The 144,179-nt window shown below is 37.7% G+C and overlaps 2 protein-coding genes, 1 long non-coding RNA gene and 1 pseudogene across 7 annotated transcripts in view; 3 read left to right on the top strand and 1 right to left on the bottom strand.

Moving 5' to 3' along the window:
- Nucleotides 1-47,963: 47,963 nt before the first annotated feature.
- Nucleotides 47,964-84,455, top strand: LOC105463612 (YTH N6-methyladenosine RNA binding protein C1). Of its 4 annotated transcripts, none has more exons than XM_011710819.3 (17): nucleotides 47,964-48,327; nucleotides 60,200-60,301; nucleotides 60,689-61,017; nucleotides 61,139-61,565; nucleotides 65,485-65,574; nucleotides 66,034-66,087; nucleotides 66,684-66,778; nucleotides 68,568-68,676; nucleotides 68,754-68,871; nucleotides 73,358-73,442; nucleotides 74,642-74,808; nucleotides 77,336-77,418; nucleotides 78,594-78,630; nucleotides 78,703-78,766; nucleotides 78,875-78,937; nucleotides 81,012-81,146; nucleotides 83,463-84,455. In XM_011710819.3, exons 1-17 carry the CDS (start codon nucleotides 48,300-48,302, stop codon nucleotides 83,685-83,687), a joined length of 2,211 nt encoding a protein of 736 aa, XP_011709121.1. In that variant the 5' UTR covers nucleotides 47,964-48,299; the 3' UTR covers nucleotides 83,688-84,455. The 4 variants fall into 4 exon arrangements, with proteins under 4 accessions (XP_011709121.1, XP_011709123.1, XP_011709122.1 ...); XM_011710820.3 differs by having other exon boundaries at nucleotides 47,965-48,327; nucleotides 78,727-78,766; XM_011710821.3 differs by lacking the exon at nucleotides 66,034-66,087.
- Nucleotides 62,064-113,260, bottom strand: LOC105463614 (uncharacterized). 2 transcript variants are annotated; one of them, XR_011621206.1, is made up of 6 exons: nucleotides 112,781-113,260; nucleotides 109,958-110,020; nucleotides 103,644-103,718; nucleotides 95,910-96,059; nucleotides 71,062-71,140; nucleotides 62,076-62,202 (listed from the first exon to the last, which is right to left on the bottom strand). It is a non-coding gene; the product is annotated as an uncharacterized lncRNA (long non-coding RNA). The 2 variants fall into 2 exon arrangements; XR_976446.3 differs by lacking the exon at nucleotides 71,062-71,140 and having other exon boundaries at nucleotides 62,064-62,202; nucleotides 112,781-113,251.
- On the top strand, nucleotides 93,063-94,447 carry LOC105463613 (MICOS complex subunit MIC26 pseudogene; annotated as a pseudogene).
- Nucleotides 113,261-142,597: 29,337 nt separating the features above from the next.
- The window catches only part of LOC105463611 (transmembrane serine protease 11B), a 17,619-nt gene continuing 16,037 nt past the window's right edge, over nucleotides 142,598-144,179 (top strand). The window contains exon 1 of the mRNA XM_011710818.2: nucleotides 142,598-142,740. Within this exon, the coding sequence (XP_011709120.2) occupies nucleotides 142,733-142,740 (8 nt within the window). The 5' untranslated portion in view covers nucleotides 142,598-142,732. The remainder of the gene's footprint in view (nucleotides 142,741-144,179) is intronic.

The following is a 144,179-nucleotide window of genomic DNA, read 5'->3' as shown; positions in this document are numbered from 1 at the left end:
ATGTAATATCTTCTGTTCTGGTTTTTTATGGCACTCGGAGAATTTTCATCTTCTGGGCAAGCAACATCCACTCCATAGCCAGTGTCTATTCCTGTCAAGACCCATTTGTAGCCCTCCAGGGCTACCAGCATTTGTCTCACTTGTCAGCTATGTTCAGGGCCTTCCCACCACAGAATCTGACCCATAGCCATCAAAACTCTCTGACTTTCTTATTGAGAAACAGAACAGTTCTTTCTGGCATTTTGTGCCTGAGAAGGTGCAAAAGAAACATCTCTACATTCAGCCCATCTCTGCCCTGTTACAATACACCCATATCCGCTCATTTCAAAGGCCCAAGTGGCCACTTCAAGGGAGTACATGGGGATATCTGCTTGTCAGTGCCAGTCACTTTCTGGTTTGTTTGTGTTTTGTTTTGTTTTGTTTTGTTTTGTTTTGAGACGGAGTCTGGCTCTGTCATCCAGGCTGGAGGGCAGTGGCCGGATCTCAGCTCACTGCAAGCTCCGCCTCCCGGGTTCACGCCATTCTCCTGCCTCAGCCTCCCGAGTAGCTACAGGCACCCGCCACCTTGCCCGGCTAGTTTTTTGTATTTTTTAGTAGAGACAGGGTTTCACCGGGTTAGCCAGGATGGTCTCGATCTCCTGACCTCGTGATCCGCCCGTCTCGGCCTCCCAAAGTGCTGGGATTATAGGCTTGAGCCACCGCGCCCGGCCCGCCAGTCACTTTCTGAACCTGGAAGGGAATTCTTCTGATGAGCATTGACTTGTTCTTCTTTAATGCACCCCTCAAATCAACATAGAACCGTGTTCCTATGTGCATCCATTTAATAGGCCAAATTTCCATGGTCCTCTTGCCTGAGTGTATGACCAGACCATGGGTCACACTGCCCATGGGTCAGTAAACACCCAAACTCAGGGGTTTTTACCATTGATCATTTCTTCCATCACTGTTAGAAAAACAGTATGCAATTCAGCCCACCAAGCAGATCTGTTTTTACCCTCTTTTATCAAAGTAGCTGCCTTCCAAACATGATGGTGTCCATTTACCTTGGAATTACTGTGCACAAACCAAGTGCTCTTTCTCATCAGTTGAGAGCCATTTATCAGGCTCTGTAGAATCCAGCAGTTTCTCACACAGTTCCAGAGTCAGTCTTAGGAGAAAAGTAACACCCTGCTCAAGAGTATCTCTTCCTTGCATTTCCTAGGTGGCATGATCCTCTATAAACCATGTCCATTTTATTATGGAACTCTCCTGGGCACTGCCATCCCCGTTAGAATGTTTTTCTGACATCACTGGGACAACATGGGTATTTTAGATGTTATAGGGGTAACTTCACCTAATGTTTCATAGCAAAGCAGTAAATGCTCCTCAGATGGAAGTTCCATAGTCCAAAGTCCCAGTAGATGTTGCTGGGAGTGCTCAGAGGCTTTTGCCACAAGCTCCAGAAAATACACCACAGAGACTTATCAAGTGGAGAATTTATCCATAACGGCACTCTAGCTTCTACTCTGCACTGTGTAGACTTGGGCAATCTCACTGGTTCCCATTTAGCATGTCCAATTAATATTGTTTGAGGACAGATTTACATGCCTTCTGTTTTACAGTACCAGGGAGAAGAAATATTTCTCAATGAGATACTATGTTCATTCCCACACACAAAAAAAATAATAATAATAAATAAATAAATAAATAAATAAATCAGGTAAAAGAGATGCAATCACTTCAAATAAAGTGTTTTCAAATATACCAAGTTTCACAGTCCTGTTAACTCTTACATTTTTATGTTCTAGTTTCAGGATCTTCTCTTCTTTACCCCCAGGTCATTTAACCTCTCTTGTGTAAAAAACTTTGGGTCTCCAGCCAAGAATTTAGCAAAAGAACTCTGGCCCTTTTATTAATCTTTACCTTGATTAGTCTGCCTGTCTGTTGCCCCAGGCAATTTTAGATCTGATTTTTCATTGTACTCTCTGCCTTCCAGCTTTTTAAATTTCTCCAAACTGGGAGAAATACAGCAGACTGGTTTGTAGCCTTCTAATGTTGGGGGACAAAATGGGGTTCCCTTTGGTCCATCCAGCCTTCAATAGGGTTATATTAAGACCTTTGCTTAACCTCATCAATTTCTATTTTATTTATTCAATTTCTTAATAAGCATCTAAAGTTTTCCATTCTGCTGGGACGAGTCCCATGACTCTCCCCTTTCTTTTTTCTTCTTAGTTTCACCCCATCAATGTTTTCTTCATTCATCTTATTTTTTAATAACCATTTTAAAATGTCTGTCTTCCTGGATTGAGTCCTTTGACTCTCCCTTTTGCCTTTCACTGTTCTCTTATTAATTAACCTAATGTTTTTATTAGCATCTGTGAGATCCATGAGGGGAAACTGAGACCACAAATTTGATAAGGCTTCTTGAACTATTGTTTGAGTCTGCAGGAGTTATGTCCCTTGGGGTGCCCATGTAGAAAGGGCCCCCTTAACCACAGTATTTACCGTGACCTGGGTAATGGACATATTCACTGAGTGAATATTCATATCATCATAAAGCCAGTCACACATGGCTTGCATATGAAGTATATCAGCTGCCTTATCTAAGGTGTTCCACTTGGCATTTATAGGTGTAGTTCAACAGTCCACTTTCTCAAACAGATCTTATAATGGCTCTTATTCAATCTATCAGACTGGCTGTTTCTTGAGGAATAACCCTCTGTGTATCTGGATCATATACATCCATCTGTGATTATTCAAATGGTCAGCTGTGGGTCCTATATCAACCCAAACATGCTCTTCACTCTGCAAGATTTAAAACCAAAGACACTGCCCCTGCATTTGTCATTCTTATAATCCATTTTAGCAACAGTTCCTCAGGAAGCTGATAACACCATTCTACAAAAATGAAACAAGTCCTTCACACTATACCCTCTGATTTTGTTACCAGTTGTGAATCCGACCGGTCTGCAGCAAACAATTCTTGCCTGCAAGGAGGAAAGAATACATTGGCATGGTTCTGAGGTTTGCATTTCTTCTCCCCTGATTCTTCCCTTGGTATGGGCTGTTTGCATGCACACTGGTCTGCCAGCACACTATGTTTACCGAAGTTGTACATATGCTCATTTGAGGCATTTTTTCCTTACCAGTCAAGTGTTCCTAGAGGAAGATCATATACCAGTTAATCTCTGCCATTTTTCTTCTTAGTGGGCATTCTTGAGCCTGTTTGCCTAACTCCTGAAATCTTATCAGGAAGCTGCTGATCACCAGTTTTAGGTGTTGTCTATTTATTGGGAGACTGTTTTTCCCTGGCACTGGCTGTGACCAATTATTATTTTAGAACAACAGTTTAACAACCAACTGACCATCACCTGATGTTGCCTAGCATTTCTGGATGGGGCCTCGCTCCTACCTTGCTCATGCCTACCTAACTATCTACTGTAATAGTTTCAATAGTTACTTGGTTTTGCCCTTCCTTCACATTGACTGTCTTCCACAGGTTTCAGAGGTACTTTCTACTGTCCCTGCATAATTTTCTCCTTTGTGGGTGACTTTGAGTCAAGTAGCCTAACTAAGCACAGATGTGTCCACATCTGAACTTGGTCCAACTTCAAGCCCTGATGCAGCATCCTCTTTTACTGTCATTTTAGCAATGATAAGTAACAATAACCAAAGGACTGGCTGGGTGCGGTGGCTCAAGCCTGTAATCCCAGCACTTTGGGAGGCCGAGACGGGTGGATCACGAGGTCAGGAGATTGAGACCATCCTGGCTAACCCAGTGAAACCCCGTCTCTACTAAAAAATACAAAAAACTAGCCGGGCAAGGTGGCGGGCGCCTGTAGTCCCAGCTGCTCGGGAGGCTGAGGCAGGAGAATGGCGTGAACCCAGGAGGCGGAGTTTGCAGTGAGCTGAGATCCAGCAGGTGAACTCCGGCCTGGGCGACAGAGCAAGACTCCGTCTCAAAAATAAATAAATAAATAAATAAAATAACTAAAGGACTGAATATTTTGCTTTTTTCTTATTAGTTTGCATTTCCTTTTGCATCCAGTGAACCAATTCCTGGGGAGTTCTATGCACCTCTAAATTCCGCTGGTAATTTTCACCTGTAGTAACTGATCTCAACACAACTGCAACTTCATATCATCGATGACTACAATGGTCACCCAGGAATCAAAGATTCCTCATCCCCCCACCCTTCTATCCTTTCTCTTCCTAAACCACATTTTTCCATGCGTGAGTGCTGTTCTAGCAAATCCCACTTCACTGACACCAATTGTGTAGGGGAACTCTCCCTAACTGTGTTTTCTCTCTCCTCTGACACCACAGCAATCATCAACACAGAAGAAGACTTCTGTGACCAAATGCATGGAGTTTTTTCCTAACGCACCAAGCAGCAGACACCAGCTGGGTGTTCTTTAGTTCCATTCCAATCCTATCTACCCATAGAGTCAGATTCCACAAACTGAGGGCTCCGTCCCCAAGACTGCCAACTACACATGAACCAGTTCAAGTCTGGGCCTCTGGAGTTTCTGACCATTGGGCTGCAAGTTGTTGTTCCCATTACCCGTTTTTGTGGGTTCAATTAATTTGCTGGAACAATCCACAGAACTCAGGGGAATGGTTACATCTACGGGTTTATTATAAAAGATATTGCAGGCTGGGTGCGGTGGCTCATGCCTGTAATCCCAGCACTTTGGGAGGCCAAGGTGGGCAGATCGCTTGAAGTCAGGAGTTCGAGACCAGTCTGGCCAACACTGCAAAAACTCCGTTTCTACTAAAAATACAAAAATTGGCCAGTCATGGTGGTGTATACCTGTAATCCCAGCTACTCAGGAGGCTGAGGCAGGAGAATTACTTGAACCTGGGAGAAGGAATTTGCAGTGAGCCAAGATCGCACCACTTCTCTCCATCGTGAGTGACAGAGCAAGACCCTGTCTCTAAAAAAAGAGTAAATAAAAGATATTACAAAAGATACAGATAAAGAGACACAGAGGGTGAGACACAGGGGAAGGGGCACAGAGCTTCCGTGCCATCCCTGGGCACACCACCCTCCAGGAACTGACATGTGTTCAGCTATCCAGAAGCTCTGGTACATACATTTTGTTATTCCGCCTGAGAAGTTATTTGAAGCCAGTTTCATTTATATGATACAACAGAGACATGTAGACACAGAAGTAAGTCAAAGTAAATTATAGATGAGAAATATTTGCTGAAAGATAAATCATTTTTCTTAGGTTAGTCTGTGATCTTAAAGTTTTCTTCTCATGCTGCAGAAGGACATGTATTACAAGTAAGAGGGAATATCTACTTTCTGTGAAGCCTGTATACCCTCTTCCTGGAAAAGGACACTAAGACATAAGGAGGGATCTTTCTATAAACTTCTTTAATACGGGACTGAAGAGAAATAAATGTATATGCTTCAACTAAAAGATGGCCAATCGCTAAAGTAAGGAAGAAATAATCAGTAAGATTTATAATATGCTTTCATTTTTGCCTCTTATCTCAAAATTAATGAAAAGTTTTTCCTTGGCTAGAGTGCTCAGTTCAATAAGCATTTATGTTTTTACTATGAAAAAAATGATCTCTGTAAGGCTTTTATGCTAAAAATGCAAAAAAAAAAAACAAAAAACAAAAAACAAAAAATAAACAGATGTCTTTCCCCATGAACTAGCACTTGAAACTTTAAGCTTCTATAAATTTTAAAACAGAGTCACAGACTTTCTGTATTGATATTCCTCATCTAAGAAAAAAAAATGCCTTAAACCTTTGCATACTACCAAATAAGGCATGATTCTCCATTTAAGCAATAATTAGTTTTCACAGGAAAAATAAAACCGCTTTATCTAGACTACCCTTGTAAGAGTTTAGACATCAGATGCTGCTTAAGAACCTGGGGCAAACAAACAGAAAAATAGAATGGATTGGTTCCTCCAGAAAAGTTGGTATTTTGCCAAACTTGCTTTTTTAGAAATGTTTTCACATCCCTACACTTCTTCAGCGCTTTTAAATGCTGCCTAATGGAGATATTACATTTTTCCTATTTCTATAAATGTAATTTAAGGAAAAGGGTTCAGCAAATGTGTTTCTCAACTTTGGAGCTCATAGCTGGTCTTTAGTTTTCCATCTCAAGTATTGTGTTCCTCATCCTGGAAACCATATATATGTTTATAAGTTTGGTGGTATAAAAGATAGAAAGAGGATTCTTGAGGGCTATTTTTAAAACACTTTAATTATAGACTTATTATTCTTCAAACTCTTCCTGTTTTGTTTTTTTCTTGAGACAGTGTCTCACTCTGTGGCCCAGGCTGGAGTGTAGTGGCATGATCTTAGCTCACTGCAGCCTCCGCCTTCTGGGTTCAAGCAACTCACCTGCCTCAGCCACCCTACTAGCTGGGATTACAGGCATACACCACCATGCCCATCTAATTTTTGTATTTTTTGTGAAGACAGGGTTTTGTTGTATTGCCCAGGCTTGTCTCGAACTCCTGAGCTCAAGTGATCCACCCTCCTCAGCCTCACAAAATGCTGGGATTACAGGCAGGAGCCACCACACCTGGCCAACTCCTTTCTTTCCTTCATGAGGCCAAGGCCAAATGCTCTCCACTTGGAGGCCTTTTTTGATATCTTGCTAATTTTAGGAGATTTCTGCTTATTAAAATTCAAAGACATAAACCACATTGCAATTCAAAAGTAGAAAGATAGGCCGGGCGTGGTGGCTCAAGCCTGTAATCCCAGCACTTTGGGAGGCCGAGACGGGCAGATCATAAGGTCAGGAGATCGAGACCATCCTGGCTAACACGGTGAAACTCCGTCTCTACTAAAAAATACAAAAAAAAAAAAAAAAAAAAAAAAAACTAGCCGGGCGTGGTGGCGGGCGCCTGTAGTCCCAGCTACTCGGGAGGCTGAGGCAGGAGAATGGCGTGGACCCAGGAGGCGGAGCTTGCAGTGAGCTGAGATCCGGCCACTGCACTCCAGCCTGGGAGACAGAGCGAGACTCCGTCTCAAAAAAAAAAAAAAAAAGGTAGAAAGATAGTAGGATCTGGCGGGGCGCGGTGGCTCACTCCTGTAATCCCAGTACTTTGGGAGGCCGAGGAGGGGGGATCACCTGAGGTCAGGAGTTGGTGACCAGCCTGGCCAACATAGAGAAACCCCCGTATCTACTAAAAATACAGAAAATTAGCCAGGGGTGGTGGCAGGCGCCTGTAATCCCAGCTGCTAAGGAGGCTGAGGTAGGAGAATCGCTTGAACTCGGCAGACAGAGGCTGCAGTGAGCTGAGATTGTGCCATTGCATTCCAGCCTGGGCAACAAGAGCAAAACTCCAACTCAACAACAAAAAAAAAAAAGAAAGAAAGAAATGTAGGATCAGTTGGAAAGACATCCTCCCGGCTTCAGATACACATTGCAAGCAGGCAGGCGTGGGGCATGAAGAAAACTCCTCACTCAACTAAACAAAGCCCATTAGATGCACTCATCACCACAGGAGCCTCTGTAGCCGAGATCTGTGATGACAGCTAAGTTTACAGCTGTCACAATATCAGCTATCACCATGTAAAAAGTATTATTTCACTGTCACAGCTCATTAACAGACTGGTTTGTTATGAGATTTTAGCTTAGATTTTTATTTAGGATGTTTGGATTTTTAAAAAATTATCACAGATATTATCTGTATCTGAAAAAAATTATCAAATACTAAATTAAACTAATATGCTCTTTGAGAAAAACAGATTTTCATATCATTTTAATTGCTGCCTTTTTTTTTTTTTTTTTTTTTTTTGAGATGGAGTCTCGCTCTGTCACCCAGGCTGGAGTGCAGTGGCCGGATCTTAGCTCACTGCAAGCTCCGTCTCCCGGATTTATGCCACTCTCCTGCCTCAGCCTCCCGAGTAGCTGGGACTATAGGCGCCTGCCACCTCGCCTGGCTAGTTTTTTTTTTTTTTTTTTTTTTTTTTTGGTATTTTTTAGTAGAGACGGAGTTTCACCGTGTTAGCCAGGATGGTCTCGATCTCCTGACCTCGTGATCTGCCCGTCTCGGCCTCCCAAAGTGCTGGGATTACAGGCTTGAGCCACTGCACCCGGCCAGCTGCTTTTATACTAAATAGAATTGATCTTGTTTTCCTTAAAATGGTGCATGCTAATTTAATTGTTACGATTATCAGTTTCAATTTTTGTTAGTACAAGTTACCTGTTCCAGTACTCTTCCTTTTGAAGATTTCTCAGTTGTATTATCTGTTAATTCTTATAGATAAACTTTTTAATAATTTCATCAAGTCTCTCTTAGAACAAACGTCTAATTTATTTGTTTTATCAAAATATATTCCAGATTATCTTAGGTTAAATATAAATTTACAAACAAGCACCAGAAACAATTGGAAGAAACCATAATTGAATATCCATCTCATCTCTAGGCAGAGAAAGAATTTCTAAGCATGAAAAGCAAAAGAAGAAACAAAATGAAAAGACAGATAGATGTGACTGTTCTTGGCCTTTCCCTTTTCCCTACATTTGTTTTACTAGCTAGGTAATCCTGGATGAGATACTTACCTTCTCTGTTCCTTTGTGCCCTCTTCTCTACAGCTGAGAAATAAACTTGATCATGATGAGATTATGGAATATCAACTGTGTGAACTATTAGGCAGACATTTAAAAACACATTGAAGAAGTTGAGAAATAAAAAATCACTTCTGTGATCTAAATAGATTTAGAAGTTTATTTTGCCAAGGTTAAGGACATGCCAGGAAGAAATGAACATGGAATAACAGCAACAGTCTGTGATCTGTGCCTTTCTCCCAAGATGAATTTGTAGGCTTCAATATTTAAAGTGGAAAAGGCGGCTGGAGGGGAGAAGGGAGGGTATGGTAATCCACAAATTGCAGATGAAAATGAACAAGTAGGGGAATTGTCAGTTATGTATTGATCTTGGGCTCAGTAAATCGGCACTTTACATAAAATAAGTTGAACATAGGGTAGCAACCAGTGGAGATGTTTAACTTTTATCTGTAGCTATCTGCTTAGGAACAAAAGCAAAGGCAGTTTCTTGCATGACTCATCTTTCAGCTTAATTTTTTTCTCTGTTGGCATAGTGAATTAAGGTCCCAAGTTTTTCTTTTTCGTTCACACTAAAATCAATATTTCTGCGGTCTTTCTCAATTCTAATGTTGTGTGTTGTTTCAAAATAACTGAGTTTATATATACAGGAAATTCTTATCTTCTATTTTCATTTTGAAAAATATTTGATTGAAGTGAAATTAATAGAGAAAAAATTTGTTGATGACTAGTTATAAGAACATAAGAAAGTAGCTACCAGATTATAATTATTGCTGCAGTTCTAAAGGGAAACATGCTTTAATGGTCTCTCCTAAGTTACTGCATTACGTTATTTATGAGGAAAAACTTCAAAGTTGGCAGTATACACCTAAGGCAATAACCCTCAGGAATCCCTTTGACTTTTGAAGTGCCAAGACAACCTCATCATGTTGGTGGAATCTTAGAATTTGGCCCCTTGGTCTCATTGTAGGAGTTATTAAGAAATTATTTTAGGCAGATAGAGAGGAAAAGGGGTCCTTGGGAAGTTTTTGTTTTTAAAGCAGCTCATAGAGCCAGGCTGGCAACCTTTGATATGCAAATACCAGCTATTAGAAACTGGGTCCACCCAAACATAGCTATTCCCACTGCCATCTTGACCTTGCCCCACACATTCCTGGTAACATGGCCGCCCCCACATATCCCCACGTGTGTAGAACATCATGGTGCCCTGTATTTGCATATTAAAAGGTTAGGGTGGGAGGGCCAGCTTTTTCCTGGGCTACATGAATGACATGCTTTGTCAAACCAATCCCCTGAGCCCTATGCAAATCAGACACTGCCTCCTCCAGCCTCTGTATACATACCTGGCTGGTATACATTGCAGATGGGGTTCCCCCTCCCTCTGTCTCTGTACAGAGGAGCCTCTTCCTTCTGCCTTCCCTTTTCTTTCTTGCCTGTTAAACTTTATGCGCCTTAAAACCACTCCAGGTGTATCCGTGTTGTTTTATTTAAACCAGCATGAGGACCAAGAACCTGGTGTTCCTCCACTCATCAGCGCTGGATCATCGTCATGACAAGGTTCAAACATTTTAACAACGTTCACATTCGTGACTGGTCACCTGCATAATTTCCCTAGAAGTTTGCCTACTAACCTCACCACTCACAGAAGCAGTTGTGAAACTGTTGATGTGTGTAGTTATTTCTAAAAAGCCCCAAGACAGATATTAATTATAGTATAAGGGTGGGTGGATGCATATAATTTGGGATTTTTAACTCAGAGATACCTATCTAAAAGCTCCCTGACAAGGAAACTTTGTCAGTGATGCTTTCACACATGCAGGAAAGATTCAACTACTTGGAGAAAGATTCAACTACATCTGAAAAATAAGCTGGGTTATACTTTGATTGCAAAGGCCTGGGGCAAATGCTAAAACAAAATTGTTCCTCTTCCGTTTTCCTTTCTTTGTTTTTAATGTTGTAAATGCTGAGCAGCCCCATTCACAGTAGTCAGAAAATTTGATCTTTGGCATTGAAATTGAAATAGCAGTTTCTCATTTTCAGGAAGCAAAGAATCTCATTTATCCAAGGGAGAGGCAGTCACTTTTTTGTGGACTGGTAAATCCCTTCCATGTTTACCTGGGAAAGACCTCTTAGAAGTTGTACTTTTGTACTTTTTTAGCTAAAATTGTCAGTTGAAAATATAATGTGATTTGGAAATCTTTTCCCCTGCTGTTACAGTAGTGTCATTGACTCATTTCTAAGAAACTGTCATGAAACTCTCATCTGAGAAGCCATTACTTTTTATTGCTAAGTTGAGCAGGTTTTAAAACCAGCAACACGGAGCGACAATGTCTGAAGTGTCAGTCAGTCCTCTTTATTGCTCTAAATAAGGGTTTGAAGCATGTAACTATTATAAGATGTGATCTAACAAAATGGAAGGAGGGAAAGAGGGAGAGAAAGAGAGAGAGAATGACTTTGTAGACCAAATTGTGAGCATGAAGCTAGATATAATAGAGCTGGTGATCAGATCTAGCTCTTAATATAAGACTTCCATAGGCATAAATACTAATTGGGATGGAGTCATCTACTAAATAATGAGTTCATGCTAAAGGAATCATCCAGGCCATCTTCATCCAGACTTTGAAGACTAACAATTTCTAAAGTCCCTCAAATATGTTTTAATATTCATCTCTCGGGCTGGGCACGGTGGCTTAAGCCTGTAATCCCAGCACTTTGGGAGGCCGAGGCGGGCAGATCACAAGGTCAGGAGATCGAGACCATCCTGGCTAACATGGTGAAACCCCCTCTCTACTAAAAATACAAAAAATTAACCAGGCATGGTGGTGGGCACCTATAGTCCCAGCTACTCAGGAGGTTGAGGCAGGAGAATGGGGTGAACCCAGGAGGTGGAGCTTGCAGTGAGCCAAGATCGTGCCATTGCACTCTAGCCTAGGCAACAAAGCGAGACTCCATCTCAAAAAAAAAAAAAAAAAAAAAAAAATCATCCCTGGGCGGGGCGCGGTGGTTCATGCCTACAATCCCAGCACTTTGGGAGGCTGAGGCGGGTGGATCACCTGAGGTCTCGAGTTCTAGACCAGCCTGGCCCACATGGTAAAACCCCATCTCTACTAAAAATACAAAAATTAGCCAGGCGTGTTGGCGGGTGTCTGTAATTTCAGCTACTTGGGAGACTGAGGCAGGAGAATCGCTTGAACCCTGGAGGCAGAGGTTGCAATGAGCCAAGATCACGCTATTGCACTCCAGCCTGGGCAACAAGACTGAAACTCTGTCTCAATAAACAAAACAAAACAAAATTCATCTCTCCTCCTTGCTCTGCAAATTCCAGCTCTCTCAGGTCCCTCTCTACTCTGCGGTCTAAATTAGCCACTTCCTTCTCTTTGCCTGCAGAATACCTTATAGATTCTTTCATTGTAATCATTGCTAGTATGTATAGTGCTTACTCTATGCCAGCCATTGTTTTAGCTTCTTTTTTTTTATTTTTTATTTTTTTTGAGACAGAGTCTCACTCTGCTGCCCAGGCTAGAGTGCAGTGGCGCAATCTCGACTCACTGCAACCAAACTGCATTCAAACTCTCCTGCCTCAGTCTCTCGAGTAGCTGGGATTTCAGGCATGTGCCACCACCCCCAGCTAATTTTTGTATTTTTAGTAGAGATGGGGTTTCGCCATGTTGACCTGACTGGTCTCAAACTCCTGACCTCAGGTGATCCACCCACCTCAGCCTCCCAAAGTGCTGGGATTATAGTCGCGAGCCACTGCGCTTGGCCTATTCTACATTGTTTACATAGATTAACTCATTTCAACTTCAAGTAATTCCAGAGGAAGGTTCTGTTACTATCTTCATTGAGGCACACAAATTTTATATAACTTTTCAAACGTTACCCATCCAGGCCAGGCACGGTGGCTCACTCCTGTAATCCCAATACTTTGGGATGCCACAGTGGGAGGATTGCTCGAGCCCAGGAGTTCAAGACCAGCCTGGGCAATATAGTGATACCTCATCTCTACAAAAAATTTAAAAATTAGCCAGGCGTGGTGGCGCATACTTGTGGTCCCAGCTACTTGGAAGGCTGAGGTAGATGATTACTTGAGCCCAGGAGGTCAAGGCTGCAGTGACATGTCATCAGTACCACTGAATTCCAGCCTGGACAACAGAGTGAGACACTGTCTCATAAAGAATTAAGTATGGCCGGGTGCTGTGGCTCACGCCTGTAATCCCACGGTGGGAGGTTGGGATTTGGGATGCTCATTTGGGAGGCTGAGGTAGGCAGATCACGAGGCCAGGAGTTCGAGACCAGCCTGGCCAACATGGTGAAACCCTGTCTCTACTAAAGATACAAAAATTAGCTGGGCGTGGTGGCACGGGCCTGTAGTCCCAGCTACTTCGGAGGCTGAGGCAGGAGAATCACTTGAACCTGGGAGGTGGAGGTTGCAGGGAGCTGAGATCACGACATTGCACTCCAGTCTGGGTGACAGGGCAAGACTCCGTCTCAAAAATAATAATAATAATAATAAAGTGTGGCACTTTGGGAGGCTAAAGCAGGTAGATTGCTTGAGCCCAAGAATTCAAGACAAGCCTGGGCAACATGGTGAAATCATCTCTCTACAAAAAAATGTAAAAAAAAAAAAAAAAGTGTCCACCATGGTGGTGCGTGCCTCTAGTCCCAGTTACTCAGGAGGCTGACAAGGGGAGGATCACTTGAGCCCGGGAAGTGCGCACATGCATGGTCAAATTTAGTTTTAGGGGGTTGTATAATAACTTTAATGACACTATTTTTTTTTAATCTTTTTTTTTTTTTTTTTTTTTTTTGAGATGGAGTCTCGCTCTGTCTCCCAGGCTGGAGCGCAGCAGCACGATCTCCACTCACTACAAGCTCCGCCTCCAAGGTTCACGCCATTCTCCTGCCTCAGCCCCCTGAGTAGCTGGGACTGCAGGCACCTGCCACCACACCTGGCTAATTTTTTGTATTTTTAGTAGAGACAGGGTTTCACCGTGTTAGCCAGGATGGTCTCAATCTCCTGACGTCGTGATCTGCCCGCCTCATCCTCCCAAAGTGCTGGGATTACAGGCGTGAGCCACCGTGCCCGGCCGTTAATAATGTTAATAAGTTCTGATAACCCACTACCATCAGACCAACAGTGTTCATGTTCTTAACCACTATATGGTTAACTACTATGCTGCTACACTGAATTGTGAACCTTTAGATGTCTAAGTCTTTCTTAGGAACCAACTGTTCACTGCTTAAGGGTAGGAGTTCTAACTTACTCATCTTTATATCTTTATATAGTACTTTTATATAGATAGTATATATCTATATAAAGTACTTTATATAGTACTTTATATAGTACAGTGCAGGAACTTAATAATTTTTGTTGAAATGAATTACAAATCCTTTAAAGACTAGGATCTTTATATTTTTAACTTTCACAGTGATACGGTGTACTTTGAATGCTCTGCACACTAGAAATAATACACATAGATAAAGGAATGAATTTACCTCCTTATGAATAGGGTAAATCCTACCAAAGGGAAACTTAATGCTGAAAAATATAAAAGTGGGGACTGGGCGCGGTGGCTTACACCCGTAATCCCAACACTTTGGGAGGCCAAGGCGGGCGGATCACCTGAGGTCGGGAGTTCGAGACCAGCCTGACCAACATGGTGAAACCCCATCTCTACTAAAAATACAAAATTAGACGGTGCATGCCTGTAATCCCAGCTACTCAGGAGGCTGAGGCAGGAGAATCGCTTGAACCTGGGAGGCGGAGGTTGTGGTGAGCCGAGATCATACCATTGCACTCCAGTCTGGGCAACAGGAGCCAAACTCTGTTTAAAAAAAAAAAAAAAAAAAAAAGTGGGAAACTGTTAAAAGTTAAAATGTTAACAAATCTGACTCCCCTTCAAAAGTTTAACACCTCTTTCTTCTTTACACATTCTCCAATAATTCAGTTCTCTTAAAACCAGATATCCATCGTCTTATACACTGACTAAATTTTCCCTTGTGAGTTCTTAACTACCTATGTCTTAGATTTAGAAATTCTGAGCCTTTTTTTTCCCCTTTGGCACAGAGAGTATTCCTCTAGTGGGACAAGCTGCAGGTAATACATAATTGTCATCCATAGGACTTACTAAAACTTTACCCTTTCCCTCCGTGACATTTTTTCATGTCGCTCACTCCTTCCTAATATTCTCTCCTAGGTGAGCATCACTGACTCCCATTCCCAGGCTTGGGAATCACTATCTAATACTACTTAACTTTTCTTTGTTTGTTTCTGGGTTTTATTCTGTGTGGAAGAAATAGTTATTCATTTCCACTTTTCCATCTATTTCTTCACTAATGATCCTATATGGGATACACTCTGCTTTCTAACAATTCCTTTCTATATAATCCCTTTCTTTTCCGACATTCCAACAGATAAAATTCAGACTTACAAATATTATTTATTAATAATATATACAGATTTATTTAATCTACCTAACATAATTTATTCTGCATCATATTTTTGAGTATGACAGTTACTGTATTTCCCATGCTAAGACTTGCTAGCTGCTATAAATAACCATCCCAAAATCACAATGACTTCATAAAACAAAGTCACAGTCCAAAGCTGGTGTGACAGCTCTCTTCAGCAATTCTTTTCCAAGTGTTGACCAGAGAATTTCCACTATCTCAGAATCCTTTACTGAGAGATAGCAAGAGATTTGTTAAAGGACATAAAACTACAGCTAGATAGGAGGAATAACTTATAATAATCTATACCACTATAGGATGACTATAGTTAACAATAATATATAGTTTCAAATTGCTAGAAGGAAGATACTGAACATTCCCAACACGGAGAAATGATAAATATTTGAGCTGATAGATATGCTAATCTCCCTGATCTGATTATTATACATTATATGTATGGAAACATAACTGTGTGCGTGAATATATACCATAGTCATAAGACAGTAGAGTGAGTACATGAATGATTGTGAAGAACATTTAAAGAGCCAAGTTTGGAAGTGACACCACTGAGTTTCACTCACATTCTATTTCTCAGTCACGTGATTGCAATCTAACTCCAAGAGAAGCTTTGAAGTATAGCAGTTTCCATCTGCCCAAACAGTAGAAATAAGATTAGTGAGCATCTAGGCTGTCTCTGCTACAGTCTCCTTTCTGGCCACTCATCATCCCTTTTATTTATTGTCCCACACATGAAATACATTCACCCCATCACTGACCCAAAACTCTTAATCACTGACTGCATCAGCCCCAAATTTAGGCTCTTCTGTTGATATGCAGTCCTTTCCATCTAGATGTGATGCCCCAGGCTCCAGAGACCTATGAAATAAAGAGACAAGTAAATACATATCTAATTACAATGGTGGAGCAGGGTTACAATTACCACAATAAACACTTCCATTCAGAAGGGGAAAAAGAAACACAGCAACTGGTTTGGGGCAATTTTAAAATCCCGTTGGGCAGACATTGCCTTGGGGACAGGAGAAATTCTTGATTAGGCACTGTTTATGTTTTCTGGAGAGAGTTCTTTTATGCAATGTCCTCACCTTCTGGAAGGTATCCCTCTGTCTATTATTCTTCTTGACCGCATCTGGAGTGGGAACTGGGGCACATGCCCTTTTTGGCAGCTATATGAATGTAAAAGCCTACTGCCTACTGCCTGCCACCTGCTTGAAGGTTTAGGACATGTGGGTTATGTTAAATTCTGATATCCTAAGTGTTTTTTATTGCAATTTCATAGCTCCATTGGCAAAATCATTTATTCAAAACTTTATATTCTTCTTATCTGTTTGTTTCCAATCAAATCCATGTGCCAGTAACTATACCAATAGTTTATTCCTAGTCTGATCTGTGTTGCTTCTTTGCCACTGTGGTTCCTCTTTTTACTTAATGGCAAGTATTTTGAGTCTATTTGGAGCGAACAATGTGTAAGGCATACCCTAATCTGATCTTTGATGTGAGTCCCTTTATCCAACTATTAGTATCAAGTTGTACTGGACTTCTTTCATTCAAAGCCTTTTGTAAGCCCATTTCTTAATATTTAGGGTTTCGAAGTTAGGACTATTCAACTTGAAAAGCTCTGAATTTTTGTTCTCTCTCTACTTTCATTTCTGTTTATCAATTGGCCAATCTTCTTCTGGGAACATCTGTTTTTTTTTTTTTTTTTTACTACACTTTGCCAAATGAGCCAATAGTCCCAACAAACTCTGTCAAGATTTGATTTTGCAAACTCTTCCTCTAAAACTACAAGCCAAATAGGTACATTTTCTGCCTTGTAAGCAAGGTGATAAATTTGCCAAAATTTTTACCACCATATAACATAGATCTCTGGTATCTCTGTCCTCAGTATCTAGCTAACAGCTGTCAATGTCACGTATTTTAGATTTTTGTTATGATAGCACCTCAATTTTGTTACTAATTTCTGCATTAATTGGAGTGAAGATCATTAGCTGCTATAAGAATAAACTCCAAATTGTAGGGGCTTAACGCAATACAAATTTGTCTCAGGTTTGTGATATGGATCAGGTTGCTCTCTGGGGGACTCTACACCAAGTGATGACGCTGAGAATGAAAAGAGAAGTTGTGAAATGTAAGCTTTCTGTGTACTCAGAAAATTAACCCATTTCGGCCACACTGTGATAGGGAAGAAAGAGCCCCAGGCATAGAATCAGAGTGACTATGTATGATTCCTGGCTCTTAGTTCTTACTATACGTTAATCTTAGCCAAGTAAATTACTGTCTCTTGGTCTTTGCTTACTTTGCTTATATAAACAGTATTCATAAAACCTATCTTGATAAGGTTATAGAGCTATGCAATTCGGTTTCATATTTTATTAGTCAAGTATATTAACACAAGTAACAGAAGCCAATCTAATTTAAGCAGAATTTATTTAAAAGATTTTATATATCTAAGAGAATTGTCAGGAAGAATGAAGAAACAAGTTCTGAAAAAGGGAAGATCAACAAGGAGCACTACGTAGCAGCCAGACCCACAACTTAAACCAGAGATCCAGGGTCATAAGGGGACTGCTCCCACTATGGCTGAACACTGGATGCCACCACATGTACAGCCATCACCTCTGGCACTAGCCGCCATAGGCCACCACTAGTTTCATTTCCACTACTGCCCTGGAACAGGTTGTTGCTATCTATACTGCTGCCACTATCAGAGTAGATTCTCCACCATTGCTTCTCTTTCGCATCACCAGCTCCCAATGAAAATTCAAGTGGGTACAGCTGATCAGGTGAGCCTAAGCCATGTTACTGTGCTGTAGTTGAAAAGAAAGGTGGGATATAGAGCACATGGCCTTTGGAGCTTCTATTAAAGATACATATTGCAGAGAATTCCCCAAATATAGGAAGGGAGTTTGCACTCTGGGCAACAACAACAAAAGACCAATGTTTACTTTAGGCACTTATTGACCTATGTCTGGCAATTTCTGGGTTCAAGGGATAGAAGTTAATGAAATAGTTTCTGCCTCTAAAGAGCTGCGTATGGAGGTCAGGTGCAGTGATGCACATGTCTAGTACCAGCTATTTAGGAGTCTGAGGCAAGAGGATCACTTGGGCCCAGGAGTTCAAGTCCAGTATGGGCAACATAGCAAGACTCTGCATCTAAAAAAATAAATTAATTAAATAAATAAAAATAAAGCTGTATATTAGAGCATTTTATAAATTAGATCTCCGAAATTTAAGACACTATGTCTTCTTGGCCTTTTGGCTAAGATTAAGTGTTGACGTTAATAATATTGCTATTTTAATAATTTTTATATCAATAAAATAATACTAATAGATTCCTGAGATATGTTATTTTTATTCAGATTTATGTCAAGGTGTCCATCTAATTTCAACATTACTTTGCTATTCAAAAATGTAAGAACCTAGATATTTGAATTTCTTATAGAGAATAAGAGAAATGTCCTTCTCCCAGGGCTAAATCAGATATTAATACTCAGTGAATTGAGTGATTGATCTTCTGAAAGTGAGCACCATAGATTATTTTTAGTTGCCTTACTTATAAAATTGCGGCAATGACCTAGGGAGTCTGTGACGTAGCCTGATCCAGAGGAATGGATCAAAATCAAAGGTGGAACCAAGTCTCACAAATCCTACTTCTTTTGGGAACAAATGTGAGGAACTGGTGACAATAATCAGCAACCATCAGACAAATTCCAAAAAAAAATAATAAAAACAAGCAGGAGCTTACAATTCGGACACAATCAAATCCCAAGGGATTTGCTTATTCAACTGTCTTTGAATTACAAAATAATTATTTTGGAACTGCAAAATTATTTTGAAATGTGATATATTTAAAGATTCACAGCCAGGCACAGTGGCTCATGCCTGTAATCCCAGCAGTTTGGGAGGCCAGGCGGGCGGATCATTTGAGATCAGGTGTTTGAGACCAGCCTGACCAACATGGTGAAACCCCATCTCTACTAAAAGTAAAAAAAAATTAGCCAGGTGTGGTGCCTCGTGCCTATAGTTCCAGCTACTGGGAAGGCTGAAGCAAGAGAATCGCTTGAACCCAGGAGGAGGAGATTGCAGTGAGTTGACATGGCACCACTGCACTCCAGCCTGGGCAACAGAGCGAGACTCTGTCTCAAAAACTAAAACAAACAACGAAAAAAAAAATCACATGAAATAACCAGGAAAAAGAAATATTATGATTCAAATAAAGAGAAAAGCAGCAGGAGCATTCATTTACAGAGTGAATACAAACCATTTTGCTCTAATAACCAGTTTCCTTAGATAATCTTTCTGAATCTATTCCTTTTCAATTCACTTAGTCAAAGAAATAAGTAACTTTTTTCACTGGTTAGAAGGTGAAAGAAACAGATTACAGCTGAATTACAATAATCACTGAGTGATTTAATAAACTGTTACTTTCCCAAATGGTAAAATCTATCCTTTCTTACCATAAAAAAATACACATTTCTCTCTTTGAACTTTTTGAAGCACTTTAGTCAGCAGCAAAAGACATTCTTTAGATTCCCTGAGATACAAAGGTGGTATTTTCCCCAAAATGAACATTCATTATGCCATCAACTAAGGAGGAATCAGTGAGGTTAAAAGACACTGAATACGATTAACTGTTTTACATGCCAGCATAATATCCTCTTAATAGTCACATTAAACATTAAGAGAATACTATTTCAGCCATTTCCTCTAACAGGTTGTGCTGTATACTCCTTTGCCTTATTTTTCTTTTGTGATTATTCAAAGGAGGCAAGACAATAAGGATATGAAGCATAGGGTAAGTACAAGACAATTTTGCAAGGCACTGAGATCCTATAAAATCTTCATTCAAGATCATTAATATAGTAGTTTAAAAAAGATAAAATGACAGCTTTAATCTAAATAAGTTCTAAAGATAACACATCAAGATCCATAGATGCAATTTAATCCTCACATTATACATTATACTGATTAACAAGGTAATTGAAAAATAAATTCCATGGTGGAAAAATATCAAAATATCAACAATATGTGTCATGTGGAAAGGTGAGGTTTTTGATGATCATGGTACATTCTTTTTTCTTTTAAAATATATTTTCTACATTTGTGTATGCTACTATTAATAGGTATGTCAATGGGAACTTTGTACCTTATCTCATTATTATCATTTACCTAAAGAAAACCAGAATTAAAATATAACTACTGTGGTATTTATCTTCCTCTAAATTTAGAAAAGATATAATAGCACGAGATCATCGAAAGTGTGAGAATTCAGTGTGCACATGCTTAGATGGTGCTGACTTTCATATACTCCCTTAAAGTTTCCTATTCCTCATACTTCAGATTCTACTACATATTGTTATTTTTAGACTATCAAGTCACAAAACTGAATTAATCACATCCTCCATTTCATTGCACACTTTCAGCATCTGTGCAATACCCCTTTTTAAATTTTACCTTTCTACTTTTTACTTTTTCCCATGCATCCACCATTCTCACCTCACCCCCACCCTTACATATTTAATTTATACCCTACCAGTATATCATTGCTATATTCATTTAGATATATATGTATCTTTAAAGATGAATTTGGGGTTTCTGGGCATATGCATGTAATATCCTTGAAAGTTATTATTTTATAAATCTCATATTGTTTTTTCCCCAATTTGTTATAATATTTTAAGAGTCATCCAGATAAATATTAATCTAGAACATTATTTCTGAATGCTGAATATAACTTTATTGAGTGTCTATCTCTTATTTTATTTCCCATTCCTCTGTCGATAGACATCTAGACTCTCTCCATTCTTACTACCACAAGCATTGCTATGAAAACTATTCCTAGGGACATGTGTAAGAGACCTAGAAATGTAATTACTACATCATCGAGAAAGTATAAACATAGTTAATTTATCAAGTACTTTCAGGTTGCTCCCTGGAATGGTTGTAACAGTTTACTTTCCCTTAAGTTATTTGAGAGGTTTCTTATTTCCCATCGTCCTCACCACTACATGATGTTCTCAGACTTTCTAATTGTTTTAATTTGTAGTTCTCTGATTACAGAGCAAGTGTAAGTCACTCTTCATTTGTTTATCAACCATTTGGGATTCCCAGTTGATCTGTGTATTTTCTGTTTCAATAGTAGAATGCAAACTTCATAGGTGCTGTTACTTATCTTCATCTCCATTCCTTTCCTGATCAGTTTTAACCTAAATTTGTCTAGTCAATCTTTTAAAAGAAAAGCCAGTTTCGGGTTTTGATAGTTCATAGTTACATGTTTAGAATATAGTGAATGAATGATGAATGAGTAAAAAAGGAATGTCATTTGCTCTGTAACAAACAACTGCACAACTCAATGACTTATAACAACAAACGTTTTCCTCACCATCAGGCGCCCACCTACCTGTGGGTAGCTGTGACTCTGAAGAGGCCCATTGGGCGTGACTCCAGCCTGCAATTTGGTTGAGGTCTGCAATGAGAGGAAACTATTGTTTAGATTTTTTTAAACTTAACTTTATAGTTTATGTGTTCTAAATTCCTTTTCTTTAAGATATAGGAAAGAAAATGATACCGAATATTTATGACCCAGTAAGCCTAGGAAAACATCTTGTAAGTTGAGTTGTTACGAAAACATCTTGAGTAAGATTATATTTGATTATTCTCTCTGCTTTAGTACAACTTAATATGTTTTACTCATATTTTCTGACTTTCATTGTAAAGATGATAAGACTCTTTCATTGTAAAGATGATAAGATGATAAAATATGGCAAATTATTTTACTACAGAGACTGTCTTAGCATAACATCTGCCCAAGGTTTATTTAAAAAAAAAAAAAAAGCATGTTTCAGAAAATTGCATGAAGTCATCAAACATGTCTTATGTCTTACAGCAGAGTTGCTATTCAGTCAGTATACATGATCATATAACTTGTTAAAATATTGAAACAATCCTATATACATGGTAAATAGAAGCTACCTTGAGCCTCTGCCCCATGCCTCTGCCCCAGCCCACCAGATGTACTCATAATCCTGACATGAAGGGTACAGCATCCAGGAACCTGCTCCAGCAGTTTGGCTGGTGTCTGCTCTGATTGGTCAGTGCCCTATGTTGTACTAATTTTTATATATTTTAAACATCACCTCTGATGATAGGAAATAGTGCATATTTTCATGTACAATTTGTAAATAAACTCATGGGATTTTGTTGGGGTGGGGGCTTTGTTCCTCCAGCAAATACACACATATACATATGACATGCATGACACCTATGTACACACTCTGAAATCTCTGGGATAAGGAAAGCAGTACAGTGTGTCTCTCTTCCTGAAGCTGTTTATATTAAAGATGCCTCTGGCAGTTTTTTATCTAAACACATTTTGAAGCTTCACTTGTTCCACACTTTTCACATCTCTTAGTTAACTTCTGGATTCGTTCCTTATCTTACTTGAGCACATCCTCCCAAAGTGTTTTCAAACAGAATTTTTCTCAGCCTTCCGAGGCCTTGTGTACCTTACAATAACTTATTTCAGCCTTACATCGAATTAATTGGATATAGCATCCTAGCTTCAAATTTCTCTTATTTCAACAATTTCTCTGTCCTCCTATCTAAATACACTCAGCTCTATGTATCCTCAGGTTCTGCATTTGCAGATTCAACCAACCTGGGGCCGAAAATATTCAAGAAAAAACAAATTAACAATTAAAAAAATACAAATAAAAACCAGTACAGCATAACAACTATTTACATAACATTCACATTGTATTAGGTAGCATACGTAATATAGAGATAATTGAATGTATACAGGAGGATGTAGGTAGATTATGAGCAAATATACCATTTTATATAAGGGAATTGAGCATTCCTGGATTTTACTATGAAGGTAGTGGGTCCTTGAACCAATCCTTGAAGATACTGAAGAAAGACTGTACTAATATCACTCTTTCATCCTGCAAAATTGTGTCACTATGTCTTAACTTTTCTCTCAGTTTTTTAGCACTGCTTTGTCACCTCCTGAGTCCTTCTAGAAGAGTTGATTGACCTGACCTTTCAGCTCACTGATTTGTATTTCAAGTGTGTTCACTCTGAAAAGCAGTATCTAAAAAACATCTATTAGGTTTATCTAATACCATACTTACTGAGTTATTTCAGTTATTAGGTTTTTCTTACTGAATATCTCCAATTGGTCCTTCATAACAATTTTTCTGATTCAAGTATCCAATTTCCTCCTTTGGCTCTCTGAAAACATTTATCGCCCTTCTTAAAAAATTATTACACTTTTGAAATTCTTTTTCTATCTGATCCATTCATTTGGCTTCCTCTTTTATTTTTATTTTTTTTAGCTTCCTCTTTTAAAAATATCTGTTTGCCTACCTTCTTTTCATAGTACGTATATTCTTCACGTTTTGTGATTTTGTTATTTTTTTTCCTGTGAACATACAGTCCCTTATGGTCTTGGATAATATTCAGATGATTTAATAACAAAGACAGCATAGACACCAATTAATCCTAACAGAATGCTGAACATATTAGAACAAATAGATGCTCACTGTAACTACCTGACATAGGCTCAATGACTGTCATCCTAACTTGAGGCTATCAGCTAATCATACTACTTAAGTGTACTATCATACACTGATTAGTATCCTCAGATTACAAAGTTATTGTACCAAAAATCTCCTCCTAATGACCCAGTTCTGATGCTGATTTGATCGAAACTGGTTGACGACATAATTTCTAAATCTTTTCCCTGAAATGATTAAAATATGATCCAACAGCTTCTTAAGATTTAAAGATAAGATTTTTAAGATCACAAAAGGTTTAGCATAAGAAAAACTGTACTAATATCACTCTTTCGTCCTGCAAAGTTTTATCACTATGTCTTAACTATTCTCTCAGTTTTTTAGCACTGTTTGTCACTTCTTAAGTCCTTCTAGATAAGGACTAAGATAAAATACTTCCAAGAAAGACCTGATGGTAGGAATAGTCTGTTTACCATCCATCAAGAGTATTCTTTTTATTTCCAAATTAGATAATCTGGTACAATCATGGATTATTTTACATAGTTTATTTATATTAAAATTTAATAAAACAGTGGTGAAGTTTATCTGTTACTTTAATACTGTTCTCTTTTTAAACTTTTATCCAACATTTCAGTATCAGAATATTTCTTCTTTGGCACTTGCTTTCAGTTAGCCTATCTTGCCACTAGATGGAGAGCGATGCCGCTAGATAGAGGGTGACACCTACCACTAGATAGGTGTAATTTTACCGTCTTGCATTCAACAGCCTTTAAAGATAGCTGTTTAAGTTTAATGTGTATATACAGGGTCTTGTCTTAATCTGGTGAAAAATTAATGTTCCACTTTCAAAAGCAAACTTATAACATCTTTTCTCCTCTAGGTCACTGAAACAATACTTCTCTCTCTCTCTCTCTCTTTCTCTATCTTTCTCTCTTTAAATTTTTTTTAGAGATGGGGTCTCATTCTGTGGCTCAGGCTGTAGTGCAGTGGCATGATCATAGCTCACTGTAGCCTTGAACTCCTAGGTTCCCACCTCAGCCTCCGCAGTAGCTGGGATTACAGACTTAAGACATTATGCCTGACAAGTCTTCTTTAATGGCTGTGCTAAAACTCCATATACTTATTTGGGAAGAAAAGGGAAGATGGTTAGTCCCATGAATAGTGATAATAATAATAATAATAAAGTTATCACCATTTCAGGCTGGTGCTGTAAATGCCACCTGCCAGAGAAAAAAGATCTGGGAGGTGTTGCACTGACAGCCTGAGGGTTCCCCAAGAATTCATTTAGCCTCATTAAATCAGGGAAGGGTAGTTATTCCACCAGCAAATTCCAGCAAGCGAAATGGCAGGTTTGGACATTTGGGCCTCTCTAGTTTCTTTGAGTTATACAGGACTTCCTTACAGAATTTATTTCCTTCCATGGATCTTACTGTGGGTAGCCAGACATCTAAATCCTGAGCCCATGCACAAGTAACCCCCAGACCTCATAAAATTATACTGCTGTATATTCATACACTTACATTTCAAGTCTAGCATTTGCAACTAAATTCATTTGGCTGCATCATAATCAAGTCACATAATCTTGCTTTCATTTTAAGTCTTACAGGCTTCAACTAAGTTTAATTTTCAAAACAAGGCTGGGCACGGTGGCTCACGCCTATAATCCCGGCACTTTGGGAGGCCGAGGCAGGTGGATCACTTGAGGTCAGGAGTTTGAGACCAGCTTGGCCAACTCGGTGAAACCCTGTCCCTACTAAAAATACGAAAAATTAGCCAGTTGTGGTGGCTCACGCCTGTAATCCCAGCACTCTGGGAGTCTGAGGAGGGCAGATCACTTGAAGTCAGGAGTTCAAGACCAGCCTGGCCAACATGGTGAAACCTTGTCTCTAATTTAAAGAAAATATAAAAATTAGCCAAGCGTGGTTGAGACTCCATCTCAAAAAAAAAAAAAAAAAAAAAAAAAAAAAAAAAAAATTGAAAACAGTAAAAAGAACATTTCTTTGCCATATACTTGAAAGATCAAAAAATAAGTATCTACCAATACAGAGCTACAGTAAGAGGTCACTAGACATTATTTATTTCACTAGTAATAATTTTACCTCACCATGTGATATGCGAGATGATTCATAAATGCATTGCTAGGAAATACTGGGGAAACAGATCATCTAAAGACTTAATTGTGGCCAGGCACAGTGGCTAACGCCTGTAATCCCAACAATTTGGGAGGCCGAAGCCAGCGGATCACCTGAGGTCAGGAGTTCGAGACCAGCCTGGCCAACAGGGCAAAAACCCCGTCTCTACTAAAAATACAAAAATTAGCCGAGTGTGGTGGCCTACGCCTCAAATCCCAGCTACTCGGGAGGCTGTGGCAGGGAACTCCTTGAAGCTGGGAGGCGGAGGTTGCTGGTGAGCAGAGATTGGCCGCTGCACTCCAGCCTGGGTGAGAGAGTGAGACTCCATCTCAAAAAACAAACAAAAAGATTTAATCATAATTCACTTGTGGTGAGAATTAAAATCTTCAAACTCACTAGCCAAAGAAATTCAAAGTTTTTAAATAATATGCCACTTTCCTTTTCAAAAGCATTGACAAATGTATTAATCATGATTGACAATATGGAACAAGGATCGCTGGAAGGAGTATAAACTGGTACAACTTTTCAAGAGCGCAATTTTGCAATCATTATCAAAAATTTGAAAAGTATTCATATTGTTTAACTAGGGAATTTATTTTATTTATTTTTTTATAGAGAAAATTACGTAACCACCAAAAAACGTAAAACTCAAGGGGTGGTTAAACAAATCCTAATACATTGTTCTATTTCCATTACAATCAGCATCGAATAAGCTTTCCGTGCCTTAGAGGTTGGAAGATAAAAACTACGTTTCCCAGATATCTTCTCAGGGAGGGCTGCGGAAGGGTTTGGGTTCTGCCAGTCAGATACATTGGACCCGTGTGCACTGGCAGGGCGGCTGCGGTACTTTTGGGTCCTGCCAACCCAGGCCGAAACTGCTTTGTTCTGCCAGCCGCAGCCTGGGGCTTCTAGGCCTTCCACCTGACAGTGCTGCCTTTGGATCGCAGGACTACTTACCCATGCGATTTCTGGAGAATGGAAGTTGTTCCTAAACGCTCACAGGGCGCCTGCTCCTACAATTCCAAACAGTTTGTAAGCCATCTAATGGTTTGCAGCCAGTGATAAATTCCTTTCTGCCTATTTCTTCTGGAAGAGCAGTCTGCGACTGAACCGTATCAAATATAGTATCGATATGGTAGAATATGGCAAATCAATTTAAAACCTCATTGTTAACTAATATTTAGTGACACAGGAGTAAATTCTGTAACTTTTTTATGGATACAATTTATTTTTCACTGATTTATAACTAGATCACGACACATGCCAAAAACTATTTTCATAAAGGGCCTGGGTAGTCTTTCAGAGAGTAATTAAACACATGTGAGTAGTTTTGCCTCGTTGTAGGGAAAATTAAAAATGATTTTTAAACACAATACCAAAAGGATTTCCCTCCTTGACTCGGCTGCGATTCTGTGACTGTACTACCCAATTTCTCTCAAAAGGTTTTATTTTTAGGTTTAATCTGTGTATCAACCAAGGTAGCCTGTCTTAAAATTTCAAGCAAATTTGGCTCAAACTTATTTTACAAAAATAGCGGAATTCCTGCATTCCTCTGGTTTCAGTAGTGCAACCAATTCTTGAGAAAGAGAAGGAAGGTGAAGAGGGTGGCTTAGATTCTTTTCCTAACAATTGAGCGTTTTTTTTGCTTGCTGTCCCCATTTTTCTTTTACAATAGGGGAAGGGAACTCTCCTCTTACCCTTCTGATGTGAATTAGAACACTTCCCTTAGCAGGTAGAAGCAGCACCATCAATTTTGGTTTTAAATGATTTTTTTCTGCCTGCATTTCACAAGTCTACAGTGGCATTACATTATCATTTGAAAACACTTTCTAATCAGAGAACACACCAACATGTTCTGCATATGTTTGAGATAAAGAATATGCAATGTAGAAAAACGGTAAGGTTAGTCATTCAGACGAAGGACTATAAAACATTTTCTGAAAATGCCCTTTTTTGTATTTTTTCTCAACATTTTAGAATATAATTTTAGAAAGGAGCATGCTTTGGATAGACTAGAATTTAGAGCTTATTGTGTGACTTACCTTTGTTGTCCTATTAAATATTCCCAGGATGCCACTACACCCACTTCAGACCCCTGAGCCGCAAAGTGTCTGGGAGACAGTTTGATATGCAGACTAAAGTGAGATTTAAGATCACATAGCTCTTGGTTCAGGTTTGAGTTCCTTCATTACTTTAGTTAGCCTAAGTGTCTTTTTTTTTTTTTCTTGTTATGTTGACACTTCAGAGAATAAATTTCATTTTTAAAGATGTCTTATAAAGGCATCTTTTAAAATGAGATTATAGGCCAGGCACAGTGGCCCATGCCTGTAATCCCAGCACTCTGGGAGGTCAAGGTGGGCCAATCACCTGAGTTCAGGAGTTCAAGGCCAACCTGGCCAACATGGTGAAACCCCATCTCTACTAAAAAATATTTTAAAAATTAGCTTGGTGTGGTGGTGCACACCTGTAGTCCCAGCTACTTGAGAGGCTGAGGCGGGAGAGTCACTTAAACCTGGGATGTGGAGGTTGCAGTGAGCCAAGATCATGCCACTGCACTCCAGTCTGGTCAACAAAGCGAGACTCCATCTCAAGGAACGGTATAAATAAATAAATAGGGATTATAATAGTAATTTACTTATCGGGCTATTATAAAGATTAAATGAGCTAATACATGCATTTAAATTTTAGCATTTATAATTTAGTAAAAGTATAAGGCCCTAAGTATATGTAAATAGTGAAGAAATTGACCCAAACTGAACTTTTTATCTTCCTTCCGATACCGAGTATTCTATATTCCTTATCTGTGATTATGATGAGGACATCTTTTAGATTAGCAGTCCCCAACCTTTTTGGCATCAGGGACCAGTTTCATGGAAGACAATTTTCCCATGGACAAGAGAGAGGAATGGTTTCCGGATGAAACTATTCACCTCAGATCATCAGGCATTAGTTAGATTCTCATCAGGAGCTCACAACGTAGCTCCTTCACATGCACAGTTCACAATGGGGTTCACAATCCTATGAGAATCTAATGCCATCACTAATCCAACAGGAGGTGGCACTCAGGTGGTAATGCTCACTTGCTTGCCTGCTGCTCACCTCCTACTATGCAACCCAGTTCCTAAAGACCATGGACCAGAATCTGTCTGTGTCATGGGAGTTGGGGACCCCTGTTTTAGATGCTTCTTTTTTTTTTTTTTTTTTTTTGAAATGGAGTCTCAGTCTGTCATCCAGGCTGGAGTGCAGTGGTGCAATTTCAGCTCACTGCAACCTCCACCTCCCTGCTTCAAGGAGTTCCCTGCCACAGCCTCCCAAGCAGCTGGGATTATAGGCTCCAACCACCACGTCCGGCTAATTTTTGTATTTTTAGTAGAGATGGTGTTTCACTGTATTGTTCAGGCTGGTTGTGAACTCCGAACCTTGTGATCCACCCACGTCAGCCTCGCAAAAGTGCTGGGATTACAGGCGTGAGCCACCGCGCCCGGCTTTAGATGCTTCTTGAGAGCATTTGTTATTTACTTCATTGAGCTGGGTATAATTTTGATTCTTTTAAATTAAGCCATGAGAAGAAAATGTCAGAATAGCAATAATGTTACCTACTACTCAGGGATTTAATAATACATAGAAAATGTAAAATAAAATGGTTGTTACTAACAATAATTTCCACCTCAGAAGACATAATACAAGCAGTCAGAACATTTTTCTCTTTTGAAGCAATCATCTAGTCATGTTCCAAGACCTGACCACGTATTGTGGGCAAAACTTTGTGTCCTATCTCTCTTCTCTCTAAAAAATAGGGCCGCAGTAAAACTACTGCCAATAATAGTAACAATGTTTATTGTATTACATTAATTTATATGTTATGTTCTTATTACTGTAGCTACTTTTTTGTACTTACTGCTATATGCCAGATAACACTCATGATTTACTTGCTAAATCTGCTCAGTGACTCTCTGAGGTAGATATTTTGATTCCCATGTACTGTCACAGAGGAGGACACAGAGTACAAAGAGGTTAACTTGATTAATACAATCAACTGAATAGCTCCTAAGTGGCAGGGTCTGGATTCGAACAGAGAGCCCTGATTCTGGGGTTCTTAAAGAGATATAGATAAAATCTCGAAGAGTTCAGCTGCCCATCAACCTAACCTAATCACTAAGTGTTTTATTAATTTCGTAGAGGGTAATGGATTTCCTTGAATTGCTTAACACTTGTTTGTTCCTGCTGTCTTTTGTTTATGTGTGTGTGTGCGTATGAGAGAGACGGAATCTCTGTCTGTTACGCAGGCTGGAGTGCAGTGGTTCGATCTCGGCTTACTGCATACTCTGCCTCCCGGGTTCAAGTGATTTTCCTGTCTTAGCCTCCTAAGTAGCTGGGATTATCGGTGTCCACCACCACGCCTGGCTAATTTTTGTATTTTTAGTAGAGACAGGGTTTCACCATGTTGGCCAGACTGGTCTCGAACTCCTGACCTCAGATAATCCATTCTCCTCAGCTTTCCAAAGTGCTGGAATTACACACGTGAGCCACCGCACCCAGCCATTGTTGTTGTCCTTTTTTTTTTTTTTTTTTGAGACAGAGTTTTGTTGCCCAGGCTGGAGTGCAATAGTGCCATCTTGGCTCACCACAACCTCCACCTCCCGGGTACAAGCGATTCTCCTGCCTCACCCAGGATTACAGGCATGCACCACCACGCCTGACTAATTTTGTATTTTTTAGTAGAGATGGGGTTTCTCCATGTTAGGCTGGTCTTAATCTTCCAACCTCAGGTGATCTGCCTGCCTCAGCCTCCCAAAGTGCTGGGATTGCAGGCGTGAGCCACCGCATTCAGCCCTGTTGTTGTCTCCTAAGGCAAGGTCTCACCTCTGTCACCCAGGCTGGAGTGCAGTGGCACGATCACAGCTCACTCCATCCTCTCACCTCAGCCTCCCAAATAGCTGGGACTACAGGCATGTAACACCGCACCTGGCTAATTTTTAAAATTTTTGTGGAGACAGAGTCATGCAGCATTGCCTAGGCTGGTGACGAATTCGAATCAGTCCTCTTGCATCATCCTTCCAAAGTGCTGGCATAATAGGCATGAGCCACAGCTCTCGCAGACACTTGTTAAAATGGCAGATTGCCAGGCCCTACGAAGAGCCTCAAATCTGATATCTGGGATTAAGACTAGAAATCTGCACATTTGACAGATTTTCCTTGTGAATCATATACACTGTATAGTTTGAGAATTTCTGATCAAAAGGATGAATTTCAAACTTCCTATTTGTACATTGAAAACAATACCGTGGGCAGTGCCTGCTTTGTAATAGATGTTCAACAAATACATGTGGGAAAAAACCCAAGGAGCCAGGAAGAGAAGGAAGCAAGGGTAACTAATCAGGCTACTTAATTTTTGGATAAAATTAAGTTTTAAGATGAAGGAAAGGAGGATAGACTAGATCCTCTACAGACATTTTGCTCATAATAATTTCAAACTTCAGTCAGCTTTCTGCCTTGTTTTTCTTTCTCCAAAAGGTTAGGAAGCCCTTGAAAAACAAATACAGTGATTAACTGAGTATACATGTAACCACTCAATTTTTAAAAGCCTTTCATTCTTTTCTTCTTTTTATTACAACTTTCTCTGCTTGCACTGGCATGCAAACTGGTTGTACTGGTCAAATGAGTCAGTTCAAAGGAAAGCATTAATTTAGATGAGAGCATGTTTGTGTTGAAATCTTCCAGAGGCACACATGGTCACACGTGCACAAAAAAAGTGGCTGCACATCTGTGTTCCAGTTAGCCCAATTTTTAAAATATTCCTGGAAATTTGTCCTGGAAGCTGCTTTAGAAAGTTTGGCACAATTAAGTCCAAACTTACCCAAGTGAGAAGTTCCCTTTTGATTTTTCAACCACTTCGTTCCCCTTATCCCCACCACTGGTCAAAAAGAAAAAAAGAAAAAAAAGAAAAGATATGCTTCTACCATGTTACACTATTTAGAATAATAGAAAATTAGAGCTAAAACTACTAAGAGCCATGCTTAAAATTTTTATAGCATTTAATGCTTGTAAATGTACTTTCACATGCACAGCTCATTTGATCTTCACAATAACTCTGTGGTTGACATTTTATGGACAAAGAAATTGAAGCCATGTGACTTGCCCAAAGTCAAGGAAAGTTCAAGTTCCATTTCATTTTTCTTTTTTTCCCTTTATTTATCTATTTATTTTTAATTCTTTTTAGACAGGGTCTCATTCTGTCACCCAGGCTGAAGTGCAATGATACGATCCCAGCTCGTATTAGCCTACACCTACCAGACTCAGGGAATCCTCCCGCTTCAGGCTTCCAAGTAGCTGGGACTACAGGCATGTGCCACCATGCCCAGGCAATTTTGTGGGGGTGTTTTTTGTAGAGATGGGGTGCAGGGGTCTGTCCTGCAGACCCTGACCCAATGATGGATGAATAACATGCACTGACACAGACATTCTGCTTTGCCAGTACAGCTGAGCATCTGACCCACTTACAGATGCCCAGAAGAGTGCTGTAAATAGTTGCAACCACCAGCCTCAACCAGTCAGCAAGACTCACATTCATTCAGTAAAGATTAGTTGGCCGGGTGCAGTGGCTCATGTCTGTAATCCCAGAACTTTGGGAGGCCGAGGTGGGTGGATCACCAGGTCAGGAGATCGAGACCATCCTGACCAACACAATGAAACCCCATCTCTACTAAAAAAAAAAATACAAAAAATTAGCCGGGCGTGGTGGCACGCGCCTGTAGTCCCAGCTACTGGGGGGGCTGAGGCAGGAGAATGGCGTGAACCCAGGAGGCGGAGCTTGCAGTGAGCCGAGATCAAGAAAAAGAAAAAAAGAAAAAAAGATTAATTGACAGAGACTTGAGTGAACACCATTAGAGGGTAACTGACATTGTGGACCTCCGGAGTAGAAAGCAATTAAGCACCCTAAGATTAGTCTTAGGACCACATGAGTAAACGAGCTAATTAGATAACCCCCGACCACTGCATTCCTTTGTATCTACTTTAACCTATTTAACTAAAGGTAAAGGGACTAGGCTGCCTTCAGCTAGATCTATTACTGAAGTTATGCAAACTCTCAGGCCTTCCAAGAGGGTATGTGGCTATTCTAACTAAAATTTTTCCCACCTGCCTGACTGAACCCCCACAGTGGGATTTCCCCATTTTGCCCCGACTGATCTCAGAACACCTGGGCTCAAGTGATCCACCCACCTGAGCCTCCCAAAGTGCTGGGATTACAGGCATGAACCACTGCATCTGGCCACAAGTACAATTTCTTACTGGACAAAGGAGAAAATATAGGAAGAGAGAGAATAATGTATATAGAGTTAATTGAATGCTGGTCACTGGCAGAATCCAGAGCTCTTGATACCTTCTGTATATTCTTTTTTTCTTCTATTTACTAAATACTTGTTTGATACTTTTGATGTGACAGGCAGTCTGCTGGGGCTCCACAGCAGCTTTAAATTTATCTCTAATTGTTGTGATGGAGACAAGTACAAATGCAGTGGGAATGTAACTAATAAATGCAGGTTAGTCACTCACTGCTTGCAGAGCCCAATTAACAAAAGCAAGGTCTGGTATAGAAAAAGTGATTTATTTCCCAATCTAGCTTAGGGGAAGAAGCACAGGAGTCTTGACTTTAAATGTACTACTTTGTTTGTAGAGCAAAAGCAGGGACTTTTTTTTTTCATTTTCTTTTTTTCCTTCTTCTTTTTTTATTTTTTATTTTACTTCAAGTTCTGGGATACATGTACAGAATGTGCAGGTTTTTTACATAGGTATATGTGTGCCATGGTGGTTTGTTGTACCTACGGACCCATCCTCTAAGTTCCTTCCCATCGCCCCCAATGTCCCAAAAGGTCGTGGTGTGTGTTGTTCCCCTCCCTGTGTCCTTGTGGTTTCATTGTTCAACTCCTACTTATGATTGAGAACCTAAAGCAGGCACTTTTAAAAGGCAGGAGAGGAAGTGAGCAAGGTGAGAGGTCTGCATATTAGCTTGGTCTCTTATCTACCAGGAGGTCAAGCTGGTGACTTCTGGCATCTTTGTGGGCAGGACTATGCTAAAAACTCCCTAGCTGGGAGAGAGTAATGGACATGTTTTTCAACTGTTATCTCTTGAGGCAACCCTCTGGTGGGTGAGAGTTCCATAGCAGGCATGATTTGGTCTATAAATCGACTGTTAACTCTCAAAGAGAGTTCCATCTTAGAGCTCATAGATGAACTTACCCTGTAGGGAGTGTCTGGAGAAGGGGATGGTAAAAGGCTATATTGTCATTACTAAAAGACTAAGTGGAAAGTGGAAACAGGGGTGTATCAGTTCATTTTCACACTGCTACAAATAACTACCTGAGACTGGGTAACTTATTTTTTAAAAAGGTTTAATTGACTCACAGTTCTGCATGATTGGGGAAGACTGAGGAAACTTACAATCATGGTGGAAGGTGAAAGAGAAGCAAGCACCTTCTTCACAACGTAGCAGGAGAGAGACAGCATGAAGGGGGAACCGCCACACACTTTTAAACCATCAGATCTGGTGAGAACTCAGTCACTATCATGAGAACAGCATGGGGGAAACTTGGTGAGATGCAGAAATAGCTGGAACCTGTAAGAAAAAAATCATGTTTTTGAGGCAGTGAGTACCCAGAGAACAGTCTAGAAAGGAGCATATGACTAATTCATGGATTTATTCCCATTGTGTGTCTCTTTAGTATTTTATACTATTCCTGTTGTAACACTTGCCACCAAGAGATGTAAATTAGCTGTTGTCTGTACCTTAGCTCTCTTTCCCCTTCACCCTCACTTCCCGACTGTACTGCAAATGTTGGAGATGTGAGGTGAGGAGAAGGCTAATTCCCAGATCCCTAGCATGAGTAAGTTAGCAGACAGTGGGGGTAGTGGTGGATCAAGGGGGTACTGTTGAGCTTTTTAAAATTGAGTTAATCATGAGACATCTAAGAAAAGATGTCAAGGAAACAACTGACATCAGGTGAGAAGTTTGGCTGAAGTAATCATTCTTGTATAGATGATGATTAAGCCACAGGAGTTGTTGAGCTTGCCAAAGGAAAGCTCTTTACCTTTCAGCTGCCTCAAAACAATCTTGTTTACAATGAGAGGCAGTTAAATCCAAGCACACATTACAGTAGAATCTACAGAGAAAGGTAGCTGTATTTAGATTGTGGTTTTCTCAAAAAAGAGAGTTGAAATATTTATCCTAATGTTCATTATCTATGAATAGAGTTAGGGCAAAGTTCTCTATTTTGATCCATGAGCTATAGAGCAATTGAACATTTTTCACCCTGTATTATACTATGCTTATTATTATGCATATTTTGGTATTTCATTTTTCCTTCATGTTCATCTTTTTGTTTGCAAATAACAAAAAGCAATTCAAGTTATATTAGAGGAAAAGGAAAATTACTGTGAGGGTAAATTTGTCTGTCCAAATCTAAGGGTAGAATGCAACCAGGTCTCAAGAACAGCCGCTGAAATCTAGAATGCTTTAAGACAAACGAGATGTATTTCCCCATTTCTGGTTTCCCTTTGCATATTTTTATGCTCCTGTACTGGAAGATAAATCTTATTTGCTACTCAGTCCACATGATGGTCAAAAAGTGACTGCCTGTAACTTCAAATATTCATGAGTTATAGTTTCAGTCACACAAACAGGATGATTTCCAGTCTGATTCTCTTTCCAAATTCTGGGAGAAGTGACATTGAATCTATTCCTATCCCTATTTACTCTCATCAGCTGTGGCCAGGATATACTATAACATCATACACATATGGCTATGAGTGCCGTGTATCTGAGGGGCAGTTAAGCATAGTGGTGTGCTGAAGCTTGCTTGTAATGACTTATAAGAGCCAGTTGTTAAATTTTTAAAATCTTTGTAGATTGGTTGTTAAACATAGGGATTATTAAAAGATATATTATACAGAGTTACTAATATTAAGTAAATTATATTAAATACAAAAGTAATAAATATTCAAAATTTACCACTTACTGATTCTTTCAACTATAACTTAATAATATTTGTTCTTAAGGTTATTTACATTTATAATTATTGCATCTGTATGGTGAAAATACTATAAAATTGTGTTACTTCTCATTTCTTCCTGTGTTCAGTGATATGATGTCACATTGATAGTTTGAAATTGGTCATGGTAGGAGTAATAACACCACAGAAATTGACAAACATTACAAATAAGTTTTGTTTTGTTTTTCTGGAGAGCTGGTTGTTAAACATTTACCAGTTCACTACTGGTAAAAGGAGTCATTGTCAGAAAATACCTTTTACCCCACTACAATATCTACTACTTCTACTATACTAGAAGATAACTTCCTTCAAAGTAACAATAACACATTTGCTTGCAATATAATTGTTTCTTCTACAGTATTTGGCATTCTAATTAAGTTATAAGAAAGCTGATACATGACTTGGCTACCATGATTACAATTTAATTATTCATGACACTTCTAAAAAGCCCTGCTATCAGAGGGTTCATGTCCTCTGCCTCCAAAATCTGTTTGTTGAAATTCTAACCCCCAAGGTGTTGGTATTAAGAGGCTGGGATTTTGGATGGTGATTGGATTGTGACAGGAGAGCCCTCACAAATGGGATTAGTGCCCTTATAAAAGAGGCCCCAATGAGCCTGTTTTCCCCTTCCAAAATATGAAGACACAATCTGTAATCCTTTGTTATAGCAGCCTCCCTGAAATAAAACATACCCACATACAAACGTTGTTTTGTTTCTTTTTCCTGTTTCAGACAGTATCTCTCTTATCCAGGCTGGAATGCAATGGCACAATCATAGCTCACTGCAACCTCAAATTCCTGGGCTCAACCACACCTAAGCGACTTTTTGTAGAGACAGGGCCTCATGTTTACATTCTACAAGCATTTTTTTTTTTTTTCCAGAGATAGGATCTGGCTCTATCTTCCAGGCTGACATGCAGTGGCAGTGTTACACCTCACTGCAGCGTTGAGCAACCTGGCTGAAGCAATCCCCCCACCTCAGCCTCCCAAGTAATTGGAACTACAGGCATGAGCCAGCCACACAATCACACTCAGCTAAGCTTTTAAATTTTTGTAGAGACAGGGCCTCACTGTGCTGCCCAGTCTGGACTCTGACTCACGTGAGCACAGGATGACTCTGAGTTATGTCTATCTCTTGTTCACAAGGAATTTCCTTGTGGGAAAACTGGGAGGGAGGTATGTAGCTTTTTTTATCTTTGTAGCTATTTTATTTAGGAATAGAATGGGAGGCAGGTGTGCCCGTTGCAGTTCCCAGCTTGACTTTCCTTTTGCTTAGTGATTCTTGGGTCCTGAGATTTATTTTCCTTTCACAAGAGTAAAGTGAATTTTCTCAGCTTGATAATAATGATGATCAATTACTAAAGTACTTAGTACTAATATGCATACACACAACAGGTTAGTGATAAGTACTTCACATATCACTTGATGAAGAAAAACTATTAGATTAGCTATTCTAGTTAAAGAAAACAAAATGAGGTTCAAAGAGGTAAATAATTTGCTCTGGGTAGCAGAGCGAGGATTCAAGCCACATCCCTAACTCTGGAGCCAAGGCTCTTCACCTCTATGTTATGCTTCTCCAAGTTCACGTAGCTTCTAAGCAGTAAATGTTTGCTAAAATGCTAATCTTATGCCCAAGCCTATACTCCTAAGCAATGAGAAAATGTATGACAGATTATATTTTCAAGTGTGTTTTGGGAATTCACAGAGTTAAGACCCAGTCCAATATTTTTCAGATCTGAATTGACTCTTGAGACTTTCTTTTCTTCTTAGCAACAGGTCCTGAGGACTGCAGTTTACTTGCCTCTTCTCTTTGGAGTAGTCATCCTGGAAATCACCTCTTAGAAGTCTTAGAATCACTGTCCCACCAGCTCTAACTTTCTTTTTTCATCCTGAAGTTATGCTAAACACATTATTTACTAAATGGTGGTGGTGGTGGTGATCATCTTTTTTTTCCCTTTGGTGCTTGTTTTGGTAATCTCTGTGGTATAAGGACACAAACATCACATACACAAGAAATTACAAAAGTTGTAGAAATCTAAATATTCTTTCTAGTTCGCAGTTTTTGACCTTCTTTCTTAGGTTGTACCTTGAGGCCTCACTAGATTCTTTATCATCAAAGTGGTATCACGAACACTTTGTCCAAGAAGAGGGTCAGAGGGAAATTGGGTGGAAATGTGCTTCTGAATGTCTGCAGAGACATTAAGTGAAAGTACATAGGACTTGCACCCCACTTCCTGTTTGGAATTTTGGAAGCAGAGTGCCTAGAGCCAATGTGAAGGCCACAGTAGGGTTAAAATGGTTAAGTAGCATGTTTAAGCAGGGGGAGCCTAGGAGATTGTCTCTTGGTTTCCCAAGATGTGAAGAGAACCAGAAATGCCCACGTAACTCTGGAGGTGTGTGCAAGTTAACCATGGACTGAGTGAGTTTTTCCCCAAGGAGTCACCACTGCAAAGGCCAGTGCTGGGGTCAAATGGAGTATGCACATGAGTGAGTCTTGAAAAATCCACAGTACCAGCAAGAGCTGAAGTGAAGAATCTGGTCAGCCTGGGGAGATGGTGGGTTGTGATCCTTAGAAGAAATTGCCATACATTGGATGGGCCAAAAGAACAGAGCATGAGTTACAGCAGTCTCATATACTTCAAACCAGAAACTGAAGCCTAATCACCAAGAGAAATAAGTTGCACTCTTATTATGCCTTCAAGTTCCAGGAGAGAAGGAGAATATTTGGGTCAGGCACTCTTCTTAGCTTGGGTAATGTTCTCTGATTGTCTCCTTTGTATGAATCAGGATCCTATCACAAAACAATTAGCATGAATGCCAATTAGGGGGAGTTTTAATAAAGGGACTCTTTACAAAAGTGTGGGCAGAGTGTTAAGAAACTATAAGATAGTGCCTTACTACCCCAATTAGTCAGCTTGGGCTTCCACAACAAAATACCACAGACTGGATGGCTTAAACAACAGAAATTAATTTTCTTACAGTTTTAGAGACTGGACAGTCCAAGATCAAGGTTCATTCTAGCAGCGTACAATATGCGGTGAGGGCTGCCTTCCTGGCTTACAGACAGCTGCTTTGTCCTCACATGGCCTTTCCTTGGTGCCTGAATGAGAACAGAAAGCAAGCTTTCTGTCTCTTTTAATAAGTACATTAACCCAACTGGATCAGAACCACATCCTTATGAACTCATTTAAGTTTAATAACCTCCTTAAGGTCTTATTTTCTAATGTAGTCACATTGGGGAATAGGGCTTCAACATATGAATTTGGGGTCAATAGAGTTCATTCCATAGCACTACCCTAGGCCTGGATGGGCAAGTGGAGGGCAGAGTTACCAGAACCCAAATAGAATAGATGTATAGATAGGGTTGACAAGGAATTGAGGTCATGGATAGAGAGACAGAGCCACCTTTGTTAATCCTACATAGAGGGAGCCATGAAAATAAATAGTTCAAAACCCTTACTTTCTTCCTATCTTCAATTGCCTGAACTCAACTAAGAGAAGATAAACAATTATTGTGTAGTCCCTATGGATGAGATTCTTAAGGTACAGAGCAAGGTGGAAAACTGATCGGGGGGCCAGAGATATCCAGCACACCCTGTATCAAGATGCCACTAAGAAGCCGGCATGATGGCTCGCAACTGTAATCCCACCACTTCGGGAGACTGAGGTAGGCAGATCACTTGAGGCGAGGAGTTTGAGACCAGCCTGGCCAACACAGTGAAACCCCATCTCTACTAAAACAACAAAAAATCAGCCAGGCATGGTGCCACATGCCTGTAATCCCAGCTACTTGGGAGGATGAGGCAGAAGAATGCTTGAACCCAGGAGGAGGCGGTTGCAGTGAGCCGATATCACACCTCTGCACTCCAGCCTAGACAAGAGAGCAAGACCCTGTCTCAACAACAACAACAAAAAGACTGAATGTTTACTCAGAAGAAACTTAGTTCCTAATAAAGAGAACAAATCAGGTGCTGTGGCTCCTGCCTGTAATCCCAGCACTTTGGGAGGCCGAGGTCAGGAGTTCAAGACCAGACTGGCCAACATGGCAAAAACCCACCTTTACTAAAAATACAAAAATTAGCCAGGCTTGGTGGTGCTTGCCTATAGTCCCAGCTACTTGGGAGGATGAGGAAGGAGAATCGTTTGAACCCAGGAAACAGAGGTTGCAGTGAGCAAGATCGCACAACTGTACTCCAGCCTGGGCCACATAGGAGAGGCTCTGTCTCAAAAAAAAAAGAAAAAAAAAAAAGGTAACAATAATCCCTTATAAGACTCTTATAGGAATGAAGTGAGGTAAAATATAGGCAGCACATGGAGCAGATTGGGCACAGTCAGTACTCAGAAAATGTCAGCTACCAATATTACTCAAAAGTAAGCAGAACAACTTCAGAATTCCAGAATTCTATAAATATCTCAGGGAATAATTAACTAAGTTTTCCAAAAAAGGGCTTTGTAAAATTCTATCCTTTTTTGGAAGTACTTACATTTTCATAGTCTATTTCCTGTTATGAGACTCAATAAACCAATATAATTGCTATTAAAGGATTCAAGGCTGCATTCTGTGGTACATGTAAAAGCTAAATGAAAATTTAACGTTGACATCCTGGTGTGGAAGAAAAGGCTTAGATACCTGGTCTTAAATCTGAAGATCAATACATTTCCAAATGTAAGAATACCCAGTGATATTTAAATATTCCTTTTATTTATTTTTCAATTAAAAATATAATTGCTGTTATTGTAATTAAATCACAAGCTTTTTCAGAATGTTAAATAAGATAATATATGTGAAAAAGAAGTTATAAGTAAATGTATTGGTAAAATGTTAGTTATTTTAAAACTACAACATATGCTAAATTGTACAGGCAGGAACTTGGCACAACAAAAACGACTCTGCTGCATTACACTGTTAAAGAAAACCACAGTTGAATAGTAGCTAGAGCAGAAAAAACAAATTTTATTTAGTAATTATTGCAATGTAGGAAAATAAACTTCAGTATGGAATTGGGCTCAATTCTGAATACAGCATGAACAAGGGGAGATTTATAGCCAATGAACAGGGTGGGGTCAGCGGATTGAAAATTACTAAGAGAAAACATTAGGGGTGTCTGTCCATTCTGTGCTGCCGTAAAATAATACCTGAGACTGGGTTATTTATTTATTTATTTATTTATTTTCTTTTTTTTGAGACAGAGTCTTGCTCTGCATGCCCAGGCTGGAGTGCAGTGGTGCAATCTCGACTCACTGAACTCTCTGCCTCCCGGGTTCAAGCGATTCTCCTGTTTCAGCCTCCCAAGTAGCTGGGATTACAGGCATGCACCACCACGCCAGGCTAATTTTGTATTTTTAGTAGAGATGGGGTTTCTCCATGTTGATAAGGCTGGTCTCGAACTCCTGATCTCAGGTGATCCACCCGCCTTGGCCTCCCAAAGTGCTGGGATTGCAGGCATGAGCCACTGCGCCTGGCCCAAGAGACTGGGTAATTTATAATGAATAGAAATTTATTGGCTCATAGTGCAGAAAGCTGGGAAGTTCAATATCAAGGTGCTGGCATCTGGTAAGAGCCTTCCTGCAGCATCATTCCATGGTGGAATGCAAAAAGGCTGACAGAGGATTGAAGTCTCCTTTTCTTAATATCAATCCCACTTATGAGGGTGGAGCCTTTATTGCTTAATCACCTCTCAAGGGTCTCACTTCTTTTTTTTTTTTTTTTAATTATACTTTAAGTTCTAGGGTACATGTGCATAACGTGCAGGTTTGTTACACATGTATCCTTGTGCCATGTTGGTGTGCTGCACCCATCAACTCGTCAGCACCCATCAACTCATCATTTACATCAGGTATAACTCCCAACGCAATCCTTCCCCCCTCCCCCGCTTCTTAATACTGTTACAATGGCAATTAAATTTCAACATGATTTTGGAGGGGACAAACATTCGAATCATAGCGAGGGGTAAGAGGAGATTCTTGCTAAACTGATTTGATAGTATTCTTTCTAAAGGCAGGTTAGGGTGATCAGATATCATCTGGGGGAAGGTAGAGAATGATGAATTTGATCAGATATTGAAGGTGATCAGCTATCAAGAGCAAGGGACTCTTATTAAAGTGACTTAGCAGAATTCTAGCTAAACCGGACAAATATAGACATGGAAGCCTAAGGTCAAGGTCCAGTTGACAAAAGGGATCAGAGGAGCCTGACTAAAGTTTGGTCAAGGAGAGAGTCTTTGTATTCATCCATGTAACCACCACAACAATCAAGATATAGAGCATTTCCATCTCCCTAGAAGGTTTTTCATGCTCCTTTGCCATTAAACTTCCCCCCAACAATCTTACACCTGGGAACCACAAATGTGATTTATTTCTTAATGACTAATGTTGTCTCAATCATATTGTGTCCAGCATCTTTCACTCAACATACATGTGAGATTCATCCATGTCGTCATGTGTAGTTTGTTTTATTGCTAAGCAGTATTTTGATCAATAAATATGACACAATTTGTTTTTGTTAGGAGGGGAAATATTGGGTTCTATGATAAGAACTTGTTTAGATTCATAATAAATATTACCACTGTTTTCCAAAGTGGTTGTACCATTTTATATTCCTACTAGCAAAGCATAAATGCTCTAATTGCTTCAGATCCTTGCCAACACTTGCTATTTTCTTTTTTTATTATTTATTTATTTATTGACACAGGGTCTTACTCTGTCACCCAGGATGGAGTGCAGTGGTGTAATCAGGGCTCACCTAGGCTCAGGAGTTCTTCCCACCTCAGCCTCCCTAATAGCTGGGACTACAGGCATGTGCCACCATGCCCTGCTAATTTTTAAAATTTTTTGTAGAGACGTCTCACTATGTTGCCCAGGCTGGTCTCAAACTCCAAGCCCAAACAATCTTCCCACCTCAGGCTCCCAAAGTGCTAGGATTACAGGTGTGAGCTACCATGCCTGGGCAACACTTGCTATTTCCAATCTTACTAATTTTAGCCATTCCAGTGGGATTGAAGTGATATTTCATTATGGCTTAATTTCCTGATGACAATGATGTGATAATTGCCTGTTCAACACATCTTCTATGATGAAGTCTTTTGTGTATTTTTTCAAATAGGGATATTTGTCTTTTTATTGAGTAGCAAGTCCTCTCTATATATCCTATGAGTCTTTTGTTGGACAAATGTTTTGTAACTATTTTCTCCTAGTCTGTGATGTGCCTTATTCACATATTTATTCATTTACCATCCTTTAAAGACCATAACATTTTAATTTTTTGAGCTGCAATTGTATTAATTTTTAAAAATGTTAGGACTCGTAATTATTTTATATGAGAAATCTTATCCTACTCCAAGGTGGTAAAAATTTTCTCCCATGTTTTCTTCTAGAAGTTTTACAACAACTTTTATATTTAGACCTATCATCCATTTTGAATTAATTTTTGTGTATTATGTAAGGTAGGGGTCACGGTCATTTTATTTCCATGTGTATGTCTAATTGCCCCAACACTATTTGTCAAAAAGACTATCCTTCTACACATTTCAGTTATGTTGGTGCCTTTGTCAAATTCAATTGACCATAATATTTGTGACTCTACTTTTGGACACTGCGTTCTGATCTGTTGATGTATTTGTCTTACTTTACATAAATACCACACTGTTTTGATACCATAAGTTTATAAGTCCTGAAATCAGGTAATGCTAGTCCTCCAAAACTGTTATTGTTTTCCAAAATTGTTTTGGCTATCCTGTATCCATGACATTTCCTTGTAAATTTCAATTCACATTGTGAATTTCTGTTAAAAAGCACACCGAGGTTTTGATTGGGATTGTTTTGAATCTATAGATGAAATTAGGTAGAATTGACATCAATATTGCCCAATGCTCTCAACACTTTTTATTGCTAAATTCCACTCATCTCAATTCACAATTCGTTATGAGTATAAAAGGAACTGCCTTCAGAAGCATTCTATTTCTTTTTACTACATATTGAAATACTTTTTTGGTAATTATTGAGGTTTTTTAAAAAACATTTTATTATAGTATGAACCTTGAACATGAAATTACCCTCAACAAAATGTTAAGTGCAGAATACAGTAACATTAACAGTAGGCACAATATTGTATACCAGCTCTCTATAACTTATTCGTCTTGCAGAACTAAAACTTTATACTTGTTGAACAGCAACTCCCCATTTCCCTTTCCCCCTAGTCCCTGGCAACCACCATCTTACTGTTTCCATTAATCTGAATATTTTAGATACTTCATAAAAGTGGAATCATGCAGTACAGTATTTGTCCTTCTCCGACTGATTTATCTCACTTAGCATAACATCCTCCAGGGTCATTCACGTTGTTACATACAGCAAGATTTCCTTTTTTCAATTTTTTTTTAAAAATTTGAGACACAGTCTCTCCTCCGTGGCCTAGGCTGGAGTGTAGTGAGTGGTGCGATCGCGGCTCACTACAGCCTCTGCCTCCCAGGCTCAACCGATTCTCCTGTCAGCCTCCTGAGTAGCTGGGATTACAGGTGCGAGCTACCACGCCAGGCTAATTTTCGTATTTTTAGTAGAGACAGGGTTTCACCACGTATGCCAGGCTAATCTCGAACTCCTAGCCTCTAGTGATTGGCTTGCCTTGGCCTCCCAAAGTGCTGGGATTACAGGCATGAGCCACTGTGCCTGGCCGATTTCCTTCTTTTTTAAAACTGAATAGTATTCATTTGAATGTATAAACCATATATTTTTTAACCCATTCATCTTTCAACATACGTATAAGTTGTTTCAAAAGATACCAAGTTTTGGCAAGGATATGGAGAAATTGGAATACTTATACACCATAGCAGGAATGTAAAACGATGCAGTGACTATAAAAAAAAAAAAAAAAAAAAGAGTATGGAAGTTCCTCAAAAATAGAACTACCATATGATCTAGCAATTCTATTTCTGTGTATATATCCAAAACAATTGAAATCAGGATCTCAAAAGAGATATCTGTACTCCCATGTTCATTGTTATATTTTTACAATAATATTGTGATGATCCCTCAGGTCTGAAGAGGATTTTCGGCTGTACGTTTTTAGTTTAGCATCTTTACCCAGAAAGTTATTTCCACCCATAGCTAGGCCAAAAATCTGAGTCCCTCAATATTACATTTTCTGTTTAAGTTCACCAACAATAATTGTTAGAAAAATCCATCTTTCCTGAACTACAGGAACAATAAAAATAACAATAGCTCCAGCTTATTGATCACTTAACTGCCTTTAAAAAAAAATCATTTGAAACATTATAACAATCCTTCAGAAATTATTTCTAAATTCCCATTTATGAAGACACTAAAGATTAGAAATTAATTTCTCTAAGGTCTCATGCTATTGGGAGACAGAGCTGGAATTTGTACCCAGGTCATTATGACTGCAAAGCTTACTCTCTTAATCACTATACAGTACCTTCAGACCAATGTTCAACATATCTAGAGTTCACTCTTTATAACCTCAACAACTTTTCCTATTTACTAACATGACTGAATTAAAAACCACTTTTTTTTTTTACAGCTGTGCTCTTAGTTTAACATAAACTTACTTCAGTTTATTTTTTGAGACAAGGTCTCACTCTGTTGCCCAGGTTGGAGTGCAGGAGTGTAGTCATGTCTCACTGCAGCCTTAACCTCACCGGCTCAAGCAATCCTCCCCCTTCGGCCCCCAGAGAAGTTGGGACTACAGGTGTGCACGACGTGGTTTCGCCAGGTTGCCCAAGCTGGTCTTAAAACTCCTGAGCCCAAGCAATCCACCTGCCTCGGCCTCCCAAAGGGCTGGAATTACAGGCATGTGCCACTGCAGCTGGCCCCATAAACTTATTTTAATAACAAAGATGCACATATGGAATTCTATTTACATTAAAAATTACTCCTTAGTTCTAATAGGACAAATGTAGAATCACGGAAAACGGCATTTTTATATCTTCTAAATTACTTGGCTGTTTTCTTTTGCTCTTCCTTATAAAAATTATTAAAGAAAACTCAAATTGCCAAAAGTAGAGACTATAATATCTACTAATGTATGTGTAAATCAAAAGGTATCTAAGGCAAGTCTCAATCAATTTAGAAAGTTTATTTTGCCAAGGTTAAGAAAGAGCCCACCACAGCCTCAAGCTGTCCTGATGACATGTGCCCAACGTGTTCGTGCACAGCTTCATTTTATACATTTTAGGGATACGTGAGACATCAATCACCAGCTTGACTTCTTCCTTTGGCTTAGTGATTTGGGGAAGATTTTCCTTTCACATGTGTATCTCCCAGCTTCAACAATTATTAACTCATGGGTAGACTTGTTTAATCTATTCTCCCACCCACTTTCCTACACCTGCCACCAGTTTATTTTGATAAATCCCAGATACCATATAATTTCATTTGCAAATATTTATTATTATTATTTTGAGACACAGTCTAGCTCTGTTGTCCTGGCTGTGGTGAAAGTGGCACAATCTCAGCTCACTGGTACTTCCACCTCCCTTGTTCAATCAATTCTTCTGCCTTAGCCTCCCGAGTAGCTGGGACTACAGGCACACGCCACCACGCCCGGCTAATTTTTGTATTTTTAGTAGAGACGGGGTTTCACCATGTTGGTCAGGCTAGTCTCAAATTCCTGACCTCAGGTTATCCGCCCACCTCAGCCTCCCAAAGTGCTGGGATTACAGGTGTGAACCATTGCACCTGGCCTGCAAATATTTTCATATGCATCATGAAATTGTAAGAAATTCTTTAAAAAAAAATAACTTATTACAACTAAAAATACAAATAGCAATTCCTCAGGATCATCAGATATTATTTAATGTGTGTGTGTTTGTGGTGTGTGCAGGTTCGTATATTCAAATTAATGTCCAATTAAGGTCCTAGAAACAGGACCAGTCCTGGTGGCTCCACACCTGTAATCCCAGCACTTTGGGAGGCCGAGGTGGGAAGACTGCTGGAGCCCAGGAGTTAGAGACTAGCCTGGGCAACATGGCTAACACCATCTCCACAAAAAATGCAAAAAATTTGCCGGGTGTGGTGGAGCATGACTGTAGTTCCATCTACCGGGGAGGCTAAGGTGGGAGGATCACTTGAGCCCAAGGTTGCAGTGAGCCACGATCACACCACTGCACTCCAGCCTGTGTGACAGTGAGACCAAGTCTCAAGAAAAAAAAAAAAAAGAGGTACTACATTCTAGACTTCTAGACTACTTGTCTTTCTCTGAATATGAAATTAGTTTGCCAGTTTGTCTTCATATCATAAACTTACTTAGTTACCTTTTTGCAGATTTTTCTTACCCTTATAATTCAGTTATAGTTCAGGGAAGCAAAATTAGATTTTCTTTCCATTGGATAATGAATCTTAAGCAAGTTTCTCTTGCAGATTTTACCACACTATGTAGTTATGTATCTACTGGTCATTTCTTCTGTAGTTTCGATTCCTGGATGGTCTGCTTTAATCAATTTTGTGCCCCAGGGCCTTGATACATGTTTAAATTAGTTGTTAATTACAAAGACATATTACGATACAATTCTTTCCCCAATTAAAAACAAACCTAGGACGGGCGTGGCGGCTCACGCCTGTGAGCCCAGCACTTTGGGAAGCCGAGGTGGGTGGATCATGAAGTCAAGAGATCGAGACCATCCTGGCCAACATGGTGAAACTCCGTCTCTACTATAAATAAAAAAAATTAGTTGGGCATGGTGGCGGGCGCCTGTAATCCCAGGTACTTGGGAGTCAGAGCCAGGAGAATCGCTTGAACCTGGGAGGCAGAGGTTGCAGTGAGGGGAGATGGAGCCGCTACACTCCAGCCTAGCGACAGAGCGAGAATCCGTCTCAAAACAAACAAAAACTAGTAGGCTTTTGTGACTACAAAGGAGCTGGTTGCATGCTGCATTGCCTTTGGGTAAGAGTGGAACCCCAACTAAGAAAGCACATCTGGTAAACATAAAGGATTCACCCAGACTTGTCCTAAATAAGACACCGATTTCCCGAACTGAATCAGGAGTCCTTTAGAGAGACTCTAGCTAAAAAGGCCTGGCAGGCACCCCACTAAGAGTTTCAGGTTGGAAAATTACGCCATCCGGGTATAGCCAGCACAGCCGGAACTCCATGAACAGCCTGGGCAACCTAACCTCTGCATAAGACTCCTTCCAGGTACCAGCGGGCTGAGGGCAGCGGGGTGACGCGCTGACGTCACGTCACGTTCTTTTGCACGTCCCGCCTCCCCGCCCCTCTCCGTACTGTGACGTTCCCAGAGAGGAACGAAGCGTAAACAGCGCACGGCATTTCGGGAGCGGGATTGTTTCGCGCAGGAAGCAGGCTCCATTTTAGCGCCGCCCGCCGTCGCCATCTGTTTCCCTTCCCTCCCCCATACCCTCGCTCGAGTCTGAGCCCTAACGAGAAGGCTGGGCCTAGGCGGCTGGAAGCTGGAGTGAAAGGAAGGGAGAAAGGGAAAAAGAGGGAAGAGTCGTGAAGGCTGAGTGTTAAAGAGGCCAAGTGCGACGCGCGCAGCCGGGCGGACGGACTGACGGACGGGCCCGTGCTTCTGCCGCGGCTGCGGCACCCGCGCGAGTCGCGTCTGAGCGGCGGCGGCGGCGGCGGCGGAAACCGAAGGGGAGCAATGGCGGCCGACAGTCGGGAGGAGAAAGGTTAGTGCGGAGAAAGGTGACGGGCGGAGGCGGGGCTGGGGCTCGGGAGTGGAGTGATGGAGCTGTGGTCGTCGTTGCGGGGCGGGAGTGGGGGTTGGGGAGGTTAGCTTGCCTCGTGAGGAGCCGGTCGCCCCCACCGAGACACTTGGACTCATTGGCGGAGACCAGGCCTGCCCTTTCGTCCTCGGTCTCCATATGGCCTAACACTTCATCTCGGTAGGGTTTTTCTTTGATCCGGATTTCAGGCTTGATTTTCCGTTTAGCTGTCTTGGGCTGAGAGGGGGCCCTTCTGAGTTGCAAGCTCCTAGGTTTATTTCCTGGTAGGATCATGCGGATGTAATGCGTATTTTCAGGACAACCATTTCTGTTAGACTAAAATTTGAGAACCCCAAATGCCGCGATCAACACTGGTAGTGTGGTAAGTGAGCATGTTTAAGAAGTGGCACTGGCAGATTATTAATCTTGAGAAATATCTGCAAATAACTTCTGGCTGTTCCTGTTCAGTAGGCAAAGGGAACTAGCCGTTTTGTTCCTCGAATACTCATTTTGGAAAAACATAGTACTTGGAAAAATGAATACTTAGTTTGGAAAGATAACTATGTAACTTAGGCTGACAAAGAAATCCTGGGTCTATTATGCTAGAAAAACGTGTGTAGGTCCCAGAGGGTACAGTCAGAAACAGATGGATGCAAGTTATAGAGAGTTGGAGGGATAAATTTCAGTGACATGTAGGGAGAACTGATGTTGCTATAATGGAAAGATATACTAAGTTCCCAAGCCCTAGAGATGTTAATGTAGGTACTACATCAATGTCTGTCTGGAGAGTGGTTTAGATTAAATGCTGCTTTAAGATCTTTTTCAACCCTAAGATTAACATAATAGTCTTGGAAAGATTTTAGTTAATAATATGACACGGTCGCTGCTCTGTGTCTCACACATCTCTTCTGTGTGCCTAACTGATTTGGGAGATTTTTGTGGGGGTTTGTTAAGTGGGCTCTAGAGTCAAGTTACTTAGGCCTGTGATCCTTTTTTCTTAATTTTTCTGGTTTCTACATCAGGAGAGTCTTCATGGTTCAGTGAACTGCCCTAGGATAGGGACAAGCTTGGAAAGTGGAGTGGGTGGGAATATGTTTAAGATACTGCCCTTATCCTAAAGCAGTTCTTTGATTAGGTTATAGCAGTTTGATGTTCCATCTTTAAACTAAATGCTAAAAAATCTCCCTGGGTTTGTGTTTTGTTTTTTGTTTTTTCTGAGAAATCGAGAAGGAATGTGAACATAGGATTGCATGGTGTTAGTGAGTAAAAGAAACTGCTTTTGCTTAGTTAACTCAGTTATTAAAAATACATACTCTTAATTAGTAAGTATTCAGCAAACATCTGATTGTAATTTATGAGCTGTGGATATGGGAGTCTGTAGTGGTTGTGGTGGGCGAAATGAACCAAACACAAACATAAGTGAAATTCAGTACTTCTCAAGAATTCGTTGTCTAATGTGAAAATATTTACAAGTCATTGATAGAGTAGACGCAGTAATGCACATTGAAGAAGAAAAGTAGATGATTTTAAAAGTTTTGCTTTAGAAATGATTTAGTGGTGATAATGCAATACAAATACATAAACTGTATAGCTGTTATTGGGAAGTAGTGATGTCACCTGTTGTCTATACATAGGATGCGTTTCCCCACTTTTGAGAAGGTTCTTTGCCTCACATTTGCTTAGTTTTTTTTTTTTTTAATTTAATATTCATAACTTTATTTAAAAAGTTTATATAAGTGCTTTATTTTTATAGTTTAGAACAAAGATTGTTTCTGGGCTACATGGAGAACTAGCACCTACCTACTGGAATTGTTTATTTGTTTTTGGGAGAGTTTTAGGTAACCTACAGGTTGTATCATTTACTTGATCATCATTGCATGCTGCCTAGCTTTATAGTTAGAATCAATACTTGGCTCTTCCTCTCTTAAGGAAAAATGGTACTCTAAGTGCTTTATTGCCTAACATGAAACAGGAAATTATGAGGATAAACCCTCTAAAAATCTCAGTCATGTCACAAACGTTAAGTTCCTTCTCAAATGATTCCATAAATGGTTTAAGATCTTGATAACGAATGAGTCTAAGTTGCAGAAATTGGCAATTATATTAATCACAGAACAGTGAAAAGACTCCTGTTCGTAGAGTTCTTGAATTAAGGGTTTTGCACCTATCTGGGTAATAAAGACATTAATTTCTATAATCTATAATTATGCTTCTATAATACTCATACCTAGAAGCTGAAACCCATATAACTGGGCAGATTGCTAGCTCCCTGTCATTCCTGTGGTGATAATTTGCCCAATAAACTGGATTTGAAAAGTGTTACAATGTTGGTGTTAACTAATATTAAATGCTATTTTTCTATATAAGGAGGAAATACGCATCTTTTCTGTTATCGCAGACACCTTGTATAAATTTTATTAAGCTTTTACAAAGTTTCCTACAAAGAACAGTTAAAAAATAATCTATCCAAAACGTGTATGAGTAATGTGTAATGAGTTACTGCATTAAAAATAACATGTTTTCTACATTACCCAACTGGAAGCTCCCTGAGGGCTCAGAGTACATCTGTCTTGTTCACTGGGTTCCTTGTATACAGTAATTGTGTTTCAGTACCTTGAATATTTACCAGGTTGGACTTCGTTAACTAATTGGTTATATGACATGTGCAGTGTGATAACCAAAGCTAAGAGTTTCTCAGTTTAAGTTATACAACACTTTTCCCCCCACCCCCAACCTCTACTAGCTTGATTCTTGATAAATATGTTCTAAGACTCACAGTGAATACCTGAAACAATGGATATTACTAAATCCGGTATATACTGTGTTTTTTTCTATATGTACATGTCTATGATGAAGTTTAATTTATAAGTTAGGGACTGTAAGAGATCAACCACAACAATAATAAAGTAGAACAGTCATTACAATATGCCACCATCACTACTCTTGTGCTTTGGGCCTCTTATTAAGTAAAATAAGGGTTACTTTGAACACTGGCACTGCCATATGTGGACAGTTGATCTACTACCCGAGACAGTTAGCTAAATGACTAATGGCAGGTAACATATGTAATGCAAATATTTGTTGACCAAAGGGATGATTCACTTCCCAGGTAGTACAGAGTGGGACGGTGCATAACTTCATCACACTACTTAGCGCACAGTTTAAAACTTATAAATTATTTATTTCTGGAATTTTCCATTTTTGTATTTTTGGACAGTGATTGACTCAGTTGACTGAGGGTAACAAACCCTCAAAAGCAAAACCTTGGGTAAGTGAGGGACTACTGTATATATACACACAGTTGTTGTTTTCAGACAGCCTCTATCGCCTAGGCCACAGTGCAATGGGGGGCAGTCATGGCTCACTGCAGCCTCAACCTCCCAGGGCTCAAGTGATCCTCCCATCTCAGCCTCTCTAGTAGCTGGGACTATAGGTGTGTACCAGCATGCCCAGCTAATTTTTTATTTTTAGTGGAGACGAGGTCTTCCTATGTTGCCCAGGATTATCTTGAACTCCTAGGCTTAAGCAATCTGCCCGCCTTAGCCTTCCAAAGTGCTGGAATTACAGGCGTGAGCCACCATGCCCAGCTGTTATACACATGGTTACATTCAGGCGTATACAAATCTGTATACACACACACAGAGTCTTGTGCACACACATAGTTATGTGTCATTTATCAGTGAAGGTGGGCATTGTTAGGTGGTTTCGTTGTGTTATCATAGTGTGTTTACACAAACTTCGGTGGTATATCTAGGCTGTATGGTATAGCCTATTGTCCCTAGGCAACAAATCTGTACAGCATGCTACTGTAGGCGGTAGTAACACAATGGGAAGTATTTGTGTATCTGAACATCAAAATGGTAAAGATGAGGCATTATAATCTTAAGGGAACCACTGTCGTTTGTATATGCATTTCATCATTGATCAAAATGTTGTGGCACATGACTGTGTATATACTATGGCTCTCGCTATAGTAATTTCTTAGGATAAAATTGCCTTTCCTGGTTCACTTTAGTTTGGGCTGTGTAAAGCATAGAGTATGTAATTGATATTCCAATATATTCATTTTATCTATAGGAGAAGTAAGGTAGAAAATTTTAAGTGCTTTCTTTGCACTTAAATTGTATATTTTTTAGAAGACAGCAATTTTGGATGGGAAATCCAAGTTTTTAAACTTCATTTGGAGGAATGAGAATTTTGAATGACAAAAACTGAGAAACTAGTCTAAAAGTACAATGTACAAGATATAGAAGGGGGAGGTTCTAGTAATCTTACTTCATTGCCAAATCCCACTAAAATTATATTAAATGAGTTAAAATATAATTTATTTTGGTACCTTGTGTTAGAAAAAAAATGTGTAATATATTTAATATTTAACTTTCTTTAAATACTAAATCTTAGTCTGATGCTGGAACCTCACGTCTTAATAAATAGTGCAGTCCTCTGACCCAGAAGCTTCTGCAGTAAAAAATGACTGTCCCAGATAAAGGTTAATTTTCTACCCTGGTATCCCTGGAGTTAAGGTTTGTGACCTTCCTGGACAAGAATGTAAAGATTATGGTAAATTTTAAGTTTCCATGTTTACCTAAAACAAAAATCTCCCAGCCAAGCAACAAACAGCTAGCTTTGTTATTTCTAACATCTTGTCAGTTTTTGAACAGGCTTTAAAAATAATGATGATTTTTTTTTTAGTTGTAGGGGGACAGAGTCTTATTCTGTTGTCCAGGCTGAAGTATAGTAGTGCGATCAGGGCTCACTGCATCCGCGACCTCCCGGACTCTGGTGATTCTCCCACTTCAGCTTCCTGAGTAGCTGATAGTACAGGTGCGGTGCGCACCAGTAATTTTTGTGCTTTTTGTAGAGATGGGGTTTCGTCATGTTGCCCAAGCTGATTTCATGCTCCTGAGCTCAAGCTATACGCCTGCCTTGGCCTCCCAGAATGCTGGGATTACAAGTGTGAACCACCATGCCCGACCTGTTACTCTTTTTATGTCTTTGTTTACTTCCTATATCCTGGGAATCTATACCTTTACCTCAAAACTCATTTTGCTAATAGTTTCTGATTATAATATTAATACAAAACATTCACAGATGATTATACTTTCACAGAGGAATCTAGCAGCCAACTATGGAATCTAGCAGCCAACTGTTTCGTTTTTGAGGCAGCACTTAAAAGTCATGCAATTCCAAATAAAAATCTGGGTTTCAGAGTCCTCTTGAAAATGTGGAAGATCTGACAACACAGTGCTTGCAACTGTCAGGGAAGTTAATCTGCAGTTGAGTAGGATTGTCCCTTTAGCTTTCCTCCTCTTTCCCAAAGTATTATATACTGTATACTAAAACTAGTTTGATGTTCCTGTGCCTTAGTATATTAAACTGAGCCTTGAGGTTTTTTTGAAGTTTAAGATCAGTGTTATGCAGGGTTTGCAGATATGTGTGCATACCAGAATCTGGCAGATAAAGTACTTGCTTGATACATTAGGTAATATATCATGGGTTTTTTGTTTTGTCTTTTTTTAAAGAGCCAGCATGCTCTTTGTTCAGGTAGTGATAGTAAATACACTGATTCACCAGATACAAACCCAGATTGTCTCATGTGAATCTTTGACATATGTTACCTTCTCTGTGTCTTAACAGAAGACTAGACTACTCCAGCTGGTTGTTTTCAGGTGAGAATCTGGGCCCCTAATAATCAAGTAGTATATTTTTAAGTGGGTTTTCATATTAAATCCTTAGAATTTTTTAAAACAGCATTGAAGAGCTGAGTTTATTCTATAGACTGCTAGTATAAAACTTTTGGATGGATTTGAATTTTAGCTCTAAATGTAAATACTGTTTAATGTAGGATTGTTTTATTAAGCTTATTTGTTGCACTGGCACATTATTAAAAAAATCCATCTTTTTGTGACATCTTAATTTTGGAACAAAATTTTATAGATTTTAACCTGAGGTCGGGAGTTCGAGACCAGCCTGGCCAACATGGCAAAAACCCTTCTCTACTAAAAATACAGAAATTTGGCTGGGCCTGGTGGCGGTTCCTGTAATCCCAGCTACTTGGGAGGCTGAGGCAGGGAGAATTGATTGAACCTGGGAGGTGGAGGTTGCAGTGAGTTGAGATCATATCACTGCACTCCAGCCTAGGCAACAGAGCAAGTCTGTCTCAAAAAAAAAATTTTTTTTTTAAGAGATTTAAAGTGATTTTTTTTAAAGGCCAGGCGCGGTGGCTCATGCCTATAATCCCAACACTTTGGGAAGCCAAGGCAAGTGGATCACCTGAGGTCAGGAGTTCGAGACCAGCCTGGACAACATGGCAAAACCCTGTCTCTACTAAAAATAACAAAAATTAGCTGGGCATGATGTGGTGGGCGCCTGTAATCCTAGCTACTCGGGAGACTGAGGCAGGAGAATCACTTGAACCTGGGAGGTGGAGGTTGCAGTGATCCCAGATTGTGCCATTGCACTCTAGCCTGGGTTACAGAGCGAAACTCCGTCTACAAAAAAAAAAAAAGTTATTTTTAATGTCTGTATAGTTCTCTATATAGACCTCCAGAAACTTTCAATGTGAAGTGCTTTGTGTCATAGAAATTAGGATTTTTGTAGTGCATGAATTGTATGTTTATAGACCTTTTCGTAACCTGGCATTTCTAATCTTTGTTTACTGTTATTATTCTTGGGTTGGGATGCTACTGTCAAACTATTGTGAAGTAATTGAAAGCATACATATTTCTATTTATATAGAATATCAATAATGTTAAATTTCAGGACAAAGGAAATGGTTAAAAACATTTGTTCAAGTAGGTTAAAGAAAGTCAACCTAGAACTAGTGGGTATTACTTTATATCTTAAAGAGATAATTCTTCTTAAAAATGGATATGCCAGTGATGATTATAGTCTTTAATAGCAGTAACTTGTGAGAGTATTAAAATGTTTCTGCTTTTGTAATTCATTCTACATTTAAAAAAATAATTAAAATGTATGGAAAGTGTACTTTTTCAAGTCAGTGAAGGTTATGGCCAGAGACTATAAGCTTTAACACTGACCTATTTAAATGAATTTTTTTGTTACTAAAAATGCACTTCACGTATATAATTAAAATATTTATCCTTAAAACTATCGTCATTTTGGAAACATCTGTCATGTATTATATATGACACTTCTGTCAACAGTGATTAGAGTATGTGTCCCCTCCCTTTGAACCTAGGTAAGCTTTTGTGATGAATAAATACTGTGATAGTGTTGCTGGATTTCTCCCTGGTCCTTTCTCTATTGGGACACGAATGTCCTAAACCACCATGTAAGAGGTCTGCCTACTTGTGGCTGCCATAGTAATGAGTAATCACACAGAATTGGAGAGGCTCCAGCTTTGAATCTTCCCAGCCTAGACATCAGCCAGACTTGTCAATGAACAAGGCTTCAGATGATTTCAGCCCCAGCCCTAGCCCCATTTAACAGCAGCCACATGGGAGACCCAGGTCGAGCCCCGGAACCATGAGCCATAATGAAAAATGTTACTGTTTTAAGTCAAGTTTTAGGGTGATCATCTTACACAGCAGTAGATAATTGGAACATGTATGTATATACCATACCTGTTTTGTTGAAGAAGGGATTTTGTTTTGTGTTCTGGACCAGGTTTTATATATATCATGTAGCCCATTAGCAAGAGGATTGGGGCAGGCAACCTCTTAAAGTCCGATAGTGATAAGGAAGGAGAGTCTTAAAGGTTGAAAACTCATAGAAGATTCAAATGTCCTCCTTTTCTTGTCCCCAAAACTGATCTTTTTTAAGTGCCTCTTATCAGAGGTGAAGAATCTTGAACTCAGAAAGACTGGGAATTTCCTGATACCTAAATGTAAGCTATAACCTGTATTTTCTTAACCTCCAAGACTTTTTCCCTTGTATATCATATTCCAGTATATATATAAGGAGTTTCAATGATGGAGAAAAGTAACTTAAAATTTGGTCATTTGTATTTTGTCAGGGGTTGGCAAAACTCTTTGTAAAGGGCCAGATAGGCTTTGTGGGCTGTAAGTGTTTTCTGACATATTCTTTGCTTTTTTTTTTTTTTTTTCCTTGTTAATAAGCACCTTAAAAATGTAAAAACCATTCTTGCAGACCATTCTAAACAGGCAGTGGGCCACGTTTATCCTGTAGGTTTTAGTTTGCCAGTTTGTGGTAAAACCACACAGTTTATTGATGTTATGGACTGTAATATGGATAAAAGTGTGTACATCATTTAAGTGAGGATGTTATAGTTGATTTTGAATATTTCAGTAGATTTTAAATGTTGTAATGTTAAAGATATAGAGCTTTCTGGTGCACTAATTTGAAATTTATGTTCTAGTATATATATCCTTTTAATATTTTGCATTTGTGTTCTTTATACTTTGGTTAAAGGTGCTTTTATTGTTCCCCATCTAATTTAACTGTAGATTTGTAAAGCCAGAACTTCATACTAATCTGTTTGTTATTAGACAAGTGTATTTGGTGAACTAGAACATTTGCGCTTCTGTTTCTTTATCTGCTAAGTAATGAATGATTAAACATGCCTTACTTTATATGATTTGTATATATATTTTAAAAACGATAAGATTTTAAAGTGACAAAGTATTTTTAAAAAGTAGTAAGGATTGGTTAATATTTGTTGTCTTGAAAAAGGTTACAGGTGCTTTGTAAAACTGCAACCAATGTCTGAATTTGAATTCATTAAAACTTTTTAAAACAGTAATACCCCCTTTTATAGGAAAACCAGGCTTTAAGTGTCTTTGAAACTTAAATTTATTTAAATTAACATTCTGCAGAATTCATTCTGTATTAAATTTAGCATGTCTAAAGTGTATAATATATAAATGTTCAGGGTTCGGGGGTGATATTTCCAAATAAGATCTAGTGATTTTATGAAAAGATTTGTATAGCATTATATTTGCCTATTTCATTTGATAGTCTTAAATTTTTTCTTTTTGTTTTCTGCAAATGTATTTGATTCTGTGAAGACCTGTTGGATCTACTTTTTTATTGATTAGTGAACTTTGACCCAGTACTTATTAAACATCTGTAAAACGTGGATTTACTTCTGTCAAACTTTTTTTTTTTTTTTTTTTTTTTTTGGAGACGGAGTCTCGCTCTGTCGCCCAGGCTGGAGTGCAGTGGCCAGATCTCAGCTCACTGCAAGCTCCGCCTCCCGGGTTCACGCCATTCTCCTGCCTCAGCCTCCCGAGTAGCTGGGACCACAGGCGCCGCCACCTCGCCCGGCTAATTTTTTGTGTTTTTAGTAGAGACGGGGTTTCGCCGTGTTAGCCAGGATGGTCTCGATCTCCTGACCTTGTGATCCGCCCGTCTCGGCCTCCCAAAGTGCTGGGATTACAGGCTTGAGCCACCGCGCCCGGCCAAACTATTTTTTTTTATTTATGATGTGGAGTCCAAAAATGTTGTTTGCCACCGTTCAGATCTTGAAGGAATTTTGTCTTAGCAAAAACATGAGTCTAGATGATGAGAGAAGCTTTTTTGTTTGACATGTCTGGATTTTAAATAAGATTTTTAAAAAGTAAACAAAAATGAAAACCCATGTAACCTGGTTTCATTTTAGAAAAATGATAGAAAGTACATATCAGCATTGGTACCACCCAAAATAATCAATTTTGCTATTCCAGACATAGTAGTTTACAGATATCTTTAGACTGTGTCTGTCCTCAAATATAAAGGAAAATGTTATCTTTTCCATTTCCCGTGTAACCTTCTTATCATTTGTATTAACTATTCTCTTCAGTCACTAATTTCTTTCCCACTTTGGGGAAAATTTGAATCCCCTTTAACCTGTTTATAGCCCCCAGGTTAATTAACAGACTTTGCTGTAATTCAAGTGGGCTTTGTTTTTTCCCTGAAGCCACAAATATAATTGTTCTGTCTCATCAGTTTTAATTGCTTTATACTTCCTCTTTGGCACAACTTAAATTTGGAAAAATTTTTTTGGTATTGGAGTAATGTTTAAACATTTACTATTAGCATTAGCACATTATTTTAAAATTTAAAATGGTATTTGTGTGTATTTCTAAGGTTTGTCTTGTTGGACAAGGTGGAAGTGGGGACAAAACTGAGTTTTATGCTCTCATGATCGTTGAATATGTCAATATAGTCATAGTTCCCTTGTCTGAGTAAGTTTTATGCTTTTACAGTCCACACCAGCAGGCTCTAAACTTTTTTTATTATATAGCGCATTGATAATTTTTTCGTTTAACTTCCTTTTTGACATAATTTCACATAAACATAATAGCTACAAGTGCAGTGTGAAGAATTTTCTTTTAGTCTCCAGCCACATTCTGCGAATATTAGCATTTTGTCACGTTTGTCTCATTCTGTGTGTCTGTGTGTGTGTGTACGTGCGTATGTGCACATTTTTTCCTGAACCATTTGTAAGTTTTAGACATAATACAGCTTTGTCCCTGAATGCTTAAATATGTCTTATAAGGACTTTCTTTGACTTAACCGTAGTACAGTCAAAATTAGAAAAATAACGTTGATATTTACAACCTTTTTCAAGACAACGAATATTAACTAATGCTTACTACTTAAAAATATTTTGTCACTTTAAAATTTTATTATTTTAAAAATATATATACAAATCATATAGAATAAGACATGTTTAATCATTCATTACTTAGTAGATGAAGAAATAGACGTGCAGATGTTCGAGTTCACCAAATAACGTTGATAAACACGTCAAATGGGATACATTTACGTTGATATAAACTATTCAGATTTCACCAGTTTTTCCAGTTATCCAATATTGTGGGCTGTGTTCAGTTTTCATGCTTCTCTAGTCTGCTTTGATGTGTAATAGTTCTTACTCTTTGTTTCATGACAGTGACATATTTGGATACGCTTTAATTTGGGTTTGTCTGATTTTTCCTCATGTAGGTTCAGCTTTTCCATTTTGCATAGAACATTACAAAAGCATAGTTCTGTTCTCAGAGCATTGTAACAGGAGGTCCATGATATTGATTTGTCTCATTACTGGTGATGTTAATTAACTTTAATTATCTGGTTAATTTGGCCTGTGCGACATTTCTCCCCTGTAAAGTTGTTTTCCCTTTGTAATTGTGGAGTGCACATTTTTGGTAAATGTGTATTTATAGGTTGTACATATGTATTTCTATACTAATTTATTGTACACATTTTAAAGCCATCAGAAATTTTAGAAATTTAAGAATGAGGTAAAAATAGAGACATTCTTATATTTTCTTTTTATGCTCCAATATATCTTTTCATGCCTTCTGAGATGTATACTCCTGGCTTTGTAGACCAGATAGCCCAGACTTCTCTCTGTCTCTGTGTGTGTATGTATGTGTGTGTGTGTATATATATATGTATGTATATATATTTTGAGACACTCACTCTTACCGTCCAGGCTGGAGTGCAGTGGCGCGATCTTGGCTTACTGCAGCCTCTGCCTCCCAGGTTCAAGTGATTCTTGTGCCTCAGCCTTCCAAGTAGCCGGGGTTAAAGGCATGTACTACCACGCCCTGCTAATTTTTATATTTTTAGCAGAGCAGAGTTTTACCATGTTGGCCAGGCTGGTCTTGAGCTCCTGGCCTCAAGTGATTGGCCTGCCTCAGCCTCCCAAAGTGCTGGGATTACAGGCATGAGCCACCATGACTGGCCAATTCTTTACCCTCTATTGTTTTATAGAAATTAATCTTGTGTCTTGATTCTGAAATGTAATGCTTTCTTGTGTAAAAGTGAAGTAAAAGCTCCCTGGGCACTTGTGACCTCACACTTAGTAAGTACTCAAAAGTACGTGCTTAATGATAGTGATTTTTCCCTATTAATTTTTTATTTGCAGATGGAGAACTTAATGTTCTAGATGATATTTTGACTGAAGTACCAGAACAAGATGATGAACTGTATAATCCAGAGAGTGAACAAGATAAAAACGAGAAAAAGGGTATGTAAGAGTTCTATTATTTTTGAAATAACAGTATAAATAGAGGAGATTCAGTCTCTTAAGAAAATGACTTAAGTGCTTTTTTGTACTTGTTCCTAGAGGCAGTTAACACTAAATGTACATAACAAACTGATATCCATATGAATGGGGATAATCTGTTTTTTTTCTAATATATGAAACTTTTCAAATATATGGATTTATTCCTGTAGTTGAAAGCTATGTTTTCTTTTAGATTAACTCTGGAGCAGAAATCTTTCAGAAGACTTTTAAAGAAATGAGGCCTTTTCCCCCCTTCCTGATGTATATTATTGTCAATCTTTGGTGAAATAAATGGAATACTACAAATACTACTACTACTTTTTTTTTTTTTTTTTTTGTATTTTAAAGGATCAAAAAGAAAAAGTGATCGAATGGAATCTACTGATACCAAACGACAAAAGCCTTCTGTCCATTCAAGACAACTGGTTTCTAAGCCACTGAGCTCATCTGTTAGCAATAACAAAAGAATAGTTAGTACAAAAGGAAAGTCAGTCACAGAGTATAAAAATGAGGAATATCAAAGATCTGAAAGAAACAAGCGTCTAGATGCTGATCGGAAAATTCGTCTATCAAGTAGTGCCTCCAGAGAACCTTACAAGAATCAACCTGAAAAAACCTGTGTCCGGAAAAGGGATCCTGAAAGGAGGGCCAAATCTCCTACGCCAGACGGTTCTGAGGTAGTAAATATTATTGCAGATATAAAACAGAAAGCCATTCTTTTTGAGGCTTTAGAACTGTTTATTCACCCTGACCTTGTCTTTTATATGACTGCTGATTCCCTTTTTCTTTAAACATCAGAGAATTGGGCTTGAAGTGGATAGACGTGCAAGCAGATCCAGCCAGTCTTCTAAGGAAGAAGTGAACTCTGAAGAATATGGCTCTGACCATGAGACTGGCAGCAGTGGTTCTTCTGATGAGCAAGGCAACAACACTGAGAATGAGGAGGAAGGAGTGGAAGAAGATGTGGAGGAAGATGAAGAGGTAGAAGAAGATGCAGAAGAAGATGAAGAGGTAGATGAAGATGGAGAGGAGGAGGAGGAAGAGGAGGAGGAAGAGGAAGAAGAGGAGGAGGAGGAGGAAGAAGAAGAATATGAACAGGATGAGAGAGACCAGAAAGAGGAGGGAAATGATTATGACACTCGAAGTGAGGCCAGTGACTCTGGTTCTGAATCTGTTTCCTTCACAGATGGGTCCGTCAGATCTGGTTCAGGCACAGATGGATCAGGTACTACTTTTTATTTGTAAAAGTTCGTCTTTAAAAAAACTTGATAGGTTTCGGTCTTGAAAATGTTTAAATTATAAAATTGTTGAGGAGATGGGGGATATTAATAGGATTGTCTTGTGATCTTTTATAATTATATGCCATTGAATGTTATAAATACATTTGAATAATCTTGGATAAGATTTGCATATTTTAGTAAAGGCATTTCCTAGCTACACATTGGTTGTGTTGTAAATGAGCACAAGTCCATTTGATTCAGTATAAGGAAATGTATTTCAGATTTCTGTAAATTCTTAGATTTTCATACCAGTCAGCAGTTTATTTAAACACTGATGTACTTGAAGTATATTCATATGAAACCTGTCCACTGGGTATTACAGTATTTCCTTGGTAAAATATCCCTGGATTTCCATCTTATGGCTTCAGAATCAAAACAAATTATTTCTTTTTTCCCTGGGAGCACAGACTTTTCTTCTAATTCTGTGTCTGTCAGTTGACTGGCTGAGACAGGGTCGACAGGAGGGCTGGGGTGTAAGGTATAAGATGGAGACGAAGACTATAAATAAAATTCTTGTGGAAAAATCAGGTAAGAGCTGTCTTGAGTCATTTCTTCAATGCTGTCTATCCTGCCTCTCTATACCTATGAGACAAAAATGTATGACTGTTAGGTAGTTGGAGGCACTAGGCTTAGGGGAACCTTTCCTGGGGGGAGGGTACAGCAAGGAGAGGTCAGGGTACTTACAGAGCACTGTATGACTCTCTTATGTAAAGATGCTACCAGATTGCTACATAAGCAAAATGTACTAAACATAAGAAAATTCCTATTTTTTGAAATACATTTACAGTTTCATTATTATAGAATTTGATCATTTATAATAGTACATTTTATGTATATATAGTATAGAAAAGTACTTCAATTGCCAATCACTAGAAGATAACTGGCCATCTGCTCTACCTATACTACATATAGATAGTACATATCTATACTATATGTATTACATATTTATACTATATAGATGGTTTATATCTATACTATATACAGTATAGGTAGAACAGATGGCCAGTTATTTTCTAGTGATTGGCAACTGAAGTGCTTTCAACCTTTTGTTCGCTAGAATTCTGGGTTTGGGAGTTAAGAGAGGCTTTTCAAGGGAGGTAGAGATAAACGGAATGGATGAGTAGTTGGATTTGTTGTAAAAACTTGTGGAATCTTTAATTCTGTGCTTCCATCATGCCTTTTGCAAACTGATAGGATGTATTTTTTATAATTTAAGATAATAAGAAAAATTTCATTAGCATTATGTGTTGAATGTTCATTTATTGTGGAGAATGTGTGAAACCACTCCTGTGGGTAGGGAACATTTTGTTGTAGGAATCTTTTTTGTATCTGTGTTATTTCTTAGACTTTAATGTTTGTATTGTTTACATTAAACAAAGGGAACTTACTTAAATGGTAGGACCAGAAATCTGCAATTGTAACAGGCTCCTAGGTGATACCATAGTAAGGTAACTTGATTGATATACTTTGTTTTTGTGGAGAAGACATTTCAAATTAAATGGTAACTATAGTTTTATAACAAATCTTGATATCAAAACTCTGTTACTAGATTAGGTTTATTCTAAAAGAGATACCTGAAATTTTTATTTTCCTTATTAAAGGAAAATCCCTTATGTGGAACATGCATTAGGTACTATATTAATAAGCAGGAAATTTTTTTTTATACAATAGTTTATGAAAGAGAATGGAGTGGTTTTGGAACTTCTTCATTAGGAGACATCAGTTTTTAGATAAAAGTGATCACAATTTAGTTTCTGTGTCATGAATTTTCTAGATTCCAGTTCATTTTACCTTATTCTCAGAATGTTTGGTAAGTTTATAAAAGCAACAGGCTGATGGATAATTCTTTATTTATTAGATGATTTTCATTGTTCTTTTGACCTAAGAGTAACAGTTGGGGGAGAGAGCCATAAACTTAAGAGCATTGGGAGTTATTCATACAAAAATGATGAAAATTCCTTGGAGATTTCTAATGCTAATGCTAGATTTAGCATTATATAAAAACAATTGAGTAGGATCTTCTTCTGTTATTTTCCCTGCATTATCTCAGATCTTTTTAGTAATTTTTTTATTATTGTTTTGTCTTTATATAAAGAGGGTCTTGCTGTGTTGCCGAGGCTGGGCTCAAACTCTTGAGGTCAAGTGATCCGTCTGCCTAGACCAAAGTGCTGGGATTATAGGCATGTGCCAGGCAGGCCCTTTTTGGTACTTTGGACCATAAAGTAATTCTTTTTTAACAGCAACAAGAGATAAAGTACACTAGGCCGGGCGCGGTGGCTCAAGCCTGTAATCCCAGCACTTTGGGAGGCCGAGATGGGCGGATCACGAGGTCAGGAGATCGAGACCATCCTGGCTAACACGGTGAAACCCCGTCTCTACTAAGAAATACAAAAAAAAATAGCCGGGCGAGGTGGCAGCGCCTGTAGTCCCAGCTACTCGGGAGGCTGAGGCAGGAGAATGGCGTGAACCCGGGAGGCGGAGGTTGCAGTGAGCTGAGATCCGGCCACTGCACTCCAGCCTGGGCTACAGAGCGAGACTCCGTCTCAAAAAAAAAAAAAAAAAAAAAAAAAAGAGATAAAGTACACTAAATCTGATCCATTCATAATGCTTAGACTCCTGAAAGAAATATCCATGGAGGAAAAATTAGAACATATCAGAACTTTTGAAAGGAACAATGAAAAAAGCCCCCCAGACGGGGTAAACCTGTAATCCCCTTTCAGAAATAGTTATAAAACATCCTTTCTACTTGCTCAAGCCAGAAGACCTGCCCTTGAGTCTAGGTTCTGCCACCCAGGAACTGTGGGACCCTAGTCTAGTTGCCTAACCACTTGTCTAATCCAAGGTTTCTTCATCTGTAATGAGAATATCTTGTAAACTTGATCTGAGAATTAAAGGAGATAAGTATTTAAAGCTTTTTAAATAGCTGTCATTATATAGTGGGTTATTGTATACATGGGCACTGATTATTCTTTTTCAGCTCTCCATTGTTTGTATAAAAATAAACATGCATTTTTTTTCTTCTTATTACCTTATCTCTAAGCTGAAAAGTAAAAGGAGCTTATCATGGTAAAATTAAAATAAAAATAAACAGATAGGAGAGCTGTATTCCATTTCAAGTCCTCATGTATATGCTTATAAAGTTCCAAACTAAGCTTGGGACTGGTTCTTAACATGACAGGTAATCCAAACCTTTTCTATTTACTGAAGATTTTCAGCTCTGTTACAGAAGTACACAGGCTACCATTAAAATTGTAGGGGTAAATTTTAAATTGAATTTGAAAATAAGAGCAGTAATCCAGGGAGGAAATGGCTAAGGAGAATGAAATAGAAGACACAAAAACAAGCAGTGACAACCAGAAGGGAATCACTAATTATGGTATATATATTTTTTTCATTTGTAAAGCTTTGGGTTCAGGGGTTTATCACATCTCTTAAGATAGAATCAGAATTGTAATTGTGATGAAGAATGGTAGTGGAGTTTTAAAAAATAAGGACTTAAGACAGTGTTACTTGGTGTGTAGAAAGGACACAGTTTTGAAAGAAATTGTTTTTGCTTTGCAAATTTTTCCCCCTCTTGGAAAACTGTATTCACGGTCACCTATATATGCCAGTTAAGGCCCTGACTTTGTAGTTATTTCATTTGTTTTTATTTGCTTGAAACTAATGAGAGAAATAAGATGCCTGTACTTTTAAAACAGTATTTTTAAAATAAAACATTCTTAGGAAATTGAGGGATCAGGAGAGGAGCACAGACTAATATAAGGGCTATGCAAAAACTAGACATGTAATGATACATTCTTGTTTGATTACTTCTCTTCGTTTCTATATTGTGATTTAAAAAAAAAAAACTCTTGTTCTTTTTAGATGAGAAAAAGAAGGAAAGGAAGAGAGCTAGAGGCATATCTCCAATTGTTTTTGATAGAAGTGGAAGCTCTGCATCAGAGTCATATGCAGGTATTCTCATTTTGTGATCATATCTGACTTGATTTCTAATGTAATCTGCTTTAGAAAGCGTGTGGAGGCTGTAGTTTAGTGTGAACTTGTTGATGTCCATTAGTACTGATTTTTGGCATGTTCAGTGTAATAATTCTAGAGAAAAACTAAGCTTTTTCTTATTATTTTAATCCTGTTCTGTTACTGCTTAAGTGGAATTTTCACTTTTTTTTTCTTGGAAGATGATGATTCAGTGACTAGTTTTCTGAGTGGGAAACTGTTCAAACACATACTTTTAAAAAAATCCAAACAACCCAAAAAGCAAAACACTCGTACACATTGAGAAGTTTTTTTGTGTGTGTGGGTGCGCCAGGAAGAATAATTTGTCTTGAATGAGAATTTTATGTGACAAGACTGTAGAAATTTTGTCTTATCTCTATTAAAGCTCAATCTGAACAAATGTACTTTGGCTAAATACAGGTTCAGAAAAGAAGCATGAGAAATTATCATCTTCCGTTCGTGCTGTCCGAAAAGGTATCATTTAAATTTGAAATTGTTTTCATTGCATGCTGCACAGTTATTATTTTGCCTTATTGGTTCTCCATTAATAGCTGCTTTTAATGTAGTAATGTTCCGATATATTACATGAAGCAAAAAACAATATCTTACATTGAAAGCTCTCGGTCTGCTTCTTACTGCGTATCTTTTAGAATAATGCCAAACATTTCAGGATATTTTAGTTTTTGGACAAAATGGGATGGGTGTATGTGTGTATATGTGTGTATGTGTTATATATAGATGCGTGTGTATATTTATGTATGTATATAATGGTCTATTATCACTGTTGAATCTGAGTAAGAAAATCTGTAAAACTTGGTAACCATTTTCATACTTAAATATGGATTTGATATATCGGAACATCACTAGGTTAGGTTTACTTTCTTGCAGTATGCTGGTTGTCTTTTCTTAGCTTTGCTTTATTACATGTCGTGGCTTAGCTTTCCAGGTTGAATGGGTGATTGTTTTAAAAGTTTAGCTGGGTTGTGGAGGGCTAATTTCAATTAGTACAGTTTTGATCCCTTTGTGTGATAATGGCCTGTGGTTAATTGATTTGGGTTTCTTTTTTTCAGATCAAACCAGTAAACTCAAATATGTGCTTCAGGATGCAAGATTTTTCCTCATAAAGAGTAACAACCATGAGAATGTGTCTCTTGCCAAAGCTAAGGTATTAGCATCAGTTCTGTTGAAACTATCCTAATATTAAAATTTTTAAATGGGAAAGTAGACTTGTATTGTATCAAGTAGCATAGGTATTACGGTTTTCATTACGGCTTTAAAGGTCTACATTGCAATTACCACTTAGGATCTGGGTTGTAGTCAGGATCTGGGTTGTAGTCAGGCAGCCTACTTGTAATTTTAGTTTTCTTTTTTTTTAAGATGATTTTAGGAGTCAGAATATTAAATGTTGAAGGCTATACAGTTTAACTTTTTGCTGTAAAAGATCCTGTTTCTGTTGATTTTTGTTTTTGTACTTCCTCAGTGGCTTGTTTATTGTGCTAACACTTCTAAAAGTACCTCGAGTTAACCAGTTAGTGTTTTATGTTGATGGTTGATGAATACTTTGAAGTTCTTTTGAAATCATTCTTTTATGGAGAGTTTTATTTTTTTAAATTAAGATCATTGGTGTTTAGAAGAAAAAGGAAGAATTAGTTTAAAGGCCCACTCCAGACTTTGCAAAAAGGATATGCATAGTTGCTGTAGGATGTTGTAAGATAGTAATTTTCTTTTTATATTTGGCTGCAAAAATACATTTGTGTGTTATACTAGCTATTATAATGTTTTGCTATTCTTGGTTTAAATTGAGTAACTGTACAGTTTCAACTGATTTTCAGAAACTTTAAAGTTAGACATTTTTCTAACGATATTTTTGTCAATATTCTGTATTTCTAACTTAAGGACTACCCATAAAACTTTACAAACAGAAGGAAACAGTACACCAAATAGCCTTATTCTGCTCTCTAGCTTAAGTGGATTTAGGCAGAAGTACACTTAGCCCTCAGTATCCACAGGATTCCCCATCTTTCGATTTAACTAACTGGATTGAAATAATAGGAGAAAAAGGAATGAGAAATAACACAACAGAAAATACAAACTTAAACACAGTATAACAACTGTTCACATAGCATTTACATTGTATTAGGTATAAGTATTCTAGAGGTGATTTAAAGTATATGGGAGTGTATGCATAGGTTATATGCAAATACTATGCCATTTTATATAAGGGACTTGAGCATCCTCAGATTTTGGTATCTGCATGGGTCCTGGAACCAGTCCCCAACAGAGACTGAGGAACAACTGTAAGCACTTAGTTTGAATGAGAGGTCATTTGTATGAGCAGATTAGTGTGAGCTGAATGATAGCATCTGCCTTATTATTCCATTTCTTTTTATCTTTTATGAATGAAGAATTGGTTAAAATGCTTTAGAAATTAACAAATATCTTCCAGCTCTAGGTAGAACATAGGCCTTTTCAGTCAAACTATTGATACATAAAAATTTGAACTTAAAAACTGCTTTAAAAAAACGAAGTTAAATAGAAAAATGCTAGATTCTTGACTAATACAGTAATTTTTAATTATTTGATTAGGCACAGTTTTTCAAGAAGACAAACTTCTAAGTTGCAGTTCACCTTCAAACAGGATGTATTTACCACAGTAAATCGTTGTAATATTAAAATAATTGTAGGTGGTTGGTTTCAGTATGTAGAATTCTAGTCCCTTAGATTTGAACCTCGTCTCCATGTGTTTACTAGTTGCTTTAATAATTTTGTAAAATTGGTAATTGTCTACATTTTTTCCCTTAGGTTTTTATTATTTTGACAGCTGATAAATCTTCATTATAGCTTACTTAAATTGAAAGCACACCAAAATATATAGTTTTTTTTTGCAAACATAACTGGAAACACAAAAGAGTTGTAATTAATTTCACTTTGTGGTCTTTATGTTATTTATATAGGGTGTATGGTCCACGCTCCCTGTAAATGAGAAGAAATTAAATCTTGCATTTAGATCTGCAAGGAGTGTTATCTTAATATTTTCTGTCAGAGAGAGTGGAAAATTTCAAGGTAAGAATAAAAATAATTTGGACATATAAAAACATTAATTATATTAGCATCTACATATTATTATATGATTCTCTTAGGGTTTGCAAGACTTTCTTCAGAATCACATCACGGAGGATCTCCTATACACTGGGTGCTTCCAGCAGGAATGAGTGCTAAAATGCTGGGAGGTGTCTTTAAAATTGACTGGATTTGCAGGTAAATTAACACTTGAGTATAGATAACTGAAGTTTTGAAAACGCTGCCAGTTTAGAATAATGTGTTAAAGTAAAAACATCATCATATGCATATCTTACCTTATTCAGTATCTTTATCTAATGTGGGACCCAACAAAGGTGTATTAAGTCTGAAGTTTTATGTATTTGATTTGTTTTGTATATTAGTAATACAGCAGTAAATGAATTGGACAATTGCTTGAAATGTTGTCAGGCATATCTGTATAATTTTAGTGATTTAACATGTCACTTAGCTATTGTGGAATAAGTACTCTGACTTGGCTAACAATTTCGGAAGTAACTAGTTTAGTTGTGGACAGTATTTTTTAAGGAGGTTAGCAAATGATGTTTAGTTGCCATTGTGATCTTTTAAAACTGAATTAAGATTTAACTATATTTATTAGAAAAATAATCAGGCTTATTTTGAACACTGAGTTGTCACTGTTTTTAGGTCCTTACTGCATACTGAATTATTGTACACAAGAAGCTCATTATTTAAGTGATCTTTATGTGGCATACACAAATCTGTTACCTATAAAATTAATTTTAGTTAAAAAGTGTCTGAAAGGAGATGGTTACTTTGTGAGTTTTAAGTTGTTTTTGGGTATTAGATCTTGATGAGCATGAAGGAGTTGGATGAAAAAAAAGAAAACTGCTATGCATATGAAAGAAAGCAGCCTAAGTCAAGAAGAGCATGGAAACAAACTATGGGCGGGGCGGGTGGGGAGGGCATGTGGTTGTGTGAGTGGGATAGGGAGCTACCTTTTTTTATGAAGGAGATGGTTAGGAAAAGAGAAGGACAAAGGGCAAAGATGGATAAGAATGAATGAATGTGAGTCAGCCTAAACGTTTATTGTAGGATAGTGAGGAGCTGTGAAGATAGAGGGGTGATATATTACAAATAGCATACAGTCACTTGCTGCGTAGTGACATATCCATCAAGAAAGAATCTTGTCCCATAAGACTGTAGGATTCGTAAGAGTTACCTATAATACCATATTTTACTGTACCTTTTCTATGTTTAGATACACAAGTATTTTCATTGTGTTACAGTTACGTACGCTATTAAATACAGTAACATGCTGTGCAGATTTGTAGGCTAGGAGAAATAGGTCATACCATATATCCTAGGTATGTAGTAGACTATACCATTTAGGTTTGTGTACGTACATTCTGTGATGTTCACACAATGAAATCACCTGATGAGTGTATCCCTGTCATTAAGTGACACATAATTGTATTAGGTTGATAATAGCATAGCAAAAAGCTATGTGCAGAAAAAATACTCATCCCATTATTACTTTCTGTGGGGAAGAGTTGGAAATCATCTAAATTCTTTGAAATAGAAAATTAGTTAAACAGATTATAGTTTGTCTGTTAAATATATGTGGAAGTAATCTTGCACATATCAGCATAGAAAGGTATAACATGAAAAATCCATAATTATGGTATTGGAATGCAGTGTTAGGTGGTGAGACTGTTAGTACTATGTCCCACCTCTCTATTACCCCCAGGGATTTTAAAATATAAATTTAATAGTTTTTTTGAAATCAAAATTAAAGTTGAAAATCTGGTGACAATTTATAGGGAAAGGGAGTGATTATTTTTCAGCAGAGAGATGCACATTTTTATTTATTTTTATTTTGTGAGTGTATGTGACTGCTCTGTAAAGGCTAGAGGAAACATTGTAATGTAACATATTTGCAGGTGTTGCTTTCTTGAGAACAGGAGAGAAAATAATTGCCCATTTTTATGTGGGTTGCAGCAGATTTTTGTTTTGAATGTTATTTGTTCTGTTAACTTTCATTTTTACATTATTGATAAGGAAATTTGTTTCTTAAGATGAATTTAATTTTTCATGGATTATTCATTCTGCATATTCTTCATTGACTTACTGACTATTCTACTGACTTGTTTGAAATGTATCAAGCAACTGAAGAGGTAGACAGACTCATGGAGCTACATGGGAGGCTAAGGCATGAGAATCGCTTGAACTCAGGAGGTGGAGGTTGCAGCAAGCCGAGATCATGCTGCTGCACTCCAGCCTGGGTAACAGAGTGAGACTGTCTCAAAACAAAAAACTGTGCACAATTTTACATTGTTTTGTTAAATTTGCTGTATTTGCAGAACCACTTAGATCAGAGAGTCCCTTACATGTTCTCAAAGAACTCACAGTAAAGATAAGTTGTATCTGTATGCTTCATAACATAGCTGCTCAGAAGGTAACCGTTTGGTTGTTCTATGATTGCGATCTGAGAAGAAAGGATAAAGTAAGAAGGATACATGGATCACAGACCCTTCCATTTTCTTAATTCTGAGCCCTGTTTTGCCTCAGACTTCACAGTTTTCTGTGATGTTCTGGCTGAGATTAACTGTGTTGAAACAGTGCACAGATGTCTCTTGAATATAGTTGGAACCAGTGCCACCAAAGAATCTCAATCCCAAATGATACATCTAGCTTGGCCTATGCTTTTACTTCTACTTGGATCATGGGTATTTACTTGCTGATATTTAAATAACAGTGATAATCCCATTAATTTATAACCTTCTTATATTTTGTTGGCTGTAGATTTTCATTTATTCCTTTCCTATAACTGTTTTAAACTGGCAATTAGAAGAAAAATTTAAATTATTGAACATAATACAAAGAAAACTAGATATCTGCCTCTGGATATTCAAGCTTTGGTGTGGACTTTTTCTAGTCTTTCTGCTTCTGACATCCTGAAAAGGGGAAAAAAAAATTCAGTATTTTTGACTCACTCTTGATGGGTGAAGTAAGGTGTATATTAGAAAAAGAAACCAAGCTTTTAAGTGATACTTAGTGGGTATTTTCATTACTCACTGATCACTCTTCCATGTATATATATATCACTACCATCACAGAACATACCACCTTGTTAGTTTAACTCTAAAATACTTCTGTTTCCCTGGAAAATGTCAAAGTTTTTCCTGAGGTTTAAAAAAAGTTATATAAGATCTGAGCATTCAGGCCAGGTGTGGTGGCTCACACCTGTAATCCTAGCATTTTGGGAGGCTGAGGTGGGAGGATTGCTTGAGCCCATTTGTTCGCAACCAGCCAAGGCAAAATAGTGAGATCCAATCTCTAAAAAATTAAATTTAAAGAAAGATCTGAGCACTCAGTATTCACTTTCAAGAAAATTCATGTAAGGTTATGTGGCATATTCACTGGGTAAAGTTACTTATGTTTTCGTTTTTCCATTATACCTCTGTTCTAGCTGTTCTCTTTGTTTCAGATGTATTCCTGCCTTAGTTCTCTACATAAGGCTTTACCTGGGTTATTTTTCTTTCAAGCTTAACTCATGTACCACTTCTTTCATGAAGCTTTGTGATTATTTTTCTTTCTTTGAAAATAGATATGACCACTCTTATTAAAAACAAAACAGATCTTCTGTATTGTGCACATAGTACCCATTCTCTTTGAAAATTGTGTGTGCTTGTTTTTTTTTTTTTTTTCTTTGATGGCTATGGAAGAAAGGTTAGGGATACAAACTCTTTTATCTTTCTTGTCTTTGTATGTCCTTTGGCTGAACAGTTTCATTTGTGTTGTAGGTACAGTGAATAGTTCTTTAAAGTATTTATTTATTTTGGCATTATTGTTTTATGCACAGGCAGATAAAACCTTAAATACTGTTAATTTACAATTATATCTTGGCAGCTAACAACTGTTGATTTTGTGTCATCTTTGTATTCATGTGACATTGTGTTAGGTTGACAAAGCACTATAAAAATACAAGGTATCCTTTTAAGTTTGGTGAGACCATTTTGTCCTATGGCTCAGAGATCTTAAAACCAGGTTTTTAATATTTAAATTATGTAGATACTGCCTTTGAGTTTCAGTAAAGGGCATAATTAATATAAATATACGCATTTATAAATAATTTATTGCACAACTCAAGCCATTCTATGGGTGGTGAAGAATATTGCCATATTGAATGAGGGAGTACACTTGAACAGGGAAAGCAGCCTCCAACCTCCAACTGAGAATAGGGGACACTTCTATTTTCATTTGGTTTTAATAGCTGGGTTAAGGTACAGCTTCTTTTTGGTCAGTTTTAAGTTTTTTGAGGTCGTAGAGGAAAGGGATATGCTGAATATTTTATGTGTCATTTCATTTGCAAACTGCGTAAAACAACTATAAAGTAGATGGTGATATTCTTTCTTATCAAAGGAATAGATTCAGGCTCAGAGAAGAGAGCAGGCTGGGGTTTAAGCCCCGAGTTATCTTGGTTCTCAAGCCCTTGCTCTTAAGTTTTTTTTAGAAAACCGGAGAATATGGAAAAAGTCTCTGAAGAGGCTTTCTGTAGGGAATAAACTCAACCACTGTAAGTGATTTTTAAAATTTTAGTCATATTTAAGTTACAATTAATACAGGAATTCACTGCTAGAAGTAGTGTAAGGTCCTTAAAGGATTCTGCAGAAGAATGTAATTGATATTACTTTGTGTTTAGGCGTGAATTACCCTTCACTAAGTCGGCTCATCTCACCAATCCTTGGAATGAACATAAACCAGTAAAGATCGGACGTGATGGACAGGTTTGTGGTTTTAATTGATTCTTTAAGAAGCACATTTAATGGACCCTTTTAGAGGTCTTCATTGATGTATTTGTTTTAACCATCTGAGATCATGTGAGAATTTGAAAAAATAGTCTTATCTGAAGTTTATAATAACTGATTAAGACTAATAAGACATCCATTAATGTTGAAATATAGGCAGCTTTGTATGGTACTTTCATTTGATATAATTGAAGAAATATTTCTAAAGAGAATTTGCCAGATTAAAAAAATGTTTTAACTATATTATCACTGTTTAACAGATTCTTCAGTTTCTGTAATACATTTTAGAATTGCCATTTAGTATATGTGCTAAAGTTTTCTGAGTAGAAAGCAGCTTTCTGAAAAGATTAAATATATGTACTCAAGTTTTCAACTCTACAAATGGAATTGAAAATGTGGAGTAATTGAAAACCAAAACCTTTGATCCTTGTAATTGTCACATGTAACTCTGAACCAGAAGTTTTGTTCTATTTTATTTTTTAATTTTAATGTTTTTGGAGACCAGGTTATGAGAGTGGCAAATTTTTGTATTTTTGGTCAAGACGGGTTTCACCGTTTTGCGAGGCTGATCTCAAACTCCTGGCCTCAAGCCCTCCACCTGCCTGGGGCTTCCAAAGTGCTGGAGTTACAGGCATGAGCCACTGTGCCTGGCCACACAAAAGCAATATGACATTTTATTGCTCGTAAGTAAAAATGTTTTCACTTTTTCAATTACAAATAACTGAAAATGATTTAATTTTAAAGAGTCCATAGATTGGTCTGCCTTTGTGGTAAATCTAATGTATTTCAGTGCACTTAGATCATAATTATCAAAGTTGTTGGTACACACACTAACGTGTTTTTTCTCCATTGTATTAAATGACTTTGTCCTGGTATTTTTGTATTTTGCACAAAGAAATAGTCCCTTCTTTTCAGAGGGTGATTGTCACAGAATTTTAAGCAACTGCATTTGTGTATTTAATTTTGGCGATTCTACACTTTCAATTTTTACCCTTTATATAAATACACAAAACACTTTTGAAATGTTTCATAAATCTGGAAATCTTACTGGAATTGCATATGATCATCAACTTGGGAACAAAACCTCCAAGTCAGTTTTTGTTCTGGTACATCAGGAAAGTGCAAGTCTGTTGAAAGGGTCTGTTTTTGTTTTATAAATTACTGCTTTCCTATTCTAGGAAATTGAACTTGAATGTGGAACCCAGCTTTGTCTTCTGTTTCCCCCCGATGAAAGTATTGACTTGTATCAGGTCATTCATAAAATGCGTCACAAGAGAAGAATGCATTCTCAGCCCAGATCACGAGGACGTCCATCCCGTCGAGAACCAGTCCGGGATGTGGGAAGGTTAGAAACGTTCTTTGGACTGATAATAGGCACATGTGTCAGAATAACATGATGGAGGAATATGATTCGTCAAAAGTTTGTTCTGCGGTAAAGAAGAAAGAGAAAATCCTCAAATCAAGCTGCATGGACTAGTTTGTGGCTTCATTGAGGATTTCACATGGTCACCATGGTCTCAGTCATTTTTCAAGAGGAAAATGGGGATCTTTCCTTATTCTGAAAAAAGTATAACCAGTGATAACCAGTTTAGATTAGATAATACTCTGATAATACAATGTATACAATTGAAATGAGGTAGGCATTTGTTGCTAAGAACAGGCTAGAAAGGAGGAAGAGGAGGAAGTCTTTATTTGCAAAAATTGTTAATATTTTTTAAAAAGCCTTTTCTTTCAGGTATGTCTCTGGATAAGCCTTATCAGATATGGGACTTTTATAAAGGATCACTAATATTTTTTCAGAAGATGACGCCTCATTTAGAGGATAAAATATTTTAAGTTATTTTGATACTCAAGAGGAGCATTATTGGGACTATTTCAGATTTTATCACCGTGATGTGTTAATCCTATTGCCAAATATTCTCTAACATGTACCCAGTGAATTCACACATCTTGCTGAGCTTCTGAAAACAATAGGTTCTTTCCAAAGGGGATCAAGTGGCCCTGGGAGACCCGGCAACAAACCAAAAAGAAGGGCTGTTGCTGTGTCTGTTTACAACTTTTCCAGATGCTGGCAGTACCTGTGGACTTAAAGTGTTTTTTAGAGGATCGCCATGGTTATTGATCACTGCTTTATGAACTAAACAGCATTTTCCAGAAAAAGGGGGTTTAACTTGTTACAGAATTGGAGAAGTCTTTGCAAAGGACTGATTTAAGCCCTTCTACCCAACACCTTCCCCTGTGTAGATTTGCATACAGCTAAATCTAAAATATTCTGCTAAAGACTATTGGATGTATGGTTGATGGGATGAAACCTTTGGTTAAATTTCCTTTTGGTGGAAACATCCTGTGGTAGGTACAGATAATCCAACAAGAGTCCCCATTTCTTTGAGCTTAAAAAGGACACTGTCGAGTAGGTAGGAGGAAACCTGGCAGAGCCCCTTATTTTTGGCCTAAAAGGACTGAGCACCAAGATGTCTTTTGAAGTTTTAAACTAAGAGGTTTCCAGTGCAATACAGTATATACAAGTGAAGTTTTTACCTCAGTTTTGCAATGGACTGCAAACTATACTTATTACACCACTACACCTCCTCTCAAGCCTGCCAGGGCCTCCATTTATGTATGTGGCTTACAGCTTAAAGTCAGTAGTTGGACTACTATATGAACTGTTACTATCATGTTTTATACCGGTCGTAAATGCACTCCCCAAACTACAGGAAAGCGGTATGTTTATTTTTTAAACCAGCTTTTAATTTTCTTAGTATTATTTATTGTAGATGCAACTGTTCTTATTCTGTTGGGGGGGTTTGGGATTATTGCACTTAACTTTGCAGTTTGAATGAACTGTGTTGAAAAAGTTAATGAAAGTAGTTGGTATTCAGACAAATAGCTGAAAACTAGTGAATGCCAGGTTGTTATCAAGTTTTTATTTGACATTAAGGGTAAAAAGATTTATTTTCTAAATATTTTGGACTTTTTTTTTGTTTAACTTTTATTAGCTGCTAAGTAAATTGAAGTGTATTTAATGATGTGTTAAGTAAACCCAATTTATGGAAGACAGTAAAGAAAAGCCCTCTGTAGTCAGTAAAATTTCACCTTCTAAAGAATATATTTTGAACTAGTTTTATGAACTCTGTTAAAATTCTGACCCATTACTTGCCGATTTATAAAAAGCCAGTTTTATTTCAAGGCATTGTCTCTGGAAAAAAAAATTCCCTTAATTCTTAAATGTCATTAAATGTAGAAAGAAAAACTAAATGTTATTAAGGAATATTAAGAAATTAGTTTTTTAAACTATTAAGATTTTAAAAACTTTCCTGTAAAGTTGCTTTTAATAAGTATCAAATTTTCTGTATGATCATGTAAAAATCATAATTTTGTGCAAAGCAGAGGAAAAATAAATTCTTAATTTTGTTTAGACTTAACCTAAAATGACATAAGTTTTAAATATATAGATTTTAGAGTTACATATTGTACAATGATGATAGGTTTTTCTAATTTTTATTTTTCAACTGAATGGAGACTTTATTTGGGAAAGTGTTTTAATTGTTAAACTGGTATTTAGTTTGAGAATGACTCTGTTTACTTTTGTTTAGACTACTAAAATGTGATTTACATGTTTTGATTGGATTAGCCTGCAATTTTCTCATCATAGCATGAGATGGCAGAGAATATCTACTTCCAGCATACATTTAAGGTTTGGTTTATAGGAATTAATTTGAGAATCAAAATGCAGGAATTTTAAAACTAAAAATTAAGATGTTAAAGTAAATAATGGGTTATGTTTTGTACTTATCTCTGTCAGAAACTCTTACTTTACTATTTGTTCTCCCAGCAGTTTTTGGTTTAATTTCTAATGTGTCTAATTTGTGTAGGCGTCGACCAGAAGATTATGATATTCATAACAGCAGAAAGAAACCAAGGATTGACTATCCCCCTGAGTTTCACCAGAGACCAGGTTAATATTTTATAATCCTGCAGATATTTGATTTCAAATTATTGGAAAAAAAATAAAATAAAAAAATTATAAACAACCCTCACAATCCTGCAGTTTTAAAAGTGAAAAAAATTCAGGACCTGACTAAATCTTGGGAAATTTTAGTAGTTCTCATTAGTGTAATTCTTCCCTTTTTGTCCAGTCTATTCCAGTGTAGCTCATTATATCCTATTACCTGAAATTGCCAATTTTGCAAAAATGAAAACTTATCTGCACATGTGTTTAAGATTAAATGTAGTTATGAAAAGCAATTACCTTATATTCTATCAGGCTTTTTCATAAAAATCTTTATGTCTTTGGAGAGGAATGGGAAATCTTTGGTACGTAATCTCTAAATGTAGCTTTTCAATTAATCTATCCCTTACTGGAGTTTGAGAGAGCAAACTATATTCAAGAAGGGATATCATGTATTTAGAACAGAGTCAGTGATGCACTTGTGAAACTTAGGCAGTTAGGAGATTGATGTTAGTGATCGTTGTAGCACTATTATGTAACAGGTGACTTGATTAGCCTCATTCTTCCAAAATAGGATGTCCTGTTGTAGAAAGTGAAAATAGTTTTTCCCCAGTAACATGACCACTCAGATGTTTCTACATTTTAATTTGTTGGGTCCTTACTATAAGAAGCAGGGGAAGGAATATTTTTCTAATCACCATCGATTTTTCATTTTCAGTGTATACATCTTCATTTTTGCAACTTTTGCAATTTTTTCCCTCCCCCTTAAGTTTACATTTTAAAAAGCTTATTGGTTTACTTGGTAAGGCCTACATATACCCAAGCTGGAAAGTAAACATTTAAGGAAGTCCTGTCATACTGTGTTCAAGATAGTTCCTCTGCCCTTACCTTCTCTGTGATGCAGAAAGAAGAAATTTTCTGATTAGCAAGATTTGGACTGTGAATGTAGAAGATACGTATATGAAAGCTTCTCTAGCAGTTTACAATTCTATGATATAATTAGTTATTTTCTAGATTATCATGTAATCTGAGAAGAAAATTTGAAAATGGGATAATAGTAACATCACTTAAAATACATATTTCATGGAAAGAATTGAAACGAGTGGTAAGGAAGGTTTAATTATAATGCCATAATAGAAAAATATAAATTTGATTTACTAAAATGCTTGATGTTTGAACAGGGTATTTAAAGGATCCACGATACCAGGAAGTAGACAGGTAAGTCGGGTTCACTCTTGCCTAGCTTTGAATTACATTCTTGGAACTAGTTTATGAATTACCTGAATTTAGTTTCACAAATCTTATTCCCAACAGACGATTTTCAGGAGTTCGCCGAGATGTGTTTTTAAATGGGGTAAGCATTTCATTTTATCTATTTAATGTAGATAAAATCAGGCTCTGATTTATTTTGCAGTTCTGTGATAATTTTTAATTATATTGACATTATCATCTTTCATTTTAGTCCTACAATGATTATGTGAGGGAATTTCATAACATGGGACCACCACCACCTTGGCAAGGAATGGTTTGTATTATTCTATTTTTATAAGTTATATAACTTCATTTGCCGTTCTAATATTTCAGGTGCTTACTCAGAATATGATTGTTACAGTTGCTCATTAAAGAGACTTAAACTGGCTGGGCGCCGTGGCTCATACCTGCAATCCTAGCACTTTGGGAGGCTGAGGCGGGCAGATGACCTGAGGTCAAGAGTTCGAGACCAGCCTGACCAACACGGTGAAACCTCGTCTCTACTAAAAATACAAAAATCATTAGCTGGGTGTGGTGGCGCGTGCCCATAGTCCCAGCTACTCAGGGAGGCTGAGGCAGGAGAATTGCTTGCAATCCAGGAGGCAGAGGTTGTAGTGAGCTGAAACAGTGCCACTGCACTCCAGCCTGGGCAACAGAGGGAGACTCCGTCTCAAAAAGACTTAAAATACAGATTTTTGGTGATAAATAATTGTGTGCTGTCTTTCAAACTAAAGACCAAAAGCTCATTTGTGTTAATAGTACAGGCTTCAGAACTGTAATAGCGTATTATGGTAGTGATTAGTAGTGCAAAGTCTGCTTGGGTTCAGATATATTTCTTTTTCTTCCCATCTCTGTGACCTTGGGTAAATTTCTTAATACAACTCTTAGTTTTCCTCATCTGTAAAATTCCGTAGTTGGCTTATCAAATATAATATTTAGTACTTACTCTGTGGAAGGCACTGTGCTTGTTCTGATTATGTCATGGTGAATGAAATTGACATCGTGATTGTCCTGGTATAGCTTAACATTTAATGTAGCAGTGTCATTCTCATTGTCAAGAAGATAAATTTACAAAGTACATGTTAAGTTTAGCATAGTGCCTGATCTAATACTCACTAAATTTTCTGTGTAAAATAAGATTAATTAAACCCTGATTATGCCTGCTTTTTAACTATTTCCTTTAAGAAAACTTGTCTTCTAGAGTATATTTTAAGATATTGAAGATAGCTGAAGCATTAATTTTCAAGAAATAAAAACCTGGAAGTTTAGCTTCTACTGTTTTCTTACATTTTAATTTATCTCTTTATTTTAAATGCTATATGTTATATGGCCTCTTCATCTGACTTTTGTGTCTCTTTAAGGTATACAGTTTTATACTATTGTATGCAGATGATTATGAGACTTTTTCCCTTTATATTCTGGGAAATTTTAAAAATTTAATATATGATCTTGATAGTAACTGTGAAAGTAATCTTTAATTTACCCTCTATTCATTTTTTAATAGCATTTAAAAGTTAATTTGCTCCTGGACTTTTTTTCTTTTTTTTTTTTTTTTTTTTTTTTTTTTTTTTAAAAGAGACAGGGTCTCATTTGGTCTCCCAGGCTGGAATGCAGTGGTGTGATCATAGCTCTGTGCAGTCTTGAACTCATGGGCACAAGTGGTCCTGCTGCCTCAGTTTCCTGAGTAGGTGGGACTACAGCACATGCCACTGTGCCTGGCTAATTTTTTATAGAGACAGGATCTCACTCTGTTACCCAAGTTAGTCTCCAACTCCTGGCTTAAGGGATTCTTTTCCCTCAGCCTCCCAAAGCATTGGGATGTGGGCATGAGCCACTACACCGGGCCTGTTGAAGTTTTTAAGAGTAGATACATACAAAGTGATTAACCAGTTTACCAGTTGTAGAACTAGGATGCCTGATGCCATATGTCTGCTTCACCACTTAACAGTAGTGTGACTATAAGCAGGTTACTTAACTCCTTGTTGCCTCAGTTTTCCCTTTTGTAAACTGGGAACAATAGTATCTATCTCATAAGGTTGTGAGAATTAAATGAGACTAGTAAAGTGCTTAGAACAATGCCTGGCTCACAGTAAGCACCATGTGAGGGTTTGCTATTTCCCTTAGTATTTATATGATAGGAGTAGAAAAGTATAAACATGTTGTATCTTAGAAGATGTGTAATTTTCAACAAACAAAAAGGATATTTTGCAACACCTTAATGCCATAAAATAAATGTCTAGTACAGATTCACTTGTTTGGGATTGGCATTTTGGATGAAGGTTTCTAAGAATGGCTTGTTTACAAGGGTATTTGGTAGATTCTTAATGGGAATGGTTTTCCTTTTTTAGCCCCCTTACCCAGGAATGGAACAACCTCCACACCATCCTTACTATCAGCACCATGCTCCACCTCCTCAAGCTCATCCCCCTTACTCAGGACATCATCCAGTACCACATGAAGCAAGATACAGAGATAAACGAGTAGTAAGTGCACAAGGAGGCAAAGGTGTGAGGGAACTACTTAGAATTCTGTAGGTAATTTAAATATGGGGAGACCACAGTGTGGTGAATGACAGACCATTGCATATTCTTAAACTGCAGACTATTTTGGAGTAATTCCTAGTTTGTTTTTATTAAAAATGCCTGATTATGCCCCTTTGGATTATATAGGTAGAATATATTTATTTTACTGATCAGATCACAAACTGCTTAAGGCAAACATCTACAAATAGAACCCCTTTTAGGTAGTACCTAGGCTATGTTCTTTCCATATTGAGACCTTAATTATGCCGTGTAATTAATATTGTTAATAGGTATTTCTGAACTTTTTGTGTATTCTGATTCAATTTTTGTAGGATAGATGGTGTATATTAAGTTAGCTGGTAAGCTGTAATCTCATTTAGTCATTTGTTTTTATTTTTACCAAGTGTTAAAGCTAGTAACTAATGAATTGTTTTACCTGTGGTTATTGTGATGTTAACAAAGAATAACTGGATGTTACGATATGTAGCAGGTATGTCCTTTATTCATTGATTCTGTTAATTATTTGATAAGATTGATGTGAAAGCTTTTTTTGATGGCTTCAAAACAGGACCAATGAAAAAAAGACTCTAGTTTGAATTGTCTGGGTTTTTAACTAGTGGGGTTGAGTTTATTAAATGCTTTTTTTTTTTTTCCTCTAATATTAGGTACTTTTATTTTAAAAAGTGGAATTGTCTTCTGGCAGGTGTTGGAAGCATAATTCATATGCATATAAGATTGATAGCCTTAGAGAGGTAGTTTTGTTGTTAAACTAAGTAAGATATGCAAGTTAGAATTTTTTTTTCCACTCCCTACTTATGGTGATGAGTGTGTATGGGGCCAAATAAAGATATTTTTATTTTCCAGCTTAAGATGACGAGTGGGCCTATTTGTGAGAATCAGAGTAGCTTTCTGGCCTTTGAGACATTTTTATGTGTTGTCAGTAATTTCCTTATCCTCATAAAGATAGTAATTTTCTCTAAATCAAGTCATATCATGACCTTTAACATTGTGTAAAATAATTTGAGGGTACTAATTAACTGATTCACAAACTTTAAATTAGTAGTTTATTTTCAGTTAGGCATACAAGAAAGAAATACACAGTCTATAATGAAATCTTAGTTGACTAGATGGGTTGTGGTGTCTTAAAAATTCCCATAACTGATCACATGGCTTTTAAAATAGGAAGTCTAAGATTTTTTTTGTTTTCCTGAACTGTGTTTACCCTTTTTAACAAGTTCTATTTTATGGATCTTTATGTAGTGATTTTTTGGTTAGTATACATATTCTCTGCTTATATAATCACATATATAAAAGGTAATGTGGGATTGTGTTTTCAAATCCTATTTCAGCTAAATTTTGAGAAAAGACCAAAATCAGTAAGACGAGCTGAGAACTAAGAGCAGAAAGTTTAAAGTAGAGCAGAGGCCAAGTTTAGGAGCAGCCACAACTTTTCTTGCATATCACTTAGTTGTAACAATTTAGTTTGAAAGAAAATCTGGAGGCCGGGCGCGGTGGCTCAAGCCTGTAATCCCAGCACTTTGGGAGGCCGAGACGGGCGGATCACGAGGTCAGGAGATCGAGACCATCCTGGCTAACACGGTGAAACCCCGTCTCTACTAAAAAATACAAAAAAAACTAGCCGGGCGAGGTGGTGGGCGCCTGTAGTCCCAGTTACTCGGGAGGCTGAGGCAGGAGAATGGCGTGAACCCGGGAGGTGGAGCTTGCAGTGAGCCGAGATCCGGCCACTGCACTCCAGCCTGGGTGACAGAGCGAGACTCCGTCTCAAAAAAAAAAAAAAAAAAGAAAATCTGGAACATAATACTCTCAGTTTGTAAAATTGAAGTTGGTAGAATTGGAGGAAAAATGTCGAGCTAGCCTGTGCCAGAAAAACATTGATGACATTTAGCATAATTGGCAGTATATATAGATAATAGTTGAAGGTCATCACTAATTTCTTTGGCCGAAATCTTATTGAAAGGATCAGATGGAAAAGTCATTAAAGTTAAGTAGAAAACTGCATAAAGAGATTTGAGTAATCTGTTGTAGATGTCTAATGAGACATCATCCTTTTTCTAAACCATGTCAGCATATTAACCTTCTGTGAATTAATTTATTATTGCATTTCTTTAGATTGTTCTCTCCGCCAATTATAATATAGAGACTTTTTTCTTTTTTTGTATTTTAAAATTGTTTATATAAATTTTTTTTTTCAAATCAGGGATCCACTTATACTATTTGCATTTTTGACGTACCTAACACATTTCTTCCGTTTTCTAGCATGATTATGATATGAGGGTGGATGATTTCCTTCGTCGCACACAAGCTGTTGTCAGTGGCCGGAGAAGTAGACCCCGTGAAAGAGATCGGGAACGAGAGCGAGACCGCCCTAGAGATAACAGACGAGACAGAGAGCGAGATAGAGGACGTGATAGAGAAAGAGAAAGAGAGCGATTATGTGATCGAGACAGAGACCGAGGGGAGAGAGGTCGATATAGAAGATAATGGGCTTTTGGAAGCACTGATTGTTTAAAGATACAAAAAATCTTGTATTTTTTTTTGTGTGTGTTTACAAGTAGTAAATTTATTTTCAGCTGTCTACCTATAAAGTTCATTGTGTAGAAGGATTTATTATGACCCCCTTTGTTCCAAGCATGCAGTATCATAAGAACTGGAAAAACTCAAATCCGCCAAAAATCCACAGTTGACAGTTGAATTGACACTTTTATTGAGGCAGAATGGAACAGTCCAAGAATGTAGATATTGATTCTTTCTCCATAAATGTTCTTATAGTGTGTTCATCCTAGAGTTATTTTTTTGTTTGTTTTTTTCTTTTTGGATCTTGATTGATAACTGCCATGATATTTTGCTTTGATGTGTTTCTACATGTAGTTGCACACGGTTCAGTAAAAATAATGCTGCTATCAAGTATGCAAATGTTGAAGTATGATGGTTTGACTGTATGGCAGTGTTGTAGCAGCCTCTTGTTTTTTTCCCCATTGCCTCTTTTTTAAACTTATAAAGTCACTTTTTATTTTTCCTCAGTCTTCAATGATGAGAGCAATATTAAGAAGACATTGCTATCTAATTTTTAATCTTTTTAAATGAAAAATTCCTATGTTCAGTAGCGTGGTTGATGCTATTGTTTAGCCTTCCCCTCCAAATTGTATACATTGGCTTGGAATGTTCACAACTTGCGTGCGTGGCAGCGGAAGACGATTCCCATATTCTACATTGCTACTGTTTTGTATAAAATAAATTGGTAAAGATTGACAGTTATCTTCTGTATTTTTTTCTTATCCAGTTACTGGTTTGCTTTATTATGCAATAATGGACATAAAAATACTTTTTGTTTAGGAATTTTAGGAACCCCATTTGCCTTTTTTGAGGCACATTTTAGCAGAAATGATTGACCTAGGCCTATTGTATTAAAAACTTCCTTCTATTTCTAACATAAGATACACAGAGTTATGTTAGTAGTTTGGTTAAGTATTTATACACCTGATAACATTTTTGAGTCTACTCAGATCACAGAATCGTTTATTTAGGTTTTGTATTTGTTGTTTTAGTCTTCTGTAAGTGAACTACTTTGTACGTGCTTTCTACTTTACTTCATAAATAGACTTTTAACCCTCTTATATTAGTTCTGTATTTTAAGTTAACTGTCCAGCTCTCCCAGTGGTAACCAGCTATAACATAGAAATAGAGCCGCTTAAGAAAACAATCTGTGAAATAATTTTTTGAATCTTAATTTGAGTTATACCTGGAGTTTTGGCCTTTGGAATTTGGCTTTTATAAACATTAGGAATATTTGAATGTTTGACTAATTTTTTTATAGTATCAAATTTGCACTGTTTTATATTTATATTGACCTGAAAAGAAGAACACAGGCACTTTACTCTTAAAGGATATTTAAAACTATAGTTTTACTGCATTCATATTCATACCAGCGTAGTATCTTCCCTGCATTCACACTAGTTTTATTTACAGTGACAAAACTAAAGCCTAAGGATTTGTTTTAAATCTGCATTGTGGTAGAGAGGAAAAAATACTTTTAAGGAAACCTGTGTTCTAGTTTTGTCATTGTCTTTAATTAAACCTGTTGATGATATACGGTAAGTCACTTCATTGGCATTTTGTTTGTATTCATCAGTAAGCTAGTCAAGATGATATCTACAGTTTTTTAAGAATTTCTGTAACCAGTTACACAAAACTAGTAGGTAATATTAAAGGTATTTTCCTGAAATAATAGTAATAAATACTGAGCACTTTGTATGCAATAGACACTTTGTGCTTTTATATACAGGCTCATTTAAATGGGCTCAGAGAAGCTAGTAAACTTGCCAAAGATCAGAAAGGTAGTAATTGTTGGGCCAAGATTTTATCTATGTTTTTATTTGGTGTTTCTAAAGCCACCTCATCACTTTTGAAAAAATAGCATATAAATTAATATGCGTCATTGAGATGGAGTCTCTGTCGCCCAGGCTAGAGGGCAGTGGCACGATCTCGGCTCACTACAACCTCCGCCTCCCAGGTTCAAGCAGTTCTCCAGTCTCAGACTCCCAAATGGCTAAGACTACAGGCGCTCACCACCACACCCGGCTATTTTTGTAATTTTAGTAGAGACAGGGTTCCACCATGTTGGCCAGGCTCGACTCGAACTCGACCTCAAGTGACCCACCCACCTCAACCTCCCAAAGTGTTGAGATTACAGGCGTGAGCCACTGCACCTGGCCTGAGATTTTTAAACATTAATATTTCCTTCAGGCTTAATTTGCATCAGAGGGTTTTTCTAAAGTGCCATCCAATTAGATGTTAAGTTATGCTTTGTGTGTTGAGTGTTAAAGAGCTTAGTATTGAGTCAATCTATTTTAAAAAGCCATCAAGTTTTTACCAAGTATCTGGCGTTACTCTAACAGTTGTGTTGGCTCATGTAATCATCACTGTTTTATCCTTTCCTCACTTTATTTTTAAATAAAGTTACAGGAACATTGTATAAAAAATGCAAGATACAGGAGAGTATATAAAAATCAGAATTTTTTATTTAATTGTACACATTTATGACAGCTTTTTGTCACCATGGGAGACATGGTTTCTTTCATGTACTGTACAGGGCTGTGATTCTAAAAATCTACATTAGTATGATGTGTTCAGGTGAAAAACAGAAAATTCAGTCATTCAGAGTTTAGAAATCCAGTCAAGGATTTTATTGGCTGGAGTAATAGTTCAAAGGAGTAACAATTCAAGCATGTAATTTTTGGATTTGATTTCCCCCATAATGGCTTTTTATCAAGCATGGTCTAATTTTTTAGGAAATGGCCATTATCTCCAAGCTTCCATTATCTATGTAGTTTCAGTGGCAGGAGAGAGACCATTTTCCTCCCAGTGTCCATGACAATTCCTCCGAAGGACTGAACAGCCATGTTGGTCCTGGAGCAAGCCCTAAACCAATCTGTATTTCCAGGGAAATGGGGTCCTTTGACTCCCAGCATGGGAAGCAAGAGAGGCAGATGATATGGTCACCTCTGTGAGGATTACATCAGGAAGGACAGTTTCCAAAACACATGGACAGAGAAAATGTAGCAGATGTCCATTAAATCAGGATCTCATACAAGTTACAACACCTGAATGTCTGACTTTTCAGAGTATTGGCCTCTTGCCCGTGGAGATATCTACAGTATTCTGCTGTAGAATGCCGTGGTCTTTCTGAGAGTCACGTACATCCTGTCTTGTTATAATGTTAAACATTGAGTCCTCAGGCATGTCAGGGGTATGGAATTGAAAGGAAGAAGGAACTGTTGCTAGCACTTAACTGACCAAGCTAGTTCTCTGACCCAATGTAAAGGTGACTGTGACACACATGGATAATTTTATCCTGATGTTTTAAGATTTTGTTATTTGGATAGGAAACATTCCAAATGCAGTTTGAAACATACTAACATTGAAGCACATAGAAAAGAACTGGCTCAAGTTTAGTCCCCAAGTTCCTTATAGTAGGAATAGGAATCCTTAGAGTATAAGCAATCCATGCATAGTATTCTTTATCTATCATATGGATCATTTAATCTCTAATTTTTTGGGGTGGGGATTCTCTTGTTTCTAAATCTTACACTTTTTCTTTCCCTTTCAGTTTCTTCCGTGTCTTAAATATAGATTGACTATTTTCTTAAATACTAATCAATATATTAAATACTAATATCTTAAAACTATTGACTGTCTTAAACATAGACTATTGACTATTAAATATTTTCACTTGTAACCTTCATACTAGAGATTTGAAAGATAGTAAAAAAAATAATAGCTCTGAAAAGCTAAGGAATATACAACATAAAAAAAATGTCAGGCTGGGTGCAGTGGCTCAAGCCTGTAATCCCAACACTTTGGGAGGCTGGGGTGAGTGGATCACCTGAGGTCAGGCATTCAAGACCAGCCTGGCCAACATGGTGACACCACTCCTGTACTAAAAATACAAAAATTAGTGAGTCGGTGGTGCATGCCTGTAATCACACCTTCTCACGAGGCTGAGGCAGGAAAATCGCTTGAACCCAGGAGGCAGATGTTGCAGTGAGCCAAAATTGTGCCATTGCCCTCCAGCCTGGGCGACAAAGAGTCGTCTTAAAAAAAAAAAAAAAAAGTATGGCAACAATATACATTGGGAAGAGGGTAAAAATCTGGAATAATTCTATATGATCTGTGTTGTTGCTAGCTTAAAATAGTGTATTACAACTATAACATGTTTTATGTAAGCCCATGGTGACCACAAAGCAAAAAATTACAGCAGATTCACAACGATAAAGGACAAAGCTTATTAGCACTACAGAAAATTACCATATCACAAAGGTAAACAAGAGAGGAAGAAATGAACAAAGAATCTACAAAACAAGAAAACAATTTTAAAATGGCAAAATAAGTCCTTACCTATCAGTAATAACCTTGATTGTAAATGAATTAAATTATCCAATAAACAGAGTGATTGAATGGATTAAAAACAATATAACTACGGGCTGCCTAAAAGAGACGCACTTCAGCTTCCAGAACACACAAAAGTTGAAAGTATAAGAATGGAAAAATATATTCCATACAAATAGTAACCAAAAGAGAGCAGGTGTGGCATAATATACAATAGATAAAAGAAACTTCAAGGTAAAAACTGTTACAAAAACAAAGATGGTCATTAATGATAAAGTGGCCAATTCATCAAGATGACATAAGAATTATATATGCACCCAACAACAGAGCACCTAAACAGATATAGAAAGTATTGGCCAGGCGCGAAGGCTCATTCCTGTAATTTCAACACTTTGGGAGGCCGAGGCGGACAGATCACCTGAGGTGAGGAGTTCGAGACCAGCCTGACCAATATGGCAAAACCCCATCTCTACTAAAAACAAAAATTAGCTGGGCGTGGTGGTGGGCACCTGTAACTACTCAGGAGGCTAAGACAGAAGAATCTCTTAAACCCGGGAGGTGGAGGTTGCAGTGAGCTGAGATCACACCATTGCACTCCAGCCTGGGCAACAGTGAGACTCCATCTCAAAATAATAATTTAATGTACATGAAGAAAAAAAATAGCAATACTATTCAGTGATCTTAATACCCCGCATTAAACACTGAATAGCTCAACTAAACGGAAAATTAAGCAAATACTGGATTTGAACTGCATTCTACACCAAATGAACCTAACAGACATATAGAACTTACAATCCAAGAGCAGCAGAGTATACATTTCTTTTCTAGTGCACATACCACATTATGCCTCAAAAAGCTAGAAAAAGAACTAAAGCCAAAGTTAGCAAAAGGAGGAAAATAATACAAATCAGTAAAATAGAGAACAGAAACACAGAAAAAATAAAAGCCAAAAAGTAATCTTTGAAAAAATAAGATCAGCAAAACACTAGCTAGACTATGACAAAAAGAGGGAAGACTCAAATAAAACATGAAAATGGAGACATTACACCAGATGCCTCAGAAGTAAAGTATTATGAAGGCCTATTATAAATATATGCAACAGGACGGGCGTGGTGGCTCACGCCTGTAATCCCAGCACTGGGAGGCCCAGGTGGGTAGGTCATGAGGTCAGGAGATGGAGACTGTCCTGGCTAACATGGTGAAACCCCATCTCTACTAAAAGATACGAAAGATTAGCTGGACGTGGTGGTGGGCGCCTGTAGTCCCAGCTCCTTGGGAGGCTGAGGAGGGAGAATGGCGTGAACCCGGGAGGTGGAGCTTGCAGTGAGCCGAGATCATGCCACTCCAGCCTGGGGACAGAGCGAGACTGTGTCTCAAAATAAATAAAATAAATAAATAAATGCAACAAATTGGATAATCTAAAAAAAAATGATAAATTCCTAGAAAAAAATATAACCTACGAAGATTAAGTTAGGAAGTAGTAGAAAACTTGAACCAATCCTGAACAAATCAGTTGAAGAAGTCATTAAAACCCTTCCAACCAAGAATAGCCCAGGACCAGAAGGTTTCATGGCCAAATTATACCAAATGTTCAAAAAAGAATTTTTATCAATACTTCTTAAACTCTGTCAAAAAATAGAAATAGAGAAGATACTTCCAAACATTTTATGGCATCAGAATCCCCTTCATATCCAAGGCAAAGACACTGTAAGAAAAGATAGCTATAGGACAATATTTCTAATGAATATTTATACAAAATTCTTTACTAAAATATTAACAACTAAACCACACATCAAAAAGAACGTACATCATGAGCAAGTGAGGTTTAACCCTGGCATGCAAGACTGGTTTATCATACACAAACCAATGTGACACATGAATTATCAGAATGAAAGATTAAAAACCACATGTTCCTTTCAAATGATGCAGGAAAAGAAGTTAACAAAGTTCTGCATCTTTCCCAATAAAGACTTTCAGGTATAGAAGTAAAGTTTCTCAAAATAATAAAAGTCATTTATAAAAAACACACACAGATAATATATCAGTGGAGAATGACTGAAAGTTTTTCCAGTAAGATCTGGTATAAGGTGAGGATTCTCACGCTAATCACTTCTATTAAACATTGTACTTGAAATATTAGCAAGAGCAATTAAATAAGTGAAACAAAAGACATCTAAATCAGAGGTAAAACTATCCCTATTTGCAGATGATATGATCCTATATGTTGAAAATGCTTAAAGATGCTTAAAAAACACTGTTGGAGTAAATCAGAAAACTTGCAGGATACCAAATCAACAGAGAAACAAAAGTAACATTTCTATAGACAAATAATCACCTAGCCAAAAAAGGAATCAAGAAAACAACCCCATTTATAATAGCACACACAAAAACAAAAGAATACATTTAACCAAGAAGGTAAAAGATTTGTACAAGGAAAACTACAAAATACAGATGAAAGAAATTGAAGACACAAATAAATGGAATGATATATCTTATTTATTGATGGGATTAATATTTTTTAAATGTCCATACTACACAGGGCAACACATGGATTCAACACTATCTGTACCAAAAGTTTAATGGCGTTTTTTACAGAAATAGCAACAAAAATTCTAAATTTTTTATGAAACCTCACATACACATATAGACAGACGCACACACACAAACTGAACAGCTAAAGAAATACTGAGAAAGATAAAGTTGGGGACATCATACTTCCTGATTTAAACTTATGTTACAAAGGTGTAATAAACAGAATTATACTGGTAACAAACAGAAACATGGACTAATGGAAGACAATAGAAAGCACAGAAATAAATGCAACATATACGGTCAACTAAATTTTGAGCAGGGCACCAAGTGGACACAAAGGGGAAAATATAGTCTCCAATAAACAGTGCTAGGAAAACTGTATTTCTACCTGCAAAAGAATGAAAATGAACTCTTATCTCACACTATACATGTGAGATACACAACAAAAATCAACTCAAAATGAATAAAACACCTAAATGTAAGACCTGAAGCCATAAAACTCCTAGAGGAAAACATAAGGGAAAATCTCTTCAACATTGGCCTTGGCAGTGATTTTTTGGATATCATACTAATAGTTCAGATTACAAAAGCAAAATATATAAATGGGATTACATCAAATTAAAATGTTTCTTCACAGCAAAGGAAACAATCAACAAAATAAAAACACAGCCTCCAGACTGGGAAAAATATTTGCAAATTACATATCTGATAAGGGATTAATACTCCAAATTTGTAAAGAACTCTTACAACTCAATACCAAAAAAAACATGAATAACCCTATTAAAAAATGGGGAAAGGACCCGACCAGAAATTTCTCTAAAGGAAACAAAAGTAGCCAATAGGCATATTAAAAATTGCTCAACATCACTAATCATCAGGGAAATACAAATGAAACCACTATGAGATATCATCTCATATCCATAAGAATAGCTGTTATAAAAAAGACAAGAAACAAAAAATGCTGGTGAGAGTGTGGAGAAAATAGTGAACCCTAGTTCGCTATTTATAAGAGTGCAGAATGGTGCAATCATTATGAAAAACAGTACGGAGGTTCCTAAAGAAATTAAAAATAGAACTACCATGTGACCCAGCAATCTCTCTTATGGGTATAAAACAAAAAATGAAAATCACCACTTTGTAAAGATAGCTGCACTCCCATGTTCATTGCAACAGTATTTACAATAGCCAAGATATGGAAACAACTTGTGTCCGTTGACTGATGAGTGGATTTAAAAATGTGTGTGTGTGTGTGTGTATATATATATATATTTATATATATATGTATGTATTTGTGTGTGTGTGTGTGTCTAATATTATTCAGCCTAAAAAGATGGAGATGTTAACATTTGCCACCACACGGGTGGACAGAGAGGACTTCATGCTAAGATAAATAAGCCGGAGATAGAAACAAAAATATTGCATGATTTCCCTTACATGTGGAACATATATTTTTAAAAAGATCTCAGATACACAGAGAACAAAACAGTGGTCGCCACCAACAGGGGTGGTGGGCGATGAGAGGAAATGGGAAGATGTAGGTCAAAGTATACAAATTGGCAAACATGCAGAATGAGCAAGTTTAGAGATCTAATGTATAAGATGAGGACTATAGTTAATAAAATTGTATTACGGACTTTTATAAAGTAGATTTTAGCAGCTCTTGTCACACCAATAATCAACAATATGAGATACTGTATAACAATCTATAACATCAAAAACAAAGAATAAAAGGACAAGCTTTCTGACATCGCTTCAAATCTTGCTTTCTCCAACTTGGTAACAACAGCTAATATTGCTAATGATTGCCATTATACTGCTATTACCGTTCTCTGTGCCTTTCTTCTCCTCCTCCTCTTTCTCCCTCCTTGCCAACATAATCACTTTCCCGTTATGCGCATGAAGAAATCTTTCAAGAATAGGAGTTAATTGGTTAGAAATTCTACCAATCCTACCTCAACCTTTTTACCTTGTGAAAGTTACCATATACAGCCTAAATAACTTGCAGTCAAAATGAACATTGAGTCTTAACACTTGAATAAGATCTCACTTTTATATTGCTGCCAATAAGAACATAGACAAAAATAATATCTTAGATCATATAGTACATAAAGAATGCTGCCTTTCTGCTTATATCTTTTTTTTTTTTTTTTTTTTTTTTGAGACGGAGTCTCGCTCTGTCGCCCAGGCTGGAGTGCAGTGACCGGATCTCAGCTCACTGCAAGCTCCGCCTCCCGGGTTCACACCATTCTCCTGCCTCAGCCTCCCCGAGTAGCTGGGACTACAGGCGCCCGCCACGTCGCCCGGCTAGTTTTTTTGTATTTTTTTTTTTAGTAGAGACGGGGTTTCAACGTGTTAGCCAGGATGGTCTCGATCTCCTGACCTCGTGATCCACCCATCTTGGCCTCCCAAAGTGCTGGGATTACAGGCTTTCTGCTTATATCTTAAAAGTATGATATTAAGTTAGAATATGTTGACTCATGTGTTTCTTCATAAGGAATATCATCCTATATGCTGACAGAACTGATACAAGTGGTAGAAATTATTTGATCTTTATTTTACATGCACTGTACATTTTTCTATGCTTCTCTATCAAGCAGTTATGATATAGCAAGACCCATGTTCCCTAAGCGAGCTTTACTGAGGTGTACTATAGTCTGGGCATAAGGCAGAAAACTCTCTGATATGGTAAACCACCATTGTATTCTCTAAGATGTGAAACTTTGAGATCTTAAGTAAGAATAGGTTTAAAAAAGAAATGCTAGAATAAAAGAAAGTTTTAAAAAAGTGGAATAAAACTGGAATAAAAGAAAGTAAATCCTGCCAGAGCCACCGCGGCCAACGACATGTTCAAAATAATTCAGAGATCCATGAGGCCAACCAGCCTACACTTGTTCACCTTCAAAGTCTATGCAGCACCAAAAAAGGACTCATCTCCCCAAAATCCCGTGAAGGTTGATGAGCTTTCACTGTACTCAGTTTCTGAGGGTCAATCGAAATGTGTAGAAGAGTCAAGGAGCCAGCTTGAAGAAGGCATCTTACAGTTCTGACGCTATTGTGAGACATATACAAATTTGTGTCAGGAAACATACTCCCAAACTAAGCCTAAGATGCAAAGTTTGGTTCAGTGGGGGTTAGACAGCTATGAATATCTCCAAAATGCCCCTCCTGGATTTTTTCCAAGACTTGGTGTTATTGGTTTTGCTGGCCTTAATGGACTCTTTTTGGCTAGAGGTTCAAAAATAAAGAAGCTAGTGTGTCCACCTGGTTTCACGGGATTAGCTGCCTTCATCTGTTATCCACAACAAGCCATCGTGTTTGCCAAGGTCAGTGGGGAGAGATTATATGACTGGGGTTTATGTGGATATATAGTAACAGAAGATTTGTGGAAGGAGAACTTTTAAAAGCCAGGAAATGTGAAGAATTCACCTGGAACTAAGTAGAAAACTCCATGCTCTACCCATTTTAATCAGTTAAAGGTAAACACTGGGAACTCCATACAATAAATCACTATTTCTACAGAAAAATGGAGGATAAGTCAGTATTGAATGTATTAAAATGGCTTTCTTCTTCAGGAAAAAATATGTATATAATTAAAACCCAAGTGAAAGAAAGAAAGAAAGTAAATGCTAGTTTTGTCTGCAAATGTAGTTGAAGTCATATACTTATATTGTTGAGGAATGGTGTTTCTTTTAAGCTAAAATACAAGTGAAAAGCCTCAACCTTTCCAATAAAATTTTAGCATTTCCACTTGTTCATCTGATCCATACATTTACTTTATACCAATCCACAGGATATCTATTCTCTAGGATTTTGGTTGAGAATACAATGTTAATCTATTAGAAGACCAGTTTCTATAAAATGAGGAGTAATATCTAAAGTGTCTGGCACAAATTAGTTAATAGTATTAGTAATATAAACAAAACAGCAATAATGACAAGAGTCAATATTACTCTGGATCACTATGTACCAGAGATATTTCAAGTGTTTTATCTATATTAACTATTTTTTTCCACACACACAACACAATATGAGGTTGGCCTATTACTGTATGAGTAGGCATAGTCATATCTATCAACATTCTTTTTTTTTTTTTTTTTTAAAGACAGGGTCTCCATCTGTTGCCCAGGCTGGGATACAGTGGCATGATTATGACTCACTGCAGCCTTGATCTCATGGGCTGAAGTGATTCTCCTGCCACAGCCTCCCATGTAGCTGGGACCACAGGCATGTACCACCATACCCAGCTGACTTTTAAACATTTTTTTTCTAGAAACAAGGGCTCATGTTTTTGCCCATGATGGTCTCAAACTCCTGGGCTCAAACCTGCCTCCCGCCTCCCCCTCCCAAAGTGCTGGAATTATACGTGTAAGCCATTGCGTCTTGCCTCTTTGAACACTCTAGTCTAGTTTTCTGTCACTTGTTGCCTGAATTCTTGCAAGAACATTCTTACAAAAGTTCTCTTTAGCGTGATTCCCCTTTCTATAGTCCTGCCCCACTACAATCAACCCAGTTACTAAACCTTGAGATTTTTTTTAAAAAGGAAATCTGATAATATCCCTTTTTTGTTTAACTCTTTTTCACTGTCTTCCGCATGCCCTTAACATATGTTCAAACTCCTATAATTATCTGGCTCTATACTACCTCACCAGCATCATCTGCTTCATTACTCAACCTCTTCCTACAGAACTAAACTTTGGGTCTCTGGGAACTGTCCTTACTTTTCTACCTGCTTTTCTTTATGTTTCTTCCTCTCCCTCTCATCCCTTCACCTTGTTTAGGGCTCACGTTAATTCTTAATGACTCAGAGATACTTGCTGTACTCTCCTCTAAATGCTTCGTTAGCATTGTAGTCTTTCCTTAAGATGACACTTTTCATGCAGTTTTTATTACTTGCTTATATTTTATCTTTCACAGTAGAAGATAAGATGTATAGGGTGCAGAAGCCATGTCTACTTTGTTTCTTTGCAAATCTGGCACTTCTGGTATATTTTAGTCACTATATTCTTTAAATGAATAATTGATTCTTACATGTTGAATAATAAGACCTTAAGTTAACTGACTGTATTCTCAAAGTCTCCTAGGTATCTCAGGTTATTCTGTAATGGTAATGCAATTCGCATACTTATGATGGTACTGAAAACAAATATACCAGTTTCTAATTGGCAGGTCACTTTCCCCACTTTCCATATGTGTCTCACTATGAGACAAACACTCTGAACGAAGAATACAGTCATTCCCCCTGAAAATGCAAAGCAAACAGAATAAAACAACTAGGAATAGGTTTACCTTAGACAGGGGTTTGACAGGTTTGCAGTAGGGTCCTACAGCAAATTCAAAATTAGGTAAGGGTGGGTGAGGAAATTCCAAACACCAGTAGTTTTGAATGAGCCACATTTCAGCTTTTCCCATGATCTCAGATAATTGTAGTGCATTTTCCTGTAGCGGGGCAGGGGGAAGGCAAAAGAAATAAAATTGTCACATGAATATGCCAGGTAATTTTCTAAAATCATTGGAAATAATGTAGCCAAAATTGTTTATGTCTTGCTAAAGCAAATATAAATGTGCATATTATACATAATTTATATATTTTATAGATGTTGTTCATACATATGTAAATAAAGTGGGTAGACTCTAAGTCACATTAGTATATACATAATCATGAATGATTATTAACACAAGTCACTGTAGAATTAAACATAGATTTGTTTTTCTCTCTAAAATATAAAAGTAACCATTATAAATTTAAAAACTCTTTGTACTCCACCATCACTTAATCCTACCATAGCCATAGCCATGTTTTTCCAGAGTATTCAGTCTAGTTTCTACAATTTAGGAAGCGACATGCAAATGCCATTGGTCCCCGTGGAGATATTTTTAATAGCTCAGCCAGCAGCTCTCCACGGGAACAAATGGTATTTGCATGAACGACATCAGATCTTGATTATTGTAGGTTTGTTATAAGTTTCTTTTTCAAAACTACATCTTTGAAGAACTTCTCAGTGTAACCAGAATATTCCCAAAGAAGTTCTTGCATTAGTGAAAAATATGTTCAAAATATATGTTTTGGAAGTCATGTATCCATTTAGTAATCTGTTGTGTGAGAAAAACCCTGCAAAATAATCTTTAATTACAGGTATAGAATTAACCTCGGGCCGGGCGCGGTGGCTCAAGCCTGTAATCCCAGCACTTTGGGAGGCCGAGACGGGCGGATCACGAGGTCAGAAGATCGAGACCATCCTGGCTAACACAATGAAACCCCGTCTCCACTAAAAATACAAAAAAAATTAGCCGGGCGTGGTGGCGGCGCCTGTAGTCCCAGCTACTCGGGAGGCTGAGGCAGGAGAATGGCGGGAACCCGGGAGGCGGAGCTTGCAGTGAGCCGAGATGGCGCCACTGCACTCCAGCCCGGGCGACAGAGCGAGACTCCGCCTCAAAAAAAAAAAAAAAAAAAAAAAAGAATTAACCTCAAATTTAGTAATGGATGTTATGTTGGGATAAACAAGAATAGAAGCTGACAATGTTAGAACAGTCACCTCATGACCTCTCTGCATAAGTTTATCCAGGATTGTATTTATATTCATCCAATGACTATATTCTGTGGGCCACACCAGCACATTTCCACAACTCCCAGAGCTAGAGTAATAGCTCAGCTGTATCAGTAGAAGAGCTGAAGTCCATTTCATAGCCATCTTGATAAAATACAATGCCTTTTTTTAAATTGTTGTTCCCTCTGCCATTCTTACGTTTTGTTTTTATGCAAGGATAAATCAATCCGGAAGTTAAATGTAATTCTTATCCCTTGAAGTAAATACATTATATAAGTAGTCTGAACATGTCAATGGCAAATGGAAAAACAAAATGTAGATGACCCTGTGTTTACACAAATGTATTTAATGTCTCTTTATGTTTTTAAGTGCTTTCATCCAGCTGAGATCAATGATTTTGCATGAACACGTCATCACATTTATGTAATATATTTTAGACTACTACCAAAAGTAGTGGCAATAGAGAGGCTCTTTTGTCGTCAGTCTCCTTGACACACAACTAGAGATAAAATAATTATATGGATGAATCAGCATTTTTTAGAGTATTTTTATAAAAACACTTTAGTCATGATTTTTTGACATATAATTCACATGCTATGCAATTCACCAATCTAATATATGTATATTAGTCTGTTCTCATGCTGCTGGTAAAGACATATCCAAGACTGGGTAGTTTATAAAGGAAAGAGGTTTAATTGACTCAGTTCCACATGGCTGGGGAGGCCTCACAACCATGGCGACAGGCAAGACAGAGAGCTTGTGCAGGGGAACTCCCATTTATAAAACCATCATATCTCATGTGACTTATTCACTACCACAAGAACAGTATGGAGGAAACGACCCCCATGATTCAATTATCTCCACCTGGTCCCACCCTTGAAACGTGAGGATTATTACAATTCAAGGTGAGATTTGGGTGGAGACATAGCCAAACCATATCAGTGTACAATTGAATGTTTCGTTGTATATTAACAGACTTGTAAAATCAGAAAATAATTTTAGAACAGATTCATCTCCCAAAAAGAAATACTTTACCATTCGCTGTCAACCCCTACCCTGTGCAATTTCTGCATCTCTAGAGTCCTAGGCAACCACACACTAATCTACTACCTGTCTCTATTGGTTTTCCTTTTCTGGATATTTCACACTAATGAAATCATACAATATGTGGTCTTTTGTGGCTGGCTTTCACTTTTCATAATATTTTAAAGACTCATTCATGTTATTTAAAGTACCAATATTTCATTCATGTTTATTTCCAAATAACGTTGTGTAGTATGGATATACCACATTTTGTTTATTATTCATCAGTTAATGGACATTTGAATTTTTTCCAATTTTTGGCTATCATGAATAATGTTATTTATTAATGTTCATGTACAAGTTTTGTGTAGACATATTTTCATTTCTCTTGGGTTTATACCTAGAGATGGAATTGCTGGGTCACATATTAGCTTTATGTTTAACTTTTGAAGAATTACTAGACTGTTTTCCAAAGTGGTCATACCATTTTCCAGTCTCATTAGCAATGTATGAGTATTCCAATTCCTCCACATCCTTGACAACACGTGTTATTAATTGTCAAAACAAACAACATTTGTTTACTAGGCTCTTTCCCTATTGAACTGTTTTGGCACTTTTGTCGAATATCAGTTGACCATTAACATATGGTATATTTCAGGATTCTAAAACCTATTCCATCAATCTATACATCTATCTGCAGGCCTATGCCACATTTTTTTTATTACTGTAGATCTGCAGTTGACTTCAAAATCAGGACGTATAAGTCCCCAACTTTGTTCTTTTTAAGACCGTTTTGTTATTAAAAACGGCACTTTGGGAGGCCGAGACGGGCGGATCACGAGGTCAGGAGATCGAGACCATCCTGGCTAACACGGTGAAACTCCGTCTCTACTACAAAATACAAAAAACTAGCCGGGCGAGGTGGCAGGCGCCTATAGTCCCAGCTACTCAGGAGACTGAGGCAGGAGAATGGCGTAAACCCGGGAGGCGGAGCTTGCAGTGAGCTGAGATCCGGCCACTGCACTCCAGCCTGGGTGACAGAGCGAGACTCCGTCTCAAAAAAAAAAAAAAAAAAAAAAAGACATTACTTCACATTATGAGAGAGCTTTGGTGTTTTATAAATAGGTAGGAAATATCCTTTTGGGAAAAGGCAATAGCCATTATCTGAGAATACATGGCTCTTTTCATGTTTAAATCAGAGAAGCATGCTCTTGGCCACCTAGAAGGCATGTAAATATCCTCACCCCACACTGAGAGATAAGAGTCTTATGGGAGATGGACTGATTCCCTCTTTTGGGGATCCAGGTTTTGGTATAAAAATAGGACCCTTAATTTTGGGGGATCTGTTTTGCCTTCCAGCTGTGCCTGCTTATTAGGTCCTAGAAACTGCATTCTTTAAAGAGAAACTTACAAACTGGCAAATGATAAATCTTACAATTACTAGATCTTTTTTGTCTGTCTGTATACTTCTATGTGTTGTGTGTTTGATATTTATTATTTCTAAATAGGGAGATAGAAAACAATTATCTTATTACTATATAGACAGTTGTGCTAGAAATATGTTTGTAATTCAATAATGCATCTACGTTCATCTAGAGATAAAACTAAAACTATAATTAAATGAATCTGTAATTTCTGAAAGAAATCTGAAGTGCTTCAAGTTTCAGAGTCATGATTTCTTAGAGTGTCTTGTATGAGTGATGGCCACAGGGTTCTAACTGACCCTATAATGTAAGCCCCTTCAGAATATTTATGAGATTGATAGATCATTCTATATTTTCATTTCCTTATTTACCTATAAAAGAAAACTTTCTTTGATTTTTATATTCATGGAAGCTCACCTTCAAATGCACAAAGAAAATGGAATGTTTATGCTACCATATAAAAACATAGCATACTTAGTGATTCTCTGTAAAACTGATCTCATTTCTTTTCATAAAACGTTTGGAACCAAAAGTCAAAGTAAAGTACATATATCGTATTTTTACCTTCTCCATAAATTTAATTTGACCACTTAATTCAGGTATAACAACAGATATATAGGAAGGAAGGAATCAAAGTCCTCACCCATATTTTTTCAATGTATGGACAAGAGAGAAGCAGAGACTATACACAAAGGACATTTCAAGTATCTCAGACAGCAACTCACCACAGGGACCGCTGGCATCTCCAAGAAGGACATTGTCTTAGTCCATTTGCACTGCTATAACAAAATACCTGAGAGTGGATAATTTATAAAGAACAGAAATTTGCTTCACACAGTTCTGGAGGCTGGAAAGTTCAAGATCAAGGGGCTAGCAGGTTCATTGTCTGGTGAGGATCTCTCTGGTCTCTGCTTCCAAGATGGCTCCTGGAACACCGAGTCTTCTGGAGGGGAGGAATGCTGTGTCCACTCTTGGCAGAAGGCATAAAGACATAAAGGCGGCCGTGCGCGGTGGCTCAAGCCTGTGATCCCAGCACTTTGGGAGGCCGAGACGGGCGGATCACGAGGTCAGGAGATCGAGACCATCCTGGCTAACCCGGTGAAACCCCGTCTCTACTAAAAAATACGGAAAACTGGCCGGGCGAGGTGGCGGGCGCCTGTGGTCCCAGCTACTCGGGAGGCTGAGGCAGGACAATGGCGTAAACCCGGGAGGCGGAGCTTGCAGTGAGCTGAGATCCGGCCACTGCACTCCAGTTCGGGCGACAGAGCGAGACTCCGTCTCAAAAAAAAAAAAAAAAAAGACATAAAGGCAAAAAGGGGCAAACTGTCACTGTCAAGTTCTGTTATAAGGACACCTAGTCCCATTCACAAAGAAGAAGCCCTCATGGCCCAATCTCCTCTTAAAAGGTCTACCTCAATACTATCACACTGGCAACATTTGAATTTTGAAATGGAAATTCAACATTTTGAATTTTGAAGGGGACACATTTAAACCATAGTATATGTCAAACCTTGATTTTTGTAGTTTTGTCGTAAGTTCCTTGTTCAGAAGTGCATCTCTATAGAGCTTTTCAAAGTAATCAGAACATTCACCCCCAAACATTTTTGCAGTAATGGAAAATATGCTCAATATGTGTCTTTTGGCAAATTATACACCCATTTCCTGACCCATTTTGTAAAAAAAAATTCCAGTTCAACTCTAGTATAAGATGTAGGAAAAATTTCAAATTTAGTAATAGTTTATTGAGATCAAGGGTAATGAAATAGGAAGGTGTCAGAACCTCATGAACTATCCTCATCAGCTATCCAGACAAGTTCATTCGGTAGTGTCTTTAAATTGCTCCATTGATTATATTTCATTGGCCACAATAGCATTTTTCCATAACTTTCTTTTTTTTTATTATTATTATACTTTAAGTTCTAGGGTACATGTGCACAATGTACAGGTTTGTTACATAAGTATATATGTGCCATGCTGGTGTGCTGCACCCATTAACTTGTCATTTCCATAACTTTCAAAGCTAAAGTAATAATTCAACCCACTTCTTTATTGTGTTGTTTTCTTCTTGCATTTTAAGCTTTCTTTACATTTTCTTGATAAAAGTAACTTATCAGATATATGGTTTGCAAATATATTCTCCAATTTTGTGGCTCCTCATTTCACTTTCTTGATGGTATTCTTTGATGCACATAAGTTTTAATTTTTATGAAGTCCAATTTGTTCATTTTAATTTGGTTGTTTCTCCTTTTGGTGTCATATCTAAGAAACCATTGCAATTCCCTTCAACACAACTCAACAAAATTAAGAGGTTATATTAAGTTGGAAAATGAGACTAATATAAAAAAACAGATACATAAAACAAGTGTAGCTCATTAGAAATTTGCTATAATTCTTTGCATTGTAATTATAATGATGTTTAACTCTTTCTTAAATATTTAAATTTGTCATTGATAATCTCATTTGTTTAAGACACCATTTATGAAACATCAAGGTTACATTTCATATCTTAATTGAATATACAAGTACGTACAAGAAATGTGAATATTTATATTTACATCAGTGTTTTAATACTTCTCATTACTCACCCTCTCTCGTCCCCATTTCCTTGTCTGTCATATGAAAGGTGTTTAACTATGCAATCTCTTAATTTCTTTAGAGTTCCCACACGCTATAAGGTATTTTCAGTAAGGTATTTTTGGAAGGAAACCAAATACCTTAGGATCCAATACTCACTGGCATAGGTGGATCCCACAGAATGAATGTCTTGATAAGACATGAAAAAATAAATACTGAAAACACGAGTAACAGCCAGAGTGATAGTAGTCAAACAGGAAATAATTTATTAAACACTTATTAATAAAAAATTTAAAAATAAAATTAACTTCTTCATATTTATTTTCTAGTTTTAGGGAGAAAAAGATACACTTGGCCGGGCGCAGTGGCTCAAGCCCGTAATCCCAGCACTTTGGGAGGCCGAGACGGGCGGATCACGAGGTCAGGAGATCGAGACCATCCTGGCTAACATGGTGAAACCCCGTCTCTACTAAAAAATTAAAAAAAAAAAACTAGCTGGGCCAGGTGGCAGGCGCCTGTAGTCCCAGCTACTCGGGAGGCTGAGGCAGGAGAATGGCGTGAACCCAGGAGGCGGAGCTGGCAGTGAGCCGAGATCCGGCCACTGCACTTCAGCCTGGGCAACAGAGCGAGACTCCGTCTCAAAAAAAAAAAAAAAGATACACTTTTCAGGGGTTGTAGTTGTTGTTTCCTGAGATAAGGTCTTGCTCTGTAGCCCAGGCTGAAGCACAGTAGTATAATCATAGATCACTGTAGCGAGCCTCCTTTCTCAGCCTCCCCAGTGGCTGGGACTACAGGTGCACACCACCATGCCCGGCTAGTTTTTTTGTAGTAACAGGGTCTCACTATGTTGCCCAGGCTGGTCTTGAACTCCAGGCCTCAAGAGATCATCTAGGCTCAGACTCCCAAAGCATTGGGATTCCAGAAATGAGCCACTGTGCTCAGACTGGGTTGGTACTTTTTAAACCCAGAGTCACATTCTTTATGGCCAGAACCAAAGTACCTTATTTCAAATGCAGTTATATCTCACAGAGGAGTTTTCACTAACTTCCTGGATTGTCCCATTGTCCTTTGTTCTGCAATCTTACACCTCTCTCTCCTACTGCCTCTGAAAAATAACAACACCTCTTTTATTATGAGTGACTGCATTTTCTATGAGAAAATACTTGACAACTTTATTATGAAATGGTAACATATTTCATGATAAAGTGTGGCCTGTCCTTCCTCTGATTCCAGCATACCCACTCAACTCCTGCTCTACATATCACGTTCAGTGTGACATCAGTGTTTCTTGAAGATAATGCATTTTTATTTTGCTTCCCTCTCCCTTTCTCACACTTGCTCTTTATTTATTGTGAATGTGCTCTTTCATTTTCTCCTTCTAGCAATCTCATACTCATTTTTCAAGTCTCAAGTCTCACGTCACACAGTACCTTTTTCATGTAGTCTTCACTTACCTCCCCAGTGGGCTTAGGTGTTTCTTCCTCTGAGATCTGAAAGCAATTTCAGGGCAGCTTCATGAATGCAATAACCTGTTACATAGAAAACACTTTATCTTTCATTGCCTTATATTGTGCATTTCTCATCTTATTCCTCAGACATACAATTGGTAATCTTGCTAAAACTCACCCAATCCTAGATCATTTCCAAACCAAAGCTTTTATAACTTATGGTGGAACAACAGCATATATGAGATGACCTACCATGGAGTCCCTCCACGGACATTCCTTTGTTTGTGGACCAACATGATAACATTGCTCACATGAAGGCCAAGGAAGCAGCTGTTATATTGGACTTGAGCACAAAGTCAAGTACAGATCTGCTCGATATACAGAAGACAGTCATATATAACCCTTCATGAGTATAATTTTTTTACTCTATTTACATATTTTACAGGAAGGCCAATGTGGCAATAGTATGGCTGAAAATGAATACAGTAACTAGTACAAATTTGCTTAATTTTTGTCAATAAGTTTTTTTCCAGTGGTTTTAGTGAAAAAATTTTTAAGAGGTTTAGGGATAGTGGACAAATTTTGAAATAGTTACAGGCAGAATGAGAGGCATCACTGAAGTTGGTCACTAAATGATTACAAGAAAGCATTGAGAACAAAGTTGAAGTAGGGAACCATGAATATTATAATTATTAATCTGCAGAGTTATCATTTTCTTTCAGCATGAAAACTTTTCAAATATTTTAAAGTCTTCTAAAGTGGTTTAGGTTCCAGTAAAGGAACACAACATAATCAATCACTAATTCCCATTACATTTGATGCATCCTGAACCTCCTGTGTGAATATTTTGATTCCTTCAATGATAAGTAATAAACAACCAGGGATTTCAAATTTACCCAAATAAAACTATTGAAAAAAGAGGATACTGCTTATAAATGTAGGCATATTCTTAGCTCTTTTGGTTGTAGTTATTTTTTGTCTTATTTGGAAGAATTATAAAATCAAGGAGTATTTTACTTGGAAGAGATAAGTTGGAATTTTCCTGGTTAAAAGGCAAAATTTCTGAAACCAAAAATATTTTGTTTCCAAATTATTCAGTATATACATTAATTTGAGTTATAATATTGCTATTATTATTTTTAATCTTATTGTTATATATATGTTTTCCTTCTGTTTTATAATGACCTACATAAAAATACAATATTCTATTTGAGGATATATTGGCAATAATAATACACTGAACATGAAATATTTTTAAAGCTATGTTACTTTAATTTTAGTACAACTGATGTTCATCCTACTGAGTACCATGAGAAGCATGTTTTATTTTTGTTTTTGAGAAAAAAATATATCTTTCAATTAGTGGTTTAATGTAAAAGTACATCTCTCTAGCATAGATGTCTTTCTACACTTGTTGCTTTTTAATAAATCTAATGCTGGTGTACAAAAATGAAGATAATTTTTTTGAGACAAGGTCTCTATCTGTTGCCCGGGCTGGAGTGCAATGGTGCAGTCTCAGCTCACTGCAACCTCTGCCTCCTAGGCTCAAGCGATCTTCCCGCCCCAGCCTCCTGAGTAGCTCAGACTACAGGCACATGCCATATGTCACAATAAGTTTTATTATTTTTTAATTTTGTAGAGACAGGGTTTTGCCATGTTGCTCAGGCTGGTCTCCAACTACTGAACACAAGTAATCTGCCCACTTTGGCCTTCCAAAATGCCGGGATTACAGGCCTGAGCCACCATGACCAGCTGATAATTTCTTTACTAGCTGACACATATTGAATATTTATAATATGAAAGATATTGTATTCGTTTTTTAATGTATTAATTTCATTTCCCCATTAAATTATAAAAATATAACAGAATTAATACCCATTCTCAAAAACCCAGTTCTCCCACTCTGTTTTTTAAATAAGAGGAAATGATCTCCATTAGTATTGCTGTAGTGCCATGCTATAGCATTTTGGGGTTCAATGTTTGCAAGCCATATCCCTATATACACCTGTTTTCCTTATCTGTTAGTCCATAATCATTTCAATAGTAGAAAGAGATGCAACTGTAATGCCTCAAAGTAAAATGTTGAGCACTTTACAGATGCTAAAATAAGAATACTAACAAGAAAAACAATAATTACAATACCAAACATTAAGTGAGAGTCTACTATATAATAGAACTCTACTATATAATAAGAATAATTTTAAGTATTTTATGAATCAATATATTATTGCTCACAATAATCAAATAAGAAAGGTACTTTTCCTATATGTTACACTTAAAAAAACTGAGGAACAGAAAGAATAAAAAAAAAAAAAAAAAAAGACAACCCACATATATTTAAACCTTAATTCACCGTTATAAGGTCAACATCAAATCCTGGTCAGTACCAACTCCCGATCAGCCCTATTTGGATGTGGCCCTGCACCTCATCATAGACTTGCCTTCTACATCTGGATTTTGATACTGTTTTGAACCTTGTATTAGTCTTGAAGAAAGTCAAACCTGGAAGTTATACTTCCAGACATCTAGACTACAGCGGTATTACTTTTAGGATAGACAGATATATCTATAGAAAAGAGGATGGAGACCAGAAACTGACACATATATCTAGTCACCTAATTTTATTATGACAACTACACAACTACAATTTATTGGGCAAACAACTTTGTTTTTCAACAAGTGATTCCGAGTTAATAGGATATCCTATTAATATGGTTTGCCTCTGAATCCCCACTCAAATCTCATCTTGAATTGTAATTCCTGCATGTCTAGAGAGGGATCTGCTGGGAGGTGATTGGATCATGGGGGCAGTTTCTCCATGCTGTTCTTATGATACTCAGTGAGTTCTCATGAGATCTGATGGTTTAAAAGTATTTGGCAGTTCATCCTCTCTCCCTTTCTCTCTCCTGCTGTCTTGTGAAGAAGGTGCTTGCTTCTTCTTCACCTTCCACCAGGATTGTAAGTTTCCTGAGGCTTCCCCAGCCATGAGGAAATGTGAGTCAATTAAACCTTTTTTGTTTATAATTACCCAGTCCCCAGCAGTTCTTTATAGCAGTGTGAAAACAGACTAATACACCTGCAATCCAAAAAGTGACTGAGGCAGATTTCAGTGGATTCAGAGATCTGTTTTACAAAGGTGGAGGACATGCCTGGGAAAAAGAAATACAAGTTACAGTAGGATATGTGGCCTGAGTTTTTTCAAACAGGGTTTTGGGAACTTCAATATTTAAAGGGAAAAGAACAAGCAGGAGGGGAAGGAAAAAAAAAGGAGGGAGGATAGGAAATGAGTCAAGGGGTTACATTCTTGTGAAGCTCAGATTAATGCTTAGTGAATATACATTTTACATTTGGAAGGAAGACTGGGGGAAAGGTCAATTATTTGACTTTTATTTAGTAAATCTACATTTTACGTAAGATAAAGTAAGCCTATGAAATTACAGTTGTCTGTTTTGGAACAAAAGGCAAGTAGGGTTTTTTTTCTGTCTTTTTGCATTTTGTGATTTTTGCATGACTCAGTTGCCAAGATTAATTTTCCCTTTAGCATAGTGAGTTTGAAATTCTGAGATTTTTTTTTCATAATTCATATGGAAAAATGTGAAACTTGGCCTATCTTTCTTATACCATACAGTACAATCAATTCAGGTTACAGTAGGTAATTAACTATGAAAGGCAAAATAATTGCATTAGTCTCTTTTTACACTGCTATAAAGAACTAACCCAAATTGGGTAATTTATTTTTTTTAATTTTGTTTTTATTTTTTTTTTTGAGACGGAGTCTCGCTCTGTCGCCCAGCCCAGGCTGGAGTGCAGTGGCGCAATCTCGGCTCACTGCAAGCTCCGCCTCCCGGGTTCACGCCATTCTCCTGCCTCAGCCTCCCGAGTAGGTGGGACTACAGGCGCCCACAACCGCGCCCGGCTAATTAAATTGGGTAATTTATAAAGGAAAGAGGTTTAATTGCCTCACAGTTCTGCATGGCTGAGGAGGCCTCAGGAAACTTACACTCACGGCAGAAGGTGAAAGAGAAACAAGTATCTTCTTCATAAGGCAGCAAAAAAAGAAAAAAAGCAGGAAAAAACTACCACTGGTAAAACCATCAGATCTCATGAGAACTCACTCTGTTTCATAAGAACAGCATGGGAAAATCTGCCCCTATGATCCAGTCACCTCCCACCAGGAGGGAGATGATATGGTTTGATTCTGTGTCCCCACCCAACTCTCATCTCCAGTTGTAATCCCTCAACACCTGGGGATTATAATTGGAGATGAGAGTTGGGTGGGGACACAGAACGAAACCATATCGTTCTGTTCCTAGCCCCTCCCAAATGTCCCTTTCACATTTCAAAATATATCATGCCTTCTCAATAGTCCCCCAAAGTCTTAACTCATTCTAGCATTAACCCAAAGGTCCAAGTCCAAAGTCACAACTGAGTCAAGGCAAGTCCCTTCCTTCCCTCTATGAGCCTGTAAATACGAAAGCAAGTTAGTTACTTCCGAGACACAATGGGGGTACAGACATTGGGTAAATATTCCCACTCCAGTGGGAGTAATTGACAAAAACTAGGGAGTCACAGGCACCATGCAAGTCCAAAGTACAGTGGAGTAGTCATTAAATCTTAAAGCTCTGGAAAGATCTCCTTTGACTCCATGTCTAACAACCAGGGCACACGGATGAAAGGGTGGGCTCCTTCATGGGCTGGCATTGAGTACTTGTGGTTTTTTTCAGGTGTACAATGCAAGCTATTGGTGATATTCCATTCTGGGGTCTGTAGAATGGTAGCCTTCTTCTTACAGCTCCACTAGGCAGTACTCTAGTGTGGACTGTGTGGGGGCTCCGACTTCACATTTCCCCTTTCCAGTTTCCTTATGGAAAAACTCTGCCTGTAAAGCCGTCTTCTGCCTGGACATCCAGGCATTTCCTCATATCCTCTGGAATCTAGGCGGAGGTTCCCAAACCTCAATTCTTATATTCTGTGCACCCATAGGCCCAATGCCACATGGAAGCTGCCAAGGCTTGGGGCTTGCACCCTCTGAAGCAATGGCCCAAGCTGTATTTTGGCACCTCTAAGACATGGCTGGAGCTGGTGCAGCTGGGATACAGGGCACCAAGTCCTGAGGCTACACAGAGCAGCAGGGCCCTGAGCCTGGCCCACGAAACCATTTTTTTTTTGCCCTGCTATGCCTCTGGGCCTGTGATAGGAGGGGCTGCTGTGAAGATCTCTGACATGCCCTGGATGTATTTTCCCCATTGTCTTGGCTATTAACATTTTGTTCTTCATTACTTATGCAAATTTCTGTGGCTAGCTTGAATTTCTCCCTAGAAAATGGGTTTTTCTTTTCTACTTCAATGTAAGGCTCCAAAATTTCCAAACTTTGATGCTCTACTTCCCTTGTATTAATAAACATAAGTTCCAATTTCAAATCATCTCTTTGTGAATGCATATAACTGTACACTTTCAGGAAAATTCAGTTCACCTTTTGAATGTCTGCTGCTTAGAAATTTCTTCGGCCAGATGCCCTAAATTATCTCTCTGAAGTTCAAAGTTTCACAGATCTCCAGGGCAAAGGCAAATGCTGCCTGTCTGTTTGTCGAAGCATAGCACGAGTGATCTTTACTCCTGTTCCCAATAGTTTCTTCATCTCCATTGAAGACAACCTCAGTGTGGACTTCATTGTTCATATCACTATCAGCAGTTTGGTTAAAACCACTCAACAAGTCTCTAGAAAGTTCCAAACTTTCTCATATCTTCCTGTCTTCTTTTGATCCCTCCAAACTGTTCCAAACTCTTCCCAATATCCAGTTCCAAAGTTGCTTCCACATTTAAGTATCTTTATAGCAGTGCCCCACTCCTGGTATCACTTCTCTGTATTATTTCATTTCCACACTGTTATAAAGAAATACCCATGATTTGGATAATTTGTAAAGGAAAGAGGTTTAATTGACTCACAGTTCCACATGGCTGGGAAGACCTCAGAAAACTTACAATCATGGTGGAAGGCAAAGGAGAAACAAGTATGTGCTTCACAAAGTGGCAGAAAAAGAGAGAGTAGAGTAAACTGACACTTAGAAAACCATCAGACCTCATGAGAACTCACTCACTATCATGAAAACACCATGGGGAGAACACTGCCCCTGTGATCCAATAACCTGCTACCAGGTTCCTCCCTTAACACCTGGGGATTACAATTCAAGATGAGATTTGGGTGGGGACACAAAGCCAAACCGTATCAACAATGAGCATGAGGATAAGAACATAGGAGAATAGCTTCATGGCCTTGTAGTAGGCAGACATTTCTTAAACAGGACATAAAAAGCACTCACCATCAAGAAAAGTGTGACAATTGGCCTTCATTAAAATTAAGAACTTCTGTTTATGAAATGACACTGTTAAGAGAATGAAAAAGAAAGCCACAGTCTGGAAATACATATTTGCAATATATACACTGGATGAGGATATTATATCCAGAATATATAAATTGGAATCATAGAATTACATAATGTTAGGGATAGAAGCAATGTCATAGTGGATCTAGCTCTAGTTTAGTCCAATCTTTTGAGCCATAAGGAAAAATGTTGTTGGATAATATAGCTGAAACTAGAACATAAGTCACGGTGTTCAAAACACTGGGCTATTTTATTATATTTGCAACAAGGTCTAATAAGGATTTTTCAACGACTTAAGCAGCTTAAAAAAACTTATTTTGAACTAATTTCAGACTTATACAAATGTTGCAAAAATAGTAAAAGGGGTTTCCTTATATTTTTCCCCCCACTTCTTCTAACACAAACATTTTGTATAACCATAGAATAGTTACTGAGAACAGCAAATTAACATTAGTACAATATTAGTAATTAAAATGTAGGACTTATGTGAAATATTAAAAATCTGGTGCTTGGATATGCAAGGGTGTACTAATAATTTCTTTCACTATTTTCAACATAGGCCAAACCCACTGATCTCATCCTTTGAGGATTAGAATTCTTTAAAGTTTTAAAAGAAAGACACTTATTCTTTACATCCTAGAGTTTACTTTTACTAAAACTAAGCTGATGCCTGTAATCCCAGCACTTTGGGAAGACGAGGTGGGTGGATCACTTGAGGTCAGGAGTCGGAGACCAGCCTGGCCAACATGGTGAAACTCCATCTCCACTAAAAAATAAGAAAATTAGACAGGTGTGGAGGAGTGTGCCTGTAGTCCCAGGTACTTGGGAGGCTGAGGCAGGAGAATCACTGGAACCTGGGAGGTGGAGGTTGCGGTGAGCCAAGATCATGCCACTGCACTCCAGCCTGGGGGATATAGAGAGACTCTGTCTCAAACAAGAACAATAGCAGCAACAATACAAAGCAAAAACAAACAAACAAAAAACAGAACTCCTAGAGAAATAGTGTATGCCTGGATGTGATGGCTCACAGCTGCAATCCTAGCACTTTTATTTTTTTTCTTTTTTTTTTAGATGGAGTCTCGCTCTGTCGCCCCAACTGGAGTACAGTGGCACGATCTTGGCTCAGTGAAAGCTTTGGCCCCCAGGTTCATGCCATTCTCCTGCCTCAGCCTCCGGAGTAGCTGGGATTACAGGTGCCTGCTACTATGCCCAGCTATTTTGTTTCTTTCTTTTTTTTTTTTTTTAGTAGAGACAGGGTTTCACCATGTTAGCCAGGATGGTCTTGATCTGCTGCCCTCGTGATCCGCCTGCCTCGGCCTCCCAAAGTGCTGGGATTACAGGCGTGAGTCACCGAGCCTGGCCAATCCTAGCATTTTGAGAAGCTGAGGCAGGAGAATCGCTTGAGGCTAGGAGTTTCAGACCAGCTTGGGCAACATAGTGAGACCCTGTTTCTACAAAAAATAAAACAAAATATTGGGAGTTTGAGGCAGGTGGATCGAGACCATGATCGAGGACGGTCAGGAGATCGAGATGATCTTGGCTAACATGGTGAAACCGTCTCTACTAAAATAGCAAAAAATTAGCCGGACATGGTGGCACGTGCCTGTAATCCCAGCTACTCAGGAGGCTGAGGCAGGAGAATTGCTTGAACCGGGAGATGGGGGTTGCAGTTAGCGAAGATCGCACCATTGCACTCCAGCCTGGGCGACAAAGTGAGACTCCGTCTCAAAAAAAAAGAAAAAAAAAATTTGGTGGGCATGGTAGCACACGCCTGCAGTCCCTGCTACTCAGGAGGCTGAGACAAAAGAATTGCTTGAGTCCAGAAGGTGGAGGCTGCAGTAAGCTATGCAATGATTATGCCACTACACTTCATCCTGGGCAATAAAACAAGACCCTGTCTCAAAAACAAAAAACAAAAAACAAACAAACAAAAAAACACACACACACACACACAAAGAGAGAGAGAGAGAGAAAGGAGAAAAATTGTTTCCAAGCTGTGATATTTGTAAAATTTATCAGAATTTGATAATTCTGTCAAAAATATACAATGTCTTGAGCACCATTCCCAGAGTCAAATACATTGGTCTCGGGGGAACTTGGATTCTTTGTTTTAAATAATCATTTGCTGGTGGATTACTCTGTTAAACATGACCTGAGAAGTACATATGACAGAAATCAATAATTTCCAAAGAAGTTCTTGGGAGGTTTAGTATTTATGAATTTTCCTTCAAAAAAGGAAGGATGGTGACTGTCAGGCCTCTGAGCCTAAGCCTGCACTTATACATCCAGATGGCCTGAAGTAACTGAAGAATAACAAAAGAAGTGAAAATGGCGGGTTTCTGCCTTACCTGGTGACATTACCTTGTGAAATTCCATCTCTTGGCTCAGAAGCTCCCCCACTGAGCACCTTGTGACCCCCCCGCCCCTGCCCGCCAGAGATTTAATTTTCCACTACCTACCCAAATCCTGTAAAACGGCCCCACCCCTATCTCCCTTCACTGACTCCTTTTTCGAACTCAGCCCACCTGCACCCAGGTGAAATAAACAGCCTTGTTGCTCACACAAAGCCTATTTGGTGGTCTCTGCACATGGACACGCATGACAGTGGCAGTGAGACAAATGATTACACACTTGAGAGACATTATTTAGTGCCCAGTAAATGAACAATTTACATAAGATAGGTGAACATTTGAGGAAAAAAGGGAATAGAGGGAGCAGATGTCTCAGGGAAAGGTGAAGGAATTATTAATCTCATCTTACCTTTGTTCTATACCTGGGAAGACGAGTTAGCAATCTTTTGAAAAGGCTGATTTCTCTTTAGTTGATTTATTACCTAGTACAATGCTTTTGTGACATAGCTGAACTTCTACCTTGCTGTAACTTTGCTTATTTTTAGAAACAGGAAGGCATGCAGACAGAAGTTCCTCCTCAGGAGAATTAGTCAAAAACCAGTTAGAATCAAGATGGCTGACTGAGTGGCCTTAAAGAGATCTCAGACTTCATTATAATCCAATTTTCATGCTAAGTGACACTTCCAGCAGAGTCATGATAGTCAACAACCGCCATGACAATGACCAGAAGAAACCATAAAAGAACAACAACAAGGTTGGACTCTGGTTCTGATATCACTGCCCATTTCCAGAAAGGATATGAATATTCCTCCCCTCACTTTTAACGTCCAAGCCTTTCCTTAAAGAGACCCTACATTTTAACATCTCATCTCTCAGTAGGTGAGAAATTGATCTGTGAGCTATGTTCCTGTTTCTCCTTTCCATGGCCATCAAATAAAGCTAGATCCGCTTGTTCTCATTTTTGGTTTCATGAGTTGGCTCTGCAATACCAAACAAGGAAAGATCCCACTTTTGGGACTACCGAGTTTATTGGTAACACTTAGGGAAGAAAACCTAATGACAGTTAGCAAGGGAGGGGTTATGATGAGGCATGACTGAGCTCCCATCCCGTTGTGGTTGTGAATGCAGGTTTTCTCTGTGGTTCCCTTGGTCAAGAGGAAATCCAGTCAGTCAGTCGTGGAGGCTTAGAATTTTATTTTTATTTCTCAAGTCACAACTCTTTACTGACACAAAATTCTTTGAAATTTTTTCATAGAGAAAACTTACTAGTATGAAAGTGATTATTATATATCTGGCATTCACCTACAATGGTAGTTGTGAAAAAGAACTATCACAGCCTAGCACAGCTCTGAGCAAATGTACTGAGATTCTTGTAAATCAGAATTTTGTTATATTCATATCTACATCACTCAAAAGTATACATAGCTTTGAAATGAGGTTACCACCACGGCTGACAATGTAAGCTCATTTTTGTTCTCTGTTGATGAATCTCTGATACACTGAAAGATTCTAGTTTATCTGGCTGTGTTAGAATAAGAAATATGTTTGGCATTCTGGTTCCAGGCACAAAAGCTCTTAAAACCCTTGGAATTTTCTGAGTGACAGAAGTTTCTTTTGTTATTCATAATGAGCTCCTTAGATTCCTGAGGTTGAGTAATTTGAGTGACCTTAGTTACCCAGTCAGTACAGCACCAAAGTGTTTGTATCTTCCCTTTATCTTCCCTTTTCGCCCCGATTCATTTATAAAGTACTATGCAAATACATATCAATAGGCAACCTTAACTTCTTTTGGTGCACAAATTCCGTATGGGCATATGGAGATGCCACTCCTGCAAAAACAAGGTTCTAGAATTCCCAGGGGAACTAAGAAAATAAAATACTAACTCTCAGTTTGTTTGTTTTACTTTTTGAGCGAGGGAGTTTTGCAAAAATCAATTACAGAGTCATCTCAGTTAAGTCAGTAAAATTCTTGTTAGGTGACACGATCCAAAAGCATTAACAGCATAAGTATATCAAGCAAATACCACCTACATTGTTTCTACCTCTATTTTGTGGAAGCTGAATCCTGGTAGTTCCAAAGAGTAGAATGACCGACAGCTAGCTGTTCCTTACCGTTCTGTCATTTAAGGCAGACACAGCCATCAGCGAGCCATGACCTAGAAGGGACTGAGTGTTTCTCAAAGAGCAATAAAATTCCTCTGTAGATGGTTGCTAGTCAAAACAGCAGCCCACATTTTCTTCCCTGTCTCAGAGGTTGCTAGTGTTGCTTCCTTTTGCCTTCTCATCTCTATTTCTATGCATGCCTCTGACAGAAAAGACATTTATGTTCAATGACTCGAAAACTTTTTCAAAAAGTAATTTTGGTAGGCAAATGCCATAATTTTTTTTTCTTTCTTTCTTTTCTTTTTTGAGATGGAGTCTCCCTTTGTTGCCAGGCTGGAGTGCACTGTCGCGATCTCGGCTCTTTGCAACCTCCGCCTCCCGGGTTCAGATTCTACTGCCTCAGCATCCCTAGTAGCTGGGACTAAAGGCGTGCGCCATCACGCCCAGCTAATTTGCGTATTTTTAATAGAGACGGGGTTTCACCATGTTGGCCTGGATGACATTAAAAAGGTTTTCTTTAGTATAGATCTTTCTCAGTTGTTTTAGAGTAACTGGAATTACAAATGTTAAAATCCAGAGAAAATTCTCAGCTCTTCACTTAAACACTGTAGTTATATCCCTCTAAATTCTTTTTTTTTTTTTTTTTTTTGATTTATTTTTTTCTGTCCTTACACACCATCTAGTGGATACATGGGGTAATGACTAAAATGTAAGTGGTAAGAGCAAAAAGTCCTGAATCGTCAGTGAGCCAGTTTTTGAGTAATGAAATAATCCAAATAAGCTTTTACAACTGACCATTAGTTACTTAGTTTGGATTAAAATATGTTCCCTTTTTCCCCCAAATTTCATAATGAGAGGAATGCTGACATTTTAATCAACAATGAGAAATTTGTAATGAATGTAACACATCCTCTAATATTTTCTCAAGGTGCATCCTTTGCTAAAGATGATAGTACATTGATTAATTGGTTTTAAAATAGTAAGTTTAAATAAAATATTTTTCAGAAAAAAAAAACTGTAATACCTTTTAGTTCACATGACTTTACTTATGGATTTGGACTTTTGAGTTAATGAGTTAATGAGTTAAGACACTGGCGGACTGTTGGGAAGGCAAGATTGGTTTTGAAATGTGAAAAGGACACGAGATTTGGGAGGGCACAGGCGTAGAATGATATAGTTTGGCTCTGTGTCCCTACCCAAATCCCATCTCTAATTGTAATCCCATGAGGTGGGAAGAACCTGGTGGAGGTGATTGGATCATGGGGCGGTTTCCCCTATGCTGTGCTCATGATTGTGAGAGAGTTCTCACAAGATCTCATGGTTTAAAAGTGGGTTTCCCCTGCATGCTCTGTCTCTCTTGACACCATGTGAGACGTGTTTTGATTCCCTTCAACCAGGATTGTAGTTTCCTGGAAGAACTGTGAGTCAATTAAACCTCTTTTCTTTATCTTAGGTAGTTCTTTATATCAGTGTGAAAACAGATGAATACAGAGAATTGGTACCAAGAGTGAGGTACTACTATAAAGATATTTGCAAATGTGAAAGCAACTTTGGAACTGGGTAAGGGGGAGAGGCTGGAACAGTTTGGAGGGGTCAGAAGAAGATAGGAAGATGTGGGAAAGTCTGGAACTTCCTCAAGACTTGTTGAATGGTTTTAACTAAAATGTTGATAGTGATATGGATAATAAAGCCAAGCTTAAGGTGGTCTCAGATGGAGATGAGAAGCATATTGGGAACTGGAGCACAGGTCACTCATACTATTTTTTTTTTTTAGCAAAGAGACAGGTGGCATTTTGTCCCTGCCCTAAAGATCTGTAGAACTTCGAACTTGAGAGAGATGATTTAGGGTACCCGGCAGAAGAAACTTCTAAGCAGCAAAGCATTCAAGATGTGACCTGGCTGATTCTGAAAGCGTTCAGTCATATGAGTTCACAAAGAGATGGTTTGAAATTGGAACCTATTTTTAAAAGGGAAGCAGAGCATAAAGGTTTGAAAAATTTGCAGCCTGACCATGAAGTAGATAAGAAAAATCCATTTTCTGGGAAGGAGTTTAAGCTGGCTGAAGACATTTGCATAAGTAACAAGGAGTTGAATGTTAAGAGCCAAGACAATGAGGAAAATGTCTCCAGGACATGTCAAAGATCCTCACAGCGGCCCCTTCCATCATAGGCCTGGAGGCCTAGGAAGGAAAATGGTTTCATGTGAACTGGGCTTAGGGTCCCACTGCTCTGTGCAGCCTTGGGACACAGTGCCCTGCATCTCGGCTGCTCCAGCCATCATATAGCTTGGGCCATTGCTGGAGAGGGTGCAGGCCCCAAGACTTAGTGGCTTCTATGTGATGTTGGGCCTGTGGGTGCACAGAAGACAAGAGTCAAGGTTTGGGAACCTCCATCTAGATTTCAGAGAATGTGTGAAAACACCTGGATGTCCATGCATAAGTCTGTTGCAGGGGTGGAGGCCTCATAGAGAACCTCTACTAATGCAATGCTGAGGGGAAACATGGGGTTGGAACCCTCACACAGGGTCCCCACTGGGGCACTGACTAGTGGAGCTGTGAGAAGAAGGCCACTGTCCTCTAGACCCCAGAATGATAGATCCACTGACAACTTGCATTGTGCATTTGGAAAAACCACAGGCACTCAACACCAGCCTGTGAAAGCAGGCACAGGAGCTGTACCCTCCAGCACCACTCAAGGCCATGGGAGCTCACCCCTTGCACCAGTGTGCCCTGGATATGAAATATGGAGTCAAAAGGGATTTTGGAGCTTTAAGATTTAATGAGTGCCCAGTTGGGTTTCAGACTAGCATGGGGCCTGTGGCCTCTTTGTTTTGGCCAATTTATCCCATTTGGAACGGGAACATTTACCCAATGCCTGTATCCCCATTGTGTCTTAGAAGTAACTGGCTTACTTTTGATTTTATAGGATTATAGGTGAAAGGGACTTGCCTTGTCTCAGATGAGACTTTGAACTTAGACTTTTGAGTTAATGCTGGAATGAGCTAAGACTTGGGGGACTGTTGGGAAGGCATGATTGGTTTTCAAATGTGAGGACATGAGATTTGGTGGGGGGACAGGGTCAGAATGATATGGTTTGGCTCTGTGTCCCCATCCAAATCTCATCTTAAATTGTAATCCCCACATGTCAAGGGAGCAACCTCATGGGAGGTGACTGGCTAATGGAGTCAGTTTCCCCATGCTGTTCTTGTGATAGTGAGGGAGTTCTCAAGAGATCTGATGGTTTAAAAGTGGCAGTTTCCCCTGCATGCTCTCTCTCTCCTGACACCATGTAAGACGGGCCTTGCTTCCTCTTCTCCTTCCACCAAGATTGTACATTTCTTGAGGCCTCCACAGCCATGTGGAACTGTGAGTCAATTAAGCCTCTTTTGTTTATAAATTACTCAGTCTTGGGTAGTTCTTTATAGTAGTGTGAAATGGACTAATACATACATATATCTTTTAAAATAGTGCAACAGACATTTCTGGAATCCTTTAGTCAGTTACTGTTCCATATAACACAGAAACAAAGCAATGGTTAAGAGAAGTAGAAGTGAGAGCTGTCATATCTGAATAAAATAAAATAAGGAAAAAAAAGAGGAATTGAGAAGTCAAAGAAAATAAAAACTAATCTTTTTTTATAGAAAGAATAAAATAAACTAGTAATTTTATAATGAATTACCTGTACAATATCATGTTGCTCATGATATATATTCATCTCAATTTGTACTATGTGTAAGACACTATGTGTACTATGTGTAATTCTTACTTAGTGTACCACTAAATAGGAGTACAGAGCAGAATAGCATAAAGCCCCCAATCTTTAATACATTATTAATCTATCAGGAAAGATAAAATAATTGGTTGTTAACAACTCAGCGTATTGCAAAGGTAGCACCTGCTTAAGAAATCTAACAACAAAACTCTCCCAGCCCAGAAATTCTCTCCACAAAGGCAGTAGAGAAAGTAGGCTGGGCACGGTGGATCATGCCTGTATTCCCAGCACTTTGGGAGGCCGAGGCGGGTGAATCACAAGACCAGGAGATCAAGACAGTCCTGTCTAACATGGTGAAACCCTGTCTCTACTAAAAATACAAAAAATTAGCTGGGTGTGGTGGCATGCACCTATAGTCCCACCTACTTGGGAGACTGAGGCAGGAGAATTGCTTGAACCTGGGAGGTGGAGGTTGCAGTGAGCCGAGATCATGCCACTGCACTCCAGTGTGGGTGACAGAGCGAGACTTTGTCTCAAAAAAAAACCAAATAAATAAATAAATAAATAAACACTTTTTTAAATTTAAAAAGTATTAAACCAGAATGTGATGCACATCACAGGCAATCAATTAAGAAGTTGCAAAGACCAAGAGAAATCTCAATGTTTAATATAATTGATACAACCCATTACATACAAGTTTTAAAGATAAATAGTAACTAGTTCTGAAGTAAGTAAACTTAACACCACCATTTATTATGCATAGTTCATCCTAATGTCACATGGTAATTGCAGACCTTTAGTTGTCTGCTCAGTTCAGGAACTGACAATCTCACTCTATCCCCTCTGCCAGAAATGTTGGGGAAATATAATTAGAAAACAAATTGTCTCTCAACCAAGAAATCTCTCCACAAAGGTAACAGAGAAAGAAAACATTTTTATAATTGAATTAGCATTAAACTGAATGTGACATGTATCACAAGCAATCACTAAGGAGTTGGCAACCATTAAGAGGTTTCAAAGACAAAAAGGAACTTCACTGTCTTATAGAGCCAAACTGATACAACCCGTACATACAAGTTTTCAGGATTAATCCTCAAGTAAGAGGACTTGACACCACCCTAGTTCATTCTAACTTTACCTGGTAATTATATGAGCACCTGTTTTAGCTAATTGGATTTACTCAGACAAAAATCAAACTTCTCACACCTTTATGGTAGGAGGTAGTTTTGTAACTTGTAGCAAGGTATCAACTGAGGTTAAGCTCATGTCCTTGCACAGAAATTGGGAGACAGGGGCACTATTTCCCATTAATTACGTTTCAAAGAGGTGGCTCCCAGGTCTTGAGAAAGACATTCCCGGCTATTTAGTCTTCATAAAGATTACATACATTTCAAAGAAAGATGAAAATACTTACAATTACTGTTTTTCTAAAATAAATGCTGAAAGAGGAAGAAAGGGAAATTTCTTCATTTTCCAGGGAGAATTAAGCCTCTTATTTTTAATTATTATTTGTCTTTACACACCTTACACTAGGATATGGGGCTAATATTTATTGTAATGTTCTCTCAGCTTTTGGGACTTTGGCCAAATTTGAACAGAGGAAACCTCACAAGTAGTTATGGTTAATATAAATGTTAATCAGAGTACTTTGCATTATTAATGTAAGTGCTGATTTGCAGTCATGAATATGTAATAGAAATAGATAAGTCTGCTCTTGGAGTTGACAAGCTAACCACTTTTTTTGCCAGCCTTTAGGTGACAGTCATCATCAGACACCAATTTTGGAAAACCTGACTGACTTTTGACTGGGAGGAGTTCTGTACAGCGCCCATGGCCATGGCAGGCCAATATATAACCGAGAAGCCAACACCACTGTGGAGCCTCTCTGATCAGCAGGCAGTGGCTGGTGAATGTAGCTTCTTGTTTTCTTGAGTAAATTTATAAGCTTGGCTCAAGTTCAGAAACATTGAGTATTAACCTAAACAGTACTCAACCCAAACCAGTTCTGTCTGTTGTACTAAAGCTAAAATGCTAAATGTTAATTAGAGTTAAATGAAATTCACAAATGACCTCTTAATGGAAGAGCAGATAAAACATGTTGACTTGTTTTTATAAAAAAGATGAAGGAAGGTAAAGATGTAACCACCCAGTGGGTTTTTCTTCCCTGTTTCCCAGATAAAGTTGATTTATCAAGACAGGGGAATTGCAATAGAGAAAGAGTTTAATAAACAAAGAGCCAGCTAAATAGGAAAGCAGAATTTTCTTATTACTCAAATCAGCCTCCCCTCAAATTCAGATGCTAGGGTTTTTTACAGATACTTTGGCAGGCAGGAACTAAGAAATGGGGAATGTTGATTAGTTGGGTTGGGGATGTCCTTTTGTGCTGAGTCAGTTCCTGGGTAGGGGCCACAAGATCACATGAGCCAGTTTACCAGTCTGGGTGGTGCCAGCTGATCTATCAGAACATAGGGTCTAAAAAATATCTTGAACACCAATGTTCGGTTTTACAATAGTTATGTTATTTATAGGAACAACTGGGGAGGTTAGGAATCTTGTAGCCTCTAGCTGCATGAATTCTGAGTCATAATTTCTTATCTTGTGTCTCATTTTATGAATCTTGTGTCTGCTTTATGAAGGCAGTCTGGTCCCCCGAGCAAGAAGGGAATTTGTTTAGGGAAGCGCTATTATCACCTTTGCTCCAAAGTTAAATTATAAACTAAATTCCTCCCAGAGTTAGTTTGGCCTATGCCCAAGAATGAACAAAGGCAGCTTGGAGGTTACAGGCAAGATGGAGTCAGTTAGATTAGATTTCTTTCACTGTCATAATTTTCTCACCATTATAATCTATGCAAAAGCTGTTGGCTCTCTTTGAATACACAATACGTAACACTTATGTGCCTGGAAATTTAGATATATCTTTTTAACTTCATCCTCACAATTGTCTATTTTTTAAAAATGAAAAATGAGACTCTGAGAGTTTAATTTGCTCAAGGTCATATAGAATGTAAACAACCCAGCTCAGATTTGCAACCAGATTTTCAAAGTGTATCTTCTTCCAATTTACCATATTTTCTTCTTCTCTAGGAATTTAGAATAATTACAATAGTAGAGCAGGCAATGGCAAGGACTCTGGAGCAGATCTTCTGGGTCTGAATTTCACCTGTCACATACTAATCACGAAATGCTTGGCAAGTTATTTAACCTCTTCATGCTTCAGTTTAACAATCTATAAAATAACAGGTAATAATACCTACCTCATAGGGTTGCTGTGAGAATTGAGTTGATATATGGAAGAATCACAGGCAGTTAAGGTGCTTAAAAATGTTTCTCTAAAAAGCTAAAATCTGAGCTAGATCTTGAAAAATGGGTAGGATTCATTGATAGGAAAAAAATAGGGTGTTTTATGAGAACTGTAAACTAAAAGTAATATCCTAAGCCACTCCCTTGGCCGAGGGGAGAAAAACCTTAAAAGCTGAATTCCTAGCCTGACTCAGTGACTCATGCCTGTAATTCCACAGGTGGATCACGAGGTCAACAATTCGAGACCAGCCTGGGTAACAAGGTGAAACCCTGTCTCTACTAAAAATACAAAAATTAGCCAGGTGTGGTGGCTGGAGCCTGTAATCCCAGCTACTTGGGAGGCTGAGGCAGGAGAATTGCTAGAACCCAGGAGGTGGAGGTTGCAGTGAGCCGAGATCACACCATTGCACTCCAGCCTGGGCAACAGAGTGAGACTCCATCCCAATATCAAAACAAAACAAAACAAAACAAAAATAAGACAAAACTGAATTCCTGGCTATGACGTGAAGGAAGGTCAGACATGCCACCTTATACTCTCTCCATTTTGGAGTTTAGGCGTAACAATTGACTAGCATTAATGTTAAAATAGAGATCTTAAGACTGACATAACAGACACTTTGCTGCAGTAAGATAGTAAATTATAAACAAGACCAAACGCCATGCAAGGCAAGTGTGAAGCCTCACCCGCAGGCCATCAGTCTTGCCATATCCTTATCTTCTGCATCTTTATCTTGACTTAAAACATTTAAAACACTCTGTTCTGCTGACTTTAAGTTTTAGACAGAGCCTTATTCCTTTAATCAATTGCAAATTAAAGAATCTTTGAATCCACCTATAAACTGTAAGCTGCTCCTCCTTCAAGATGTCCCACCGTTTTTAGGTCAAACCAATGAATACCTTCCATGTATTGATTAATATCTTTGCCTATAACTCCTGCCTCCTGAATATGTATGAAACCAAACTTTAACCACCTTGGGTGCACTTTCTCAGGACTTCTTGAGATTGTGTTTTCTCTGGGCTCATGGTCACTCAAATTACCTCAGAATAAACCTCTTTAAAATATTTTAGAGTTTGATTTTCCTGTTAACAGAAAAATAATAAGAACTTATAACAATGAGAAGTAAAATATAAAGTAAGTGAAGGAGAATAACGGTATCATATGTCTTAGGGACATTAAATAAAAATATCATCTTTTAATGAAGTAAAGTAGGTTTTTGTTGGAGAACTACTAACAAACATGATAGAAAAAGTAGGTTGTAGACAGTTATGGAGAACCTTGAATGCTATCCTAATGCATTTGCCCTCTGGAATATGAGGAACTTTTTTTTAAGTGAAAGCTAGTTTATTAAGAAAGTAAAGGAATAAAAGAATGTCTACTTCATAGAGCAGAAGTTTGGGATATTAGACTAAGGATACTTACAGTTATTTCTTGATTATTTGCTAAACAAGGGGTGTATTATTAGTGAGTTTTCTGAGAAAGAGGTAGGCAATTCCCAGAATTGAGGTTTTCTCCCCTTTTTAGACCATATAGGGTAACTTCCTGATGTTGCCATGACATTTGGAAATTGTCATGGCACTGGTGGGAGTGTCTTTTAGCATGTCAATGCATTATCATATGTATATAATGAGCAGTGAGGATGACCAGAGGTCACTCTCGTTGCCATCTTGGTTTTGGTGGGTTTTGGCTGGCTTCTTCATTGCAACCTGTTTTATCAGCAAAGTCTTTATGACCTGTATCTTGAGCGGACCTCCTATCTCATTCTGAGACTTAGAACGTCTTAACCTCCTGGGAATGCAGCCCAGTAGGTCTCTTAGCCTTATTTTACGCAGCTCCTATTCAAGATGAAGTTGCTCTGGTTCAAATGTCTCTGACATATTTCCCCCCTTCCCTTTTACAAGGGAATCCTTAATACTAGGGGTTGCAGAGGGATGAAGATTCACCTTCTGTAACTTCTTCACGGTGAACAGGGGCAATGACATTCCTACCTAACTACTAAGGTCTCTTGTATTCAGGGTAGAGAGCAACTCAGCTAGAAAACATCAGTATGTTAAGGGCCACTCATAACTCTTGAGTTCTAACAAAAGGTGATATCTGGAAGATTAATAAGTGTTTAGTTTAAGAAAACATTTGGTAAGCTTATCCTGCATTCCTACGCAGAGAGTAGAACAGCAGTATATTCCACAATAGTAAAGCAAAATAAGTAAAATTATCCCAAGTAAATGAAATAAGAAGGCTTATCATGAACTGGGCAATTGTTGAAACCAAGTTGATATGGGTTGCTAGCTGATTCCAACTGCCCAGAATTAGAATACTGATCCAGATTTTTACATTATGCATCTCTCCTGTTTCTCCTGAGCAGCCGCCAGAGATCACTGGTTGGTTCACAGGAAAAAGTAGGGTCAGTTTAAATCTCAGAAAAAAAACTCCAAAACAACTTATGAGACTAGGATCTAGTAACAGATGTACCACAATTTTTGAAACATGATTTTTTTATCTCTCCAGTTTCCCATTTTTACTAAAGACAAATCACGGTAAGACTGATTTGCTTTATTATACTTGGCCTGATTATTTATTTATTTATTTTTTGAGATGGAGTCTGGCTCTGTTGCCTAGGCTGGAGTGCAGTGGCACCATCTCAGCTCACTGCAAGCTCTGCCTCCCGGGTTCATGCCATTCTCCTGCTTCAGCCTCCTGAGTAGCTGGGACTACAGGTGCCCGCCACCATGCCCAGCTAATTTTTTGTATTTTTTTTTTTTTAGTAGAGACGGGGTTTCACCGTGTTAACCAGGATGGTCTCGATCTCCTGACCTCGTGATCCTCCCGCCTCGGCCTCCCAAAGTGCTAGGATTACAAGTGCGAGCCACTGTGCCTGGCCTTGGCCTGATTATTTGTATAAAGTTCACTAAATACTTTTTTTTTTTACATAGGCTTTAAAAAATTTGCTTTGATGGAAATCTGTTCCATAGACATAACCTCAGATAAGACTTTTAAAACCGAGCCCAGCCATGGGTTTGTACCCTCAAATACCCATGAGTTGGGTAAATTTCTCTCCTCTTGAGGTCCCAAGGTAATATGGGGCTTCTGAGCCTGTGAGAAAGTGACATTCTTGACTTACAATATGTTGCAGGAAGTCAGGGACCCTGAACGGAGGGACCAGCTGAAGCCATGGCAGTAGAACATAAATTGTAAAGATTTCATGGACATTTATTAGTTCCCCAAATTAATAAAGTATTAATAAAGTATTAATTTGAGGGAACTAATAAATGTCCATGAAATCTTCTTTTATAATTTCTTATGCCTGTCTTTACTGAAATCTCTGAACATAAATTGTGAAGATTTCATGGACACTTATCAGTTCTCCAATCAATACCCTTGTGATTTCCTATGCCTGTCTTTACTTTAATCTCTTAATCCCGTCATCTTCCTAAACTGAGGAGGGTGTATGTTGCCTCAGGACTCTGTGATGATTGCATTAACTGCATATATTGTTTGTAGAGCATGTGTGTTTGAACAATATGAAATCTGGGCACCTTGAAAAAAGAACAGGAGAACAGCAATCTTCAGGGAACAAAGGAGATAAGACTTTGGAGTCTGACTGCTGGTGAGTTGGAAGAAACAGAGCCATATTTCTCTTCTTTCAAAGGCAAATAGGAGAAATATCACTGAATTCTTTTCCTCAGCAAGGAACATCCCTGAGAAAGAGAATGTACCGCTGAGAGTAGACCTATGAACAGCCCCTGTTGGGGCGGCGTCTTTTACGGTCAAAGCCAAAAGGATGCAATAAGCCCCAGTCTCCCATAGTGCTCCCAGGCTTATTAGGACGAGGAAATTCCTGCCTAATAAATTGTGGTCAGACAGGTTACCTGCTCTCAAACCCTGTCTTCTGATAAGATATTATCAATGACAATGCATGCCCGAAACTTCATTAGCAATTTTAATTTCACCCCATCCTGTGGTCTTGTAATCTCACCCTGCCTCCACTTGCTTTGTGATATTTTATTACCTTGTGAAGTATGTGATCTCTGTGACCCACACCCTATTCGTGCACTCCCTACCCTTTTGAAAATCGCTAATAAAGACTTGCTGGTTTTACGGCTCAGGGAGCATCATGGAACCTGCCGACATGTGACGTCTCCCCCGGAAACCTAGCTTTAAAATTTCTCTCTTTTGTACTCTTTTCCTTTATTTTTCAAACCAGCAGAGACGCTTAGGGAATAGAAAAGAACCCATGTTAATATCGGGGGTGGGGTTCCCCAATATCTGGCACGAACATGCTCTTTCTTTTTTCCTAAGTGCATGTGGGAACCGGATTCCCTTTGGTAGGTGTGGAGAAACAGCATTGGTATGGTCCATAGATACCCGTGTTCAACTCCCTGAAGACTGGTGAGTAGTCTGTGTGTGGTCAGGGTTAACTATTGGTCACACGGAGTATAAAAATTATACCTATCTCTTCTATATTAAACTCCGGTTAAAACAGGGAATGATTCAAGTGCCCATGGAAAATATGGCCACTCTATTTAGGGCAGTGGTAAAATTCTGTCTTTGCTCTCCTGAAAAAGGAACCTTAGATGTAGACCTGTCAAAACAGGGAAGGGTCCCAGTAACCATGGAAAATATGGTCACTCTATTTAGGGTGGTGGAAAAATACTGTCCTTGATTTCCTGAAAAAGGAACCGTATATGTACCAAAAGTACATATTACTTTCCTTACACATGTTGCATGTAAAACTGTTTTTATTTCCAAAAGATTGCTAAAGCCATGTGAACTAAAAGATTTTACAGTTTTTATTTTCTGATAGAGTATTTGATTTAAGCTCTTATTATTTTTAAACCAATTAGTCAAAGCTCTTTCATGTCACATACACGACATATAAATACACAGACAGAAGAAGATTCAGTAGTTTTAAGTAGTTTTAAGAGCTTTCATTTCCTAGTTCTTTAACTGGATTATTGACTTCAGGGTGGAGCCCTTGGAGGAACAGGGCCAGGAAAGCATGAAGTTTCTATGGCCTTATAAGCAGGCACAACTGGAAGTTAAAACATATCTCCCAAAATTAAGGATCCCATTTTTTATATCATAACTTAAATCCCAAAACAAAAAAACTCTACAGAACAATACAGTGCAATGATTTTATTGCAAGGGAAACAAAATCCAATCAGCACATTCTGTGATTAGCCCATCCTACATGGGAGTCTTTTCTCTCATTGGGGGTTTGGGACATCTTCATACCTTCCAGGTAGCCAAGAGCATGCTTCTCTGATCCAAACATGCAAAGAGCTGAGGATCTCCAAAACTATCTTTTCTACCTAGTTATTACACATCAAAGTTATTAAACAAAATGCAAAGTGGTTTCAGATACCCCCAAGAGTAAAAACCATCATATAACGCATTGCAAAACAGAGCCTTACATTTTGAGAGGGATCTATCTACTTTTAATTAAACTGACTTTTAACCAAAGTTCTTGATATAGTTTGGCTGTGTCCCCACCCAAAGCTCACCTTGAATTGTAATAATCCCCACATGTCAAGGGCAGGGCCAGGTGAAGATTATTGAATCATGGGGGCAGTTTCCCTCACACTGTTCTTGTGATAGTGAATAAGTCTCATGGGATCTGAGTTTTATAAAGGGAAGTTCTCCTGTACATGCCCTCTTGGCTGCCACCACTTAAGAAATGAGTTCTTTTATAGCAGCATGATAATAGGCTAATACAGTGTTCTTTAAAGAAAATAAATCCTTTTGAATTTCTTTATTACCCTTGGTTAGCCACACCAAACTGCCAACATTTCTGGCTTTTGAACTTTTCCAAAGGTATCCTCCCAGGTGCAAAAAAAAAAAAAAAAAAAAAAAAAAGCAAGATAGTTCATGGAGGGGAAGAGAATAAATAAATGGCAAAGTTCACACAGATATCAAACAGAAAAGACTCATGCTTTAAGTCAGGAATTGAACCCTGAACACATGCCGCCATTGTGAAAACACAAAGCCTTAGTTACTAAGCTACAGCACTGGGCAGTTCCCATTGCCCTTCCTAAAAGGAGCCTAGAGTGGCCAGTTTTGAGCTTGCAAAGGCTTTTAACTGCTCAAGATAGTTTTTAGGGCTAACTATGACATGAATTCCAAAATTCCTGTCTGCTGGATAGTGGAAACCAAGAGAAAGTACCACCATGTCTTTACAAGGTCAAGCTTCTAAGGACGTGAAACAAAATGAGATGAAAACTTTATTCAATTTTTTTTTTTTTTTTTTTTGTCCAGGGATTTGCAGCAAAGTTTGTAACTGACCAGTTTACTGGGTTAATTTGAACAGTAGGCGTATAAGGTCCTAGCCCCGCGTTCTATCCTAAGGTACCCCTCTTTATGACAGAACAATACAGAAAGACAAATTTGTGGCACAAGGTACACGAGATTTGCTACAGTAGCCACCCTGCTTACCACCCAATATCAAACTGGCATGACTCCAACATTCCCCCAGATGGCCCCTGTCATTCTTAGCCAGGAGGGACTGTACTGAGATGGGCCTTTAATCCCGTAAGCCTTAGGAAGGACTCTAACCTTCCTAAGTTGGGCCTCAAACCTAAGTTCAGTCAAGCGTACTTGCCTTTTATTAAGTGGGGCCTTTAACCCTCTCTGTCTTAGGAGTGACTCTAACTCATCTAAGTTGGGCCTCTAACCTAATCCCATCCTTTACCCAGGTATATGCACCCCACTTACCCAAAATCAGCCAATTAGTGCTGCAGTCTATTTCCTTTGGGTTGGGGGTCTCCTCTGAGTAGTCTCTTCACAGTTCACCAGGAAGGTGTTACCAGGAAGGGGTGCCAATCTACATTTCAAGAGAAGGTTCTTGGATCTCATGCAAGAAAGGATTCAGGGCAAAGACTAAAGGGAAAGCAAGTTTTTTAAGAAAGTAAAGGAATAAAAGAATGCTTACTCCATAGGCACAGCAGCCGAGGAACTTTTGAGCAGAAGAGTGATAACTCTACAAATGAAGGTTAATAATACTGAAATCTAATGTAAACTCTTCCAGAAAGTAAGACAAAGCCTTCATAACGTGCTGAATGCCATGGTACTCTCTGTCTAAAGGAAAAAGCTGAGACAAATTTAATATAAATAGGGACTTTATTTGGACCAAGTTTGGGGACTGCAACCTGGGAACATAGATTCAAGTTGCCTTGAATATACATTGTGATTAGCAGCAGTTACAAGTGGATTTTTAAAGAAAAAGAAGCTGTTCCTAAGTTGTTTACTAAGAATTTATATTATATTAATATAAGCTACAGAGTGGCTATATATTGCTCTTTGTATCACAAATTCCAAGAACATGAAGATAATGGATGAGGCAGTTAGTCAGAAACAAAATGCCTTAAACAATTGCTATGCTCGTGTCTTTCTGATCTCATTATGTTTTGCAGACCTCACAAAGCCCAGACTGCTCTGAGCTATTTTTCTTTTCTCAGTAAAGACTAATTTGAATTAGTCATACAAATTTCTTCTAGGAAGAATTCTTTTTCATATTGATGTGTTGGGTTTCTTTATATATTATGAATATTAATCCTCTTACATATTTAGTAAGTTTTTTCCCCCTAATTAGTCACTTGCTTTTAACATTATATAAATGACATTTATCATATTGCAGTTTTACATTTTTTAAGTTGTCAAACTGATAGGTTTTGTGTCCTAATTCTTCCATACTCAATAATGTATAAAAAGCTTTCAACATTCTTTTCTATTCTTTACATTATTTTATGTTTTTAATGCTTAGCTTTTGGAAATTATTTGTGATGTGAGTGGGGCTTACACTTATCATCCAAATGTTAAAAATATGTAGTTTAAAAATAATTAAGGTACTTTAGAAAAACTATACCTGAGACCAAAGTAAGAAAGATTAAAAGGTACCAGAAAAACTTTTACCTTGCAATTATATTTCCCATATAACATGAAAACAAACAAAAATTCTAAAGTTAAAATGCCAGATTATTTTAATAGAAGAAGGGAACGGATGCTAAAATTCTTCTCTTGTAGATACTATTAGCCCTAGATAATGATAGACAAATATGTTTAAATTTTTGGTAGAAACTGAAGGCATACATTGAAATAAGATAATTACATTGTTATCATTATATAAATTGAAAGAATATGCAATTTTTCAACTGCCAGAGATTACAAAAAATAAAGAAATATCCTTAATTCATTATAAAGAAGAAAATAACAATAAAAACAAATCAACATAAGTCATAAAATAAATGGTAGAAACAAGTCTAAATATATGCATAATCATAATAAACATAAATGAGTTAGATTCATTTAAAAGCCAGAGATAATCTGCCATAAATTACCAGCAAATAGACTCTGTGACAGACATTTGCATATTGGGGTTTACTGAACAATGCTCACAGGAATAATACCTAGAAAAAGGTGAGGAAGCAAGATTTGGAAGAGGAAGAAGTTGCCACAAGGGCCTCAATCAATATCACACAGAGCTCTGAAGCTGAGATGGCCTCTCAGACATGTCTGGAATCCAATCAAAGACCCTAGCTTTTAAAAATTTAATTTTTACTTTTTGTGTATTCAGAGGATACAAGTGCAGCTTTATTGCATGCATATATTGTATAGTGGTGAAGCCTGGGCTTTTATTATACCCGTCACCTGAATAGTGAACATTGTACCCAATAGGTAATTTTTCAACCCTCATGCCTCTCCTACACTCCCACCTTTTGTAGTCTTTAGTGTTTATTATTACGCTCTATATTGTCCTTGTTTAGCTCCAATTTATAAGTGAGAATATGTGTTATTCGACTTAGTTTCTGAGTTATTTCACTTGATGCTCGGGCTTTAAAACCAACTTCCTCCCTCCCCAGTAATTAGTCATTGAATGATGGCTGCCATTTTGGTTGGGCGCAATTTCTGTGTAGGGAATGAGCTGTAAACTACTACCTAGTACAATTCCTGGCAGCTAGAGGAATGACTGCTTTGATCTTGAAGGGGAATCTGGGCAGCACATCACTGTATCCAGTACATTCTGAGATTGTGATTTAAAAAAAAAACAAAACAGCCAGATTCTGTTCATGAGAGCCACACTAAAACAAAAATTGGCCAGGTATAAGTCATTGAGAAAATTATAACTGATTCCCTAGAGGAGAAATCTTACATGCCACGTTCTTTAACCACTAGAGAATTAGAAAGCATCCTTTCTCAAGAAACTCTGGTACTCCAAAGATTTATGGACTGCTTAACTAATACTACATTTTTGTTTTGACTTATTTTAAAGGAGTAATTGGCAGAGAAATAAATACTGACCTAAAGAGTCTTTTAGAATGACCATTACATCATCTTTGTGGACAGGTGAGAAGGTTTATACTTGAAAAGATGGTCACAATCTAGTAGTTCAAATGTTGTATTAATATAAGTTAAAACATAGTATTATCCTCAAAATAAGAAGTTGGCCTATGAATCTCTTAAGTTACATAGCTTAGAAAGTGTGACATTGGAGGAAGAAGATGGGAAGTACTCTTTGCTCATAATGGATCATAGCCTATCAGAAGTCAGAGAGAAGAAAAAAAATTGTAACTTAAAAAGTAAATACAAATAAATACCAAAAAGAAAATCCAAATAAGGAAAAAGTGACATATCATAAGTCATTCAATATATATTGATCAAACAGGTATGAAGGGCATGACTGTAATCTAGCTACTTTAAAAAAAAGAGTAAGACATCTCTCTGTCTCCCCTGCCTATAATCTAGCAAGGAAGACAGACATTGAATAATTTTAAAAACCATGTGAATAAAATTACTGTTGAAGTCATAATTGAAGCAAAGAAGGTCTCTAAGGGGACTTAACTTAGCTTGGAATATAGGGAGGAGGTGGCCCTGAAGAAGTGGCCTTTAAGATGAGACGTGAAGGGAAGAATGTTCTGGTCAAGAGATTAGCTTATGAGATTAGCACGTGAGAAGGCCCAGAAGTGCATAACTTAACCATAGGAAAATTGTGAGGAAGGCCACAGTGACTTTAGCTTGGAGAGTGAGAAACAACAGCCTGAGATAAGACTGAGAAGTTGTCAGGGACTAGATTCTGTTAGGCCTGGTAGGTTGTGTTGAGGATTCTTTCATCCTAAACCTAATGGCCACTGGAATTAGGGGAAGGACCCAGTCAGGGTTGTGTTTCAGGGATCCTACCCTGTCTAGAGAAGAGTTGTTACATGCAAGGCAGCCAAGTGTGATGTGGAGAGCTCAGGTACAAAGCTTTTGCAGAAGTTCAGGTAGTAAACGATGGTGATATCAACAGGAGTAGTAGCAGAGGTAATAAAAGGAAGCAGATGAATTTTAAAAATACTCAGCAAGAAAATTTGGCCATGCAGACAACTGGTGGGTCATGGGAGTGGATGAGTGAGGAGTCTTTAAGAATGGACCCTCATTTCTGATATGCAAAATGAAACCCCTAAGGAGCTGTTTACTGAGATAGGAAAAGATGAATAAAGAGGAAGGGCTTGTTTTGGGGAAGAGATCATGAGCTTACTCTTGGATATATTCTTGAGATGTCTATGAAGAATGTGAAAGGAGCGGGTGAGTAGGGGGAGTTGAACAAGTAAATCTGGTACCAAAAATTGCAGTTTGATCTTAAGATATACATTTTATTATTGTTACCATATAGGTGGTATTTTAAGCTGGGTGAGTGGATAAGCTCCAGCAGAGAGAGATGGTAGAGCGAGAAGAGAGAAAACTTTGGACCAAACCTAAAAACTACAAAATTTAAAGTTCTTTTGAAAAAGTAAAGGAGATTAAGAAGATGTGTTCTTTATTATTATTATTATTTTTATTTTACTTTAAGTTCTGGGATACATGTGCAGAACATGTAAGTTTGTAACATAGGTATACACATGCCATGGTGGTTGGCTGCACCTATCAACTCATCATCTAGGTTTTAAGCCCCATATGCATTAGGTATTTGTCCTAATGCTCTCCCTCCCCTTGCCCTCCACCCCTCAACTGGCGCCAGTGTGTGATGTTCCCCTCCCTGTGTCCATGTGTTCTCATCGATCGACTCCCACTTATGAGTGAGAACATGCAGTGTTTGGTTTTCTGTTCCTGTGTTAGTTTGCTGAGAATGATGGTTTCCAGCTTCATCCATGTCCCTGCAAAGCACATGAACTCATTCTTCTTCATGGCTGCCAGAGATGTGTTCTTAAGAACATTGAGGAAGAAAGTATCTGGACAAAGAGAAAGTGGACAACTGCATTACAACTAATAAAGTAATTGAAAGAGTGAAACAGTTAAGCAATTAACACATTAAAAAGACTAAGAAAGAAAATGATGCATGAAAATAACTTAAAATAGAAGCAAGTTATTAAAGTTAAATTTTACCATTTTAAAACTTCACTTATTTAGACAAAAGTCTTTTTTCCCTGACTTGATTTTGGCTCTAGTGCCCACTACCTTTTATCTGGATGTCCTTAGACTGGCAGCATTTAGACTATTGAGAATAAGTACCACACTCTACAATTAATCTGTTTTTGTTTTGTTTTGTTTTTTCTTTTTTTGAGACAGGGTCTTGCCCAGGCTGGAGTGCAGTGGTATGATCATGGTTCACTGCAGTCTCGACCTCACAGGCTCAAGCCATCCTCCTGCCTCAGCCTCCTGAGTACGCAGGACTACCAGTACATGACACCATGCCCAGCTAATTCTTGTATTTTTTTGTAGACACAGGGTTTTGTCATGTTGCCAGGCTGGTCTCAAACTCCTGGGCTCAAATGATCCACCTGTGTTGGCCTTCTACAGTGTCCCACCTAGATTTGATCTTTCAGCTTTAACCTTTAAATTTGAAATCACGTCATAAATTGCTGATCTCATACTGAATGCATTTTTTACTTACAGGTTAGAGAAATTATACATATAATTATCTCCTATGAGGAAAAACAAAAGTTTTGCTTACTGAAGAAAGTATCAGAATATTTTCTAGTGATAAATAACTTGTGGTGATAAATATTATACCACCAGCCAATAGACAAGGTACTTGAGAACTATCTGTTAACTGCTATAAGTACAGATAAAGGCAAATCTAGAAAATGATGGTTCACAATCATATTATGTGAAGTAAAAGTAAATACTTTTTCCCTTAGGCCTGCAACACCTTATTCACAGTGCGTTTTTTGGGTTCTCTCATTTCTCAATTAACATATCTGTCCTGAGTAGGGCTTCCTACAAAGTCACCTTCAAACAGAACTTCAAAAGTGTGGGAAATATGTTAGACATGGTGGCTCATGCCTGAATCTCAGCATTTTGGGAGACCAAGGCAGGAGAATCACTTGAGCTCGGGAGTTCAAGACCAGCCTGGGCAAAATAGCAAAAACCTGTCTCTACAAAAAAATACAAAAATTAGCTGGGTGTGGTGGTGTGTGCCTGTAGTCCAAGCTACTCAGGTGGTTGACAGAGGAGGATAGCTTGAACCTGGGAAATTGAGGCTGCAGTAAGCGTGATCATGCCACTGCATTCCAGCCTGAGTAACAGATGTGAGACCCTGTTTCAAAAAAAAAAAAAAAAAAAAAAAAAAAAAAAGAATTATTTATTGTGCATTTCCAAATAACTAAAAGATGATAATTGGATTGTTTGTAACACAAAGAAAGGATAAATGCTTGCTGTGATGGATATCCCATTTACCCTGATGTGATTATTATGCGTTGTATGCTTCTATTGAAGTATCTCTTATACCCCATAAGTATATACTACTATGTACACAGAAAATTTAAAACTTAAACAAAACTAAAGTACCGTGGTCACATCACTCCGATCTCTGTGTTTACACTGCCTGCTCCTCTTTTGAGTATCTATTTATTGTCTCTTTACCTCTCCTTTATAAAGACACTTGTGATTGGATTTAGAGCCTACCAGAACAATCAAGAATAATCACTTTGAGTTAATTTTTGTGTGGTGAAAGGTAAGGATCCAGCTTCAATCTTCTGCATATGGCTAGCTAGCTATCCCAGGATCATTTATTGAATAGGAAGTCCTTTCCCCATTGCTTGTTTTTGTCAAAACTACAATGAGATGCCATCTCACACCAGTCAGAATGGCCATTTTTAAAAAGTCTAGACGACAGATGCTTACAAGAATGTGAAGAAAAAGGAAATCTAATACGCTGCTGGTGGGAATATAAATTATTCAGCCTCTATAGAAAGCAGTGTGGAGATTTCACAAAGAACTTAAATAGAGCTACCATTCGACCCAGCAATCTCACTACTGGTTATATATTCAAAGGAAAATTGATCATTACACCAAAAAGACACATACACAGTATTCACAATAACAAAGATATGGAATCAACCTAGGTGCCCATCAGTGGTGGATTGGATAAAGAAAACGTGATACATATACATCATGGAATACTATGCAGCCATAAAAAGAATGAAATCATGTCATTTGAAGCAATATTAATGGAGCTGGAGGCTATAAATCTTAAGTGAATTAACACAAGAACAGAAAACCAAATACCTCATGTTCTCACTTTTAAGTAGAAGCTAAACATTGAGCACACACAGACATAAATATGGGAACAATAGACACTGTGGACTACTAGAGGGGGCAGGATGGTATGGTGGGTTGAAAAACTACCTATTGGGTACTATGCTCACTACCTGGGTTCAGTATACTCATGTAACAAACCTGCATGTGTACTCTTGTATTTAAAATTTTTAAAAAAATTCTCTTTATGTCAACATTCATAATCATATTTTCAAAGATTTTAAAATATATATATATAACACAGGTTCTAGGTATTAAGACTGGGTATCTATAGGTGGCCAATTTTTTTGTAGCATACTACACCTTCCATGTGAATCCAAAATACACCCCACCAGGTGAAGGCATAGTAGCGTACAATCTGATTTTAGAGACCAGAGGTCTGGAAGTGGCACTGAGGACTGAGGAGTGCATGCACTCCACCTATAGGGACAGCAGTAGAAGGAGTGGTGGGTAAATAGTAGGCACCTTATAAGAGGGAGGTGATGAAATCTGCATACTGGAGGAAAGGCAGGTTCTAGTTTGAGCAAGAATATGGAGTGGATGTTTGGAGAAGAGACTGAAGTCCTAAAGAAGTTGCAGAAAGCATACTGTGACTTCCAGAGACCGTCATATAGTAGGGTTTAGAGAGCTAGTGAAAGGAGTGAGAAGGTCTCATATTGAAGAATGGGACTGCCATGAAGTGGGAGTGTAGAGGTTCCTGAGGTAAGTGATATGAACAGAGAAAAAGGGCAAAATGGGATTTGTCCTGAAGGCCTCCAAGGCAAGTTGTGGTGGGGGGTCTGTGAGAGTAGGATGTCAGGGAGAAGGGTGGGAAGCTTCCCAGGCATATAGGCATGTAGGAACCAAAGTAGGAAAATATCCAGATAAACTCAGTCAAATCCTTACTAAAACTATATGGGAAAGAATAAGTTCTTTTGCAATTGTAAGTACTTATATATACCCTATGAATTTAGCAGTTTTGTTTTATTTTGATTTTTTTAAATTAATGATACTCTCTATACAAAGGAGTTCTATATTTAAAAATAAATATGAAGGCAGTGCTATATAAATTCCATTTGTGCCATGAAAAATTGACTCTTTCGATAGGGAAATATATAGGTAGGATTCTAGATAGTGCTACTAATGTGGAAATCAGAGCTTAAACCAGGAAAAACCTACTGCTTTAAGGCAGGTAATTCTGAGAGGTTATTAGGATATCTATTTAAACAATAATTATTAAGTGAACCAATGTTGGCTCAAAGTAATAATTGCAGTCTTTTTAGATTTTTTTTTAGTCTTTTTAGATTTGCCCAGCCATACTTTTAGGAATTTATTGTGGCTTTTTTCCCCTCAAAATTGATATCAGGCTCAGTGTCAAATGGTTTTCTTTCTTTCTTTCTTTCTTTTTTTTTTTGAGACAGAATTTCGCTCTTGTTGCCCAGGCTGGAGTGCAATGGCGCAATCTCGGCTCACTGCAACCTCCACCTCCCAGATTCAAGCATTTCTCCTGCCTCAGTCTCACAAGTTGCTGGGATTACAGCCACCTGCCACCATGCCCAGCTAATTTTTTTTTTTTAATTTTTAGTAGAGATGGGGTTTCGCCATGTTGAGCAGGCTGATCTCGAACTTCTGACCTCAGGTGATCTACCCCCCTTGGCCTCCCAAAGTGCTGGGATTACAGGTGTGAGCCACCTTGCCCGGCCTATGGTTTTCAATACTAACTTTTCCCAGTTAAAAAATAAAGTATTATCTCCATTCTCATATTTCTCTCATTTAAATAATCATCAAAATTCTGTAAACAGCTGTAATACTTCAGCAGTTTCATTTGTAAATATTCTTAGTACCTTAGGAGGTAATTAATTTTAAAAAGAGACTGAAACTCATGAAACAGCAACTTAGTCTCTTACAATCAAAAGATTTTTATTAACGTTCATTATATTTACAAGGATTCTCAAAGCATGTCAATCTTCCCTTAATTTCCTTAGCACGAGCAGTTTATACAATCATCTGAAGCTAAAGTGACTGTTAAAAAAAAGAAAAAAATTAATATATTCAAGTTATATTTTCAGTAACAAAAATTACCAATGTGTAAAAATGATGTTTTAATCTAAAAGGATTATAGAAGTGGGCAGTTACATTCCAGAATACTTGGATTTGACATATACGTATTACTTGTAAAATCTCATGCTTATTGAGAAGGAAACCCAGGTTCCTGGAGAGTTTTCTTCTTATGTATCATGCATTCCATAAGCAGGAAATAGGTACCTCCCATTTTAACTAAACGACATCTTGGTTTGCAAGATATGTCTCATGAGTCTGAAAAATGTGAAGTAATTCCCTAGAGCTGGGTCATGATAGACACTACCGATAAGTTTGAGCTTCTGATTTTGATCTTTTGAGAAGTAGATCCTATTAGAAGTGAGTGTACCAAGGAACAGTGTAGTAAAAACGGCCTCTTGGTTATTTATTAGGGCAGTGAAACTACTCCGTATGATACTATAATGGTAGATACATGCCATTATACATTTGTCCAAACTCATAGAATGTACAATACCCAGAGTGAACCTTAATGTAAATTATGGAGTATGGGTGATAATGATATGTCAATTTAGGTTCATTAGTTGTAACAAATGTACCACTCTGATGGGGGATGTTGATAAACAGAGAGGCTAAGCATGTGTGGGGGCAGAGGGCATGTATGGAAAATCTTTGTATCTACCACTTAATTTTGCAGTGAACCTAAAACCGCTTTACAAAATGAAGTCTATTATATATAATGAATAAATAAGCAAATAAATAAATAAGTAAAAGATGTCTGAGGATGAAAAAAGGCTTCTGTTACTTTGCCAGCCAATCTAACTCAAAATATTATTGCAAATGAAAAGAAAATAATGCTAATAAGAACCAAATACTATGTAGAAATAAACAGGGGAGGAGAAAGGGTCTTTCTTTCTCTTCCATGTTGTAAAGATTGAATAATTAACCTGTCACTGCTTACTAAGAACATGGAAGGTATGGAAACTAGTATAAAACATAAACCCTACACTCCAGGAATTTATAATCTATTTGGGGAAACAAATATGACACAAGTAGAAGAATATGTAATAATTAGTTATTATGAGATATATGCAATTTGATCTCAGAAAACTATAAAATGGATGTGGGCCAGGGTTACTGTAGAAGATTCAGTTGTAAGTCTTAAGGTTGGTTTGAATAATTTTGAAGTATATCTACATGTGAATGACATGGTAAAGCTTTTAAAGAAACAGAAACCCAGGAAGAGGAAGTGCTGTCATGAGGTGGATAATCCCAGTTGCTACAGAGCATTTGATTAATTCTTACCCAAGCTGACATCGAGACTTCAGGTTCAATTGAAACTGAGACATGCAGTCTGTGGGAGTGTCCTTGGAACAAATGTATGTTTACTAACTCATTCATTTAAAGAATGATGATTCAATGAGACCATAAGCACAACGTGATGTATGTGCTACTCCTTCATAACTGACAAATCGTTTGTGGCTACGAAGCTATAGGGAGAAAATGGCATAAACACTGACATTTTAGGCTTTGTTCAAGACGGAAGAAAGAATCATCCTGTTTCAGCAGCAACACTGCTCGCCCGTGGAAAGTTAGAGAACCTCATCAGTCCACAGTGGCTATTTCTGATATTAGAGCAAATCAAAAGGAAGAATGAATGCACGTGAAATGATTGAGATTTAATACAAACACATTATATATCAGTTTAAAATATTTAAGTTTTTTTAAGGTGTTTAAAAAAGTTAATTGACTATAAACATCAAATAGGATCTTTATTAGTTATAGATATTTGTATTATCTGTTTCAACAGATAAATTCTCAAATCTTGATGGGCTTGTAAAAGAAAAGTTTATTTCAAGTTTATGCAAAGTCCAAAATGTGGTATCCCTGAAGGGCGGGTAGCTCTCCTTATAATGGTACCATATTAGTTTTGGCAACCTGCCTTTTTTTTATATATATGTACCTTTTCAAATAATTTGCAGTAAAATAGTTACTTTCCCGTTTGTTTTATAAGGCTAACATAATCTCAGCTGTGAAACTTAACAATGAAAATAAAAGACAGGAAAACTATGTGTCATTGTCTCTCAGAAGTATATATCAAAAAATCTTAAACAAAATATTAGCATCTGAAACTCAGTGGTATATAAAATGTGTCATAAATTGCAATCAACTTGAGGTTATTCCAGAAATGCGAGGTTAGTTTAACATTTGAATATGAGTCAACGTAGATCACGACATTCATAAGATAAAAGTAGACATGATTATCTCTATAAATGCAGACAAAAGGATTTGGTCAAATTCAAACTCTATTTATTATAAAAACTTAGCAAACAAAAAACAAGAGAATTTCCTTAATTTGATAAAGTGACTGAAAACATTCTACTTAGTGGTGAAATACTAAAAGTCTTTCTCTGAAATTGGGAAAATAGAAAAGAATCCCTGCTATCACCATTCCATTCAATAGTGAACTGGAATTCTATGCCATAAGCAAAAAAAAAAAAAAAAAAAATAAAAAAAAAAAAATAAAAAAAATCATTTAATCAAACAAATCAAAATAAAAAATATAAACAAAGGAAAAGAAGTAACACTGTTTTTATGCAGTTTTTATGCAGATGACAAGATGATGTACATGTATACGAAAAATTTCAAAAGATGTCCAAACAAAAAAATTAATAAATTAATCCATTTTCAATTGTTATATAAAAATCAATTGTATCTCAATATTCTGGCAACAAATGTAACACAAAATTCAAGGAATAATACTATTTATAATAGGACAGAAAAATATGAAGCCCATAAATTAATTCTAGGGAAACATGTATGACTTCTATCCAGATATTGAGAAAAATTAAAGAAAATCTAAATGGACAAATGTATACAAGTTCATGGATTGAAAGCTTTACTATTTTAAGAAACCAATTATCCTCCAATTTATCTGTACATTCAGTGCAATATCAACAAAATTCTAGAGATTTCTCTTTAGAAATTGATCAGATAGTGTTAATATTTATAAGTAAATGCAATGAACTGAAAATAGCCAAGACAACATTGAACAAGGAAAATAAATATGGACTTATATTACCAGTCATCAAGACTTTTTATAATTTCAATAATTAAAGCAGTGTGATATGGCAAAATAATGGCAAAATTAAAATCCAATAAAAATAAGTACACCTTTACTCCCACTTCATCATGTACACAAAAGTAAATTCTAGGTGAATTATTAATCTAAGTGCAAATGGTAACTCATTAAAGTTTCTAGAACAAAGCATGAGAGAATGTCTTTGTGAAAAGCAAATAATTCTTAGACCACATACAGGTATACATAAAACACTAAACTTAGAAAAGATTGATAAATTTTAAATTAAAATTAATAAATTCCGTTCTTTAAAAGTTACTGTTAAAGCATTCTGGTAATGGCAAACTACCTTACATTGAGGCCTTCTAGAGTTAATAATTATAAACTTAGGAAAATAATATAAAAATTAACCATATGAAGGCAGTGGACAGTGACAAAAAATATCAGAAACTGAAGGAAAGCCAATCCAAGAAAGGAAGGGACTGCACTGAATGATATTTGGAAATCTTAATATTTATAGACAACATAATCATCCATATAGAAAATTCAAAGAATCTAAAGACAGCTATTAATTTTAAAAGTAACTAAAATTTGCTGGGCACGCTACCTACTAATACCAATCAGTAACGTTCCTATACACTAGCAATAAATAATCAGAAAATTTAATAGGAAAAATATTAATGACTATGAGAAAAACTTCAAACAGAGGAATAAATATAAAAAGATGTGCCTTATATCACTTTATGAGTAAAATGACAAAACAAAATTAATGAATAAATAGAAAGATGTGTCATGCTGATAAACAGTTAACAATATAAGATATTGAATCTTTCCAAACTATTCTGTGAGATAAACAGAATTTCTATCGAAGTCTCAAAATCTCAAATTATCTTCTTGGGACTTAATAATGGGAATTAATAAGCTGATCCAGTAAGCATATGGCAGAATAGAAGGTGAAGAATTACCAATATAAATTTGAAGAAGTGTTTGAGAAAACATATGCTCTCAGAAATCATGACCTACTGTAATCTGTAGCAGGGGTTGGAAAACTACAACGCATGGACCCGGCTCACCACTTGCTTTCATAAGTAAATACTGGAAAACAGCCATGGCTGCATTTTTTTTTTTTTTTGAGACGGAGTCTCGCTCTGTCACCCAGGCTGGAGTGCAGTGGCAAGATCTCTGCTCACTGCAAGCTCTGCCTCCCGGGTTCACCCCATTCTCCTGCCCCAGCCTCACGAGTAGCTGGGACTACAGGCGCCCGCCACCACGCCCAGCTAATTTTTTGTATTTTTAGTAGAGACGGGGTTTCACCGTGTTAACTAGGATGGTCTCGGTCCCCTGACTTCGTGATCCACCCGCCTCGGCCTCCCAAAGTGCTGGGATTGCAGGCGTGAGCCACTGCGCCCGACCTGCATTTTTTTACTTAGCATTTTTGGCTGTTTTTGTGTTGCAGTGGCAAAATTTAACAGTTGCAGTGAAGACCATATGGCCTACAGAGCCTCAAACGTTTACTGTCTAGTGCTTTACAGAAAATGCTTGCTGACTCCTGATCTATAGTAACTAAAACTATTTAGTATTGACAGAAGATAAGGTAAATAGACCAATAGACCAGAATAGAGAGTTAAGAAACACGCAGGTTTTGTATATGGCATAGGAGGCCTTACACATCCGTAGAGAAAAGATGAACTCTGCCATAAAAAAGACTTGGAAAACAGGTCATTAGTAAGAAAAAATAATTCCAAATTAATACAATATAAAATTAAATTATCATTTCATGTCATTACAAAAGTAAATTGATTCTTAAAGTTTTTAAAGAACTGAAATCTCTTTACATAATGAAATGTTAAGCTGCACCCTGGGGACAAGTAATTAATAAATAGGTGAACATAACAGGTTAATATCCAGTATAATAATATATTAATATCCAGATCATATAAGGAACTCATATAACTATAAGAAAAAAAGATTAGCAACCCATTTTGTTTTTACCATCTGCTGCCTGTTGATGAAAAGCTAAACTTATGAACAGGATTCTCAAAAGTGAAAATACAAATTCCCTCAAAATATGTGAAATGATTATTCTCACAGGTAATTAAGGAAAAGCAAATGCAAGCCACAATGAAATAGAATTTCATCTGCGTGAGAATGATGGCAATATTTGCCATATTAAAATTGACATATTGTAGAAAGACATTTATTGGAAACTTTTAACTAGTTATAGTTAGTTTCAATTGAGAAGGGACAAGGTAGTATAATGGAATTGGTAAAATACAGAGTGAGGATTATCCCTATAGACTCCAAAGCTATTTCCTGGTTGTACATCTTAGGTGACCAAATTGGACTGTAATTTTTTCTGAATCGCCAAGTCAAGGAAATTTGTCATTCTTGGGGTGACTCCTATCTTAAAACTATAGAAATACGACTGTCATTAACACTAGTCAGACAAGTTTCATCTTAGTTGTTCGCTACATCTTTCCCAGCCCATAAAAACCAAGCTGCAACACTAGATGTAGCACATAAGTCAAAAGCTACATCAGAAGATTCTAACTTTTATCATCACTATTACCAGCATCATCACTGTTATCGTTATCTTCATCATCATCATTACCACCATTATACCTGATACTGCCACAACATCAGAACATTATGTACAGGTAAAGGGGATTTCACTGGGGAGAGTAAGTCTGCAAAGTTTAGCAAGTTGCCATTAAGTGGGTTCTAGTTTTTTGTTAATTGATTGCTTTTTATAATTCAGTTTTTATTTCTGGACACTGTCAAGAAACACGCTATTGTCTGAGGTCTACAGGCCCTTTGACATCTCTGGGAAAGTTTTCAAAAGTTAAAAAGAAAAATAATAATTCAGCAAAATTTTGCTTACTGGGAAAGAATATAAATATATAATTGACCTGAAATCTTAAGGAAATGAGGCATAAGATTTCTTTTATAATCACTCATAAAAACACTACCATTTCTGTTCTCTAGTAATGTAACTGAAATCAAATTTTCTAATATTAATAGGTTTTCTTAGGACTAATGAAAAATATGAATGCCATTATAGATTTTGGAATAATGTACTTTCCAATATAGATTTTGAATTAGCAACCAGCAAACTGCAGGTTCTCAAAACTTCATAAATTTCCAAATGACTTCCTTTTGTAGACTCTCTTTTTTCCAAAGTTCCAGGAGAAAGTGAAGATAGAGGCCATTACCCATTTGATCATTACACTTCTCTGCTCCTTATGCACAATTCTCACCCTAATGATTTAAAGTTTTCTATGGAAAAAGGTTTATTTATTCTCAGAAAGCCTGAGCTACCAGACTGTTATAACTAGCTAATGCAAAACAAACTTAAGACCTTACTGTCACAGTGCACTTTTATAGTCATTAAAAGAAACATGTTATCAAATATTAATAAAGTTATAAATACTGTATTAAAAATGCTATGCCTGAGTAGGCTTTTTTATCTGAGGCTGATATTAAACAACAGAATTCTGGTATGTAAAACTACATGAAATGTGTCTGAAAGAAGGAGTTTCTTTGAAGAGCTTTGACAATGTTGGTTCTGGGAAACACTAATTAACAAGTCATCAAAAGAGATAAAGAGGTATAAGGAAGAGGTAGGATTAAGAATGTAGAACAGAGTGAAAAGGGAACAAGTTTAGGTGGAGTTGCACAGTTGTATAAGGTAATGCTAAAAAAACAGAAACAAAGATGTATCTACCTAAAAGTCAGTTGGTCCTGGATGGGATGAGAATGAAAAGGTTCACATATTCACAGGAAATATGTAATTCACCAAATATGTTCCCTGATTGCAAACTCTTCTCTTTTGCAAGGTTTATTTAGAATGATACAGAATAGAGATTGAAGAAGCAGCTGAGGATGTTTTGAATTTGAAATCATGAATGTTTATGTTACAGCCCTTCCTCCAATGGACAATTATATAACATAATCTCTCAAGATATGAAAAATAACTAGGGTTCAAACTTCATGTAGATTAAGCTTAATGTGGCCATACAATGTAACTGTAACCATACACTGCTTTATCTGTATGATGCAGAACCACCATATTTTCTAATTCTCTTTCATCTAATTG

The sequence above is a fragment of the Macaca nemestrina genome, chromosome 3 (genome assembly GCF_043159975.1).
Source record: "Macaca nemestrina isolate mMacNem1 chromosome 3, mMacNem.hap1, whole genome shotgun sequence".
Taxonomy (NCBI): domain Eukaryota; kingdom Metazoa; phylum Chordata; class Mammalia; order Primates; family Cercopithecidae; genus Macaca; species Macaca nemestrina.
This window is presented reverse-complemented; position numbering and strand designations above follow the sequence as displayed.

Bases quoted from the DNA above. Each gene is read 5' to 3' on its own strand.
- LOC105463612 (XM_011710819.3), top strand. From the start codon at position 48,300: ATGGCGGCCGACAGTCGGGAGGAGAAAG. The intron at 66,088-66,683 runs GTATCATTTAAA...TCTTTTTTTCAG, and splicing joins CGTTCGTGCTGTCCGAAAAG to ATCAAACCAGTAAACTCAAA. The intron at 68,872-73,357 runs GTAAATTAACAC...CTTTGTGTTTAG, and splicing joins AAAATTGACTGGATTTGCAG to GCGTGAATTACCCTTCACTA.